This window comes from Falco peregrinus, chromosome 2 (assembly GCF_023634155.1).
Source record: "Falco peregrinus isolate bFalPer1 chromosome 2, bFalPer1.pri, whole genome shotgun sequence".
Lineage (NCBI taxonomy): Eukaryota > Metazoa > Chordata > Aves > Falconiformes > Falconidae > Falco > Falco peregrinus.
Window position 1 is genome coordinate 61,925,840 of NC_073722.1, and position 144,179 is coordinate 62,070,018.

Consider the following 144,179-nt stretch of genomic DNA (forward strand, 5'->3'; position numbering starts at 1 on the left):
AGACCCAGCGCAGACAGAAACAGACTCTGCAACTCGATGCTGCTCCAGATGAGGACAGGACCTGACCCTCGCCCACGCGCCGTGTTTTGAGGCGACGTTAGCAGGCTTCCAGTCAGGTGAAGCCATTTACAGAGCTCATCATCCTTCCCGCACCTTCGGTTAGCCGCAAACCGAGCTCGGCGCGGTGGGCAGGCGCGAATCCTGTCAGGGGGCGGGGCGGTGCCCGGCTGGAAAACTACCGGTCCCAGGAGGCGCTGCGCCCCGCCCGGGGCGGTGCGAACCGCCCCTCGCGCAGTGCACGCTGGGATTTGGAGTTCCTGCCGCCCCCGGCGGCACGCGGCCATCCTCCGCCGGCGGCGCCCGGAAGCGCGGGAAGTGCACCGCTGGGCGGGGTTACTAGGTAACGGTGTGTATCCGTCCGCTGGGGCCCGCCTCTCGCACCCTTGGCGAGTGGCGGCCAAGATGGCTGCGCTCGCTGTTGGGGCAGGGCTGTGAGTCCCTCCGCCAGCGCTGTGCCGCGGCGTTAAGCGAAGCGAGGCCGCTGTTCTCTGCTGCTGGAAGGCGAAACGCTCGGTTGGGTAGCGCGGCCCCGCCGGTAGTGAACGGCGGTGGAGGAGAAGCCGGGCCTTGGTGACCTCTCCGTCGCCGCGGGGTGAGCCGCTGCCTCCGCCCCCTGGCGCGGCGGGTCGCCCCCCGGCCCTCGCTGGCGCCGCGGGCCGCGGCCGGTGGGGCAGGGCTGGCGGGGTAGGCCTTTGCGCTCCTGCGGGCCCGCGTGGGTGGGCGCCTTGGCCGGGGAGGAGAGGGGGTTCGGCTCGCTGTCCGGCGCGGCGCGGAGGAGGGCTCCGGGGGAGCCGGCACCGGCAGGCCCAGGGGAGGCTCGCGGTGCCACGGGCTGGGTGGGTCGCTCCCCTCGGCCGCGGGAAGGGCGCGTTACTCGCTCTCCAAGGCGACGCCGGCCGGGCGGCGGCCGCGCTTCGCCCTGAGGCGCTTTGAGCAGAGCCCGCCTACGCGCCGCGCCCTGCGCCGCCCCGCGATTCGGCGCCGCGGAGCAGCGGGCCCCCCTGGTCTCGCCTGCCTCCGCCGGCACAGCGCCGGGGCGCCGCGCGGGCTGCCGGACCCGGCCGCGGCGGGACCCGCCGGGCCTGGGGGCTCGACGCCTTGCCGTGGAAGTGGACCAGACCGAGTCGGGACGGCAGCCTGCGGGGCGCCGGGAAGGGCCGAGGCGTGCGCCCGGCCCCGCTCCGCCAGCTGGTCGTGGGTTTGCAGTTCTCTTGGTGCGTCGCTCGTGTGAGGACTGTCCGGTGCAACAGGAGAGGGCTTGCTCTCTTGACTGCGCCTTTTTGATGATTCCCGTGTGGTTGGCGGTACTCCATAGGCGTTCAACGGGTTAATGCGAAAATAATGAGCAGTGGCGAGCAGATGTTTTAAAAAGCTAAACTTGTTTGATGCCGGTTTTAGTCTTTATGGCTCTACGATAGCTTTTTACAACTTCTTGTTTCCGGTTTAGTTTTTAATTTCCAATAGTTTCTATGTGTAGGATTAAGTGCTCTTCAGAGCTTTTGCAGTTCACGTGAATGCTATAGGAAGAAAAAAAAAAGTCAAAACCAACTCCACTGTAGAAAAAAAGGCCTTTTAAAATATGCATTTTTCTTCTGTCAGCATATTTTGTAGTAATATTTGTGAGCGATTTGCATATTGCTGTTACATGTACAAAATATGTTTTTACTACAATCTTTCCTGTTTTGGATATAATGTTACATGTTATCTTATTATTTCTGTAGAAAATACACTTGGAAGAGTTTGGGTTTGGGTTTTTTTTCCCCCCAAGTCCCTAGTAAATGTTGTAAGGCAGTATGCATATGCTTCAATAGAGCTTTTATACAGATTTTATAATGTGCAGGAAACTGATATTGGTAATGGATTGCTGGATTCAGAAATAGCATGATGGGAGGATACCAAAACTTCTGAGATGGTTTCTTCTAAAATAGCTGCCGAAATGTAAAGTAAGAAAAAAGAATTGGTGAGGTGTGTGGAGGAGAAAACCACAGCTTCATATGGGAGAGTTTCATTTCTAAGAAAAAAGCTGGCTGAACGTCTGTGTTTAACTGAGTTGAAGTGATACAATATCAGCATAGCTGATCTTAAACTCACTTGAATATAATTCATTTGGAAATATCAAAAACTGTAATATGAATATTTAGAAACTTGCTCTCTGGAATGTGCATGGTTCTGTTAGAACACTTTAAAATCCGCTTGCTGGAAGTAATCAGGATGTTGTTATTTTTGAGCTGTATTTATTAGGGTGCATTGGCTTATGGCCTTGTTTGAGAATATTATTCGGCATATTCTATGTGTGGCAGTGTATTTACTTCAGAAGTAATTGGAGGCTCTTAGAGCAGAGATACTTGAAGATAGCTGTTGTGAAAGCTTTAAATGAAATGTGAATAGTTGTTTGTATTGTCTAAAAATGAATATTGCCACTTCTTGTGGAAGGTAGGGAAAAAGTTCCTTTGCTACAGTTTAATAGAATTTATATAACATGACATGAGGAAACAGATTACTGAAATGGACTGTAAACCCAGGTGGCCCCTAATCTTGTCAAGATGAACGCATTATGCTTAGTAGCATAGGTCATGATAGAGTGCCAGTTGAAATGCTGGGTCTTGCACATCTACAAAACTGAGCAGTTTATCTGTAGGTGAAGAAAATTCTTACAAAACATAGCTGTTTTCTAAAATAAGCTAAACTAATAATTATGCATTTGTTTTGAATGCTTGTCAATTTTACCTTGAGTTGGCAGGAGAGCTTCCCTGTGAACTTTTCATAGGATGCTTGTGCTTCTACATGAAAACAAAATATGAAAGGGCATTTTGTTCTTATTTGCTAAATTTTTTCTAAATAAATCTTTTTTCTAAATTATTTTCTAAATAAATCTGACAGGGAAAGTTGCACAGAAGGTGTAGGTTTACAGCTGATCAGTCTGGGGTTTGCTTTTCCTGAGGGCATTGCTTTTATTTGCCTTCCTTGAGCCTACAGATAGTTCTTATATAGTAATAATGTTAGCCAGATCAGGGAGCTTATTCAGTTGAGAACTCATCTGCAGTTTGTTTTTTTTATTTTATTTTGGTTTTGTTTGTTGGCTAGCTGGTTTATAGATGGTACCCTCTGATTGCTTGGCCTCATGGACACTTCTCTTGGGATGAAGAAGGGAGTATGTATGACTGTGCAAGGACAGTAGGGCACAGATCTGCCAGTTCCCAAAGTAGAAAGCACTTAATTACATCTGTGTTATGATTCTGATTGCAAGATGTAGAAGCTGAATTACTCCTAAGTGTGTTAGCGTGGCTTAGGTTGGTTCACTGCTGAGTGGAGATATGGTTGTGGTATAATGAGCATACCTAGTAGATCCCATTTCCTTAATGCTATAGTAATAGGCTCTGTTTGCATAAAAATACTGCTTTGTGCAAGTGCATCTACTGAGAGGGCTGTGTTGTGTGATTTTGATTGAATACTGTGCCTTAGCGACATAGGTGTACTAGTACAGCTTTTAAACTTAGTTGAGGATTAATTTTTTTTTCTGGAACTGATGACGAAAACCCCAACTTCTTAGATACTTCTTAATCTTGAGTTTTAGGTGGTTTCATCTGCACTGTGTGAAATCTTGGTGTGAAAATTAATAGTAGATAGGTTGCAGTAAAATATTTAGAAATAAATGGACCGTTTTCATTTGTTTTTCAGTTAAAGTTAGGATCGTGTCCTAATGTAGCAGCTAAAACTAGCTGGAAGAAGTAGTTCTCTGCAAGACTCTTCTAGATCTGGAGCAAACTTCATAGCTGTTACAAAGAAAACATTTGTAGCTTTGTGCAGTACCAGCAGCACTTAGGCTGCACAGTTTTTGTTGTAGCCTTAGAGTACATACAGTTATGTATTCCTAACCTTTTAAAGGAGCCTAATCTACTTTTACTGTCATAAAGGAATACTTTATTTCTAATCTTTCAGCTTTAGCAACTTTTTTTATTACCAACGTCAAAACTAGAAGTGAAAATGAAAACTTGTAAACATATAGATTGCTTTATATTGACCAGAATGGCACTATCAGAGAGCAGCAAAGCTCTGGGAAACTCAGATTATTTTGTTTGGATTTGCTAGAAGCTATAATAGAAGTGGCACAGCATTTACTGCTTAAATAACTGTAGTAGAGAAAGTAAAAATCCTTTTATTGCTGTCTGTCTTGCGTGTATCAAGTATCCCCTTCAGTGTCTGTTGTCAACATCTTAGTAACAAAATAAATGTGAAAGATTGACGTACTAGGTCTCCAGAGTCACTTATTGTTCGAATAGACATCATCCTGCACCTGAAAGTGCAGGCTTTATCAATGAGAAAGCAGTTTTTCCAAGCAGTGTAGTGTGTTTTAAAGTGAGGAAGATTGAGAGCCTAAAAAGTGAAGAAAAATAATTATTTACTTTCTAAGAGCAGAGATGAGAAAAACCCAACCCAACCAAACCCCAAAAATACTACTTGTTTAATTTTTCATGCCAGTATCTGTGTTCTTCTCACTGTTAGATTTTTAGCAAGGTGGTTTAGTTTCCTAAAACCGCGGTGTGTTTAGATTTTATAATGATTATGTAGTTGGCATCTCAGATTATGAATCTTTAACGTTTTCTACATAAACTGATTTTAATACAGCATATTTCTTTCAACTATTTATTTCAGATTCGTTTTCTTGGTTGCTTGTCATGGCGACAGGAGGTGGTCCCTTTGAAGAAGGCATGAATGATCAGGACTTGCCTTGCTGGAGCAATGAAAGCCTTGATGACCGGCTAAACAACACGGTATAATTAATCTTATCTTCAGTTACCATTTTATGTTGTACGTTAAAATTACCAGGTACATCCTGTTAGAGGCTGGTAACAATGCAAAACCCTAAGCCTTGTCAGTACAGCTTTATAGGTAAATATCTGCAAAACCAGTAAAATAATTGAGGTAGATGTAAGCAAGCAACAAGTGTGATTTAGAGGTGGTAAAATATGTAGATGTATTTATGCAAAGTGTTTTGGGTAAATAAAGTAGCTAGACACGAAAGCGTTGTTGGTGTCATGAAAGTGAAAACTAATTTTAAAACTTCTAAACTGCTGAAGTGCCTTCAGCAAAGAAGAAAAATACCGTTTTAACTTCATTTGAAATTAATTTAATGCACTGTAGGATGAAATGGGTTTCTGATTTCCTGACACGCTATTTTTAATTTATGCAGTAGAGAAAATAATATTTTGTAACGTGACGTTTGCGCTAGGAAACTTAGTGCATGTTTGATACTGCTTTTTATTTTTACTTCTGAAACGGAAGTAGACTCACTGAATTATAACATTTACTTTTATATATGTGGATAAGAAATACAGCTATTTATTTCCTTACTGTTAAGGACTGGGGAAGTCAACAGAAGAAAGCAAACAGATCTTCAGAAAAAAACAAGAAAAAACTTGGTGGGGAAGCTGAAACGAGGCTTACGAATGATATATCTCCAGAATCCTCCTCACCTGGAATGGGACGACGGAAAACCAGAGCTCCTCATAGTTTTCCTCATGCTCGATACATGACTCAGATGTCTGTTCCAGAGCAGGCTGAGCTAGAAAGACTTAAACAGAGATTAAACTTCAGTGATCTGGATCAGGTTTGTGTGAATACTAGCTCCCACTATAAATGTGACTGCAAAATTTATTCACTGTCTTATAATGAATTGACAAATAAAGCAAGCTTTCACAAGCAATTACAAAAAAAACCCCAACCCTTATAGGTACCACGGGACCCAAATCAAAATTCAGGTTTTGAACTTGAGAAAATTATGGAAGGTTCAGGATCATGGCTTTCCTATACTTCAGAGTCTGCTAGCTGTCTTCCCTTTTTTTCGCAATCATTAACAAATTCCTGTGTCCTCAAATCAGTATTTCTTACTCATCATACTTCTCTGCCACTTGATGATATCTGTTACCTTATTTTGAAAGGCTGTTCTTGAAGTGTCAGTTTGTGATTCTGAACATTGTTATCCTTGTGGATTAAGCAGAAGAGTAACAATACAGACTGATCCTCAGTAGAGTGTAGAGAAATGTATGGCATCAATTTGCCATAACTGATTCTTTGGGAATATGGCATATTCATCCTTCCCTTGCCTAAAACAGTGAAAAGTATGAGGGATTAATTCTTTGGTAACAAGGCATAAATTTGTGCTAATGATCTCAGAATAGAAGCTTGTTAGTCTTTACCAAAGTTTGTTGTTAACTTGCTTGGGTTGTGAAGAGTCTTGCAAATGTGATTTCTTGCTTTGACTTAGATTATCAAGACTGGGCATAACTTCTTCCTGAAATGTATGTTATGGCAAAAAGTTGCTAGTCGGAAGGTTCTAAAGAAAAGCTGAAGTTATGAGGTATCATATTCTGCAAGTGAATATGTTGCTCTTTTACTATTGTTAGCCTCTCAAATGTACATGGAGAAGTAGGATGCCTTTCATTATAGTAAGGGTTGAGGCCACAGCAAGGATGAGTAACTAAGCTCTGAGGAAAAGTAGAACCCTTTTTCTTCTCAGCTGTTCTGGGAGTGTGGGCTTGCTTTCTGAAAACTATATGGCAAAAATCATCAGCACGGTCTTCAGCTAGCTTGTGGCTAGTCATTGACTAGTAAGCTAACTTTAAAAGCAGTCTAATAATACTGCAGAACTGGTAATCCAAACAGTGAAACTAATCAGTGTTGAGAATATATTGGAGGAAAAAAATAAAGCAATTGCTCTTTTTCTTGTTTGTTCACAGAGAAGCATTGGAAGTGATTCTCAAGGCAGGGCAACAGCTGCTAACAACAAACGTCAACTTAATGAAAACAAAAAACCATTCAACTCCCTGTCACTGCAGATAAACACTAACAAAAGCAAAGATCCTGCCTCAGGTTCCCCAAAAAAGGAAACAGGGATACCAGTGCAATGTAAAGAGTCGTTTGGAGGTGCTCTAAGCAAGGATTTCTTGCAAAATTGTCAAGCCTCTGTTCAAGAAGATGGAAGAGGACAGCCAGCTATGGATAGCAGCCAGGTATTTGCAGAGCTTGCGATGTCTACAGAATATTGACACTCAGGTTGTAACTACCTTGTTACTTTTCAGTGCATCTTTCTAAATTTCTGAAAAGTGTAACTGTTAAGTCTTTATTGGAATATCCCACTGTTCTAAAGGGCAACTTGAGGAAAATGTGAAACCAAACTTAATGATGTAGTTTTCTTCAGAAATTTGCTTATTGGTAACAGATGCAGTATTAATTTTCATCTTAGAGGTTGGTTCTTTTTTGTACAGTTCCAGAAAATAGTCTCAGAGTTTAGTATTTTCATATGTTAATGAGCTGAACTCTGTTTTAGCTTACGTCAACAAGAACCCCTGTGCTTCAGCCTTGCAACTTCATGCATGTATAAATCTATCCTTATAAAACCTGTTTACTTTTAACCACTTGCAGAAGTGTGCTTATAGGATTGAAAGTACTAGCATGTCACCTATTTAATTACTACTTTGCTGTTGCTGTCACCATGTCTTGTGCATTAAATACCTTAAAGCTGTAGTTGGATGCATTCAGTAACTTTAGTGTCTTTACAGATTGCGAGCAGACTAGTTCAAATTCGTGGCTATATTGCTAAGGCCAGCTCCATGCGGGATGATCTTGTAGAGAAAAATGAAAGATCGGCCAATGTTGAGCGTTTATCACACCTTATAGATCACCTTAAAGAGCAGGAGAAATCCTATCTGAAATTTTTGCAAAAGATGCTTGTAAGTTTGAGAACATAATATATTTTTCTGCACTCTAAGCTCTTTTTTAGGAGTTGACCATTGATGTTTTGATGGTGCTTCTGGGGGTGTTGGTTTTGATATGTAGTACCTTCCATAATTAATTTTTAATGCCCCCTTTGTATATAGCTTTTGATTTATGCCAATGAAATATTTCAGGCTAGAGAAAATGAGGAGGATGATGTTCGGACTATAGATTCAGCTGTGGGATCTGGTTCTGTAGGTGAGAGCACATCGCTAAACATTGATGTGCAGTCTGAGGCTTCAGATACCACGGTAAGCTGCCTTTTAGTAATTAAGGTGCTAGAAATGAAGACTTTGTTTTGTTGTTTTGTTTGTTATGATAGTGTCATAATTTGCAGTTCAATTTGAAAATAGTAAATCCCCAGACACTCTGTTCAGGAGGTGTTCATGCATGTGTGGATTTTTTTATTATTATTATTTTGGGGAAAAAAAAGAATGATTCTGTCAGAACAACAATGTATCTTGATTAGGTTTTTAAAAATCCTTCTTCAAAGTAGAATGAAGGGTTAAATGTTTACTTTGGAAGAGCATGCACAGGACTTACGTAGGAAGGTATAGGGTTTTTTATACAGTTTTTCATCTGTAAGTTCATTTCTGCTTGTGGGTAATACTTGCTGGTGTTTAGTGGGGAGAGGGTTAGAAATGAATTATTAGTGGGTCAGTGCCCAAGCACCTTTGTAGCGATATCACAGAAGTATTGACCTAACATAAAAGTTTCTCTCCTTTTTTTTTGGAGAGATGAATGTGCTCTGAGTTTAGTTCTGAGATACACAGACAGTCATCCTTTCTATTTATTAAAGCTTTTACGCTAACGTGGTAAGCAATTCTTGTAGTAGATGCAAAAGTGTTTTAGTAACAACTAAGATTTCCATCTTCCAATACTGCTGTACTGAGGAGGAGTACTAGAGAACTGGCACTTTTTTGGCATGTTAGTACACTGAATGTTCTACAGATTAGGAGAATTTACATGCTTGGAAGTAAAACTGCAGTTAAGACATTAAGACGTTTTTGTAATTATTTTTAGCTTTGTAAGAACTTACACTATCCCTATAAAGAAATAAAATCATAGATGTGGAAGATGTACTTTTAACTTTAAAAAAAGGGTATCGAAAAATGCAGAAAAACCAGTTTAGTTTTTAAGTATACATGTAAACTTGGATTTTTCTTCATCTTTGCAAAATGGATTTTAGTTTTGTTTGGCTTTTCATTTTGCATCTGATTTCTCTTTACCTGCAGCTTATATATGTTACATGTAGAATGAATACTTGTAGTCTTATACAGTTGATTGCTATACAGTGTTATTATGAAAATTCTAAGAGTGACTAAAGATGTCTTTGCTCTTTAGTAGATTTTATTTTCTATTAATCTTCATTATTTGACAAGATACGAGTGGGTAGGCTTGTAACTTGAAAGAGTGTGCTAAGTTGGAGCACATCTTGAAAATCTAATGTGCCTAATAAAGAAGGTATCTTCTAGTTTGAGTGTTTGTCCCCACACTGAGGACAGACTAGGGAATTCAGCTTCACAGGAACAGGTTACAGACATTGATGTTACAGCAAGTCCTAAAGGGAAAGGTGACAGAGCTGCTCTATATGACAGGAAAGACTGGTTTTGTAGGCTTAATACCCTACATGGTATTATGGATACGTGGATTGCCTTCAAAGGTACAGTTCAAAATTCCATTTTAGCCTCAAATAGGACTTGTACGTGCCAATCTTCATGCGTACACCCACCCCCACTCCCCCACCCCCTTTTTTAACTGCTTCAAATATATTTGTTACAGTGAATGTTCCCATTTGACTTGCTTGTCTGTATACAACTGTCTTTTCATAGAATGAATTGTCTGCCTGGAGGAGTTTGGGTTTTTTTAGAGATGTTTGACAACTTTCTCTTCTGAAGTGTCAACATTGACAGAGAAAGTAATTTGGTACAGCAGGTGTTCCGATTTCATATAGATGATCCTTCCAATTTTGCTGTTATCTCTGGGAAAACATTGTAAATGTGACTTCCAGATACTTGGCATGTTTATGCTAATAGTCTGCCAATGCAAATTTAAGCTAATACCATATAGAGAAAATAAATTAAAGAATAGTAGCCTTAACTTGTTCCACAAATATTTTATTTTATAGCTGTTTTATATAAATACGTGGTTGGAAGGAGGAAGACTAAAGGGCTTGGAGTCTAGAACTTTGGTATCTGTTACCAGCTTTTCTATGGCTTTGTCCCTTACTCTGATTTAGGGAGCAAAAAAAAAAGCCTGATCCCCATTTACACGACCTCCCTGCCAAAAAAAAACCCAAACACCAAACAAACCAAAACAAACCACAAAAGGCTTAAATGTTTCATCAGACTTACTAGTCTAAATGCAGAACTAGGCTTGAAAAATTTGCTATGTAATTATGTAATTTTAATGAACTCAAGCAAATCTCGTACTCTGTATAAAGCTTGGATTATTTAATAGGTGGGTAGAGTGAGACACATCTTCTTTTTCCCTTTCTTCCCCTCGTTCCTTCCTGTGTTGATTTTATAGTGTACTCTGTTTTGCCTCTACTCTGCTCTTTATATATAAAGACAAAAATGTAACAAGGATCATCAGTGCCAGCTGCAGTGCATGTTTTGGTGACACTTTGAAAGGTTTAGGTTTCTGGGTGGGTGCTCCTTTCTCTACTGGAAAGTTGAGCATTCCCTGGTACCCAAGAACTAGTTATATAAAGATGCCTACTTCTATTCTGACGTTTGGTGCAGTATTTTTGCACTGAGAGAATCTTATACTTCAGGATCTTAGCCCTATGTGGAGAAGATGATGCTTTTAAGTTAGTAATGTTCTTTTTAAGTACTTGTCAACTCCTAAGAAAAAGGAGGCAAAATTTTCCACAGTTTCATCTGCATAGTGCAATAATCCAAATTCAAACAGGATGCGGGTCTTAACTGTAGATGTCTTATTAAAATACTTAATTTGCAGACAACCCTTGAATAAAAGTTTTGAGGCAAGTCTCCAGCTTTTCATTAGGTTAGGATGAGGAAAATAACTTAGTTCTAACATATCTTAACTGCTCAACATGCTTTCATTCCCTCAGATCTATTTCTATGTGTTTGAAAATAACAGTATAGAGGAGATTCTGTGCATGTGTTTGTTTTGAAGTTGGTTTACCTAAATCTGGTGTATTCTAATATCTATGGCATAAAAGTAGCATACAAAATTAGAGGAGAGTAACTGCCCAAAACATTCTGCTGAAAATTTGGAGATTTTAGGCCAGTAAATCAGTCTGGATCTTTTATTATATGTAGCTCCGTGATACTATGCCTTATCTTGCTTACTTTGCCAGTCTTGCCCTCTTTTATGATTCAAAAGACAGGGATTCCTGGGTTGGTCTTTGGGATACATTAGGGCAGCCAACTGGATTTGTAAAGCAAACTTAACCCCCAGGAGTGGTAAGCATGCCTTGATGGTACAGTTTTCTCCCTGTTGGATGTTTTTTTCAGACTGAAGAGGACTACTGAAAATGTAAAGGAGTTACGTTTTCACCATTTTACACTAACCAGGCTGTTAGATTCTATTCAAGTCCTGCTTGTTTAGTCACTTCTGTTGCAAGTACTCAACAAATAAGTTGTCATGATTATGGTAAAGTTCTTCCGTATCTTGCAGGCCAGAGATCCTCAACAGGAAGCTGAAGAGGAGTTGGAGAATTTAAAGAAGCAGCATGATTTATTGAAAAGGATGCTACAACAGCAGGAGCAATTGAAAGCTCTTCAAGGAAGACAGGCAGCTCTTCTTGCTTTGCGGCATAAAGCAGAGCAAGCAATTGCTGTCATGGATGATTCTGGTATGTGGAGTGACAGTGTCTTTGATAGCATGTTAGCATGTTGATTGACTGATTAAAAGGGGAATTGTGGAGTACACATGAAAAAGTCTTTTTTTTTATAACACGCTCTTTAAAAATCTTACCGCAAGGCTTCCATTTCTGTAAAGCGTTGACAGTGTAACATTGTAAACTGATGTGTCAGTTAAAAATCACACAGCTGATTTCTGTGGTTTACTTGTAAAATCCTGAAAGTGTAGGGTTTTCTGCCAAGGATTGGTCTTCCACCTCAGATGAGGAGTTTGCCTGTCATCTCCATCGTTATACCAGGACTTTGAAGGAAAGAATCTGAGCAGGGGATACAGTGTGTTCTCTCCCTTATTGCATCCTTCTGGCTATAGGCAGTTGCTGGTTTGAGGCTTTTGTTTGCTTTTTCATTCGTTTTTGGTTTTTTTTTTGGTGGCTGGTTGCTTAGTAGCAACCATTGGTAGACTAATGGTTTATCTAACAAAAGAAAGGAGGAAGTTGCTAAAGCAGTTAAATACGTAAATATTGGAACTAGAATTCTGAAATTCTATGACATGTAAATTGGAGGCATGGGTCTGATAATAGAGCACCACCATTATGTTATAATCTTCAGTTTAAAAGCACACTTCTAATTTGTTTTCATATATTCCCAACTTTTCATAAATTATCTTTGTGTCAGAGGAGACTGATACCTGCTTAAATGTTGTCAGCAGAGTTGTTTTCTCAAGAATTCAGTCTTAAAAGGGAGAACAGTTGTCCTTGATTTGTGTACTGTTGACATGTGAATTATCTTTTGTTTGTTGGAAACTCTTCTTGCCCCCCACCCCTCCCTAAATCCTGCTCAGTTTTCTTTGGAAATTTGGTACAGTTATGTGTACAGTTGTAGGGAATGACATTTTTGCACTGATCAAGTTTGGGTTCAGACTGTGTTACTGTTCCATGACTCTTCCCCATAAAGAGTTGCCATTAGGCTTGATTAGAGGGTATATGGGATAGCAGTTCTTATTACAGTTATTGTATTTAAAATAGGTTAATTTTTAGTAAGTATAGGCTTCTACATTTTACAGAAAGTCTCTCCTTAAGGTTCCTTGCTCTCATGAGCCTCTCTTTCTGCTTTTTGTCCTGTCCTTGATTTGATAGACTATGGGAAAGAAGGTGGAACTAGTTAAGAAAACACTAGATTTTAGTGTAGGAAGAGAAGCAGAGAAGTTGGTAGGTGGTAGAGAGCTTTTAGAAAGCTACCACAGGAGCAAGAGAAGCAAGTGCCTTGGAAAGGTGGTTTGAAATGGTTTTCAGCAGTTGTTTTTCTCCTGTCTGCTCTGCAGCAGTCGACCTGTGATGGAATCTGCTTTCTCTCCTCAAATACACAGAACTCTTATCTTGATGAGGAATGGGTAGATGAAGTGGGTATAAAATAGGATTACTTATGATAAATTAGAACTTTCTTTGTTTTAATTCTTTGGTGGTGTTTTTATTTATTTCACATTTCCACTTATGTCACTCTTAATAACAGTTTCTTACTGCTGTATGTGTTGACTGACTTAAAAGATGTGGTATGTGCCAAAACTGTAGAGTTCATTCAAAACATGCAAATTCAACCTAAGGCAAGATAAATGTTTTAAAAATTGAAAACAGTAAAACTATTGTGCATGATCTATGGGGAAAATAAGGAATACTTACGCTTGACTTTTCTTATGAAGTTGCTGGTTCAGATTACTCAACTGCCAGTTCCCTATCTTAGTATTGTTTGAATCTGAGCTTTCAGGTAGGGGAGGAAAGCTTTCTTTCTAATGTGTTCCTCTCAAAGTTTTTTGAAGGACAAACCCTGAAGACTGCAGCTGTAAAGTTTATAACTTAGACTAAGATGAAAGCTTGGTGTCCTCTTAATTCATTATTTAAAAGAAGTAAAATTACATGCACTGTTCTTAGTTTGTCTTTTTAAGTAATAACCATTTTTTTTCCAACAAGCAAAATGTTTTCATCAACCCTGGACATCTTGTTGGTTTTCATTTTGCTCTGACTTTTTAGCAAAACACAGAACAGACTTATAAAGTCCTTTTGTATGGTCCTTCACAAAGGAGCTGCAAGTTGGTTTGTAAGTGTTTCTGTAATGGAAGGAATCTTTGAAGAGTAAAGTTAGTGGGAGGGACATAAAAATAACTGCTGTGTTTTAAGAGATGCAGTATATTGATGATCTTGTTAATCCAGACATTTTCATCAAATAGCCTTTATTTCATTGCTGTGGAAAACTACTTACGTTTTTTCTTCCTTCCACATGCCCAGTTGTAACAGAGACTACAGGTAGTGTTTCAGGAGTAAGCCTTACATCAGAACTGAATGAAGAGTTGAATGACTTAATTCAGCGCTTTCACAACCAGCTTCATGATTCTCAGGTCAGTCCTTGGATTCCACTGTATAAGTTTTGCCTATGTCCATTTTTCTTACTTTGAACAGTGCCGTTAAGTGTTTGTCTTGCTTATTTGTGTGCATTTGCTAGTGGAGTAATTGGGGTTGCCCCAAACTTGAAAGCTCAGTATCTTTGTGTTCTTAAGAGTTATTAGCAGATTGATCTGTGCTTTCTGTCTCAGTTTTCCATAAAATTCCAGAGTAGTTGTTTCTATATTGCGGTATAATTATATATTATGTCTTCGGTATCGCTTTCCCTTTATAATGTTCTTTGTTCTGGTGTTGAGCCTAGCAGGCCTATAAGAGGGCTTTTTGTTTTTACAGTTTGAGTTTTTTCATAGTACTCTGAATAAAATGAAGTTACTCTTTTTAGACACAATCTGTGCCAGACAACAGAAGGCAAGCAGAAAGTCTTTCACTTACCAGAGAGATTTCACAAAGTAGGAACTCTTCAATGCCTGAGCATCTATCAGATGAGAAGGCACAGCTTTTTAACACAATGCGAATGTTGCAAGGTAAAAAGCAAAAAATGGACAAACTGTTAGGAGAACTTCATACGCTTCGTGACCAACATCTAAATAACCACTCCTGTAAGTAAATATGGGCTGAATTGCATCTTTTCAAGAATACAACTTTTTTTAATGTGCATGTTTGTAATACGGTCCTTCAATTTGCAACTGGTTAATGAGATGCAGGTGTTAAAGCTGTGCTGGGGCAATATTCTGTAAATGTTCCTTAATGCTTTGTAAGTTTCTGGCTTAATGGATAGCTCTACAAGTAATGATGGTTTTGCTCATAGCACTTTAGTTTTTAAAGCATCATCAAAGTTGACTGTGAGAATGTGGTGACTGAGAATGTGAAGACTCTTCAAGTCTTGTCAGTGACACATCTGACCTGTAGAGTGTAGTATATGGACTTGAATTTTCTGATTTTTATCACAGTACGTCTGTATTTGTGTACTTGGCAATTCAGGTCTTAGTAGATCTATGGCATTACAGGGTTTCCTTCTCCACTGTCAAAAGTTTTTCTCATGCCCTTGTCACAGGGACTTTGATAATGGGCTATGCCAGAGGAATCTAACTGTCTGAATGGACTAGAGTTTTGGCCTGTGCCTTAGACTGCTTTTTCTTCTTCTTGAAGTCTTGATGTGGGCCTACTTGCTGCTTCACTTTTTTATTTTCTAGAAATACATTTGTACTGCTGCAGTTTATCCTATAGCTGGAAACGTCTGAGCGTGATCGTAGCATATTCTGGTTAACATTAAGAAATGAGGCAATTGAAGCGTCCTCCTGGAGAAGACCAGAGTGATTTGATAGTTACTATACCCCCATCTTTCTGCATGTACTCAGTGCATATAATATAAACATATTTGGATGTGACTTCACGTAGCTGGAAAAAGCAAACATTTATGCTCTACAGCATATAGACAAAAGAGCTTAGCACAGGAAAAGAGAGATAGGATTTTTCTTTTTAACATGTTGAATTCAGCCATTAATAAACCCTTAAAAGAACTCTTTGGGCACATTCACAGCATGAAAGCTTCCACTTTTGAAATTCGATAAAGTTAAAAGGAACTGACTGAAGTCTTGTTTACAAAAAGTACTTACTACTCTCTGCCTATTGGCGTTGCGTGCCATGAAACTTAAGACAAAAGCTTTTGGGCTTCTAAGAAAAGAAGTTATTAACTGTTGTTTTGTATGTTGGTAATACTTCTGTAATTACATTTTAATATAACTTGATTAAGCGGGTTCCTTTTTGCAAGTTTTTCTTATGAGTGGTGTTTCTTTTCTGTAGTTTTTTCTGCTTCAGGTTCTCCTCAAAGGAGTGTTGATCAAAGAAGTATAACTTCAGCTGCTTCTGGTCCTGTAGGCATAGTAACTGTTGTCAATGGTGAATCAAATAGCCTGGCATCTGCTCCTTATCCTCCTGATTCCCTGGTTTCTCAGAATGAGAGTGAAGAGGATGGCAATCTAAATCCAACAGAAAAGCTTCAGTAAAAGCTCTTTAATTTTTCATAATGTGCTTTAGTGATTTTTAGTGTTACTTTTTTAGTAACTTCTGTGTTAAGAAACCATTTCATATTTTAATCTACTTAATTTAGTATTATAGACCATGTAGTCAGTGGTCCAAGACAGTTAAGTGAGTGCAAAGCTTCAGCAGAATGTTCTTACAGCTAGGAAAATGGCAGGAAACTTTAAGAACTATAAATTATATGTGTACATATATGTATGTACTTTTCAACTATACATGATTTGATTAATATGACAAAACGCATAGCATTTTTATTTTTTTTTCCTCAGGAAGCTGAATGAAGTTCGTAAGAGGTTGAATGAGTTACGTGAATTAGTTCACTACTATGAACAAACATCTGATATGATGACAGACGCTGTGAATGAAAACACTAAAGAAGAGGAAGAAACAGAAGAATCAGAAAGTGATTCTGAACATGAGGATCCACAGCCTGTTACAAATATTAGGTTGCCATGTTTTTTGTCATCCTAAATCTCTTGTAGCTAAGTTGTTGCAGGTTTTCTGAAGCAATACGTTATTTCAGTCAACCAGAAGTAACTTAACTCTGTGATTGTATTAACTTTCTGAGATTTTAATATGAAGTAGCTTTCTTAAACTTATGATTAATAATAATCTTGTCCTTGGTAACTTACATATATAGCAAACACAGATTAGACTAGACAATTAGAGTCACTGTGAGAGACTTCTAAATCTATAATTCCTTTGGATTTAAGCACTGAATTATGTGTATGGGGTTCCGCTAGAAGGTTAACAGGCCTAGACTAGAGAATTGGAATAAACTCAAACTTCAGTTTAGACAGGTATTTAGACTTGGTGTAACAGGGCAACTGTATGCACCAAGGATCTTCATTGTGCAGAAATTAATACTAATTTAGCTATGAATCATATAAAGCTTCTATCATACAGACATGTATTTTGAAAGCCTCTTGTATTGTTGTAGATCTAGCAGGGGATAATTTATTGCTGCTTCTGACTGCTTTAAAAAAAAAAACGGAAAAAAATGGAGGGATGAATACTGAGGAATTCCAGATGTCTGGACTAATTTTTATATGGGGTTGATTTGGGTTTTTTGTTTGGTGTTTGTGTTTTCTTTTGGTGTTTTTTTTGTTTTTAAAGGGTCAGGACACATTCCTATAAAAGCCAGTTAATAAGATGTCTGAAGTAAAATTCCATCAATATTGGTTCTTAAAAAGTTAACATGAATAATGTATTTTACTCTAGAAACCCTCAAGGAATCAGTAGTTGGAGTGAAATAAATAGCAACTCAAATGTACAGTGTGGAACTAATAACAGAGATGAAAGACATCTTAATACAGACTGTGAAATAAATAACCGATCTGCTGCTAATATAAGGACTCTAAAAATGTCTTCTACTCTAGGTATGTTCTAAAATTTTCTAATAATTTTAACTCTTTAGTGCAAATAATTGATAGCTGCACAGAATTTAGGATAGCCTTGTTTGATGAGCAAAATGTTCAAGTTTAATCATTAAGCTCATATCTTTCTAGTGTCCGGTAATTACAGTGGACTTCAGAAGTTCAATAATGTGTCATTCGTACTGTTATGTTTTCTCCTCTCCCCACCTCCAGACTGTCATAATAGAGAGGACGACAAAGATGCTGGCCTACCCCAAGGTGAAGATGACGAAGTGGAAGAACATAGAATTAGTGAAGATTCCATGTCTAGTCACAGAAGCAGTCTGGGTGATGCTGCTGGAGATGCTGAGTTTGAGCAGAAGATCAATAGGCTTATAGCTGCAAAACAGAAACTTAGACAGTTACAAAACCTTGCTGCTATGGTGCAGGTATTTTATAAATCTGTGCACAAAAGTGTAGCATTCATTATTTCATGCCATGTATAACATAATAGGGAAGAACACTCTTCTTTGTGTAACATTTACAATGCTCATTTTTAGGCTGAGAAAAAGAGATGGTGTTTGTTTTTTCTGAGGTCAAGGTGATATTTTAAAGTTCAGATCTGGAATTTTCTTGGGGCATGCTAACCTAATAGAGGAATGGCCTTAATAGCACTGTATTACAAAATATGAACCAAGAGGTCTAATATTTTTTAAAATATTGATCTGCATTTTTATGCTTAAAATGAATATTAATCAGTTTCAGTTTTTTGAGTCCTGGGTTTTGCACATCATTCAGTTGGTAAGGAAAAATTGCTTTTGATTACGGGTGGGTTTGTTGGTGGTGTTTTTTGGTTTTTGGAATCTTGAGGGTCAGCTATGAATTGGAAGTGTTTTTAATTTAGAGTATCTCATGCTAATTTAGTGATTTTTATTAAAATTATTTTCAGGTATCTAATGTCCCTACAGAATACTTACATTTGAGCACCGTGTAATGTAGTGTCTACATACTGAATACTGAATGTAGGTGTGTCAGAAATGTAAAGGCTTTATGTGAGAACTCTTAAAGGATGCTTTACAATAGCAACAGCGTAAACACTGTGTTGTTACTTCAATATTATACTGCTATCAAAAATTTGTCAGCATCTGGATGGATCTTGTTTATCATCACTATAGAGATGTTAACTGTACAGTGGTATAAATCAGCATGAGAGGTGATACAGCAGCCTCAATAGATGGCGTGTCTTCAGTCTTTCCTTCATGTTTGCAAGTCTTGTATCTCTATGTAGTTAGTAGGTAGTGTAGGTCTGTGTAGCTGTGTTACAGTTGGTCACTGATGATCTTTTCTGTTCAGCTGGTTCTGTGTTAGGAATGATCATGTAGGAAAACAAAAGAAGCTGTGGCAACAGCTTTTATGTTTTCAGTTTAAGTTGAGAATTGAAAATACAAAAATTATTAAATAAAGAAGAGTGGAATAGAGAACCATGTAGAAGACTGTTTCTCAAATACTTGAACTTTCAAGAGTAGTTTTGTTTATATTGTAAGCTGTGAATAATAATATTTAATTTCAAGAGTACAGTAATTAAGCAGTCTTGTTCACCTCAGTCTCCTATTCCTCTTGTCACCTCCCACTTTGTTTCTTGACATGCCTGTGTGTTTTGTCCACTCAGTCATAAGCATAAAATACAATTCAAGTGGTTTATGGTTCCAGAATGAAACAAGTTATCGTCCATTTATAGTGGAAGTTTCAATAGTGTGAGCTTTGTAACTTTTAAGTTATTTTATTAACTTAATTTATCTTAAAGTTATGATGCCATGAAGATGATGACTTTTCAGTTTATGATCTGAACTAAAGATAAAGCTATTCAGACTGTTAAGTTTTGAAAAATTCGTTTGACACACTAAACTTGTTACATTTTATGTATCAATTTGAAAACAGTCTAACTGCCTTTCTGAAATCCTTTCAGGATGATGATCCAGAACCTCAAGCAACAATTGCAAATGCGTCTCTTATTGGTGACTTGTTCTTGGGTGAGATGGAAGAGACAAAGCAACAGCAACCAAACAATGTCCGAGCTAGTACTAACAAATTACAAAAAGATGTAGGACTAAATGAAAAAGCAAGGTATGCCTTTGTCAAAGGATAGTAGAATCATGTTTTAGTCAGCTTCTTGCCAAGTAATATGCGGATAACTTACCTACACAGAGAGAAGTTCTATGAAGCTAAACTGCAGCAGCAGCAAAGGGAGCTTAAGCAGTTACAAGAAGAAAGAAGAAAACTGATTGAAATTCAAGAAAAAATTCAAGTGTTACAGAAAGCTTGTCCTGACCTTCAAGTAGGTAGAATGTATTTCTTTGCTTTCTTAAGCTGTTGGGCAACAAGACATACCTTGCACACTGTTTTTTCACTATACAATTTGGAAAAAACTTGAAATTGGTAATACTTGTGTGCTGTAGGCAGCTGGACTAAGCCTAGAGAGGAGCTCTGGTTCTCATTACACTGTAGTTTTTTGCTCAGTGATTGCTGCATCAAGCTCTAATGTCACTGTACTTAGTCTTCATAAGCCTTGGTGTAAAGTCTTCAAAGATAACAAACCTTTTTTCTTATTTTCAGCCTGAGATTTGTCTGCCCATCCTGCTAGTCACTGCATCTTCGCTCCTTTTAGTAGTCATTTGCAGGGTCTGGTATTCTGAAACAATATTGTGTCTTGTAAGCATGGTCAACACTTTGTTGTATTCAAACAACTGCACACTGCTGTACTGTTTCTCATCTCTTCGAAGATGAACTTTTTTCTATGAAATGAGCATTAAATTATCAATACTGTGCATCTACAGCATTATATAATACAAAAATAAGTTTTGTTGATTCCTTACTAAGTTCTAAAATAAATATTTAGCCTTGATTTGAAAAGCCCTTTTCACTGAATACTGCTTTCCTATCTCATAAAGCCAGAACTGTGTTGGATTTTAACAGCAGGTGAGTCTCGGAAAGCTATTCTACTGTTTTGCCAGTTTGCTTTCTCTTTCAGTTGTCAGCTGGCCTGGGTAACTGCCCAGAAAACAGGCAGACTTCACCAGCAACCTCAACTCCAGCTATGAATGAGTGTAACACAGCTGGCAAGCCTTTACTTGAGTTTGATGAATCTGTACCAGTAGGCAATGAGGTAATTCATACTTGATATTGTGTGACTTAGAACCTTTTTCCTTTCAAAACCTTTTTTTAAGTAACTTGGACACATTTTTAAATATTTGGCCTGGGTAGCAAAGTAGTACCATTTTAATGAAGTGTGTATGACTTTTTTTATTTCTGGAAAAATGTAAATATTGACCTGAACTGGAGAGAGATCTTTCCCCAAATATAGCAGTTGTTGCCGAATATTAATGTGGAATTTGAATTAATTTTGAATTTATACTGTGAACACATGATAGTGTGTACTACAGGCAAGTCATCCATGAACAAAATGATGGCAATATCTGAAATGTAGTTTCTGCTGCACATCTTCCTTCCTCTTTTCCCAACAAATTCATGTCTTAAGTAATGATCTGGATATTACTTAGTCTTTCTGAAAATTATGCTAGCGTCTGTAGGGGTGCAGGGATAGGGGGTGAAAAGTGTTTCCCGGCTGGACTAGACATCAGAAACAAATGTCTGAAAAATACCTGTTTTAGCAGACTTTGACTTTCTCTGTGAATTGCATCAGCATTCCTGTAAATTTTCCTTTAAAGGTTTAGGTAAGGCTGATTGGGCAATGCCTGTACTGTTGTCATTAAAAGCCAAATTTTCCTTCTCCAAGAGGAGAATTTTGGAACTTTGGCATCTTCCAAACAAGCATTTTAGAACAACTTGTCTCTTCACTAAATAAAAGGTCTGAATTCTTACCACTAAAAACAAACTGTCTCTAAAATGAATTGGCTGATGCAATTGGTAACACTTTACAAACAAGTTGGGATATTAATTACCAAAAGACATGGATTTTTGTTGGAAAACATCTTGGCTCCAGCACTACCAGCTAGTTCAGGCTTGAGTACATTGTTTCTTGTCTGTCTTAAGCCTGTGTTTTGCAGTCTAGTTCATTTACACAATTATTTTTGTATGTTACGCTGTTTACATGTTTGTAAAATTATTGTCATTTATTCTTTCACTGTATCATTTTAGATAGGTAAAGGCCTCTTACTACCTGTACCTTTCCTTTTATGTGTTGCTCTTTATAAATCATGGCTTCCTTAAGTCTTGTTCAAACATACACTGCAACTTGAAGTTTCTGCAAGTTGCAGAAAATCTTTTTGTTGTGTCCACTGCTTTGCGATCAAAGAAATATTTGGCACAATTTTCAGTTTTCTCCAGGAGGCAGTATTCTGTCATGCTACTTAAAGAGCTAACCAGTAACGTGTAATTTATGTGATAAAAAGTGTTGAGTGAAGCATGCTATTTTTCTTTAAAACTTCTGTCTTATAATATTTAATTACCTCCTTAGACGTTGCAGTATTTCAGGTAAATAGTAAATATGGGATATGTTTTGCAGCTAGCTTTCTGTGGTGTGGCTTCATTTACAATATAATAGCAATGCCTGAACAAAAAGGTATCAGTGTAGCATCAAATACTGAAATTTTAACTTGGGACAGTTTAGATTGTATTTATTTTGTATATAGTCTGATGTCTTCCATTTTACTGTAAACAGTTATGGTCTGAGATGAGAAGACATGAAATTTTAAGAGAAGAATTGCGACAGAGAAGGAAGCAACTTGAAGCTTTAATGGCTGAACATGAGAGGAGGAGAGAGCTTGCAGAAACAATATCTGCTGTTGCTGCGTCTGTTAAAAGCGAAGGATCAGAAGTTCAGTGTACTCCACGGCACAGCAGGACTGAAAAGTAAGAACACAAGTCATACTATGTCAGTTGGTGGGTGCTTCTGTTATTTAGTGAGATGTCAGTCTTAGGGCAGTTCCCTGTTTTCATTGAGCACTGAATGTGATGATATAACAGAGCAGTAAATTAATTTCTTGACTTCTAAAGTGACTGTTAGTTGGCAACTTGCCAGTTTTATGTGTCTTCCCAGCATATTTAGTCTCCCCTTCACCATAAATGGTGAAAAATCACCTAAGGAGAGGAAAATGTGTGAGAAATGCCACATGCTCAGAGTAATTTTTCATCATCTCTATACCATTTATAACAATAGTAAAGTAATAATTTTCCATAACAATAAGTAATTTTATTTAACTGTCCCTGCATCAGAAGAATACTAGTTAAATTTTACATTGGTGAGATAATGTTTAAATTAATTTTGGTGCAGCTTGATTAATTGAAGACTTGTTTAAATAATTTATCGTAAACTTAAAGTACTCTTCCCTTAACAAACCTCTGCCCCCCACCTCTCCCTGTTCACTAGGACAATGGCTACCTGGGGAGGTTCTACCCAGTGTGCACTAGAAGAAGAGAATGGTGATGAAGATGGCTATCTCTCTGATGGAGCTGGTCAGGCAGAAGAGGAAGAAGATGCGACAAGTTTGAATGACAGTTTCTCTATTTATCCCAATAACAACATACCAGAAAATGCATATTATATTAAAGAAAGCAAGGATAGGTTAGTGGCATTACTTGTTCATCTGATGCTTGTCAGAGTGTATTTGGAAAGGGGTGAAAGAAGCTTTGTATTAACTACAAGGCATCCTACAGCAAAGTGAAATTTCTTTCGGCTTGCTAGGGAGCTGTGGGTAGTGGCAGTTCCTTGTCCGAGTCTCTGTAGCTGAAGTTTGTATAACTACTTCAATATTTTTTAAAAAAACCCACAGAATCATAAGGTGCTACTGCAACACAACTGGAGAGCTCAATGGCAGACCTTTAATATGACTGAAAACAGGAAAAAAACCAGCTTAAAAGATATAACCTATATGAAATTTCTACCATGATATTGATCAGTCTTTTCAAAAACAGTAGTTTAGAGAATTAAAATAACTCTGAAATTTTTGCTTTCAAATTGTTGGCTTTTGCAGCTTTGCAAACTATTTCTGGCTAGATTTTTTTTAATTAACATGAATATTTTTAACTCTTGCTTACCTGATTGATTTCCTTAATAATCTTTGTGTGACTAAATTAAAATAACCATGTTAAAAGTTATGTATATCTCTTCAACTGATTTCCTCTCTTTTTGATAACAAAATAATTTTAGCAGGTAGTGGCCTTCTAGTCAGGAGCTGGGCCTCTTAGTGTGTATTATGTTGGTGGCATCTATTTTTGTCTGAGTACATATTCTATATCAGTAATGGACAATACTAAAAACAAGATCCAGAAATGTCCTCAGCAGTTCTTTATTGACAGTGGTTGTCAGATGGATGGCTGTTATTTTCCATCTTAGGAAAATGTTGGATTGACAAAATTGCGTGGGTGGTAGCTGGCATGTTCAAATAGCCTGTGTCAAGTGAGTTGTTGATGTACAACTGGAACATAGTTTGAATGTTGGAAGTATCATTAAAAGTTTTTTGAAATATCAGCTTTTGTCCTCATTCTTCCTTTTTTCCCCACCCAGGTGGAAGAATTGCCGTCCTCTTTCAGCAGATGGGAATTATCGTCCACTGTCTAAGGCCAGGCAACAGCAAAATATAAGTATGCGACGTCAGGAAAACCTTCGGTGGTTGTCCGAACTTTCGTATGTGGAAGAAAAGGAACAATGGCAAGAGCAGATCAATCAGTTGAAGAAACAGCATGAATTTAGTGTCAGCATTTGTCAAACTTTGATGCAGGATCAGCAGGTAGATAGAATACTTTGTCTTTTTTTTTTCTAAAACTTTCCAGCAATAACTTCTGGTTTTGGTAATTTGGTTGCTTTCATGTATTTTCTTTCCACAGACCCTTTCTTGTCTTCTACAGACTTTGCTTACAGGCCCTTATGGTATGATGCCCAGTAATGTTGCATCTTCACAAGTACATCTTATTATGCACCAGTTAAACCAGTGTTACACTCAACTGACTTGGCAGCAGAATAACATCCAAAGGTTTGTTGACTATATTAGTGTTTTGACTGTGGAATTTGAAATGCTTCAGTAAACAGAGAACAGAACAAGGTTATGTTAGTAAAAGATTACAGATAATGGTTAAATACAAGACTATGAGACTACTGAATTTCTGAGTTGATTACAAGCTTTTGAAATTATATCAAGCATTTTTGGTTTTGGTTTTTTTTTGACCACTGCTTTAATGCCTTTGAGATAGTTTTTTGAGTAATCGTTAGTGAAGAGAACCAAAAGTTTACATCTCTTCAAAAAATTCCGTTGCGATAGCATTATTTTACTTTTTTGGTTTAGATTGCTGTCCTTGCTTATGCTTTTATGGCTGTAGTCTCTGCTAGACTACCTGGCAAGATTCTGGATTCTAATGGTTATGGAAAAATGGTGGGAGAGCTTTTTGTCCTTTCTTAGTGTTGTCAGTCAGAATTCATGCTTACTTAGGTTTCATTTGGGTGTACTACTTTTACCTTCTGAACAACGATCTTGTTTAAAAAAAAAAACGGTCATTTTAATTCATTTTGTGAAAGTTCAGGCTCTTCATCTGTTTTGTATTTGGTAAGGGGAATGTAGTTACTGGCCTCTTAAAATATTTTAAAGTAGCTTTTACATCACTTCAACAAATACTTTCTATCTTCTATTGTTTGTATTTAAGTTTCCTTTTCAGCCTCCTTATTTTTTTTAGTATCTACTCATTTTTTGTTGTTCTTGCAAGGATATTTAACTTTAGTAAACATGTCCACTAGTGCAGAGCAGTGGGTTTAAAAACTGTTCCTGTTGCTCAGGATTAAAGAAAGTTGTTTTTTCTTGAGGTTTTTTTAACTAGCTAAATGGAGCAGTTCTTTACATGCAATACATGGAGCAGGTGAAATAATATGAATATATATAAACTTAAAGCTTTGCCTTAGCAGTCTTTTTTTCCCCAAGTACTTATTTTTCCTTGCTTTCAAGGTTGAAACAAATGTTAAATGATCTTACGCGCCAACAAGAACAGCAACAGTGTCAAGAGAAGCCATCAAGAAAGGAGAGAGGTAGTAGCGCACCACCACCTCCATCTCCTGTTTTCTGTCCGTTCAGCTTTCCTCCACAACCTGTGAACCTGTTTAATGTACCAGGATTTACTAATTTTTCTTCCTTTGCTCCAGGTGAGTATTACTACAGGTGTGAAAAGAATTATGAATTCCAGAAATTTCCATTCTCTCATTTAATTGAAATCTTAATGTGAACTTGTTGAAATTCTGAAACTTATTGAAATGGTCTTAAACTACTTGCATGAGTCTGTGTTATCCTAGCAGAAGTTTGTTAACATTTGTTGCTGAACAATTGTACATTTTGACTTCAGTATGAAAAGCAAGACTTTCTCAGTAAGAAGTCTGTTATATTGGAAAATACCCACCCCATAAAGTTAACACTTTAAAATGTTCTTCTTCCAACATGTGAACAGCAATGATTGAACCTTTTGAATACCTTCAGCAATCATTTAATAGTGTTCAGAGTGAACGCTTTAATTTTAAGGTGGCACTTGGTAATTATGTCTCTTTTTCTTAGAACTTCCAACACGCATTTTTGTTTTAAATGCCTGTAAATGGAGCATGTTACTGATTTTTGTTCCCATCAGAGGTATAAAGTAACTGTTGACTTGGATACAGTGCTCCTAATCTCATTACCAATCCTACTTTTACTGTTCAATTTGAAATGGAAAAAAAGTAGGTATTTTACTGTATCATTAGAAATTGTTAAAGCTATCTTAATATATTTCAGCCTTTTCATAGGCATAGACCTAGATTGTAGCTTTCAGAGTCTAAAGTCTGTTTTCTGTTTAAGAATATATTTTAAATTATATAGAACCTGCACTGAAGAATAGTTGTGTTCGATTTTCCACTACTATAAAGATTCTGAAATAAAGTATTATGAGTTCATGGTTTTGGCCCTGTGAATACAGGTACCATTGGAATGTTCTTGTCAATTTGATGGTAGTTTGAAGTATTTATAAAGTTGTCATGATGCAGATAGAAGTGCTGTCCTTTTTTTTTTTTTTTTTTTTTTTTTTTTTTGGAAGTGCTGTCATTTTTACTTTCCCTTGTAGGAGCTTTTTACTGGGGTTTCTTGAAGCACCTTTCTCTCTCCACTGATGGGATTGTAGTGGCATGTGTAGTATCCAGTAATGTTTCAAATGAGCATTTAAGATAAATTCTGATTATTGCAGTGATTTCAGGATGAAAGTTTTTGCTTCCCCATTGTATTTTTCCTTCATGATTTTATGTTGCCACTCAATATGTTTCAAATCTGACTTCTATCACACAGATAAATGAAGTGTTACCTTCTGACTCTCTTGTTTACTTTGTAGGTATTAATTGTAATCCAGTGTTCCCTTCTAGCTTTGGAGATTTTGCACGTAATGCTTCCCCACACAGCAGTGAGCTGCAGCAGCAACAACATCCTCTAGATCATAATGCTTCTGGCAAAACTGAGAATATGGCATTCCCCAAACCTTTTGAAAGCAGTTCCACTAATGGAGTAGAAAAACAAAGGTATTTTATGTCACAGTGCAACACTCTTTTAATTGTTTTTCCTCCTCCTCTCCTCCTTCTTCTGGAAATTCATAATTCTTTTAGGGAATTTATTGTAATAGAATTACAAGATGAGCTTTACTTCCGCAGTTTCCTGTTGAATATTTTCACTTCTTTCAGTAAAGTGTTCTGCTTTTCTGCATATTAACTAATGTATCATTTCATGAATATTTTAAGATCAAGTACAGTGTTGAAATGATTTTGTGATACTTTTTGTAAGCAGAGGAAGATTTCATTTCCATGTTTCTTGCAACTGAGCTGTTTGAGTAACTAGAGGATGTAATTTCAGTGAATGCTTATTTTTTATGCTAGAGTAGATTGTAATGTTTAAGAAATGTTTTGCCCTGTAGTACTTTTAGAACACAGCAATAGCTGCGTAAGTACGTTCAGGTTGAAATCAGTGATAAATTTGAATTTCTTGAGATATCTTATGTTTCCCATTTCAAAGGGTTCTCACTAGACTTTTTTTTTTCCTTCAATGATCAGTTGATGAATAAGTAACTAGGGCAGGTAACTTGTGTTATGTATAAAGCTGTTTGCCTGGTAATGCATGCTGTTTTTAGCTGAGAGACTAGGTTATGATATGTTGTGGGTTTTGTTTCCTTCTTTCTGACAGGAGGAGTCATAAACAAGCTGAAGAGGAAATGGAAAAAAGATCAATTTGGCTAAATAATAGCCAGGAAGTGAAAAAAGACGATGAGTCTCATCTGAAAGCAGGTTTTGCAGTTTCAGTACAAAACATTGCTTCTGGTCATAAAAATCAGTCTGATATGAGCAGGAGAAGAGAGTTCGATGAAGAGTCTTTGGAGAGTTTTAGTAGCATGCCTGATCCAGTAGACCCAACTACTGTGACAAAGACATTTAAATCTAGAAAAGCATCAGCACAAGCAAGCTTGGCATCGAAAGATAAAACACCCAAATCAAAGAATAAGAGGAAGAGTTCTTCTCAACTAAAAGGCAGAGTTAAAAGTACTGGTAGGTTGTAAAGTAATCTTGGATAGCATGACAAACTCAACTTGGATTATAATCATTACATTCCAGAGAACTTACTCTCTGTAGATGGCGCCTATAATAATGAAAAGAATTCATTGAAATGTTAATTCGTTTTACATAATGTAATCACGTACAGCTTATTTCAGTAAATAAAAAGTGTAACTGATTAGGACACCATGGTTTGAATGGATAGTGGATGCACATCTACTAAGATTTGGAATAAGTCACCAGGAGAATCTTCCTCTTCATTATGTCTTCGTGTTCAAACCAGATGACTTGTGGAAAGATGTGCTTTGGTACAATACTGAACGAGAAGAGAGGGACAGTACTCGTGTGTATAGTACTGTTGCAGTCACTGAAGATTTAGGGCTACTGTATGGCATCAGTGTACGGGGGAAATTTTTGGCTAGGAAACATCATTGGTGTTTTACAGCTTTGAGATTGCCCTTGAACAAATTTCTAAAAGTAATAAAACATTTTGTAAGCTATTCTTCTATTTCTTCCTTTTCATTCCTTCCTGTTAGGTTATGAAAGTGCAAGTGCTTCTAGTGTGTGTGAACCCTGCAAGAGCAATAAAAGCAGACACTCTGAAGAGGTTGTTCATGGAAAGGTGTTCAGCAAAAGGAATCGTGAACAATTGGAAAACATAATTAAATACAGTAGATCTACAGAAATGTCTTCAGGTATTCTTTTCTGAATGTCAGTATTGTGAACCTCTTGAGTAAAGGACCTCCATGCGTAGTTGCTAGTGTATAATTTAAAAGAAATGTATTATGACAAGAAGGCAATACTGTGTATTTAGCATGCGGATTTTCGTTTTTAATTTCTAAGAATGCTGTAAACGTTAAGTGTAAAAAGTTGGGTATTGATTGTTTTGGGATATTTTCTGTAGATTAGGTACTTGATCAAAATAATTTAAAGCAAACCTGTTACTGTAAAACAAAAAAAACCACCTAGCCAACCAGAAATCTCACCCATTTGTTAGTGTTTTTATGAAAGGTAACTGCACAATGTGAAACTGTTTAGCATTTAAACTGCATCCTGTACTGTATACATGTTTTTTTTTCTATTCATGCTTAAAGGAGCTCTATCAAATATCATTCAAATTCAGTCTTATCACATAAACCATTTTTGCCATCTGCACTGCTTTTCTTGTGTCTAGATTGTAAAAATATTCTCCTCTGTGTCTTTTTAGGTTCTGCCAGTATCTTTGTTTTTGAAAAATGCAGAAATTTTTAGTCATTTTAGCATGATGTACAGCTTTGTCAGTGTAGCTGTGTCCACACTAAGAGCTGTTTATTGGTATACGTAATAAACTGTTACCAGTCAAGTTCTCACAATAAGCAGCTTTGATGTGGTTTGGATGACTAAGCAGTCTTTCCTCCTGCTGTTTTGTATAGACCCTGTCTTTATTTCTGGTGCGCATTTTTGTGTTTATCACTGTCTGTCCCCACTTTCCTACAGCGCATGCTAGGAGAATTCTGCAGCAGTCTAACAGAAATGCATGCATTGAAGTGCCAGGTAATGCATTCACTGCTTAGCTTCAACAATGTCCTATTACTTTTTTTTTTTTTTTCCCCTCTTAGCTTTGGTCCTATAACTCGCTGTTTAACAGATGTTCAAAGTTAGTACTATTGCAGCACCTTCTCTATAAACAAGGCAAGAGAAGTTACTTGGAATTGCCATGAAATGCAATGATACAAGTGACTTTGAATTATAATTGTGGAGAACATGTTTATCATGTTGTTGCTTAGTCACAATTACAAATAGAAAATACGCAGGTAGATACTACAACAAAAATATTTTTAGTAGGCATTTTTAGTATGTTTAAAAGCTGCTATTAAATTTTATTAATGGACGAGGGAAGCGATTTTGGTGGCTTATTAAAGGTTGAAAAGCTTGCCTTTGTGCTTAAAAATACTGATAAACTATTTGCAGATAATAAAATTGCACAGTAACATCTACTGTATTGCTAATAACTTCATTAACTTGAATACTAACAAATACACATCTGTTAAACTAAGCTAAGTTTTCCAAATTTAACTTTTTTTCCATGCAACACTTGCCAAAATATCTGTGCAAGAATTTAAGTGTTGTAATGCAAGGATAATACTTAATTCTCAAAGAAATGGGAGACTTATTAGGAAACACATTGTCTTCTAATACATATGTAATAGGGCTTAAGGGTAAGATGTTTGTGAGCCTCAGAAGTGATATTAGACATGTATGAGAACATAGAATTTATGCTTGTATGGGAGGTGCGGGAAGGAGTGGCTTTCTTGAATTCAGTCTAAGAGCTTTCTTGATGTTGTTGCTTGTTGCAGAAGCGTAGACTACTTGTATTATATAAACTTGAGACCTCTGGCTATCCTGTTTGAATTATCTTAATTCCATTTTCAGTGTTGAATACGTAATTTGAAAGCAACGTTGTGGTGTGTGCAGTATTCTCTTTAATAAAGAATACTTCTAAAGGTATTGTTCAGAATTGTAAAGCAGGTTATTCCTATGAATGCTTTATATTTTACTTTATATATAAAGGATTGCATAAAGTATTATTTCAGAGTGTTTAAATCTTTGCCCTTCAGGATATGAATAAGCTTTAAGAAAGCAGCTGTATAATGGAATCTACGATGACTGAGGTGTAATTTGTGTACCTGTAACTTCCATACCTAATAGGCAGTTGTCTTTCAACCAGATGCGTGTCTCAAAGCCTTAACGAATGCCTTTTTTCTACAGAAACTGGTAGTGATCTTTCTATGTTTGAAGCTTTGCGAGACACAATTTATTCTGAAGTGGCAACTCTTATTTCTCAAAATGAATCTCGTCCCCACTTTCTCATTGAACTTTTCCATGAACTTCAGCTGTTAAATACGGATTACCTGAGGCAAAGGGCTCTATATGCTTTACAGGTGCGCACAACAATTTTTATTTTATATATGAATCAAACTAATCTTAAGTACTTTTTTACAGTATAGATTTATTATCTTTGCCAGGATATAGTGACCAGGCATTTATCTGAGAACAACAAAAAAGAGAAGTGCACAAAATCGCTGAATTCTGCAACATGGATGGCATCAAATTCTGAACTCACTCCCAGTGAAAGCCTTGCCTCTACAGATGAGGTAAGGTTCAGAAGCTAGTTTACTGTCAACTTTTCATGTCTTTTTAATTCACATGCATGCTTGTGTACTGAAATATTCATACTAGTAATTTTTTCTAGAATTTATATTTTAAAAGAGCCAAAATCCTCTTATGAGTAAGGTTAGGGCCAGTACTGATCACAAGATTCACAAAATTTTTTTGCTTTTTTATATTTGAGGAATCACTGATGCTTCTGTACAGTTTCTAACCTGTTTTATAGTTGAAGTATTTGAAACAAGCATGGTAGAATCACCTGATGGATTTGTCTTTAGAGTTGTTCCCCAATCAGGCAGTCTGGTGACAAGCCTTGATACCACAGCATGTGGCTGAAAAAAGGCTTGTTAACACATTATGAGAGGATGGTACATTCCTGCTTTATATTCAGTTGTTTGGCATTTTTTAGGAAACTTTTGGCAAGAACTTTTCTAGAGAAGCATGTCAAGATTGTGAACAAAATGATGCGGACAATGGGAGTACTATGTCTACGTCTTCAAATTTTGAACCCTTTGCCACTGATGACCTTGGTAAGAATTACGTGGTTTTCAGTGTTGTATTATTCCCTCTCTCCTAAGATGTCTGCAGATGTCTACACTTAATAGGGTACCCTTCCTTCATCTCTAGTGTGTAATCACCTTTTGTAAAGCAGCGCTTGGAGAAATTAGCCAATTGTGAAACACTTTGAGTATAATTCAACTACAGTTATATGTGGATTTCAAAATGTATGGCTTTGAATTTATTTTTATCATCGTTTACTTGTCTATCGACTGAAAACTTTTTATTTAGATTAAAAGGTGTTTTTATTCTAAATATAGGCAACACAGTGATTCACTTAGATCAAGCTTTGGCTAGGATGAGGGAGTATGAGCGTATGAAAATTGAAGCTGAAAGTACCCTTGACTCTGAGGGCTGCTCTAGTAATTTTCAGGGTGCTTCTGCTGCTAAGTTGGAAGGTATGCACATATATACATATTCTGCTTAGTTTTAGAAAATAATTATTCTAATTATCAAGAATCATTTAATTGGCTGAATTGTTTTCCTCTTAATTTGTATTGAAAATTTAGCAAAGTTTCAAAGGATCTTTACATACTTAAGTAAATATGATTTATTTTTTTAAAAGAAAACATATGGGTTTAAAATTGGTATTTCTTTAATAGTGATGTGGAATTACTTAAAAAATGTGCTTTTTAAATTTTTTTTAATGAGGTCCAGGTACCAGTGAATGTGTTCCTGTGCCACAGTCAAGTGAAGTTTCTGCTGTTCCATGTCCTCATATAGATACTCAGCAGCTTGACCGGCAGATTAAAGCTATTATGAAAGAGGTCATTCCTTTTCTGAAAGTAAGAATTCTTTTCAATAAGACATGAATTAGAAGAATAGGAAAAGGACCTGTGTAATTGCAAAGAACAACATTATTTAAAGTTTATAACTTGCATCTTGGCAACGGCTACCAATAAATAGTGTTAAGTTGCAGACCTTGCTGAGGATCAAGTAAGAATTAAATACTCAAACAGAAAGATTCTGTGACATTTTTAATAGGAGAAAGAAATGGTAAGGTTTCTAGATTGGATAGAGCTGGAGGAACAGAGATTTCTTTCTTTTGAGCTGACCAAATCAAATAGAAATGTTTGAAAATGTGCTTCTGAAATATTTGCTGCCTTTCAGCAAAGAGGACTGACATAATTTTAATTAAAATTGGTACGCAAAATGTAACTTGAGATATTTTTGAAGAATAGCTCTGAGTTGTTGATTTTTAGCATTATTTGCTCCTGTTTAAAGTTGTTGACAGCTTTTAAACTTCTGTGAATACACAGAAATGTACTTCCTTAAAGAAGGCTAAATAGTCACAGTTCATTCTTTGCAAGGTTAAAAGAGCAGAGAAGATTGAGTGGTAAGATGCTTAAGTCATCTTCCTGTTCCCTTTTATAGTATGTGCAGTATATAAGCTTAGATGTATTAAATGAGCTACTTGGTTGGTATTAGGTTTAAAAACTCTGTTGTTGATATGCCACAGTCTCAGTGCCCGAAGACTCCTGTTTGGTTTGCAATTTTAAGGAAGCTTACAACAGCAGCTGTCTTAACATACACTTGAATACACTTGGGTACACAACCACAATATATGAATGTTCTTAGTTTGTCCAAACATTAAAAGATGGCATGTACTCATGTGTTGGAAAAGTGAGTTAAAGCTTTGTGCGTCACAACCTATCGGTCATTAATGAAGTATGGTATCTGCTATAACCATGTTGGAGTTGGTTTATTTTGTAAGTTCATGGAGTGTTGTTCCTTCAGTGGACAGGTATTTAGAAATTAATTTCAGTGTTTTGGTTGATGGCTGATTTTTTTTTTTTTTTAAAGTGGTAATTAAGCTCATTCTCTGATACTTGTTTAGGAACACATGGATGAAGTATGCTCTTCTCAATTACTGACATCAGTAAGACGTATGGTCTTGACTCTTACACAACAAAATGATGAAAGTAAAGAATTTGTGAAGTTCTTTCATAAGCAGCTTGGCAGCATACTTCAGGTTAGTAGTTTCTCAGTGTTGTTTTGCAACATTATTGCAACTTGGATAATGGGCAACAGACAAACCAGCTGTCCTGATGCAGTATTTTACGACTTCAGTAGTGTAGCTGCTCTTCTCCTTCAGTTTTGATACAGCAATGAGGTATTATCTTGTTTCCTAAAATCAAAGCTTTACCACACACCCCCCTGAGCACCGAAAGCCTGTTTCAAAAACTGAAGAATTATTTCTTTTCACAGGATTCACTGGCAAAATTTGCTGGTAGAAAATTAAAAGATTGTGGGGAGGATCTTCTTGTGGAGATCTCTGAAGTGTTATTTAATGAATTAGCCTTTTTTAAACTCATGCAAGACCTGGACAGCAACAGTATTTCTGTAAAGCAGAGATGTAAAAGAAAAACAGAAGCTACTGAAGTGATACAGTCTTATGCTGAAGAGGTTTGTTTTACTATATTTGAGTTTCCTAAATACCTGTATTTCTGAAAGTACTTTGATTACCTTAGTTTACACATTGTATATATTGGGTTTTTTACAAATTAGTGCTGTGTATTAGTCACAGTATTGCTTGTGTAGAAGCATGAACTAGTTTTCCTCCATAAGGGAATTGTCCTATATTGTAGATGAGTGTCTGTTACAGATACCTAATTGTGTAGACTTTGTTGAAGGGAATTCAGAGGAAGTGTGTTTTAATGGCTATATGTGCACATAGAAAGCAATAGTCAAGCGTTGAAATAGTATTAACATCTGGGGCTATTGGGTAGTAGTTGTAGTTTAACCTCAGTAGGCAGTTAAGCACCACACAGCCACTTGCTCACTTTCCCCCTGCTGGGGTGGAGGAGAGAATTGGAAGGGTAAAAGTGAGAAAACTCATGTGAGCAAAGCAAAACAAGGAATTTGTTCACTGCTTCCCATTGGCAGGGAAATGTTTAGCCATCTCTTGGAAAGCAGGGCTCCATCATGTGTAACGGTTACTTAGGAAAACAGGTGTCATAACTCCGAATATTCCCCCTTCCTTCTTCTTCCCTCAGACTTTGTTGCTGAGCATGATGTCATATGGTATGGAGTATCTATCCCTTTGACCAGTTGGGGTCAGCTGTTCCAGCTGTGTCCTCTCCCAAACCTTTTGTGCCCCCCCCCCCAACTTGCTCACTGCTGGAGTAGGGTGAGGGGCAAAAAAGGCCTTGGCTCTGTGTAAGCACTGCTCAGCAATGGCTAAAACATATCTGTGTTATCAGCACCGTTTTCATCACAAATCCAAAACATAGCCCCATACCAGATGCTATGAGGAAATTTAACTCTATCGCATTTAAATATCTTGACATATGGGGGTCTCAGTTCATTATATTTCCAGTTATGCCTACAGCTTCCCTTGCAGTAGCTTAGTTAGGCACCATCTTTACCTAACTTGAAAAGTCCTGTGAAGTCTTCAAATAGTTGGCTTGTTGGTATATGTAGAAAGTATCACTTTCTAGACTTGCAGTGTAAACTATATATATAAAGTTTTCGGAAATATTGGAGACTGTAGTACATATTTTGCTCTAGCAAAGCAAGTTTTGGTTGGTTTTCACACCATTAACATTATTACAAACATTGTATCACCATTTTTAAAGTTAATATTGCAGTTTCTAGGAACAGAGCTTTTTATAGTTAAATGAACTGTTCACAAAATGAAACACTTAAACAAAAAATGTTCATATACTTAAATAAGTCAGGTATCTACCTTAATATTACTTCTTGTATAGTATATTTATGACTTCAGTGTGCTTTCAGCTTTCTTTTAGAAATACAAATGCCAAAGCAAACCCTTTACTCATTCTTAGTTTAAAATGTTAGTAGAAGATATTTCAGGAATCTGTAAAGTCCTTTACGTAGTTTTAAGCATGTCATCAGCTGTATTTCAAGGTAGTTCAACTTAAATATACCGGTAACATGGCTGTGGAGTGTCTTGTGAAGAGGCCAGAGAAACACTCTGAATCCGGAAAGATTTGGACACAACTTCCTATTTTATCTGAAGATGCTTATTGGGCCTTTGCTACATAAAGGATTGGTTTATACACTGCTATGAGAATGTGTGGAGCCAACTTAGATCTGGCATTTCTTCTCTCCTGGAAGACAGAGAAGGTCGATGTTTGACTTGGTGCTGTGGCAGCAGTTCAGATTCGACAGAGCCAAAGATGGGCCAGAACCAGTAGGTGCTGTACAGACACAGACACACACAAATCTGCCTGTATGGTCTTCTCACTGCTTTCAGCTCTGGAACCCTGATGCAGACACATCTGATCTTGCTCAATTTTGTCGCTGTCTTGATTCCACAAAGCTAACTGGTTTCAGATTCCACACTGAAAAATAGAGTGCTCTGTCTTGACCAGAGCTGGTATACCTAATTCTATATGTTAAGTAAGATTCAACCACAGACCACAGAATTAGCCCATTTAAACATAGTTGTTTAAATAAAAAGGGTTAGCACAGTTTTTGTAATGTTCTATAACTCTAAAATTTTAAAAGCATCTGTGTAAACTCTTTTGTAGTATAGAATTCCCTGTGGCTTTCATGAAGCCCTAGTTTTGGTTTAGTTTTTCGAAGTTATTTCAGTTTAGAATTGAAGACAGTTTCTGTTTCTTCTAGGCAAAAAAAGGTCTCCAGGTGGATGTTTGTTCATCTGCTGAAGACGTCGATGAGGACAAAGTATGTTTATGCTTTTCAACTGTGTTTATTCCTCAGATGATTTCACAGATCCCTTAGTCTTACTGTTTTCTGTCATATAAATCCAGTATCAGTAAACAGCCCATTTCCTAGCGTTCGTAAGTTTATTAAATATTATGGGGTTTATCTCCTTTCTGTTATTTTCAGTGATTTAGTTTATCAAAGTAACAGAGTAAATTATAGTTTCCACTTTTTAGTTTGAGTTGATGATCTGGGAAACGACTACCAAAAAAATCTGCCTTCATCGATGTCTTTTTTTATTATATGCATTCAGTAAGCATGACTTGGGTATTAGTTCCTTGGTTGCTTTTGTATTTATTCCTGTTTCTACTGCAGAGCCATTAGCAGTGTAAAGACTATTTGATGCATTTCTTCTAAAACATCTTGTTACCTTTCAAGAAGTGCATTTAGATCAATAAGGACAGTATTAAAGATGCTTTCCTGTTTATTGTTGGTGACCTTTATGTAGAATGAGCTTTGCTTTAGTATTGACAATTTGAAAGTCTAAAAAGAGCAAAGTTTGTTAAATGCTACACAACTGCGATAGAAGAATTTGTGATATTCCCTGAGCAGCTTTAGGATAGGATCTTGTTTTTCTATGTAATATTCATTTTGTGTATCTTAAAGGAAAAAGACCTGTTCTGAAGGTGTTTATTGTGGAATTTGGTCTGGGGCAGTTGACTGTATTCTCAGCTCAGAGCATTGAGAACGTAGTCATTCATTGAGGAATTAAATAACAAGGATGGACAGCTTAACTGGTTAGCAATTAACACTTTCTTTTTTTAATCATATGGAGTAAGTTGCTTTACTTTTCACCTTAAGGAAAATGCAGATGTTCTGAGCTGGGACACTGGTCCTCGGAGTCAAAGTCTGTGTGTGCTCTGAGTATTAAACGTTAGTGTCCAAAAGTTCTCCTTTCTTTCTTGAAGTTTGTTTTGAAAACAACTAAAATTGTGTTTGGGGAGAGAGTTGTATATGAAGTTTTGTATTTCCTGCTGGAATGTTCAGCTTTTTCCAGCCAAAGAGAAAGATACAGGTAATGTACTAAGTAGAATGTCAAGTGCTTTCCTAAATGGGCATAGGCATATGTGTAAGCATGTATGGGCATAGAGTCAGTGCTTTCTTCTGGGGCTTAGAGCTTCTGTCACACTGCTTTGGAAGTAGAAGTGGAAAGCTGTGTGTTACTTGTTATGGTTGTTGTAGTGCAGGAGAGTCCTTTCAAGATTTGGAACTAAACTCAGGGCTTTACTTGGGGTTCATAAAGGCTGAGCAGAATTTTCACATTCAAGGTATTTAGCAAATCAGCAGAGTAACTGCTGAATAGCTATTGCTAGAGAAATGACAAGCTGCAGTTAGGAATATTGCTAATTTTCGCTAGAGATCATTTAGGAGAAGCAGGGAAGTCCCTAGACGGTAATAACGCAGGTGTGTTGATAATGACAAGTCTAATTTAAATATTTTTTTTTTAACTAGCATGCTGATCATTGTAAAGCGTTTCAGATAATGAAACACTATGTTACAATGTCCTTATAGCTATGTCTGAACAGTGTGTGATGTCTTATAGTAGGTTCTGATGCTGTTTCAGGAGTAGCTTTGCACTACTCATTTCAAGGCCTTAAGGACTACTTAAACATTAATTTTTAGTCTGAAGATTTTTTTCATTTTTGAGAAACAAAGGTCACTTCTTGATGTAGAAACCATAGCTTAATCTTTAGATAAACAAACATGAAATTGCACAGTATTCCTTGTTTTCCTAGGACAAGGGTGAGACTGAAACTGTTAAACAAGTACCAGACTCAGAAATGTATGATGGTAATGGAGTTCCTGAAAGTATTAGATCTGATGCATCTGATCAAGAGGAAGATGAGGAAAGTGAAAGCGGTCCAGTGGCAATAAGTAAGTGGGCTTTTTATGTACCACATTATTCAATGCTTTCACTGTAATTTTGACTAATTTTACAACAGGATTTGTATGAAGTACTGCTGTGTAACACCCTCTCTCGCAGATGTTTCTAGTCAGGTCTTTACCAGTGAAAGCTTTCCAGTACTGTTTCTACTAGTATTGTGTCAAGAGTTAAACATTGCAATTAGAGGAGCTTTTTCTCTTTATAATCAATAGGTTTGTAAAAACACGTTAGAATCAGATTAAGTTACACATCCCATCTCAGCTAAACTTAAAGTTTCTTAACCTTTAACCTGAACAATATGAAAGCTGCTGAAATTTTACAGTTTTTTATTTAAATGATGATTTTTAAAATATTTTCTGCTTAAGCTTGCATATTTTTTAATAATTTTTTTTGGCCTGTTTGTCATCTTACAGCAATTACTCATGGCTTGGGTTTCCGTTTATTTACATTATTTACCCCAGCTTGTTTAATAACTTGGGTATTTCACCCCAACACAGTGGTGTGTGTTTGTAATATAGCTTATGTGGACGATAGGGATCTTCAAAAGTTAAGTCATTACTGTATCTTAATTTCAAAGAATATTTTGAAGTAAGAGTTATAACTGATCATCGCAGTAAATTTGCAAAAGGGATTTGGATTTTGCAGCTTGACTTGAGCTTTGTCAGTCTCTGTCAGTATGTAAATCCAATATGAAAGTGGTTTTACGCTGATTTGCCTTCAGGTTTATCAAAAGCAGAAACCCAGGCTCTGACTAACTATGGCAGTGGAGAAGATGAGAATGAAGATGAAGAAATAGAATTTGATGAAGGACCTGTTGATGTGCAGACATCACTGCAAGCCAGCAGTGAAACAACAACTGAAAATGAACAGGTATCACCAAAGTTGTAAATGCCGAACGAACCTAAGCAAGTGCATAGCTTTTCAGTACATATTTGTATGTACCTCAGTTTTTCTTGTAGCACTGTTATTCATACTCATGAAAGTAGAAGAATGATACAAAAAATTACATGAAGGCAGTAGCTGGTACATACAAAAATGTAGCATTCCCCTCCTGAATTTATTATTGGTGTATTTGATGGAAAAATGGACAGATGGACACAGACAAAACTAATGTTTAAATCTGCTGTCAGAGGAAAAATGTTAAGTTGCAATAAAAAAGATGAACTTTCAAAGCAGCATCATGTTTTCAACCATTAACTGGTTCTTCCTCTGTTTGCTGACATCAGGTTCTAACCAGGCTTTTTGCAGAAGGCATTGACTTGTGTATTCCAGCATGTCTTTGATTTTTTTTCTCTTTATCCTATCAATTTTCTTCCTAGAACAATGATGAAGTGTTATTGTCTGCTATTGTCATCACTGTTAGTTTCCTTAAAAACATTTGGATGTGTGTGATCTGGTTCTGGAGACTTGTCAGTTCTTTACATCTTGGCAAATAAGATTAACTTCTGAAACTTTTGAAACTTGGCTTTACTCAACAGCTATTAACATTAGGCAAGGGTGTAACTGGAATGTTTTACTCTAAAGGCTAAAACAATAGATCTTTTCAGTGGAATCGAAGAGTTTACCTGGGAACAGCAATAATGAAATGTTCAGATCAAACATACCTATCAGTGTTAATAGTTTCTTAAAGTCTTGTTGACTAGCTGATGAATGGAGAGTAGAACTTGCTGTCTTTATGTCCAACTAGTGAAAAGACAAAAACATGGAGCAAGTATACTAGTTGGCAAGGAGGAATAAATTAGCCGATAAGATACGAAGCTGATTAGTGGAATTTGCACTAACTTGTTTTCACCTTCCCCAATAGACTTCAAACCAAGAATTAAGTAAGACAAAAAACACTGAGATTTTGACATCAGAACAAGAGTCTGTTAAAGGTGAGTGCCATATGCAGTAACTGCGAGATTAACACTTCTATGTAGATTTACTGTGAGAATTATCTTGGACAGTGCCTGTGGTACATGTAATTAAGAGGAAGATGGTCAAATTTGCAAGAGTTTAGTGGGCTGGTTTTTTCCATGGAATCACATCAGTTGACTAGATACATCTGTGTTGATATAGACATGGCAAACCATTTAAAGAGGAAACTTGGAGTAATCTTACTTAAGTAGATGTGGTTTTGATGTTTGACAACAGCATGAATTCCAGCCAATTGTTGCAACCTTTGGCACACAACTGTAGCAGAGCTAATTTGTCTGTTACAGTATTTTGATGTTTAGATTTGTCTAGTACTTGCTTTTTCTGTTACTACTACTTCCTAGCAATTCAAATCACTTTAAAATATAAAGATTTATTTTTGTGACTAATACTGTGTTGTAACTGATTAAGAACTGAGAAATCATTTTCTGTCAAAAGACAGAAACACTACTGGATGGTATGAATGTTACTTCTAACTGTTGTTACCACCACCTTTTTGTGTGTTTTTCTGTTGCTATTAGTTGTTTTGGTTTCTTCATAGACTAAAAGTATTTGACTAGATCCTGTGTTGCCACAAGAATATGGCAAAATGTTAAGGAATTTATTGTTCTGTATTTAAATCTCATCATACCTATAACGAATATTTTACAGTAGGTCATAGTTTTGGAAGTGGCTTTTGATTAAAAAAAAAAAAAGCAAAACTGTATCAAGTCAGAAATTTCTACGTCACATACTGTCTGGTGAAATAAATACTTAAGCATATGAGAGTACAAATAACATGTTTTATTTCAATCAGCTTGGTGTTGATCTGAGAGACTATAATTCACTTTCATTGCTCATATTTGTAGCTTTGGATCATAATTTGTAAAAAATGAATAATAATCTGGGATTTTTGTGTACTCAATCTTTTACTATCTCTGCCTAGTTAAAATGTAGTTTTGTAGTTTCAGGTGAACCAGATGTGGCTACAATTTTGCCTTATTACCTCAATGTCATGGAGAATACACCACCTTTAACAGTCAATGTGCCAGAATCCTTTATAACCGCCGGTATGAAGACGGAAGAATCAAGCTCATCTTTACCAGTAAATGAAACTCAAACACTAGATTCAACATGTGTGGGAAACAAATCTGCCGCAAGTTCTGAGAGCTCCATGGCTGGCAGCCCCGATACAGAGTCACCTGTGTTAATGAATGAATATGTGCGTATATTTCAGTTAAGATACACCCAAGACAAATAGAAGCTTTTTTCTATTTCAGGTTTTTTTTCTGGTTTCCAGTCTTGTTCAGTTTTCATCTGCAGTTTTGATATGGGCATTGGTTTTTGCTGTTCTTTATGATAATATAGTAAAAAATTGTTTTATTTTCACTCGAAAACTAAAGTAGCAGTGTTTCCTTAAATGTCACTGTTTGTATTAACAGGAAGCAGGTTCTGGAAATGTAAGTCAAAAATCTGATGAAGATGACTTTGTGAAGGTGGAATATTTGCCCCTTAAACTTGCAGTATATTCAGAGGTATTTTGCTATTGTTTGTGGGGTGGTTGTTTAGAAGTGCACACCCTAAATGTCTTAATTCTTATTGCTGTCTAGATGATTATTCAGAATTTTGAGTTTTGCTTTTTCTGTTACAAAGGCAGATTTAATGAAGAAAATGGCAACGGAGGCCCAAACCAATAGTTTGTCTGATGAATTACTAGATGGAGGTGGAGCTCAAGATCAAGAATTAGTAGGAGATGCCCAAACTTTGAAAGAACCTGGTAAAGATTGTTTTCTAAATCCTGTGCACCTATTGGGAAAACACTCTGGAATGGCCTAGAATTTAAATACCTTGTTATCGATTGAAGTGAACAGTTATGGTGCTGAAAGAATAGCCCTTTTTGTTGTTACGCATTTGGAAATATGTATTGACATGAAGGGGTTTTGCCTTCCATGTCCCTTCTATATACTTCTTTTAGATTTTGTGGCTGATAGTCATAAAAAGTTAACATATGTCAGAGGTATGTTAAACATAATGGTTTTGAAACTTATTAAAATGGAGTAGTTTTTTTTTGTTTCTTGTTACACAAGCTTAGGTTTGATAATGTAAATTCTAATTGCTATTCTCTGATTTAATAATGCCCAGTATAATTTGCTGACAGACTGCTCGGTGTTTCTGTAACAGAAAAGTTCAAGAAACTTTTCAGAGTAGTAAAATACCTCTTCAGGAAAAGAAAAATTTTTTACATATGAAGCATACTGTGAGGAAGAAAAAACTCTGTGTGTATGACAGCAATAACTATGCTAGCAGAAGTCTGTGGTGTCAGTTTGGTGAATACGGATGCACATGCCTGCTGTGGCAACAGTCTGGCTAAGAATGTAGCACCACATGAAACTGGTAGCTAGCAACTAAGCTATTCGTAATCTGGGGGGGGGGGGGGGGGGCGGGGCTGTAGGTGTTCAAGTAAGCCATGGCTCAGAATGCTGTGGAAAAAAGGTGGGGATGAAATATTTCATGAAGGTGCCTTAATGGATACTTACAGGGAGTTGAAATGTGGCCAAGAGCCGTGTTTGCCTTGTAGCTGTTAGACAGTAATGAGTATACTCTTACTTTACAGAAACTTTTGGAGCTCAAAGTGCATGAGAATAACCTGAAGATATCTACAGTTTCAAACTCCATGTATACAAACATTTATGGAAGATCAGCACTAATTTCCCAGAATTCTGGAAGTGTATAAAAATGTAAAATTTCTGACACGCTGCCTCTTAGGATAGGTATGCTAACTTCTGCCTGTGGCAGCCTGAACAGCTGGAACTGAGTCATCTTCTGTTCAGTTTTGCTGCACTGTTCTTTTTCTGTCTTAATCTTTTTTTATCTCTTATTGTGACTTGTTTAGTAATTTTAAAATTGTTCAGAATGGTAGCTTTAAATAAAGTTTGGACTTGTCTGTTAACTTGTTGAAAAATTTTAATCTGGCTTACAAAATGGTATGCTGGGTGTGTTGCTGGAAGTTAAGTTTTAAGTGTTGGCTTGCTTGTAGCAGTTGTACTGCTCTTCAGAGAAACACTGCCAGTTTTCCTGGGACAAGAAACTCTTGTCCCACTAAGTTTCTCCCTCTTCTACAAATATGAGGCATAGACACAGCACATATGTACGTGTTGCCTTTATAGCCCAGGCTATAGCTGGTCTGTATAAAAAAAAAATAATAAAAATCCTGTTAATGGCCTGTGGAATTAATTTTTGTCAGCACATTTATCAGAGGTGAAGTTAATACTCTGGGTTTGTAGTTAACTGCAGAAACCATCTGTATTTTTTCTGCATTTTGTTTTGTACTTTCAGTATGCGAAGGGATAAACCTCTCTGAAAATGTTAGTATTCTTTCATGGGTAACATTTTCAATTGCAGCAATTGAAAAAAGTTAAAGTTGGCACTTAATGAAGTCTCATGGCAAAGGCAGAATTAAGATTGTAGAAGAGTAGATTGAAGAACATTCTTGGGGTAGTTCAAGTTTTACAGATCAGAGTTGCTAATAATAACAGTAAGGCATAAGGCTGAGCTGGAAACTGCTTTTTCAGCCTAGCTGTATTGGAGATCCTGTTTACCTTAAACACACACAAGGTTTCTCTCAAAATAGTTAAACAATGGTTGTCTTTAACCTCAAAAGGAACATAAATCCTGAATTAGTATAATAATATGGCTATGTGCTGTGGGAGACAATCTAGTGACAGCAAAGCCTAAATACACCTGAAGTTTGAATAAAGAAAGAGCGTGGTTCGTTTGTGACTTTTTTTCTAGTTCATTTGTTCTGAATGTCTCCAGGTTTTATGAGTGAATTTTGAAGTGGCAAATTGTCTTCAGAGACAAAAAGCATGTGATTGCCAAAGTATATCAAAAGGTTTGAAGATAGTTTCATTACTGTGCAGGCTTTAAACTCACAGTGATACTGCCTGCAGAAAAAAACTTTACGATTTTGAGGGTAGAGGAGACACATTGTGACAAAGGCAAACCTGTGAAAGTGAAACAAAACTAAGGGTTTTAATCACTAACTGGGCACAAGAATCATTCAGTAGGCCTAAACGAGGAAATTTTCATGAAGTAGAACAAGATTTGTGCATATTTTGAGACAAATCTAGTTTATATGGTTAATCCTTAAACTCTAAGCTCGAGAAATAGCACAGGCACATGCCATTACTGAATTCTGGCCCTGGAATGGTGTACATTAACAATGTACTGAAATGGTGGTTCTTTGGTTGAACTTTTTCTATACCCTTTCATCATGGAATCTTAAAATGGTTGATGTTGGCAGGACCTCTGGAGGTCATCTTGCCGCCCCACCCCCTGGCTCAAGCAGAGTCACTCAGAGCTGGTTGCCCAGGGCTGTCTATGCCCAGGTGGCTTTTGAGTAGCTCCAGGGTGGGAGATTCTACAACCCAACTCTGCACAACCTGTGCCAGTGCTCATTCACCCTTACAGTAAAAAAGTGTTTCCTAACAGTCAGAGGGAACCTCCTGTGTTTCAGTTTGCACCCTTCTAGTCTGCTGTCATTATCCATTGCTCAAGTAGTAGAATTGCTGAAGAAGTTAAACTGGCTTCTGTTCTGATGTCAGTCCTTCTACTCATACGTAGTTCAGTTCAAGTAGAATGTGCTTTTCCAGTGGCAGTAGAGAAGATCGTGCTTAAAAAGATTATAGAGTGCACAAATGAGATATGACAAGCAGTCTTCTGCTTGATACATTGCTTCCTTACCAATCTGAACCAAAATGAATGTTATATTTTACTGTCCAGTGTTCATCACTTCAGAGACTGCTCTGCATGAGCCATGAGTTCAAAGAATTCAGATAACTATTTTAAAGATGAAAGTTAAGAGCCAGAGCTGGTTCTCTTCTATAGCTAACACCATTTAGTAACAGCTCTTCCCTTAGAGAAAGGTTGCTGTGTAACATCTGTTACTGTTGTATAGCAAATGACCCAACAAAACAATCAGAATGCTCTGGTACGGAGTGAAACCAAATTGTGTTGGGCTTTGACTCATTTTTCACTACCGGAAGTATCTGCTGCTTCTGGGAGGAAGGTATAATAATTGATTTCTTACACTAGATTGCAACATTGCTTTTGAAACTTTATTTTAATCAGATCCTGCTGTATCCTGAAATTATCCGTAGTCCAAAACAGATTACAGTATTCACAAAGTCTAAGCATTAAGACAAAAAACCCGTATTGTTTCCTACTACAGGATTACTATGTTGCTTAACAGCAAGGAGTTCAAACAGGAGTGGTAAACCTCGAAGAACATAAGTTAAACTATCAGGCTCTCTTATTTCAAAAGAAGCCTTCACTGACTCTATACAAGTCTGCGTATTCATATAGTAGTATTTATTCAAAGACAAATTGGAACATTTCTTGCCCTATTTTTATATAAGCTTCTCTCTCTTCTTTTGTCATGAGACACACAAGCTCTGGATTTTCACAAACTTCACCATAGGAATGAGGCTGACCAGCTACCATTAAAATAGGACTTTGTGTTTCCTGTTCCTCCTCTTGTTTAAAATTGCTGCCTGCTACTTCCATTCCTGCTCTTCTTGAGCGCTTGGTATCTTCTTCAGACTCACTAGTATCACTGCCCGATTCAGACACTTTGCTTTTGACAACAGGAGCCTGGTCTGTGCTAGATGATGACTTGGATTCATGGATCAGAAGAGTCTTGATGATTTCATTATCGCTGACAGTTTCTCTAACGCTTTCTCCAGTTTCTTCAGAAGCATTTACTCCTAATACACAATACTAAGTGTTAGAGGTAGCAATAGTTTACAGTTGCCACAGGCATCTTCTGTTTTTTCTACCCTGGATCATTTTTACCCCCACTTTAGAATTTTCTTGAAAGTGCAGACATTTCCAAGAGCCTTACACTTTTAAGGAGTACCATTAATGTTACTGCATAGTTAAGAGCTAGAAATTTCAGGACCTGGTACCTGAGCTCTGGCTTTACTACTACCACCACCTAAATCAGTCTAAAGGGTAGTTTTTAGAAACTGAGATCTGATATCCAGTAGTGCAGAACCGAAGCGTTATGCTAGATTCTAAACCAAACTCACTACATTTTCAATGGGAAAGCTTTATTTAAATGCAGCAAGGCTACTGAATTTTAAGTATTTGCTAATGCTTAAAACTTACCAACACTATTGTTGGTGGCTGTTATTGCTCCTTCCACGGTGCTCTGTGACATCCAGATAGGTTGCTCTTTAGTTGCTTTTTCTCTTGTTTTCTTCTTGGGCTCAGAGTTCTGCACATCAATAACTAAGTTTTGGGTGTACATATTGCCAAAAGAGGAACTTCTGTTGGCCCATTTTTCAGGTTGGTTGCAGGATTCCAGCACACTTGAACGCACCTTATCATCAAAACTGAATGAAGTGTCACCCATTTTGGGCAGGTTATATCCAGGCAAGAATCCCCCAGTTCCCATTTCAAAAAAAAAAAAAAAAAAAAAGAAAGAAAGAGAGAGAGAGACCAAAAAAGGCATGTTTTGTTAGCAGACCGGCTTTAAGTGTTCTATATTAAAACAATTCACATTTCCTGTTACCTCCTGTCAGAGGCAAGTGGTTCTGAACCATTTATTTTTGCATGGGTTCTTCAGTAGGGCATCTCTGGATGAAGCACACTAGTAGAGAAACTACTTTCTCACAGAACGGGCTATGAACATCAGATGAAGGGGAAGTCTGGAAAATTAACTATTTAAGATAAAAAAAGGTAGCAAAAGCAAAACTATAAAAACTAATTTAAAATGCCTTAGGTATTATGAACAAAGCAGAATGGACTTGAAAGTATGCTGCAAGTTCAGTATTTCAAAGATTTTACAGCTGGAAAGTTGTTAGGGGGTTTGTATTGAAATCAGAAATTCTAGGGGTATGTTTATACCTTTCTGATAATTCTGGTATTTCTGTTGGCTGAGGCTCCAGCAAGTCATATGGCAGAACAATATCTTCAGTCTCACGCAGTAGCACAAAGATAGGTTCAAGCTGCTCATTGAATTTTGCTAGCAAGGTTTGAGCCTCACGCTTAGGAAGTGCTGAGGCATCTTCCTCTACTTCAGTATTGCAGTAAGTGCAGCGGAAGGTCTCTGCAACATTATCCAAATTAGAAATTCTTATGTTCGTAGGACACAAAAGATTGTAGGACCTTGTTAAGAAATCCACAGTCTGGACAATTGCCAAAATATTCTGACTTTATCCATTCATTCACATTAACTAGGGGAACTCAAGAACTCAAGTTATAAAGGTAAGCCTTTTTTTTTTTTTTTTTTTTTCCATTCTTTTTTTTTTCTCCCTTCCCTCCCACCTTTTTTCTTTTTTATTTGACAAGGACTGATATTCACACACTTGTTATGCAAGAGAGAAATGGCAATAGTGAAGCATAAAGAGCATCTGGTTTTAGTCGTTCAAAGCGTATGCTAAAAACCTATGTTCATTTTTTAAGCAAAAGAAATCTATTTAAAGCATATGCTATTAAAATGTATCACCAGCCCCAATGGTTGCATTTCAGTAACTTGACAAAGTCCATCCCTTTGTTCTAAATGGAGGATTTTGCTAACTGACAGTATACTCATTTCACCTTTGACATTTCCAGTTAGTCATATGAAGTTCATTCTTCCCGGCTCTGGCATCTTTTGCCAATACCATGACCCAGGGGTTAACACAGTAGCGGCACTTGGAGTAATGTATTGCAGTAGGATGCCATTTGACCGCATTTTTGAAAGAGTACTCTCTAATTAGTCATTTTGATTTTAGAGAAGAGAAACCAGCAAGCTCTGATGCCACTTCTGCTGCAGATGTGTTGCGTTGCCCTGGGAGGAGCCTGAAGTTCCCCGTTTCCAGCACCGGAGCGATAGAACACCTCTCCCCTGCTGCAGAGCTGCAACATGCTTATTACAGTAGGTGGCCGCAAACAGTTTTATCCATCTTGTCCAATGCTTCCATCAGAAGAATTGAACAGACAAATGATTAACACATTCAAAATGGAGTAGAGCAAGTACTGTATTCTCATTTCCATCTGAGGACATGGGACTCACAAGATTTAGATGAGTAATCTCAAACCAGGCTAAGCATCTTGCTCGTGGCAAAGCTGAGGCCTGCAATCTGCCTCCCAGCTCCAGCTCGTATATTCAAAAGTATTCTTCCTCTTGCTTGGCCTGTTTTGCAGAGGTATTTTTCTCTTACCCTTACCTCCCAGTTTCTCCTGTCCCAGGCCCTTGTCCACCAGCAAACAAGTATATCCTAACAGCTTTTATTGCAAAGTTTGCACAGGAGCCAATTTTGTGCTACCAGAGTTATTAAGATAAGAGCAAATCAGCAATATAAGCAACATACCTGTAAATACATCAAAGAGCTGATTAACCTCAAGGTCTGTGTAAGTGCTGGAGCAAGATGGACATTTAAAAGAGGACCTGGTAGTCGAATCCCGCTCATCTGCTTCTATTTTCCGGCGTATGTGATCCAGTTTGTATTTTACAACATCCACCAGCACCTTGTAATTGATGTAATAGTAATTGTGCCTTGTGCTCTTCCCATTAGGCCCTGTTTCAACTCTCATACGCACCTTCACAAACTTTTCTGCCTTGAGCGTGTTCAGGATACTACGCAGTTGTTTATGTTCATACTTGAGCAACTGTAACAAGTCATCCTCTTTCACACAGGGGTAGCGGATCAGTACATCTAGGGCCAGGGAGTACTCCACACCGTAGAAACCACGCACTACATATTTGGCCAGGCGCTTTAGGGCTGCCGGGACCTCTGTGATGACGTTTTGCTCTTCCATCAGGAGCTGAAGCACCACCAGACGTGCTGTACAACAAACAGAAGGGAGGTGAGCTGCAGCAAACCTTTCTTAGTGCTCACAGGCAGGTACAAAGCAGGTCATTTGCTGTCCTGCAGTTCTGCAAGAGTCTTCACTGAACAGATGAATGTAAAATCCTTAACCTGCACCTGGGGATAGGGAAGGTATCAATAGATATCAAAGATTACCTAATCTTGAAGTACAATGATTACACCTGAAATATTCATGTCCTCTTGTGTAAAACCCCATAGAAGATATCTAGGAGAACGGGTTACAGAAAGTTCATAATAATCCTCTTTACAGAAGACAGCACAGTTAACTTGCATGTCTAGGTCTGCCTGAAGGACCCGTTTTCATTCACAGCCAGCCAGATAAGATCTGAACTGAACACTATATGCCTTTAAAAGTAAGGCTCACAACACAAGCTGGGCAAGAAATCTTCGGTTTAGTTCGTAACAATAGGCAAACTAGCCGAGACGGTAACTCCCTTTGTGGCAAAGCCACAGGAGGTGTTCGAGCACCTTTTAGCTTGCTCTTTGTGATTTTTCTGCTGGCTGCCATAGTCAAAACAAATGCCTAGCAAAGCTGGCGCGCAGGACGCTCCATCTTGCCTGGCACTGCCCTCACTCAGCACAGGCTGTTTGGGGCTGTGCCTGCTTGTCCCACCACACTAAATCACCAGGGAACATTTGTAGCAGATTTTCCTCTTTAGCCCTCTTCTCCTCTGCAGGGGCGTAGGGCTTCTGGCAATAACCCATTCCTAATCCCATTTAATAGAATGCAACTAATTCTAATCAGTTCAGCTGTCCCTGTTTCTTATTCATAAGGAGTGGAGGGAGAAGGAAAAATAAATTGAGGCGTGTTTCGATAAAGCCACATCTCAATTCCCTTCTTTGAGGCACGTTAAAGTCCTACAGAAACATTTGATACTGCAGCCTCTAGACAGATGGCTTTGCAGAGAACCATGCAACACGCAGCCAAACAACACCGGTGTAGCTACCGGGTCAGAAGGTGGGTGGGTAGAGGGATGGCATGTTATGCCATGGTACATCGCCAGCACTAGCACTGGCATCCACTGCTGAGGGGCATCTTGCTCAAGCCCAGGTAGTCGCATATTGCTACACAGAGCTTCCAGGTGACCTTCGTCAGAAATCCCAGTTAAACAAAACTTATTTGCAGGAGCCTAGTCGTTTAAATTTGCATCTCACAGGGGAAGCACTATGTTTTGGGTAACCTAAACCAAATGTAAAGCTGCTGGTCTGAAGGCAATAGTACCACACTGACCTAAATTTCCCACGAGGAAGTGGGGGGGAACACTGGAACGGGCTGCCCACGGAGGGGGTCAAGTCTCTGTACTGCAACTGGGCAAGAGCCCGAGCAGCCTGACCTTGCTTTGAGATTGGTTGTGCCACCAACAAGGCTTGGGCCAGACAGCCTCCAGAGGTCTCGTCTAACCTAAATTCTTCTGTTCTCTTCCAAGAGAGTTAAATTTAACCACAGCAAGGACAGAAGCTGTGGGAACGTCAGTCAGTTCCTTGATAGCACTCCTCAGACTGTAAGACCACCATTCCTATGCTTTTTCACAAAACCCTTCAGAAAGAAGCAATTTTAAAAAATTACTGTTGTAGTTTTACTCTTTCACTTCTTTGTCCTCATCCTCAAAAAAGGCTTAACTACAGCGCACCTGACTGTCCCATGTTAGTAGGGCAGCGTAGCTCATTGCATGACTAGAGAAAGAATATTCCCTTCCACAAGCAGGAAGCCACCCGACCTTGAGCTTGTGTTCAACCAAGTCTCCCAGAAACTAAATCCTGTTGTTGCTGCCAGCCAAGCCCTAGCAAGGGTATGACACAGTCTGTGTACGTGTGCATGGATGTGTCTGCAGTGGGACAGGGACATACTCGAGCCAGGAGTCAGGAACTCCACCTGCTGAAAAAAGAATAGAAGTTGAATAAAATCTTTTTGACTGCAATCACATCTCCGCCTCTTTCTTTGATGGATGAGCTACCTCAAGTTGCCAGTGCATTTTCTGCCAGATAAAACCGTATGCAGACCTATAGGATAACACATTTGTGAGCATCATGGCTGTCCTTGAGCCACTCAGCGATGTTCATGTCCCAGAGGCACTCAGTAGGCAATTTTCCTTTCCCCATCCACAGCAAGGGCTCTTTGCCTTTAGAGCTGAGTAGCTTTCCTTTGAAGTCAGGGTAAGGGTATGCGGAGGAGACTACTTGTATATTGAGAATCGCCAGGAAGCTTCAGACAGCAGAGAAGCTACTGCTGTGCAGGACAGCTTAGATTACTGCTCTTGACCCAGGGCTGGGTTCCAGTGTTCTAACCCCAGGGGCACTTGAGCATAAAACACAAGATGTCTGGAGCACTGACAGGTATCAGACTTGTTCCACAGAAAAATATGCTAACGTAAGCTGCAGACTTCTCTTTCGTCCTCCTTCTGGCCTCACAACTTTAGAAGTTGTGTCTGCGTGGTGGCTTATACTCAGCAGGAAGGAAGGATGGACAGTGCCCTCAGCCAGCCCCAGCAATCAGGGGAATGGCTTTGAGTCTTCTCAGGCTCTGGAGAGCACTGAGCCTTGTCCTTCTATACTGTGGGCATATAGCCCAGAGACAGAGGCACTGTAGCCTCTGGCACAGGCCCAACGGCAAGCAGCCATCATGTATTTGTGTGACCTGGTCCAGCCCCACTGAGGGGCGTCAAGTGCAGCCCCAGGATCTGTATCGGATATGGTACCGCTCACACGCATTAGCCCGGGCTAGCATCTCAGAAAGGGCCATGGTGCCCTCTGCTTTATATGAGGGCCAGTTGGATCGTGGCACTATTGAAAAAAGAACAAAACCACTTCTGTATCTAGCCCTTGGCTAATGGGGACGGAATTGTGACACTCAAAGGACTTGTATTAATTAGGAGCAGGTCTCACGACTGCTTTTTCTTACCCTAAGTCAAATACAGAATGAAATAATTTCAAAGGGACCATGATAAGTACCTAACAACATTAAGGAAGAAGTAGGACCTGAACTGTAAGCTTGAGGTTTGCTGATCTATCAGTTCTGTGGATGACTCCTTACCCCAACTTGCATCGCGTACTTGCGCCTTTAAAGCAAGCAGTACTCTGAAGTGCTAGCAAGTCTGGACTGCACTGAAGTGCTTCTGAGCACCTTGATGTTAAAAGCTCTTCAGGTCCAGAGTCTTACAACCATGCAAACTATTCAGGGAAAGAAAAAAAGCCACCACCCACACACAACAGAACTCCTCCGTACATAAACACACAGTGTAAAATATCATGAATATATCCTGGGAGACAACTGAAAAGCTTTTCCTCAAGAACAAATCCATAGAACCCGCTGTCTGCTGTCTCTTTGCAGTGGAAGTTTAGATGTGTAAGCCTTTGTTCAATGTAAAAGGAAATGGCTTTCTTTTTAAGAAATGGCTGAATTTGCCCTGAATGAAGAACATTCATGGAAAACACAAACCCCTTGAGAAGTGTTCCTTTAAGCTACAAAAGAAACAAACCTGTATGCATTTTACAGTAAAAACTACATAAAATCAAAGTGGGGGAAAGCTTTCTCCAAGTGCTTTGGTATATTTGAGGTTGTATTTCTCCAGTCCATCTAATGCTGGATCTGAAGTCTTGCAATTCAGGAAAACTGCTGATGTTTAAAAGTTGTGTAGTTTTCAGTTCGCAAGCAGCAGTTTTTTAAGAGCAGCTGGAGACCACCCTTAACAAGGAAAGGAGGAGGAAGAGGAGCAGCTCCTGCAGAGGGAGGATGGCTTTAAACAGGAATCTGCTTTTCAGCTGAGCTACAGCCTATATTAAGACAAGTATTTTGCTGTTCATGCAGATTTTTTTCTTTTTTTCCAGCCGACAGCATATACAGACAAGATACCTTACAAGTCACAGTCTAGCTTCTACCTTTAGCTTCTTTTAAAGTACTTACATTTAGAAGAGTAGGAGCTACCTTCTTATTATATTGATTATTTTTAAGATTATTCAGTAACTTCAATGCCAGAGAGGCCCTTCTGCTTATAGTTAATATGGAACAATTATAATCTTCATCAAGGAGAGACAAATGCAATGTGCTGCTTTCCCCAAAAGCAGGAATTACCTTTAAGATCCTTTTTGTGCTTTGGGAAACCTGTACAGTTGCTTGCTGTGCTAGCAGGCAACTATCAAAAGCAGCATTTCAAGTTAACAGGCATCACATAGAGCAAGTTCTGCAAGATTTCCCTGAAACCAATTGCTTAATTAACATTTCACTTGAGCTGCCTGAGAAAGCAAACTACCCACCTCACACTTTAAGAGGCACTAAACCAGAAAGATTTATTAAAGTAGTCTTTTGTCATTCTTCATATAACTTCACCATTTGAAGTAAGTTAAAAAAACCTGATCGTTACCTCTGTTGTATAGGCAGAAAACTTCAGGCTGGTACTGTAGAACTGCTCCTTTCTTAAGAGCTCAAAGTAACTGCAAAACAGGCTTAAGTATTTCCCAGCCTTTTCCTAGACCTATCTGTGATATGCCCTAATTATCAGCCAGCTGGAGCAAAAAAGTCCCCCCATCGCATTTCATTAGCAACTGAATGAATTCAGACTTGCATACATTGCATCACAATAAAGTTTTAAATCATATTGCTCAATGAAATCCACCTACGACAGGCAAGGACTGAAAATGTAAGTGACAGCGATCTGATTAGTGTTTTCATTAGCATGACTTTAGAAGACTGAAAGTAACATAATAATTTATTCCTCTTTAGTTGCTGCAACCCAAATATTTAGTATAGGTAATTTACGTTATTTATGTTTAGAAGCTTTCATAACCAAACAAATCTGGAAACTTTATATCAACCTTGCAAAGAAATATTCATCTTGCAAAGAAAGAAGCTGGAATTTATATGTTTACTAGTTTTTGCATTTTTGCTTACTAATCTTTTTAGGTAGTTTATGTCTTTGAAAGGAAAAAAAACCCCATTTTTCAGCTATTTCTCTAGAAGATAAAGTTATAGATACTATTTTTTCATTTTATGAATTAGATATCTGTGTTTAAAAACAATGTTGAAAGAAGGCTGCCAGACACTGTACATCCAGGATTAAAATGGTGAATTCTATTAGGATTGCAATCATCATATTCTATCTCAAATCTTCGTGTCTTTCAGATTATTTTTTAATATATGCACAGGGGAGGCTGGTGTTTTGTGGTGATGTGACTTAGGTCTTCTAGATACGTGTTGCAGCTTGTACTGTGCTTTTGTACTGCTGTTTGCTGCCGGAACTCTGGCTCTCCAGCTTACCTGGCACATGGGTCTATGGAAACCCCAAAAGTGTGGGTGTTTGTCTGCATAGGATGGGTTGTGGGACTGGCATCTGTAAACATCACTACAGAACACAGTGCCTCTGAGAAACAGTCAATACTAGAAAAGAAACCTCGTATTTTAGTAGCTGTAGGAAGAATTTAGATTTGAAAATACTTCGGAGGTTGGAAACTGCAGGTTAGAAACTGCAGGAACAGGTGACTATAAAAAAAATCCCCAAGTTTAGCTCTGCTCTTGCTTGTGATTTATAGTAGCAGGATCAGTCTCATGCTTTATGCTGGGGAAAAACCTTGCTACTACTCTTTTTTAATTTGTTCCATTAAATAAGAAACTATTAGGCAGATACCCACAGATGAAAAATCTAATCGGCATAAACCTTCAACCACAAATTTTAAATGTCCACACAGGTAAAATTAAGCAGATAGACCTCTTTCCATAAAGTTGTTCTTGAGTATGCTCCTTTGCTGTTGTGTTACACTAGAAATGCAAAGGAGCAAGACTACTTGCTGGTACTTGTTGTGTTTAGTCTGTGGGAAATGTTTACACTGAGTAATACCCAGCTCCTTGCCAGCTGTTTTGAACAGGGCAAGTGTCGTGTAACCTCAGTGCTGGTACTGATGTGACAGTCCTCAGCCTGCACACGCCGGCGTGGAACCAGACCACAAGAAAACACAAAACAACTTTCTGCATTAAGGAGAGTGATGGTCTGGCTGCTAACAGTGCTTTCAGAAATGGGTGACCTGTGCAAGCTGCACCTGCTTGTCACGGACACTTAGCCTCCACCTAGCAGGGGTAAAGCTCCACGCAGCAGAGGTGCTGCTCAGCCGGGGGGCTGCCTGTTGGGCGGCTGGGAGGGAATTTGGTACAGGCTCACGTTGTGCTGCCTTTGCTGTGCACGCTCAGCGCAGGAGTGAAAATCACAGGCCAAAAAATACAAAAAGAAAGCGTGGCTTGAGCAGGTATTTTCTGACTGCTGGGAGCCCTGGCACCGAGGGCCGTGGGAAGCAGGGTTTGTGCCGGTGTGTTGTTGCGATGTTGCGTAACAGAGACATCACTGACAACGGGAGCTCGAGGTGGGGATAGGCAAGGTTGCCTGGCTGCGTGTCAAACCCCCTTGGGTGGCGGGGATGTTTGTCTGGAATGGTGTGGGCATGCATGGCACTCGCAGGCTACTGGATGAAAAGGAGGCAGATAATCAGCTGAGAAGTCTCAGGTGGGAGAAGGGAGTACAGAGTCTGATCACAGGTTGAAGGAGAAAATGAGTGGGTTGCTGCTTTGGGGGATAAAGGTATAATCAAGGTTCTCACAGCAAATGCAGTACATTTTACCTGTTGGCAGAGCGGAGGTTGGTGTAGAAGGCCCGGTGGGAGGCTGTGACCTGCACCTGGAGTAAATGGGAGCTGTTCCAAGTTCCTTTATCATCCTCTCTGGGCTGAACAGCTGCTGTTCTGCCTTTCCTGGACACGCACATGGAAGCTACGTTCTGCAGTATCTTACATTCTCCACGTCAACCGATACCCAGACCCGAGTTTAAAAAATCAAATGCCTAGCTTGTGCATTCCAGCACTGCAAAATAAGAAAACACTAGGATTACAGGAAGTGCCTGTATGTCACCTGCTGCCCTGTACACACAGGGCTCTTAATCACAGTCACATCTCTCTTTTTTTTTTCCCCCACGCTGGCCCTTTCGCAGTGTCTCTGCCTCAGCCAGTGGGGGGGGGTTAACGCTCAGCTCCCACGTGTAGCCCTGAGCCCTGCTTATTTTGTGAACCATCCAAACCTTGCACTGAGACGATTCATTTTCTTATCGGTTTTCCTGTGGTGTTCTCCTTGTATTACTTAATTCCACGATCCTTGAAGGCATGCTGGTATCGGACTAAATTAACTTGGTCGGAGGGCTGTAGACCTCTTTTTGGATTAGTTTATGTTGTAATCTTCCTGGTATCTAGAAAGATAGAGGATATCGTGCTTGTGTTACATATGGAGCTCTGGGGTACAGAATTTGAAACCAAGATTGCTGGATAATTTCGAGTGCCTGAACTGAGATTAAAAAAATTAAGATACATTTTACAGTACTTTATATTCCTGCAGCATAGCTCCCTCTGTCTTGACTGCCATTGTGATCAGTACTTCCAAAATGCAACCAGTGGTATCCCAAACTGGGTACTGGCCAAACAACACAGCCTACTGGGTTGCCTGTGCAGCACCTGCCAGGAAAAGGGGTGAGAATTCAGTTGTCCCAGTGGGTGCCTAGATCTGCCTGGTCTGTAACAGCAACCATTCCCTTGCGAGGCGTTAGCTTATTTACCGTCTTGAGAGCTGGAACAGAGCAGCCGCCTTTCTCTTCTGTTATGCCGTCCCCATTCGTCACAAGAACGCAGCCTGTCGCTGTGCAGTGAGTGAAACAAGGGATCTCGATAAAAGGAATCTGGGGATCACACAAAGAGACCGTATCACATCCAAAAAGGAAGGGACGTGAATGGCTGCCATGCTTGTTTGCTTCCGGATGCTTCACAACCTTAGTATGCTTTTAATGTAACTTACCTTGCTTTGAAGAACGGTTGCTTGGGATAACATGTATTTTTAATGTCAATACTCTTTTCTTAGAGGATCAGTTTAGATTTAATGTCTCTCAGCGTAATTTGAAACAATGTGGTAACAGCAGTTACTAACCAGCAGGCTGCTGCAGCGGGGAGGCACGGTTTGGCTGGTTTCAGAGGACAGCAAAGGAACGCTCAACGCAGGGAGCAGGGAGGTCAGAGAGGAGCACGCTGCACTTGCTAGATCTTCACAGCCTGCCACTCTCGGCTGTCTTCCCATTCTGTTGTACTTCTCTTTCCTTTGACATATCCTGACACTCTGGCTCCTGCTCTTCCTTTTTTCTTTTTCCCCTCCTCCCTTTCCCATTTTCCTGTTCCTCCCCCTCCCCTGTTTTCCCCTCTCCATCCAGTCGCTTCTGCTTTTTCCCACCTGGGTCGTGCAGAAGGCCACCTTCTGCAGCTGGATATGGGTATCTTAAAAAGAACCGTTTCCAGCTCTCAGGGGATGGTGCATGTACACCTCTTGTAGGAATGCAGGTGTAGCATTTTGGGAACTAAGTTGATGCAAATTATATGTAACTACTCAAAGGTTTGAATACTGGTGTAATTCAGATGGTGGGTGTAGCCTGAGAAAAGGCCATGTCTAATCCAAATGCCTCCAGGTACCTGAATTAAAGTTCTGCTTTAAGAACAAGACAGCACTTCAGCACTTTGCTACAACTCAGTGCTTGTCACCTTTTTTCTTTTTTTACTACAGAGAAAATAAATTTTTTTGTGTTTCTCTTTCTTAATGAAACATTTTCATTGAAATATAAAGAGGGAAAAGTCTAAGGATGATTTTTTTCTCTACATTGGGTATCTGTCTAACAGAGAAAGCTTAGCAAGTCTAAAAGAAAGTCAAGACTAACCGCGGAAAACCTTAAGCAAGCCTTATGACTGGAGTTACCTTAAATACAGAATACTCAGCAGAGACAACCTCACTACTGGGGTTCTGCTATTGCTTATGCATAACCCTTGAGCTAGGAGAAAAAACTTTGCAAAACAAATTAGACTGAGATTGTCCCATATATAATTAATGTAATTCGGAGCTGATTCACTGTAGATCAGAAAATGTGCTGAGCACAGTGCTTCTGAGTATGTAAACAGACTAACTCCTTTATAATTATTGTCCTCTTTTCTAAGTAACAGAGTGTGGGAGCAGATTTAGCTACACAAGACCTTTAAAATCTTTGATACTGCAAGTTATCATGCTCTGAAAAACTGGGTGGCAGTCTTGGAAGAACTGCGTGGTCTGCCTGCTTCAAGTATTTGTCCAATTGGTATGCTGTGTTTCCAGACATTTTAACAAAGGCAGTTTCTTATAAAATGCATAAATATTTGGAGTTTTCTTCCCAAGGCAAATTGTGGTTTCTGCCACCGCTTTGATTGAGCATTACTCTTTCTGGCTCATCTTGTTCTTCTGGTGCAAAGGATGAGAGGTTTTGCTGCTTGGAGGGGTTGGGTGTGACTTTCTCACCAACACTTCTGGAACTCCAAGAGGAAAAGAAAGTCCATCTGACAATCTGTGACATATGCAAGTCATTTGCCTGCTCTTGCCACTACGGTGAAGTCCAAGCTTTTGAGCTTTCTGTTTGCATTTCTTTCTTTCTCCTTCCACCCGCAGCCCAAAGAGCTGGCCGTGTGACGGTGGGGACAGGTGTTTGTGCCGGGAGGGAGGCCTATTTTGCTGTTGGTTGTGGTGCCTGCCTAAAGCTCTCAGCTGCTGCCTGTCAGTCCACTCTCGGTCATGCCTGCTTGCTCCAGCTTCAGTCTTCTATTTACTCTTGCTGCTTTCCTGGCAGATATTTTACAGACCACCTGTGGGTGCTGGAGTTTTTGCTTCTAAGCGAGGCCTTCACTTGCGACTCTAATGCAAACTCACTTGCATGTGTGTCCCAGAACTACTGCTTGATTTTGACAGAATCAAATTCCTTTCCTGGATTGTCCTGTCCTCACTAGCTGCCAACATTTTGCTTTTTGACACAGGAGATGCCATTCTTTCTTCCTCTGAAGAGGAAGCTTCAGTCATGGCTTTCTTAAAGTGCAGAGGTGTAAAATTTTTTTGCAAACTGACTTCTTTTTGCCTTTAAATGCCAACACCCAAACAAATGCTTTGTCTTTCCTCTAACATCTTATTTGATCCCGTTCAGAATAAACTGGATTAACTCTTTGTATTTACATTAAAAGTAAAAATCTGCTGGAAGCTAAAATACAGAGGCTACTCTTCACAGAACTAGACTATGCAGTAATAATAGAAAACTATGTTTGTCTTGTTTCGTTTGTGGTTTTATTTTTGCAACCGTTTGATGATTTTTCACCCAGAACTAGGAAAGCTGTGTAACTCTCTTATTTAAACATAAAAAAAGAAAACACTTATGGTTTCTTACTTGATCTACGAAAAAAACAAATGTAAAAATAAAATAATCTGACGACCCTCTGTGTTTGTGAGGTACTTCAGCTATGTGTACAGCAAATGAAGAAACGCACCTATTTTTATTCTTTGCGTCTCTATAAAAACCAAGCAAACAAAAACCAAAGGAAAAAAGGCTAAATTAAATCCCAAAGTTGCAAGCAGTTGTATACATTTCTTCAGTGAAATGGTTTTAGCTTCCATTACAGTGCCCAGGACAGCAGAAGCCAGGAGGAAGTTTGATGTTAAAAACCAATGTCTCTCTCTGTACCATGAGCAAATTAAACATTTGGTCTGGCTTGAGAAAACCTTCAGAACAAGTGCTTTCAGAGTTGACAGATGTAGCTTAAATCAAGAAGCAATTAATCACATTCATCAGTTCTTCCATATTAAGGCAGACACAGTAAGACATAGCTGTTGAGGGTTTTGTTTTTAAACATCTTTGCTTATTTTAGTCAATAGCGGGCATATATGTTCAGGCTCTGGAGAGACATCCATTGGATTTAGCTGTGCTTTTGCAATTGTAAAGCAATTTCCAGTGTGGGAATGTGGATTGTCTTGCACAAGGGACATACCAAAAGCTCATTAGTTAATGACTGTAAATAGTCTACGCTGCTCCACATATGTTAAAGTGGGACAGGACTCATAAGTAAACTTATTTTTAAATGACAAAGTAATTTGATTATGGCTGTTATGCAACTAATTCCAAATAAATCTAAACAACCCGCTACCAGATTAAGGTGCAGACTCAGAAGTATATGATGTGCTTTTCATGGTACAGACTGTAACATCTGACTCAATTTAACCATTTTACATGAATCAAATGTCCCAGAAGCTGCATTTCACACACTACCTGCATTTTCCCCAAATCTAAATCATGCTGTTATGTTGATTTTAGTTTACGTAGCTTTGATATTTATGACTGAGACTTAAAATACACTCCGGTAGTACAATCATGTTAACATACTTCTGCTTGCGTACTTCAGTTAAAAAAAATTTAAGATGTGTAACTACGCTAGCCCTTTTTTGTAATGTCAGTTTAAGTAGTGGGATGCCGATTCCTGTGTGCTCTCACCCTGTCAGTGTTTTACACCCCTTTAAATTGTTTCTAGCTGTGCTACTACGGGCATTGCTCTAGGGCCTAGAACACCAGTGCTTCATTTTCTTCAACCAGAAGCCATGTCTCTTTATTAGCTGTTAAAGTTATTTGGCAAATAGCGTTCTTTTTGTCCCTGCTTCCCCCACTGCAATCCTCTAATAACAGTTTGCTGTAATCTGGTAACCTAGTTACTGAAACAAGGGATGATTAAAGGTTATCTTTTAATCACAGAATACCAGGTTAGAAGGGAACTCAAGGACCATCTGGTCCAACCTTTCTTTGCAAAAGCACAGTCTAGACAAGATGGCCCAGCACCTTGTCCAACCACATCTTAAGAAGTGTCCAATGTTGGGGAATCCACCACTTCCTAGGGAGATTATTCCAATGGCTTATTGTTCTCGTTGTGAAGAAATCTCCTTTTCTGTAACTTGTACCCATTATCCATCATCTTTTCCATGTGACTCCTTGTAAAAAGGAAGTCTCCAGCTTCTCTGTAGCCACCCTTTAAATACTGGAACGTGGTAGTAAGGTCTCCCCTTAAGCTTTCTTTTCTCAAGGCAGAGCAAACCCAGTTCTCTCAGCCTTTCCTCATCTGGCACGCTTTCCAGTCCTTTGACCATCTCTGTGGCCCTTCTCTGGACCCTCTCCAGTCTGTCCACATCTTTCTTGTATAGTGGGGACCAAAACTGAACACAGCATTCCAGGCGTGACCTGACCAGCACTGAGCAGAGTGGGGTAATGACTTCACCCCTGCTGGTGATGACTTTGTTGATACAACCCAGCATCCTGTTGGCTTTCTTTGCCGCAGCAGCGCACTGTTCACTCATGTTGAGCTTGTTGTCCACCAGGACCCCCCCAGATCCCTTTCCACAGAGCTCCCTGCCTATGCCACACTACTGGATTATGTTTTCCCAGGTGCAAGACCTTACAACTTGTCCTTGTTGAACTTCAAAAGGTTCCTGTTAGCTCACGCTTCCAGCCTATCCAGGTGTTCCTGCAGGGTGGCTCTCCCTTCTGAAGTGTCCACTGGTCCCCACTCAGCTCGGTATCAATGGCAAACTTCATCAGGGTACACTTGATCCCATCATCCAGATCACTGAGGAAAATATGAAAGTGTTGAGCCCATCATTGATCCCCGGGGGGACCCCACAGGTGACAGATTGCCAGTTTGAAAAGGAGCTATTTACCACACCTTCTGGGTGCAGCCTCTCAGTCAGTTCCCCACCAACCACACAGACCACCTGTCTAGACTGTAACACATCAGTTTCTCTACAAGGACGCTGTGAGAAACTATCGGAAGCCCTGGAGAAATTTTAGTGTTTCTTTTAGAAAAGGAAGCAATACTAAATAAAACTTAGTCGGTTACACCTGGATGAAAGTTGACTTTGCAAAAATGAGCAGTAACTTGTTTACTCTGCTGTAGACTTAAGTGTTAAATTTTCAATTATTAAAATAAATATCTTAAGTAGCCTTTACTGTTTCGCACAGAAAACTGCAGTATCCTCTGTTCTGAACTTCTGCACTACACTAGTACTGTTCTGTGTTCTGGCTATCAAGAATCCCATTGTGACTAGATGTCACAAACTTGCCAGTTTTACTTCGAATGCCTTAGGCAATACTGTCTCTGCAGACACCAAAGAGACGGCAACTACTTCCCTTATGCCAGTGGCAACTTTAAATTCACGGCTTAATTATAATTCTGGCCAACGGCACAGTCTGACTTGGCTGCCCTACCCTGCTTTCCAAAAAACAACCAACTGAACAAAATCTCCCCCAGACAACCCAACCACTATTAGTAGTTGGCTACTTCAGATTACGATAATCGCTTTCACTGTCAGTTTGAGAAAGAAATCAGTTCTTTGGACACTGTTAAAATCAGTCTATTTGGAAGTGAATGCCCTTTCCTCTATGTGATATGTAACGTGCATGAGGTATGAAATCAGTGCACGTGTACTGTGGTCAGAGAAAGTAGTTCTTAAAAATATTTATTGTATTAGTATTTATTTTTTTTGAGACAAAAGAAAAATTTAACAAAAAAAAATTGTTAACAGGCCAAGAAAGAGCTTGAGCAAAAGGTCTATAAATCAGTGAAAAGACATTTTTTGGCTCAAATCTTGTTTTAGGTATTTTCCCAAGACCTTGTTTCTATGACTAGATATGACACTTTGTAGTTTATTTTATAATAGGGAGTCTTAAACATATCCTCATATTGGACCAGAACATTAGCAATTCATCTTAAGTGCTTAGGAAAGAATAACAGAACTGTACCGTCCCAGATGGCCACCTTATACCCAATTCTTCTACAGGCTTGGTAGGTGCCATTTTAACTCCTGTGAACTTCAGAAGTATTTTGATCTAAAAAAACCCAACCAAACAACGAAAAATAACAAACCCACAAACCAAACCAAGAATACTGTCAAGACTGAAGAGATCTAGAACTAATTGCTGAACTCATTTGGCAGAAATGGCTGAAATCAAGACATTCATCAGTATACATTTCTCATCAGCAGAACTGCTGATCAGAAAGCAAGAAAGTCCACTGTGAGAGAGGGTCCTCCACTGTTAGAAGCTCACTGACATTTCTATATAGCCGTTAAGATTTCTGAAGAAAGGAGTTAAGACTGAGGAAATCTTTTTCCAGAAGTAGTTTTTTCTTGGAGGACCTCCAATTCAGACAAGCAGCTCCCAACACAGGAAAGGTACAGGACTACCAAGGACTACAGGGATCTGGGCATTCCCGCAGGTAAGTCTCTGTATGACCATGATACACCTCCATCAGCGTTGTGCACACAGTCAGCTAACAGCAGATGGGAGAAGATAAAAAAAGAAAAAAGAGAAAGCCTCATTACAGCAATTAGTGAAAAACTGTCTCTGATACTAGCTGAACAGTTCAACCGAAATGAGCATTTATTTAGTCAACAACATGCAAGTATGAATAGCTTGTGTCCTCAGCTAAGAATGCTGTTTCCACTTAATACGGTAACTAAACTTTGTAATTCAAAAACTCTTCTCATCCCTTTAGTCTTTTTTTTTTTTCCCTAAACACCAAAACCTGAAGTTCAGACTAAAGCATCTTCTGTTGCAAGAACATGCCTGCACTATGGCTAAACCATGAGGTATATTAGTTTGTTCCATGCTACTTACAAAGGCATGTATCACAGGTTAATTCAGGTTGGAAGGCTCCTTAAGATGTCTGTAGTGCAAATGCCGCCTCAAGCTGGAGCCAGCTATGAGGAAAGGGCTCAGGCTACTCAGAGTTTTAAAGCTGTAGGGCCTTTGGAAAACAGCTATTCCAGCAGTTACATTTGCTTTTACAAAGTAATGTGGAATCCTTTTTGTTCTTACATGCATGTTTTCACCTAACACCCCCTGTGACCTCTTCCTTAGAAGTACAGTAGTAAGTGGTCTGCCCCTCTCTCTAAACTTTCCACAAAAATAGAAGCATTACCTTATTGAGGACAGGTTTTGTGGAAAGAACATCATAAATTGTTGGTAGGGAGATGTTCTGAAAGAAAAAAATACATCGATGTTAAGGGACATTAACCCGTTAGTGTAAATGCTGAGAACTGTAACTTTTTTACTGCTCAATAGATAATAAGATAAAGCTTTAAGAATACATGATACCCGTACATCTTGAGATCAGAAGAACATGGGTTGCAAAGACTTGAGCAGACCAGATCTCAGTACAGCATGGGACTCTTGAGCAGCAGCATCTGCTGCCTGACAGTGTGTGTTTGAATTTCACTGGTGATAAAACAGCCCAGGAAACATTGAAAATCTCTCCCAAAGTATCTCCAGGTCTACCCCGCTGCGTATGCAGCCACAGAACATGCTTGCAGGAAACCCACCCTGATGAAGAGAAAGCCTAAAACTGAAAAACATCTGCGTAAAGAGCCAGCTGGTACTTTATTAACCAGAAGCACTGACAAATTGTCACAAACCAGCCACCTCTGTCACGACATCGGTGCCTGCAAATGCCCTGAATGCTCCTGCCTGTGACAGATCAGTATTGTAACTTGGGAGTTCCAGAACAGCAAGATGGGGTATTCAGAGGATGTTTACCTCTTGCATTGTCTGGTTCAGGCATTTCATTGCAGGAGCTCTACGATTATCCAAGATTAGCGGAGGCTTCCAGCGATCATAGTTTGTTTCTAACACGTACCATGTGCCTTTCTTGATATCAAGGCTGGAAAAGAGGTACACATTTGTGTTTTGCTTCTCTGCATATATAGTAAGTACATATATAGTATATACTATGTACAGCCAGATTTAGTTTTAGGTTTGCTGTGGTATTTTTCAATGATGCTGAAGAATTGCTTGCACAACATTCTAGAATTTAGAACAATTTTAAATTGTACTTGCACAACAAAAGTTACAAGAAACACAAGCCGTAAGTATTGATGGAACCTGTCTTCTTCTGGAAGGCTGAGTCAGGTGTCAGGTCAAGCATACTCACTCCCAGATATCCAGAGTAGCTGTCCTGGAACGAGTTATTACGCATCCTTCTCCAGAATTTTTTCCACCCAGTATAAAGTAAGCTGGAGCCAACAGCCTTGTTTTTGCCAGTTTGTCTTTTGCATCCTGGTAACTGCAGACAAGAAAGCAGTGTTGGACTATTAAACACTATAAATGGTTCCAGTACTGAAGAAAGAGTTTCACAAACCCAGGAGAAGTTTGGGTAGTTACACCTTTCTTCCCCTTTCATGCACGTATGAGGAGATTGTATCACAATGAGGGAACACATTTAAGCAAAGATCCTCCACTCACTTTGTACTTAAAATATAGTGTTGAGAGGTGGTCTTTGCACTTTATCTACATTTAAAATAGGAATAAAATGACATGCTCTGTCATGTTCCATCTAATTCATTTACTGCACTACAGCTTTGTTGCTGTTCACTTCCTGTAATACACTAATATCTGATGGATGTGTTTTGATGCCATTCTGCAATTAGTTCATTGCAGGGGGAAAATCCAAGAAAACAATCTGAGGAAATTTAAGGGATCATGTGTGATGCCTCCCCCCTGCCCCGAGTACCAGCAAATCCAGAACTATTTAATGTCAAGGCTTCGAGGAAGATATCTGTTTCATTACACACTAAGCGTACATCTACAGTATTCATGCCAGTTGAAAGCAAAGCAGATTAAAGCAGCAGACTATGTAGAGGAGGGGGGAATACCTTGTAGCATTCTCTAACACTGTTCTTGTAAGAAAGCCCATCCACATACCATCTCTTCTACCGAGAAACCATTCGAAGATTCCTGCAAAATGTCACTGGTTACAATAATGTGTTTACAAAAAGTTCACCCATGCTATTCTAACTTTCACAGCCTTTAAAATGAAGTGTGCTTTATCCTACTCATCTGGAATCCTTTCACCATTTGCGTGCCTGTTTATTAAGGTAACCGGTATGGTCAAGGTTTGGAAAACTTGTGCAGAAATAATGAAAGAAACGAGCATTACTCACCAACATAACCACCATCAAGACTGAAACGCTCATTCATTGTCAGAGTGAACAAGTCCTGAAAAGCATTAAACAAGTCAACCTTCATCCATCACCAGTCCATTAATACCAGTGATATACAAGAGGCCGCATTGCAATTTATGTGCCAACTGAATTTCTCGTTTGTCACTCTTCCTCTTTGAGTAATAGGCTGCAAGATCAAGCCCATGTGAAGAACATAATTTATCACTGCTTGAGTAAGTAGAAGTGATAATTCATCATTTTCTGACCTGGCACAACAATCCAGCAAACCATGCTTTTATGCTAAGCAAGCCAAGCCTGTCGCCATTTTTCGCTTGGTCCTCGTTTGCATCACTGAATTACCAGTTTTCCTTCCCCTGCTGTATGTAACGTTCTTCTCAGACCTCTGAATACTATTCCAGTTTGAAATAAGATACTGTAAGTCCAAGTGCTGAGTACACCCAGATAAGTGATTGCTGTTCATATGGGCATGCAGCTGTACACAATTCAATCCGTGCTACTTTAAACGCGCAATTCAAACTCAAATACCAGTCGTCTTCAACGAGTGTTTCTTTCAGAGGAAAGCAGAATTTAGCTACACTGGGTCATTTTCAAAATGGACTCTTTCCAATTTATTTGACCAGAAGACAACAATAAATGAATATACAGTGCAGGGATTTACACCAGAAATGCTCTACTATGAAAAGGTCCACCTATAATAGAGGGTAAAGGCAGAGCATGTAGAAAAGGAGTAGTTATGGTAAGCTGGAGACCCTGGTATAGTTCTGTACTGCTGGTTTTTAAGATGTAGATAAACCCCAGATTTCAGGTGCCTATTAAAAAAAAAAATAATCTTGCCATATAGGACTTGGAAATTTTCCAAGAAAGACTGGAGAAAGAATTAAAATAGCACAAGTATGCCGTTTTACCTCTGGGATCACAGCAGTATCTATTTGCTATCAATAAATTCCAACCACTTGAGCACTTTGTATTCACTCCTGTTCGTATTCAGAATTCAATATTGTTTTTAAGAATTTTCCAAACATAAATATCTCATTTATGCAATCTCCTTTCACAAGGAAGAGTGCAGCATTGTCTTATTTTACCTTTCTTCAAATAGCTATACTGTGTACCAGAATAATTATGAGGTAATTTATTAAAAAACATCCCAAGACATGATGAAAGCAGAAAAATTTACATCTTAAAGGCAAGTCTGAAGAATTATTAACAAATTGACAAGGCCCCCTCCCCATACTTACTGGTTTGACTCCAGACACCATGCCTATGTATCCTGCAAAATTTGTAGACTTGAATACAGTTTTGTTGTTTCTCTGGAAGTCCAAGTTTACCACTAGAGGCTTCAGTTCCCGAGTTAAAGTCCAGGAATTATTTTTGACATCCCACCTGCAGAAGACAGCACTGCATTTAAAACTTCCCTCTCTCAGTAGCTTTTAGAACTTCCCTTCACAGCACGCAGATTTTCCATATGTGATGCCTGTCCTCTGACCTTACTCACAACAGCCAACACCGCTGCTCAGTAGCTGCTACCTAAGCAGCAGCAGTAAGGGAGAACTAGGAAATCTAAACACACAGGCAGTCAGTGAAAAGAACCAAGTTTTGTTCACACAAAGCTCAGTATTAAACAGCAGCACCATTACAGCTGGTTTGTTTTGAGCACACGTAACTTTGTTCTGTTCCTCCCGATAAAGGGAGGCTGCTAAGGGTACTGCCTGTGACACCAAACCGACTGTATCCTCAAAGCATGTGTAGCTTGTTCTGCAGCAGAATGAGCTGGTTCCCTCAAATTCTTACTTTTCAAAGGGAGAAAACAAACCACAAACTACTGAATTTATTCTGCATAAAGGGAAGTCCCAGTTTGGGTTTGTAAAATAAGCCAGAACAGTTTGCAGGCAAGAGGGTGCTAAAGAACACTTAGCAGACCATTACATTCTCTGGAATCAATCCAGGTTCTGGGAACAGCTTTGAAAGTTGCCCTGATTTTCAGGAAGCACGTTCCCAGTATTTCTGAGAAGTGGGAAAAACTCATTACAAGCCAAAGCAAGGGACAGGTGGAGTCACAGTTGAAAACAACTGAATTTTTGATACGCAGGTAATAATTTTAATGAAGATGGATATTTAAATTCCATTTGGGCACTGAGAGTCATCTGGATGAGTGACATTACAAAATATACTGGGATAATAAAAGCAAACACTGAGCTACCTGATCATGAGGTATGAAATGAGAACCAAAAGAGAATCCAGTGCTGGGCAACAAACTACAGAGTTTGTATCCAAATGAGTGATAATGTTAAATCAGTGGAATACAAATCACTGGCCCCTGAGTAGAAATGACGAATGATGGGAAGTGTCAGCAAAGCACAGCACAGAAGCTAGGGGGATAATGTGGAAAAAACCCACAACCTCAAAACCAGGCTCCAATCCAATCCCATTCCACACACTAAAATTGATGCTTCTGTCCCATCACATAAAGAACAAAATATACTGCACCTCAGAGATAAGGTTACATGGAGGTTTTTTGGTTCGAGCTGAGAAAACACTAATTAACACTGAACACAATTGTTTTACAAAATCATTCCTGACACTCTCAGAGTAGCTTGACATAAAATCTGCAGAACAATCCTGTTGTTCGTTTTAGCCTTTTTTCACAACATACAATGCAGAATTACTTGTCACAGTCTTGACAACATCCAGTTCATCATTTGACTCAAAGGATGAGCATAGAAATTTCAAGTTCAGCTAGCTTTTCATTTGGTTTGTTTTTTTATTGTTTTTTTTCTTTTTTTTTTTAAAAAAAGGCACAAGTTTAGGTACTTACCCAAGAAAGAGTCCAAAATCCAAGTTTCTGGCATGGTACAGCTTCCCTACATAACAATAAATAAATATAATTTTTTAAATAAAGAGACATAAATTTCAGCTTAGAAAAGCAGGAAATGAGCAAACAGGAAAAGTAGCTGGGAAAGTAAGCTGGGAAAATACCATTGCCTAGTTGGCCTTTTCACAAGCACAGATATACGGTGGGGTTTTTTTGGATCAGAGAAGTGTTTTGCCATAATCAAAATCAAGTAATCTTGTCAACTGCTGTCCATCTCAGCCTCAGGTGCCTCAGTCTTAATGCAACGGTAATACCTTGAGCTTCCTCTTTGAGGTGTCTGTAAGCCTTCTGAGAATTCCTCAGAAACTTCCTAAGCTGGACAGGTGCAGACAAGGGCTGCAGAACTGAGCAAGAGAATGAAACAGTCTCTTTTCTTAAAACAGACTGTCCATTTTGTCCAGCACCATACATATGTGATAGGCAGAAACTAGGTGCAAAACAGATGCACTAGAATCCCTCATGGCACTGAGGAGGTATCAGGTGTCTGGTGTTTCTTTCCCCTAGAAAAACAATTGCCACCTATCAAAAAAACCCAAACAACATCAAAACACCCCCCCCCCCAAAAAAAAAACCCCAACAAAACCAAAAGCAAGCCATCTCTGAAAGTATTTTTCCCCTTTTTTAACTGAAGACACTCATGATCTCTTATTCCCTTCTCAAGAAATACCTTTTTATTATTTTTATTATCATTGTTTTTAGTCTTTTCTATTAGACCTTCTTGCCTGCAGTTGAGGACTCTGTTTGTGTAATTGAGGTGGACCCTCTCCAAAAAGAAAGTTGTTAATACTGTTCTGGGTTGCATTACCTGTTTTATCCTCCGCCACTATTGATGTACATACAGTAAAGATTTCATAAAAGATGTTAAAAATAACAATTTCCCCTAGAACAAAAAGAAACAAAGTTCAATAATTTCAAACTTTTTCTATGAACAGAAAAAAATAGTTAGAAAAAAGCATACTGCAAAGTTCAGCATTCTTTATTTCTCTTAAGAAATTTTGTTTTAATCTCATTTGATCTTTGAAATGACCAGTTCAGCAAAATCAAGAGCTTCCTGAAAGGCAAGTGGAAGGATCAGAATCCCTTGGCCGCCTTCTGCCTTTATTGCTTTATGCATGTAATTAATAATGTATTTGTTAAAGTCACAGATGACTACAACTATACTGCAGATTGTTACACGTGCTGATTTTGAACGAGTGTGGATTTCTACTTTTCCACTATGTTAATAAAGTGTTGGAAACTATTACCCAAAGGAATCCCAGATGAATTTGCAATCCCTTGGAGTTCTTCATTGAAAGGATAAGGAAGCGTGGCGGTCAGATGAGCCTGAAAGGAAAAGCTTTTTCTATGTTGTTCATGTAAATATATGTTATTTTGTTACTTAAAGCAAACTTCTCCCCAATAGGTACATCCTTCTCACAACTACTAAATTAAGTATTTAATTCCTGTCCAGTCTGTAGAACTTGAGGATATTTGTAGAGCACTTGGAAGACAAGTACATTCCTAGGGAAAGTAAAAACTATTACTTATCAAAATATGACATGTGAGCAATGGAGATTAGCACAGTATCCTAATTATTGTGAGCAGCAACAGCTGGAACAGAGTGAAGCAGGACTCCTATGTTAAGAGCTCAACTGGAACTGAGCTTGGCATCAGTGTTTAAGTGAATCCCTAAATTTCACACATTGCTATGACCACCTGTATGTGCTACCTTTATGTCAACCCCACTCAGGCACATCAGAATAAAAATGAAGAGTGGCCAGCATGACCTAAGGCTGCTGTAAATAAAGATGAGGGAAAGATCTGACCTTATGCAGTCTCTAGTGCTATACTGTTTTCCCTGTCCTGATTCTACACCAAAGAGTATTTTAAGCAGAATCAAACTATTTTTTTAAGATGACGCCTAGTCAAAGTTGCCCCTGTAATCAGACATTTATTACACTTTTCAAAACTTGATTTCCACCACCCCCCCGCCCTGCATAATTCAGACTAGGCAAGGAGGCAAAATTTCAGAGTAACTCTTGAAAACAGCATTTTTGTACTGGAAGAGGAAGAATTATCACTTGTAAAGTTCTTAATTGCCAAATTTAGTAGCATTCTAATTCTGGTAGTCTGAGCATACAGCAAGAAAATAATTAAGCTGAAAATACTTACTATTTTGTTATCCACTATGTCAACAACTTTGCCGCTGGGGAAGAAGGTATTTGCTATATCTTTAATATTCTGGACCACAGTCTTCAGCTAAAAAGAACAAGGGCTTTTGCTGAATAGAAGATCTTGATAATAATGATTACTAGAATAACAGAACTCCTTCACATACTTTTCAAAAACACATTTGTTGGAAAAATACATATTTAAAGAAAATGCTAAATGTGGTGTTCTTGGTAGAAAAACAACCCCAGCTCCCATTAAAGATCACTCTTCAAGCTTTATTCAAGTAACTTTCTAGATTAGCTCCAGTATATCCCTCTACCAGAGAAAACAAATTACAGGAAAAAGCCATCCTCATCTTCTGCTCCTTCGATCGCATTTTAATATTTTGCACTCTTTATCTTAAAAAATGTGAATTAAAAGCTCTTCACTTAAGCACTGATGTTCTTGAAGACTAATAAAAGTACATGCTTTACATGTGAATGGCCAAAAATAAAGTTCCACTCCATGTGATCTAACTCCAAAATACATGAGAGAGAAAACCCTTCAGAATTTAAGGTGCAACCTGAAGCTTCCAACACCCACTGGCTGAAATGAGACTTTTAAAATAAATACTATGCTGTAAGTAGAACTTGTCTGGCTTTCAGAGTTGACAGGTCAAAGTCAGCAGGGATACAGCAAAAATCCCTGGCCATTTTTGAGAAATTAAGCATTACTAAATTGAATTTTCAGAAACTGTCAGAAGAGCTGTTCTAAGTAGTTTCAAACATATTCATAGAATCATTAGATTGGAAAAGACCCCTAAGATCATTGAGTCCAACCATAAACCTAACGCTGCCAAGTCCATCGCTAAACCATGTCCCTAAGCGCCACATTTACACATCTTTTAAATACCACCAGGGATGGTGACTTAACCTTTCCAGTTTCCCTGGGCAGCCTGTTCCAATGCTTGATAACCTTTTTAGTGAAAAAAAATTGCCTAACATCCAATCTAAATCTTCCCTGTTGCAACTTGAGGCCATTTCTTCTTGTACTGTCGCTTGCTACTTGGCAGAAGAGACCAACACCCAACTTGCTACAACCCCCTTTTAGGTAGCTGTAGAGAGCGATAAGGTCTCCCAAGTCTCCTCCAGGCTAAACAACATTCTCCAGTTCCCTCAGCCATTCCTCATCAGACTTGTTCTCTAGACCCTTCACCAGCTTTGCTGCCCTCCTTTGGACGTGCTCCAGCACCTCAATGTCCTTGAAGTGAGGGGCCCCAAACCAAACACAGTATTCGAGGTGTGGACTCACCAGTGCTGAGTTCAGGGGGATGATCACACCCCTTGTCCTGCTGGCCACATCATTTCTGATGCAGGCCAGGATGCTGTTGGCCTTCTTGGCCACCTGGACACACTGCTGGCTCATTATTAGGCCAGCTGTCAGCCCACATCCCCAGTTCGTTTTCTGCAAGGTAGTTTTCCAGCTGCTCTATCCCAAACCTGTAGTGTTGCATGGGGTTATTGTGACCCAAGTGCAGGACCTGGCACTGATCCTTGTTGAACCTCATACAATTGGCCTTGGCCCATCGGTCCAGCCTGTCCAGATCCCTTGTAGAGCTTTCCTGCCCTCCAGCAGATCAAAACTCCCATCAACACTCACTTTCATAGGCTTGAGTATTTTTAAAATTATTTCTTCTGTGTAAACACCAGTGCTGCAGCCAGCATCCCTGAAAAGGGCAGGGAGTTCTTCGTTTTGCCCTTGCCATTTCATCATCTCATGCTGTGTTTGAGAGAAGCAGGGATGTGCAGAGGAGAAGGGATGCTGTCTGGGTTTCACTTCAGTTTACTGAGGCTGTCCCTTTGGTGTAGTCCTCCCCCTTTGCTCTGTATTGCTTCATGACTAAGGAACTCTGATAAACAAAAGCCTGCTTTATGCCACACTGCTTTTTATTCCTCTACATCCCAAACATCAGTGCCTCCATCTTTGATGCTGCTAGCTCAAGTGTCGAACAGAAGAAAGTTTTACTCAAGCAATTATCTTAGTCTAGTATCATAATAAAAAAAGTCAACCAGAAATATTACTCCTTTCAGAGAATTTTTAGCACAGGTATGAATTCCTTCCTAAACCTTTTTTCAAAATAAGAGGCCACATGCTAGTTCTATACCTGCTGAGCTTCAAAGCAAGCTCTGCACTTCATACCTCTGTCTTTTTGTCGTGCATCAAGTTATCCCATCTTTTGCTGGGAGGTAAATCAAGATTTATGACATATGTGGGTACATTCCCTTTGAACCTGAAAAATAAGTACCAGAGTTCAAATTTAAAGAAGGTTTTGAAAAAACATTTGACGAAATAGGTGCTCCCCACCTGAAATTAGTATTTTCTAGATCTGCAACAGGAATAAGTTACAATAAAAAGCTGTTCAGTCTTGCAAATCATTACCTTTCTGTAATTTGTTAGGCAAGTTGAATCAGATTACTTACGTTGGTCCTGAAGGAGGGTATGTTTTACTCCTGCACTCTTCTCCATACTGTAAAGACAGTGAAACATTACTATTTAGCTTTTGTTAAAACAATTTGTTATTCTAGCAGACTTAGGTTTGAATTAAACCTTTAGGACTAGTCAGTTAATTCAATTCATGATGATTTGATAATAAAGGAAGAGAAAGTCTTGAGACTTTGGAAAGGGTGCAGAGAAGAATACAAGAGGTAGGGGACAAACAGCAACTTCACCGTGCTGTCTGACAAGACCTTCAGACAACTTGCCTAATGTCATCCAAGGCAAGTACAAGTTTACAATAAATATACTGAGTAAAAATGGGTTTGTATGACTCAATGAAGAGCACTTCAAAAACGTATTCTTTAGTCAGAAACCTTTAATCTCAGTATGGGCCAGTTTGTACCATTCATTCAATTCATCACCTCATTTTATAGTGTCTTTCACAATCATGCTCAGTGTTAAGCTTCGCTGTGTAGCTGGGGCAGAGAAAGCACAATGAACTTTGGGCAAATTACTCAGCGGGAGGAATGAGCTATACAGCATGACTTTTTATTTAGTGTTGAAAAATGCTGCTGAACTGGTGCTAAATATTATGAGAGTCGCATTTCAGGAATATAACTAGTTACCCTCATTCCTGTAAGCATGGCTAGTTAGAAATGACAGTTTGAGAACTGTATCTAGGTGTACTCAGAGTGAATGCAAGTGTGTTTTCCCATCAATTACAGAAAGCATGCACATACGTACATAAACATACGCGTATACCTGCCACAATTATAATTGCATGTTTTACCCAATGAAACATAAGCAAATGCCTGCTAGCCACACGGGCTTCAAGCCAGCTGAGAGCAAACCAGATCTGGTCCCCAAGCTATATGAGCAGATTAGTAAGCTCATAAAAGCACAGCATGTCCCACTAGGAAAAAGGAAAGGCATACATACTCTTCCAGGAGTCCATACAAAGGCTCCCAAAGCACAAGTGTTTGGGAGACAGAACAGAAACAAAAGTATGTAGGGATCCTGCCACCACTTCCCCCCTCCCCACCCCTGCCCCCAGTTTCCAATATTTATTTGGCTATACTAATTAGATTACTAATGTGTCCTTATAATGCGTTCAGACTCCAGTAAAACCTGAGACAAGCTCTAGCAGCTATGTACCCGAGACAAACAAGCTAACTAATGTCCATGTTCTCTTTGGGCTAATCACATTATCTGTTTTTAACGCATTAATCTAGAAAACACAATGTCTTACACAATGCCATGGACTTCAAACACTGGCATAATTTCTTACAGCTGGAAACAGAAATTTTAAAGTGGGATTTGTTTTCTTTTTGTATTGTTTCCCATAGCTGGGAGAAGGCATGAGATGAATTTTGGTTTCCCTACACACAAGATGAAGGTATACAACCAGCAGCTATGTGTTTCATAGATTACACTGCAGTGCAGTTATAGCCTTTGCATAGCTGGAACAAAAGGTCAAACACAAGAGGCCATTTAATTTTCAAAATGAGGAAATTTCAAAACAAGGAGGGTACAGGAGGCTATCATATGACTAATTAGGCAACCAAAGTCAGAGGCTTTGTGCAAAGCCAAGCAAATACTGAACAATACCAATACCATTGTCTTGTATTCAATCCTGCAATACTAAAATAAATCAGAAGTGACATTGTATTTACACCCTACTGCAACGGATGCACAGATTTGGACCTTCCGGAAATACCTGCTGTTAAAATACGCTTCTTGATACACAAAAGCCTGTAACAAAAAATTATATGAAATGGATGAAAGTTCAGTTGATCTGTCAATATCAACTGCTATGTTGATAGTATCAACTATGTGTACACAGAGCAAACAGTGGCAACCATGCAAGCTGATTTCAGAGGATTTTAAGTGATGTTCCAGGTGCTAAATGTTGTGACACTCCTGATGCTCTCTCCTGAGATTTTAATCTTGTATTTGAAGCTATTTTTACCTTCCTAGCCCTTTGTAACCTAAGCTACAAATAAGCTGAGGAAAACAACAGTTAAAGGGAGAGTTAAGGGAGAGAGACAGAGAAAACGTTCCCTCCTTACACATCAGTAATTTTTGACTTCTCACCTGCCTATGTATAGCTAAAGAAACCAATAATTCCAAAACAGACTATATATCTTCTAAAACTGCTAGCATTGACTGAGGTATCTGAAGAAAGCCAAGACTTAACAGTGTCTTTAGGTAAACTATCATATGCTGGCACATAAGCAGTAATTTAAAAAGATGTCAAGACAACCAGAAAACTAGATGTGGGGGATTTTTAGTTTCTTTTTTTGTTGTTTGTTTATACAAAGTTCTAACGAGGAACAAAAAAATTGTAAACTTTTGCAATCAGCTAAAGACTAACTGCAAACTTTCTGACAAGGTTAAAAAAAAAAAAAAAAAAAAAAAGACACCTAAAGAATTTTCTTACAGCGACAGAAAAAACACCAGGCACTTCCCATCACTTGACTGAAATAAGCAGCTATGAAGTTACTGCTGTGGTCAGCAAGATCCTCCCCTCTGCAGAGGCTTGATAGTGGAAGAACAACAAATGCTGTCTGAGAGAAGCAGAAGCAGCCTTCCAGCATGAGAGGATGGCCCCGCGTTTCCAACGTGACAACCCAGAGCTGGTCTCCTAGCAAAAGCTAGCAGAAGCTAGCTGCCAACAGGGGGTCATCACTGTAAATTTGCTTTTCAACCATGCATTGAACCCCCTAAAAGGAATACGGGTATTCTTGACTAGTGATTAAATACTCTTTTCTTTTTTTAAATCACCTGTTACAGTAGGTTGCATATTTTGATTACCCGATGTACTGCTGACTTTCACATCTGCATGTAATGATACAAAAATGGGTGCATAGCAGCACAGGATCAAAATAGTAAAAGAAAGAGAACAGAGTGGAGGAGAAAGAGAGCACGGTATAGGGAAAAGACAGAAATCATAAGAAAAAATGGAAGAAGCACAGAAGATTTATGTTATGACCACCTGAATGAGGAAAAAAAAATTAGAGCAGAACACTAACAAAATAGCTAGTGAACTCTCAGGATTAATTGCTACCTGGAGAAAAAAATCAAGTAATAAAAGTTATTATTCACTGCAGTAAAGAAAATTAATGCATGGTTTAACAACTGCTGAGTAAATATTTTAAAACCTAGCCTGATTTCATTCACATGAAATAGGCTGAATGTAGCTTGTCCAGTCTAAAGAATGCCAGCACTTTCTTTATTACCCTCAAAAACAGCTTTGAGGTGGACGATCTCTAGCATCCTTCCTTGGTATTTGGTGTTTCTCAGCTTCATATTTAAAAAAAATATATAAAATGATATCTCTGAGCTATGAAATATGATTCCATAGTGTAAGGATCTAGCATTCAATCTCTTTCAGACACAGTGATCTGTTATACATAGCATCCTTTGGTCCATGAACTCTGTGGTCAAACATATTTTTCTCTCTGCTCTTCTCCCCTTATGGGATGATGCCAACGCAACACTCTGTCGTGCAGCAGCAGCCCCAGTGCCGTTCACCTTTCTGAACACCTCTTGTAGCACTGAAGAAATGGGAACAAAGCCAATTTAAACTGCAGTTTGGACAGAAAGTTCAGTGTGGTTGAGGGGGGCTAAACGAAGGCTAAAAGCACTGACAGTCTGCACCACTAAGACGTAATTCATGGCATTTAGCTTCTATGTACTTTGTTAACGAATAGAACCCAACCAGTTGTACATAGGAAGACAATAATCTTTGCTCATTCTTCAGCAAATGATGCATCATCCCGGCATCTCAAATGAAAGTAAAATATCCAAGCCCGATACCTGGCTACACGGCAGCACAGCCGGCAAGCTGGACACCCAGTGGATATTGTGCAAATGCAAAGATGTACCAAGTGCAATCAAATGCAAAATCAAGCTCTAATGACAGGCTCTGCTGATAGCTGGCACTTTCACCCCACTCCACACCCTGGGAAGCTTTTGTTAAAATTCTGACGGTGTTCTAAAGCTGGAGCTGGCTTATAATATTGGGAAGCTGTTCTTGGGAGGAAAAATGGGATTGGGAGCACAGAAGAGGGCTTAATTCTGTGTAGTCAGGATGCTAAGGGAACATGGATCACCCAGATGTCCACAGTCCTTTAAAGCCTTTCCTGCAGTCCTCCCCTCTCCCCAAACCTATACTATTTTTCCTGAAATCCATATAATTTGCTAGGAAAAGCTTTAGAGCAAACACCAAAAAAATACAAGAAGTAGTATGTTCTCCAAATATTTATAAACATTTTGCAAAAGACTATTTTGAAATACGGAGATGGTTAAAAACCTGTCCTCTTCACAGAGGATGAGGAGATGCAGGACCTGGAGAGCCAGAGGAGTGCCTCGGGCACAGCCAACACACGGGGAAGAAGGAGCAGCTGCTTACCAGCCCAGGAGACGGATGCCAGCCTGTTCCAAACACGCACCCCACACCCACCCACCTCACGATGCCACCAGAAGTTAAATACTTCACTTATCAGTTAAAAAATCCAAACCAAGAAAACCCGACAGCCCAGTCCCACCCGCACGGCCCACCCTGGGGGCAGCTCCAGCGCACACACCAACGGGACCCAAACGCGTGTGCGCTTCTGGCGAGCGCTTCCCGACCTCGGCTTCGACGGCCGCTGCGGGCGTGCAGCGTTAGGACAGTCACGTTACAGGTGTAAGCGGGACCGAACGCAGGAACGAACAGGGCCTTGTAGAACACACCCGATTAACACCAGGCTGGTAACCGGTGCCGTGGCCGCGCCGGCTGCCGGAGGAGCCATTTACAAGTGCCTGGGCCCGTGAGGGCTGGGGGACGCCACTTCAATGTCACAGACGTGACCTCCCGGCTCGCCCGGCCTCCTGCACGGGGCAGCGCGGAGCGCCCGGCTCCCCGCACAGCCCCGGCCCGCCGGCCCCTCTGGCAGGGCCGCCCGCACCACACCGCACCCCGCCACCTCCCCCGGAGCGGGCCGAGGCCGATCCGATCCGCGCTGCCCCCTTCCCTCACGCCGCCAGGCTCACCGGGTCCGGTGCCCAGACGAGCTGCGCCGCGACGAGCAGCGCGGCGGGCGGCAGCAGCACGCAGCCCCAGCTCGCCATCCTCCTTCCTGGCTCGGCTCGGCACGGCGCTCCCCGGGGCGGCGGCCCACATGACACCGCCCCGCCTGTCAGCGCAGGGAGCAGGGAGGCGGCGGCCAGCGGCAGGGCCCCGCACCGCCCCTCCGGGCCCCGCACCGCCCCCCCGGGCCCCGCACCGCCCTCCCGGCTCCGCACCGCCCCTCCCGGCTCCGCACCGCCCTCCCGGCTCCGCACCGCCCCCCCGGGCCCCGCACCGCCCTCCCGGGCCCCGCACCGCCCTCCCGGCTCCGCACCGCCCCCCCGGGCCCCGCACCGCCCCCCCGGACCCCGCACCGCCCTCCCGGCTCCGCACCGCCCCCCCGGGCCCCGCACCGCCCTCCCGGCTCCGCACCGCCCCTCCCGGCTCCGCACCGCCCCCCCGGGCCCCGCACCGCCCCCCCGGGCCCCGCACCGCCCTCCCGGCTCCGCACCGCCCCCCGGGCCCCGCACCGCCCTCCCGGCTCCGCACCGCCCCTCCCGGCTCCGCACCGCCCCCCCGGGCCCCGCACCGCCCTCCCGGCTCCGCACCGCCCTCCCGGCTCCGCACCGCCCCCCCGGGCCCCGCACCGCCCTCCCGGCTCCGCACCGCCCCCCCGGGCCCCGCACCGCCCCCCGGGCCCCGCACCGCCCTCCCGGCCCCGCTCCGCCCCCCGGGGCCCTGCACCGCCCCCCCCGGGCCGCCTTTTTATTTTTAATGAAGGAGAGGAACTGATTTTCCGTCATACTCCCAGAAGAGGGAAGTTCCGCACACGGAAATCTGAAGTATAATCGCCTCTCTTAGGCAACACTACGAGCAAACCCGTGGCGCCAGTTTTCGCTTCGTAACTATTGTGATTTTTAATTGCGCTGTGCCCTTGGGAGACTGCAGGCAGGCCTTGTGGCAGTGCCAGGTGCAAGGCCGCACCTTGTCTGGAAAGGCCTTTCTCCATCCTGCTGCGTAAGGGAGCAGGTGACTGGGGGCAGGCGGATGGGAAGCACAGGGTGGGCGACGACGCACCCATCTGAGCATGCTGCCTGTCACTTGCTATATACCTCAGTGGTGTATTTGTTGTAATAATAAAGTTGTAATAATAAAGTACAAGCTGGCAGCAGGATAAGGTGCGTACTCCAAATAGCTTACAACAAACCCATACAATTTTACTGGGAGCAAATGAACATATGATGAGTGTATTACGTTATCAACAGCCGTTGGAAGCAGCACAAATAAATACTAAAAACATAGGACGCCTGTATTTCAGCTCGTTTCTTTTAGCTTGTACCTTGTGCTTGATGCAGTGCCCAAGACAAGTCACGTTTTTTAGGCACACAGAAAAGAAGCAATAGTCTTTAATGTCTTTACTTCACTGGCTGTGCAATTAACTCTCTTATAAAAACCTGGGAGGGCAGGAAGGGACAGCCGTGGCAGACAGTTGATTGGAAAGCTGTATGGCATTGCAGAAATGGAGAAATAGGGAAGGGTAAACCCAATGCACTGAAGGCATGACAGCCTTGGGCAACGGGAGAGCGTGCGGCAGCGTGTAGGAAGGAATCACCTCAGAACTGAAGCTTGGAATTGCACAGAGCTGTAGAGACCAAGGCAGAAAAGCATTAAGCACTGCTGGAAGAAGATGCAGTACCTATCAAGGGATTGAGGAAATGGGGAAAATTACAGCATTAATGGGAGAACCCTCAAGATTTTCATGGCAGTGTCTTTCTCAAATAATAAATCAGACAGTTTCTACAGGGACCAGGTAAATTTTTTTTTTTAACTTTGTTTTGGTTGAAAACAAACACCTGTAAGACTGTAATTCTGTATTAGCTTGTGGGTATGTGAATATGCTGTTATGGTCTATGGTAAGAAATAGCTAGATTAAATCGGTCCTGTTATTTCCTAAATATCTGTAGCCCCTTTTGCTCAGCTTTTATTCCTGGACCTTTTAGATACTTTACTCTCTTTAGGACATTTTTAATGGTAAAAAAAAAAAAAAAAAGTCAGCTTTGGAAAATTAAAAACTTTTTGACTGCCCCAAAGACAAAACTATGCCATCATCATATTACACAATCACAACTTGAATTTTTGAAGACTCTTTGTCCTTCTGATTTAGCTCTTTCACCAGTAAAGACATTCTCAGTTTAAAGAATAGTTAACACCCTCCAGTACCAGTGATTCGCCAACTATGGATATTCTGCTGTGTTCCTGTCAGAATGCCTTGTCTCCAGGGTCCACACTAGTACTTTAGGTCCTCCATTTTGTTGCCTAGGTTTCCTCCGTCAGTTTTCAAAAACGTAAGTGAAGTCAGGAGAAGAAAACTTCTTGAGATGTGCAGTTTTTGAGATAAGCAGTTTACTCATTAACTACACCACCTGACAGCTGGTGTCACTGACACCTAATACCTCATACCACCCTTTTGCTTTCTCATACTCATCTATCCAGTATTGTACTACCACTCCCCAGATCTGTTCCCTCCTCCAGATGTAGAGGCTGCAGTTTTCCCCCCTTTCTCTCAGTTTCAGGTAAAGCTCTTTATGCCAATGCTACTGCCAGGACATAGTATCACCAAAATGACTTCACGAATACCTCAGTGGGAAAACACACCAATGGACTCCTTATAGCAATGGTTTTAATACACGTACTGATCTTCATTGTTTCGTCATACCTTTGCTTTCCTTTTCCTGGGACTAAAATTCCAGTGAATTCCCCAGACCTCTGCTTCTGCACTATCTCAGGACATGTTTTAGCAAGAATCTAGTATATCATTAGTCCCAACGCAGAGGGCAACCCCATTGCTACCACAATATCCTTATTCCCTGCAGGGCTAGCAGTCCCTTGCTAAATCCAGCAACTTCCTCTTCTACTTACGACAGTGTGATTTTGTTTGCTCTAATGTTACATTCTGCTTCACTTATTCCTAGCTCTGTAACAAACATGACTCAATTCCATTTTCCCTTTACTATAACTTACACCACCTACACCCTGCATTCTCCTATTTACAAATGTAAATATGAAATGGAAAATCCCTTTCCGTGGGTAATTCTCAGGCTTTTCTTCAGATTCCAAGTACTCCTTTCAGCACCTTCTCCACCAGCATTGCCGAGTTGTGCTTCCAGCTGCATCTGTGTTCTAGTAATCATTTTTGTGCGTTCTACCAGACAGGATCTTATTTAAACAATATATTCTTGAAAGGAAAAACAGATACTGTAGCATCAGCCTACTTCAACCATCACCACTCACTTCAGATGCTTGTGGATCAATGACACCTGCGATGAAGTGCCCAATAAATAATTCCTCTGGCCTGCAGCCTGCTCCTTGTGGTACTGCCTCTTTCCCAGTGTTTCTGGGTATAGTTTTGGCAGTAGGCCACTTCCAGGTCCATGATGTTGCACTGGTCATACATCAGGTTACTTAGAAATCTGAGGAGGGACATGCAGCATGGTACCGACAACCAGAACAACTTCATGAGCCTTAATCTCCAATTCTAGACCAAACTGAGGCACCCTGGGGAAAAATTAATTACATTCTTTTTCTGTGATGGTACAACCCACAGTTATGCTGTGCTTTCATCCAAGAATTCCTCAGTTTGGACAGGAACATTTGCCAACAATCATCTATTTATTTCTAGCTTTTGGCTTCCTCCCTGCAAATTCAGTGCTCACACTTCTGTCAGACCTCCCAAGCATGCACAATGCATCTTTTCCAATAATACAGAAACTCAAAATAATGACCTTTACTCACTGTGGAAAAGGCAGCACAGATCTCCTCTTTACCAAAATTGAGCCATGGAGCATATGTACACACATTGTGATTCAAAAGCTTCTGAACTACATAAAAAACCAGTTTCATCTGCTTAACCATTTCTGCCACTGGTAAAAAGCTAGCCACGCACTTGCCTACATGGCTTTTGTTTGCTTGATGGGGTGTCTAAAACGCCAATCTGTAACAACTTTAAAATGAAGCTATTGAACTGGCAAAAAGGTCAAGCATTTGATCAATTTACATGACCACCTGATACTATTACATTTTGGTTAACAGTATTTTTCCTGACATACAATAATCTGATAGATATAGTGGAAAAGACAATTCTCTAGAAGATCATTTAAGTTCAAAAAAACGCCACTCCAGCTACTGAGCGGTCTTCTGAACCTCTGAAAACTGAGGGGGAAAATTCTCATCTGATAATTTTACTTTTTTTTTTCCATTCAATATAGACCTTGCTTTTATTTAATTTCTCAGCATTTTGTTATAACTTCTGTCACCATTAAAATACAAAATCTTATGGAGCAGTTGGAATGATAGGAAGATCTCCAAGGATTTGTTCATATGAGAAAGTCAGAAGCACAATTGTCCCAATATAGTTGCACAAACCAGCTCCCCAGAGGCAGCATTTTGATTTCTCACTTAGTATCTCAACAGAACAAACTGAATTGGGAAGAAAAAGCACCAATTCCAAAATAGACATTCATACAAGGAACTAGTGAGTGTGCAACTGTGAGTATGTCTATTCTTCTATAATAGGTATAAAGTGAACAGTAAGTTTTGCAAGTATAAACCAAATAAATTATACCACCTTAGAGGCAAAAGCCCTGTGGCAGAAATTTCTGTACTCAGTAGGACAAAGCCAGGTATGGAAAGCTTAAAAATGCCGTCAGTGAAAGGTTTGGATTTTTGTTTGGTTTTCTAGAAACAAATGAGTTTTGAAAAATCCCTCTGTTACATCATGAATGTGCCCAGCCCATGGAGATTATCTTCTTTTGGTTCCATAAAATCTGTATGGGCTATATCCATATTTTTCTAAATTCTTTGAAAAATAAATGCTTTTATTGCTAACACCTTAGCTAGCCTTCCCTAACCAGCTATAATTTGTTTTCATGCTGAAAAGTCAATAGAAGTTTAAAACAGTTATGATGCACTTAAATTCTTTGTGCTTCTTCCTCAAGACCAACTGCCTATGAAATTAGGCCAATATAAATTACTGTTACCGACTAGACTTTATTGCTCTGTTCTTATGCTCTTTTTTAGATACATTATCTTGCATGAGGTTACAGTTTTGTACTATGTGTGCAGTTCAAACTGACAGCCAGGAGAAGCTTCATAGAGACAATTCAAATTATTACCATAAAAATCCTCAATTTTCTTACCAAGTAATCTTTATGATGCAGATTAAAGAAGCTGTGGAGAGAGTAAGCAATTATTCTGAGGTAGTTCCTATGGAGATGATGTTACTGAAAAGCTTCTTGGTAAACAGAGCAGACAGGAATAAACAAATTTTGTATGAGGTATTAGGAAATGTGTAGTATACTATGACCTTGAAAAATAGTCCCTGCTGTTTTCTTAAACAAATGAAAATCCATGCTGTAGAGAAACCAGCAAGTTTGCAAAGTCAATTTTTCCCTCTTGTAAAATCAGCAGCCTGTTAACACAAAGGAGCCATTTCTTATAGAGCACCTGCATTTTCATCTGTAATAGGGTTCTTGTGACTTGTCAACACTTTTTCCAGCATATGGATTATGCCGCTTACCAAGCTGAACAGTGAGTCAGTTTTGAACATTGCTTTACAAAGCCTGAATATTCTGGTCCACTCCTCACATGATGCAGTGTAGAGTGGCTCCACAGACATCCTACTCAGGATCTGGTAGGATGTGTTCCAAGACAAGCATTTTCAATTATTTCTTCTTGTTCAATACATTTACATATTTCTTAATGGTTTAATGTGTTACCCATATTTTACTTCTGAACTTCATCATCATTCTATTCTGCTCTTTCTCTCAGCTCAGGTTCTTTTCATCAGCCTTACAAGATTCAGTGGGTCAATTTTTTTTCCATTAAATAATTATCTCGCTATTTCAACAGCATATAGTTTTACAGTAAACTTAATAGTATTTATTACTGAAAGATGACATTAGTTTGATGCTTAATTATAGCTGTGGCGATCCTTTAAAAATAACATAATAAAAACATCAGCGAAACACATTCAATAAAAAATAATTACAAAACATTTTACTCCTTTTCAATTTGACCCTGTCATCACAGATGCAGAAGAAAATGGTCCAGCTGGCTGTCACTTGCAGTATCTATCTGCTTTCACTTTTGCCCTCCTGTATGGAAAAAGTAACGAAACAAGATGATCTCAAAGGTCTTTTCCAACCTAAATAATTCTGTGATTCCAAGATTTAGATTAAGACAAAAGCCAGGTGTAGTCATATTTGATCTGCTTCAAAGTGTTAAGGAAGCATTGAAAGCTATTTTTCTTAAACTTTACTTCAAAACACGTAAAAAAAAATCTAACAACATTTTGCATTTATTAACTTTGTTTTCTTAAGGAGCTAGGACTGCAATATCAAAAGTTAACCTTGTCTTTAGTTTCAAATCATCATGAATTGTTTTGCCCATTCTGAGGCACAGAATACAGATTCAGTGTTATTTGAAACTGACACCCACCTGTGATGGCCCAGAAGTGTTCTCACATCATTTGCAATTATGATAAATAGCCTTTGGCATTCCACCCCATGAGTTAATGTAAGTATTTACACTGTATGCCAATACAAAACATTTTGAAAATTCAAGACAGTTTCTACAGTCTCAGCTCCGAGTTGGGGCGGGGGGGGGGGGGGGGGGATCCCCCGTTACTCCCACTAGATAACATGAAGGCTGTTCTCCATAAATGCTCTTTCTCTTTAAAAAAAAAAAAAAAGCAAAAAACAGCTTTCCCCTCTTCAAAATATTCTTATGCCATAGGTATTTAAAAATACTAAAAATTAGCTTAATTTTTATGGTTAAAAAAGATTCACCTTCAACTCCTCTATACTAAACAAACTGAACAACATGTCCAGAATAATTAATTTCTGGGTCAATCCAAACCTGAAAATTTCAGCTAAAGAAGTGAAAATTCAGAACAAAAAAAATAAGCCAACCCCAGAACTTAGGCAGAACACCGCTCAGCACCCCATCCCCCTGAAATCTAGCGCTCTTTTGTACCCCAAGTTTACTCTAATTCCATCTCCCAGTACTTCTCCAATCAGCACATTATTTCTTGTACTTTGAAGTACCTGTCAAGCAGCATTTCGTGAAAAGTGCCTTCTTTCCTGGCTTTTCTAAGGAGTTTTGTATCTTCTTTGCTTATTTTAAGCTTTTTGTCTTGAAAGCTTTGGAATTTCTTTCTGTAAGGGCAGAAGGGGAAAATGTAAAAAAAAAAAGTGTAACTTCTTTGAAGTTCTGTGTTTCAGTAAAAGAACAGCTGTCATGTTATGCCAAAACCGAGTTCTTCATCCAGTGTCCAAGAGCTGATCCACACACCCGTCTAATCACACTTAGTTCTCATCGGTTTTTACAAGTCTCATCTCCATTTAAAGGTACGTGTTGTTTTTTTCCACCAGCATACTGTGTGGAGAGGGGTCTTTGTTGGTGGGGGGCTCTCTTTGCTCAAGGGTGGATCTTTCACTTTTCTAATTAGGATAGTTCACACACAGTGCCAGTAATTTTCTGTTTAGTCTCATTAACCATTTGGTTCTCTTTGAGATTATCATGTGCCCTAGCTTGCCATATTTATGGTATCTGTTCTTTCTCCCAGGGACGTGTTTTGTTAACAGTTTGTAAAGATTTAACTAACATCCTCTGTTTTCAAATTCTTTCTTGTTTTTCACTATACTTTTTTTTTCCTATCTCTTTGTTTTTTAAAGTAAATAATTCCTATATCAATAAGAATCTTAGCTTCTATTACAGAGCAGATGACTGGCCTAATAAAATCCAACAAACCACCCCAATACCAAATATTGCACTAAGACTTCTGTAGGTGAAAACCATTTAGGGTTTTTTTGGTAGTCCAAATGGGAATGAGCCCCTACATGATTAGCATGATGTGGTTACAAGTTCTAAAGAGCTGCTTCTTTAACTACTAGCATGACAAGTCAGGGAGTGAAAGTGTATTGGGTGTAGGTGGCAAGGTGCTGATGGTGGAGGACTTGCAGGGGTGGCCTCTGTGAGAAAAGGCCAGGGGCTGCCCTGTGCTGGACACAGCTGGCTCCACAGCAAAGTCCATCAGCAAAACATCACCTCTGTGAAAATGTATTTAAGAAAGGGGAAAAATGCCAAACAAACAGAGCAGAGAAGAAAAAAAAAATAGTGCAAAATGGCAGTGTGAACATCAGGGACAGAGGAGGTGCTTCAGCCACTGAAGCAGATATTCTCGTCCAGCTTGTGGAATGGACCATGCCAGAGCAGGGGAAAAGCGAGAGAGGAAAGAAGTGGCAGAGAGAAACCGCTATGTATTGACCCATACCCCCATCCTGCTTGGGGAAGCAGGCAGAGGAGTCGAGTGAAGCTAAGCTTGGGAGATGGGGGAGGGAAAGGTGGTGTTTTAAAATTTTTGTCTTAGTTTCTCACTACCAAATCTAAAGGGCAACAAATACAATTAATTTTCCACAAGCTGAATCTGTTTTTTCTGTGACAGTAAGTGGTATGCAATCTCCCTCTCTTTATTGCAACCCATGAGCTTTCCCATGCTCCTTTCTTCCCTCGTCCTGCTGAGAGGAAAGTGAGTGAAATACTGGGGTGGGAGTTTGGCCCTTCCACCAAAGGCAGCCCCAAAGAGAAGTGAAAAAAAATGGTACTTGAGCCTGTAAACAGCTCTAAAATACATACACATAATTGATTTCACACTGTTTAACATTTCCTTTGTCTTCTTGTGGAACATCATCTTTCTTCTTAGCTTCTCTTTCAGCACAAGTACGAATCTAGTCATTGAAAGAAAACCAAAACAAAACAGAAAACACCTTATTTTTTAAAACCAGAAGTTACAGGTTAAAGATAACAACATATCCTTCATAAAAAAATGAGTCGTGATGATTTACTAAGTACACAGCTTTCAAATTGGTTAATTCACAACTGGAGACAACTGCAAAAAAAGCAAGAGCTGCCTGAAGCATGGGAAATGCTAAGTATAACCCTTGATACTATTTGAAGACATAATCGCCTTCATCTCAGAGAAGCACCATTACAATTCTTAAGTTTTAGCAGAAGTAAAATGCTTTTTTCAGAGACTGACTAAAAGTATTATTGCTCTGTCTAGTAGACACTTGGAAGCACATGTGTATTTCCCACGTCCAGATAGAGTCAAGGTAAGTCTTCATACATTTTCTTACTTAACCGATCCCCTTCTGCATCATTCTAGTAAACCCTTCTCTGTCCCTGCTTCACTCATAATTTATCTCTTCCATACCAAGCTATTCAGAACTATAGGGAATATCACATAGACTGTCCTGCCCCACAACATCTTGATGTTCTGTGGTGGTAAAATATCTTCCTGTCTCCACTGGAGGTATCTCAGTTTATGCATCCCTGGAGTTCATTTACCTTTCTTGTAGCCAAATCACTTGACCGCTTACAGAAAGCTATTATAACTGTATTGACAGTCAGTTGTAGCACATAGACACCCGCTTGTTTGAATATTTCTGCCAATCCTGTATTAATTGTAAAAGTTATAGTTTACCTTTATCATTTCTTCTTCCCCTGCCGTTTTGCTTTTGGCTTCTATGTCTCCCTCTTCATTACATCTAATAAAACGGCTATTTGCTGCTAGTAATGCCATTTTCTTCTGCAGAAATAACATCATATATTATTAGTATAAAGAGTTTGTATATAATCCTCGATTCATACATTTACCCTATACGATACACCAAAACACTCTGTGCATGCATTTTTTATATACAGAGACTCAATAGCTAGCCAGCAGACTTGCTGGGTCCTTCATTCTTAAGATGCTTATCGCTGCCAAAATGCAGTAACTTGAAGTATTTAAGAACTTCCAATTATAGTAAATGCATTGCAGTTGGGAAAACTAAGGTTAAAAATTACAATATGGAAGAGACTGCAGAAGGCTGTTACTCCACAAAGAACACCAACATAGATTAACTCAAAATGCTGTCAAATGCTAGGAACATCAAATTAACTATTCCAAACAGCTTACATCTTGGAAGACAGGTTCCCATTGCTCTCTTGATCCTATCGCATCTGAACGTCCAACAACAAGTCCATCTGAATTTATACCAAGGTATTTGCCATAACCAGACTTCAGAGCAATCCTCAGAGAAGAAATGCAAGAACACAATAAAGAACGTTTTTAATTCAAGCAATTCACAATATCCATCAAACACATTATTAGTAGACAATGTATTTCAAGAGACTATTAAAACATTTATTTACACCAGAAACAAGGACAAAAAATATTGAATATTGTAATATTGTCACGGTAATTACCTTGTATCAGACAACTTCACTGCTGTAAACTGTTCAGGAGGACTAGGGCCCTCATCATCTATGAATCAATTTTCCATCAGTTAGGTACGAAGTATTAAACACACAACATTTTAGCCTGTTAATACTGCACTTCCAAAAAGAATTAAACAATAGCCATTGCTAAATATTATGGAAAGCTGCAATACTTTATTCCTTTAAAAATTCCTTTTTTTAATATCCGTTTTTGAAAACGGAATGCAGGTGCTCATTTATGTTCATATATTTAGTGTTTAAGGCAAGACTCCAAATAAAGAAAAAATCTTTTGTAAACAAATGTTACTAACCTCCCTATCCCTCAAAACCAAAAAGAGATAATACTGTCATCAATGCTGTGCTATCACCCTGGAGCTGAAACACACTGTCAGGGTTCTAGAACAGTCTTTGTCTGACTGATGGCTCTTGAATTCAAAGTAATGACAAGCTAATTATCCCACTACATTAGTAGCCCACTTGTGCAGCAACAAAACAAGTATATCAAGATAAGGATGCAGCAATAAGCCTTTAAACTCATCCGCCTCGAGTTTCACTCTTCAACTGACACCATAAAGATTTTATAGGATTTAATAAAAGTTATACTGCTTTTTATCCAGTAAGTGGTATGGCCATTAACAGGTGATCATCTCCAATGCAGTTCAATTTATTGTACACATAAAACAGCAAGAAACTAGATAAGTGAAACTAATTGGCAGTCATTAAGTTTAAGTCATCTGCAAGCTATGGCTAGGATTATTGCGTTATTTGTAATAAACTGCTTTTAGCTGTAAAACTGCTTGCCTTTAAGTGATGCTGCTTTTATGCCTTTCATTACTAGAACTGCTTATTTCTAAATTTCCTGAAACAAACCTTTATGTGGTGCTCCAAGAGTAAACAAGCCGTTGTCAAGGGCATGGATGTACGCTCCTTTATCCATTTCTATAGCGATTGTTCCTGTAATTTCACCGAAGTTACTGATAGCCCACCAATTTCCTAAAATACAAAACCACGACAGTTTAATCACAACTTCTGATTACTGTATTTCCACAGATGTTTTGCATCTTCTCTGAGATTTGAAATTCTAAAGATACAATTGCCATTGCTATCTCAACATCTTTGTGCATTTATTTTATAGTACAGAGCCACTTTAATGGTGCTGCTGCTGAATCAGAAAGTCCTGCTGCTCTGCCATCCCTAGTTACAGGCTTGGGTGCTTCATCCCTTCTTTGTGTTAGCAAGTTGATCCATTCAGCTGATGCTGCAAAGATACACCTTGCAAGGAACAGTTTTGGGTTTTTTTTCCCCCTCTGGACCAACCTCGTGCAGTTATGAGGCCACATCCAATTATTAGATTCTCCAACACAACAGAAACAGATTAACTATCTCATCTGCTGTTAAATTACTTCACCTGAGCTATAATCCTTCGACTTCAGTTTTCAAGCCAATCTGAGTTTGAATGTTTGAGCCCCACAGAATTCTACCAAAGTTAAAGGCAGCCCTACCCATCTGCATGAATTAAAATTATGACATTTATATTTTTTAAACAGCAAAATTCTCTCCTGTGTATTCTTTTACAAATACTTCCTACCCGATTAAGATAATAACTATTTATAATTCATTTGAATATGGCATCTTTTTTCCACATGGTAGATTTGGCAGGTCAATCTGCCTTGAACAGAAATTATCTTCCCCTATTTTATACAACATATGGAGCCAATTGTCTTGTCCTATACACTCAGGCTTGCAGATCAATGTATGTTTTTTCCAACTCTCTGCTACTTTTTTGACATCTGGCTAAACTATGAATGTAGAACATCTGTAACATTCTTCTAACATAAGACACAGAGCCTATTTTCTCATATATTATTAACATAGGGATGACTTCCCCTTGCACTACTTCAGCTTATGCCTATATACACATAACAAAAAATGACATTTTTCTCCACTGTGCACTGTGCTACAGCATGCATCTCTTATGACTCTGTGGTTCTTTTTTAGCTGTTTTTGTTTGTGAACTGTGATCAATCAAGGACAGGACAGTATTGAAGGGCAACAGTCTGTCAAGTTACAGCTCATGACCATAAATACTTTGATCCCTGTATTTTATGAAAAAGGAAAGTTATATTTTGTTATTAATTAATATTTGTGTCTTCAGCTTCAATTAACTGCAGCAAATTTATGATGTGAACCCCTCACAGCACTCAAACAAGTAATCAAATTAAAAACAAATAAACAAACTAACCAAGACTCCTTTTCTTTTGAAGGGATTGAAGTTTTGAGCAAACTGAAGAACGCAGTCAGAAAGTAACATGTGCCAGGGTATGAACAGAAAGCACTGGTGGTCCAACCCCTAATTGTCAAAGTAATAGTTACAGAAGGTGTGAGTTGTTTACACAGAAATGCACTCATTAAATAACAGCATTACAGTGCTAAAAAGCCTCCCCTCCTGAAGCAAATACCACAGTGGGAGGGGGGAAGAGATCCAAGCTGATAAACAGCTTGAGATTATATAAGAACATCCTTCAGCTACAAACATAAGTGGAAAATCCATCTCGCTGGTGTCAGAAGTTCCCTTTGGAGTCCAGGAAGATCCCAACACACAAACTATACCTCATGAGAAATAGTTACAAGTCCTACAGGGACCACGCTTGGTTTACCAAGTCCTATAATAACCTCTTCAGCTTCTGCCGTCCCCTACCGTTTCCTCATTGTCACACAATGCCTGGAAAGCAGCTCACCAACAATATCGAGTTGCTCTGCTGCATCCTCTTCCCTTTTCCTTTTCTTCTCCTTGTGCTTCTTCTTGCTGCAAAGGGAGGTACAAGGAAATAAGCATGTGCGTTCGCCCCGGCCCTGCCCCAGCGCGGCGTCCCTGCCGGAGCCCGAGCGCAGCGGGCCACTGCCACCGGCCGGGGGCACCGGGCTGACCGCCCCCATCCCCTGCCGGCCCGGCGGGCCCCGGCACACCCGCGGCGGCAGCTCCGGGACGGGGCGGCCCGGCCTCCGAGGCGACCCCAGCGCAGCGCGGGGAGCCCGGCCAGCGCTCCGGGAAGCACGGCGGCGGCCGCCGCGGGGACCCCGGGGCAGGGGCCGTGGACAGCCGCTCCTCACCTTTTCTCTTTCGCCCCTTTGAGGACGAGCTTGGTAGATTTCACGCAGGAATACTCCGCCATGTCGGGCTACGGCAAGCGCGGAAGGACACGGCCGGCTACGCCCCGCCGAGCAGACGGAAGCCCCGTAGCGCCAACCTTCCCTCCGGGCCAGCGGGCTGCGTGCGCCGCCTTCTGCAGGGTGTTGTGTCCCCGGCCGCAGAATTTGAGGGGAAAAGTAAAACAAGAAAAGTTTAAAATTACATTGAAGAGCGTGTGCCCTTGCACCTTCCCCATCGACGCCTGGCTTGGCTCTGCTGGTTGCTCTGGCACTTTGCAGAACTGCATACCCCTAGCACTAAGGAATGAAGAGCCTACAGCTTCTTTAGCATGTGGCTGCAACGAGCTTGTGCATGTGTGTAAAGACATACAAAACAGACACGAAGCAGAGCCCTGGGCCATGGGCAGCAGGCCTTGCCTGCGTGGCGGCGGGGATGGCGAGGGCAGCGTTCCCTGAGGGCTGGGCAACTGCCGGTGCCGGGCCGAAACAAGCCCGGGTAAGCCTGTGAAGACAAGTGGGGAAATGAGGCTCGTACGTCAACCCAAGTGCACCAAACTAGAGGCAAAATGAGGTTTATGACAACTTTTCCCATTCTGTTAGCCACTCGGTGTTACACAGAGTAAAATCTACCTCAGGTTTTCCTTTTTCTTACACAGTGATCTTACCACCTTCTCAGTGGGTATCACTACTCCTTCTTTGGGGAATGGCCTTAGTAGCTCAGGTGTATTTAGACTCCCAATTAGAGCAGTAACTTGTGTTCAGTCCTCCGGTCTGTTTGACTTCACACTAATGGAAGGGGTTTTGTGCCCAAAAAGTTATCTGCTGATTGTATTAATCGGTCAAATGAAGGATACCATCCCTATCAAATCTAGTCTGGCATGTACACTTAGAGACATAGTTGTACTGGATTGCTTGCTTTTGGTTTCTGATTTCACTACCTATGCTTGCAAGTACCGAGCATCTCAAAGGTATCGTATACAAAAAAGAAATGAAAGTCTTATGGTTATGTCAAGGCCTTGAAATTCACTGAAATCTTGGCCAGGTGATAAAACTCTGCATGTATAATGTCCCAGTGAACAACCCTGGAGTTTGTGGATGACTGCAGGTGTCTTCCACAGGCACTTTGATTGGGTCCAGAACCCTGCCACTTCTCCCCAACTTTCAATCTATACACCTAACATGACTAACCCAATATTTTTATCTGTGAAGCTGGAGTGGTTCCACCTGCCATGTAAATTGAAAGCAGCCATAATGGACTTTGAGAGTTTTTGGCAAGTCCCCCATTTTGGAGCTTTGGGGAGAAGGCGGCTGGGAGGAGGCATGGGCTTGTCAGCAAAAGCAATGCTTGAATCAAGCTGCTGGTGCATGTAAATCCAGAATACTTTTTTTTTTTTTTTTTTTTTTTTGGTGCCTCTGGTATACTGTCCTACTAGTGTCTTAATCTGTTGCAGTTTGTCAGTGAAAGACAGTCATCTCCTTGATCAGCGTTTGGGAAGTGGATAACTGGAAGCAGTGTGTTGCTGTAGTAAACAGTATATGACTTTATTGATTTACTGACTTACCAGTCCCAGAAACTTTCATCTTGCAATGAGTTCTTCAGTAAACGCTGAAAAAATAGGCAGTTCAGAAAGTTGCAGGTGATGATGGACAGCTTGCTGACCACTTCTGATCTCTGCATGGAGCTGCGATCAGGGAAGTACTGCATTAGCAGTCTTGTTTCCAGTCAGGTTGTGAAGGTCCCGCATACTTACTGTACATGAAGGACCAAAGAAGATCCAGATTTCCAAATACAAGATGGAGATACCTAGCGAGACCACTAGCAATCCATCCACTGACTTCAGTATCACCCTCAAGCACATTCTGTTTTCTGTTCTCACATTTCTAGATATTATTGCATGACTTCTTCTAGAAACCTTTTGATACTGTCTTACAGTTTTACAACCAATAATAGAATGGTTCTTCCTTAGTTTGCTTGCTTGTTTTTGGTGGTAGATACAATGCCTTGTTCACTGTTAAAACATTTTAATCAATATATTCATGTTTCGTTCTACGTTCTCATGTCTCCAGCCCCTTGGAAATTAATTCAAGCTAACCTCAGCATTGAGCAATTCTAGCAAATATTTGACTCTCGTTTTATCATTAAATACTTTTTGCTGGTTCTAGACAGATATGCCTATAAGGCAGAAATTTTAGTAAAGGGAATATGAAAAATAAGAGCAATTATGTAGGAATTAGAAGAAAACACAGAGGAAATGAGTGAAGCAAAAAGAATGTCTGTCGGCATGCTGATCACTCAGCCACCCTTGCATGCTAACTTGCCCTTCAGTATTTTGGTTATTTTGGGGGGTTTATATTGAGGTTTTTTTAGGCTTTGATTCTGTGGAGAGCAAATCTGCAGGGGCTCTTTATTGTTTTTTTAACTTTAACTTTACAACTTTATTTCTGATAGATCTTATTTTTTGACTGCTGCAACTGTAGCATTTGTGAGGTATTTGTATGCTCTTGTCAAAGTGTGTCAGTGTATGTTAGTATACCATGAGGTGCACTTCAAAGTATGCAAGCACTTGCCTGAGAGGTAAGATGGGAGAGAAAAAGGTAGTATTTTAGTATGTTATGAAACAAAGATACCTTGACCACTTTTCATTAAGAATATAAACCATATTATAATAGGTGTAATAACTTTGTTATTAAGAATTATCTAAGTTAAATTATTGTTTTTTCTTGCTAACTTTTAAAAACCAAAAGAAAGTAAAAAGTTTGTATTTTAACATACATTTATAGCATATGATGATACAACATTTATATATGATACAACATTTATAGCATATGATAGAAGTGCATGGGCTTAATATTTTGTTAGTTGTCCACCAGATGTTGCTATAGCCACAAAAATAAATGCAGATTAAGTCATGTGAAAAAAATGAGTAGTTTTATTTTCATTACAGATCACCCTTACTATCCTGATCCTGGAAAGAATTACACACATGCTTACATTTTTGCATTGGGAATATTCCCGGTGAGTTCAATTAAGCAACTCATTCTGTGTAAAATTAAGTATGTTTATAAGCTTTTTAGGATGGGGCTATATCAATTATGTTTGCTGTTTTCTCTGTTTGCTCTTCTGTTTCCTCCATGTGAAGAGAAAGAGCGAAAGACAGAAGGATAGAGATCATAAATGTCTAATTTTAAAAGAAATGTACATTTTTTTTCCCCAGGTCCCCATAATGTAAAATATATCTTCTTGCTAATTAGTATAATTTTATTTAAAATTCACATTGTTTAGGTTTCCTCTTTAATTTAGTGACTCCAGCCACAAATAGGCATCACTACAGTATATACAGAAGATGGTAAAACCTTTTCCCACAGGGTAAAGTCATACCATCAATCAGAAAACTGTATCTAAAATGGTACCACTTTAGAAAACCCATTTAAACTCTAATTTGCTAGTTAGTATTTTTGACATTAAAACATTTCCAAAATGTGCTGGCTATGATTGTTTGGAAAAATATAACAGTTCATTTTCTTTACGGCAATGGAAATCAATGGAGCCTTTGTGTTTGCAAATGTAGAAAACAAATCACTTTTTTAATGACTGGATTTTCCTGCCAGCTTGGAATTTGCCGCATGTGCATTTTATTTTGAATGCCTAAAAAGTGAAATCATTTGCTGTCTCTCATGCAGATGGGGCAGATTGGCTGAGGTGTCATTTGCAAAATGTGTACTTTCATCATTCAAGTTTGAAGGGTTTCATTACAAACAATGATTCCTATAGACACTCAGCATTAATGAAAGTGGAGGGCTGAGAATGAGCGTCCGTGGGTATAGCCTAGTGTTGTAAGAGCCTGGATCAAAACCTGGGTGCTTTGGAGTTTTCTTCTGTCTTGTTTATTTATGTTAGGAAATATAAAAATGCCTCCCCAAACCAGAGAAACTTGAATTGGTTCTCCTCATAGCAGAGTTGACAGATCGTTTATATGCTTTTTTTTTTTTCTTTGCTTTCATTTATATGTATGGGACCCTTGTGAAATATCTAAGCTGCTGACTGATATAACAGCCAAGATTGATATAGTTTTGTTTACTCATTTACAGAAGAAGTGAAATCTGATATGAGTTAGAACCAGAGCAACTATATTTTAATTTTCCCCAGTGGGACAAAGTACATACACTGGAATGTTCCAATGGTTTCTTGTAATGTTCAGCAGCAGTTGTGTGAGAGTTGAAGCATCCCCAGGACATGATGGTGCCTACCACAGAAACATGACAGATGTAAATAAAAAGCTAATTTGTTTCTTGGCATTTTTAATACTGCATGCTGAAAATGCTTTTATTATAACTCCAAAATTTTAAATGTGCCCTGAAATGTTAGTGTTAGTTTTTTAGCACAGATAAGTAAATATTCTCAAAATGGCAGTTCTACTACTGAGTTTATGGTATAGTAATTAGAGTAGTTGGAAAATAGGAAAGGTTTCTCAGCCTGCCAGGGGCAAGGATGGAGCCCTAGCTCAGATCCCCCAGTCCTTAGCATCCCTGGTACAGGGACCCTGTGTGGTTGCGGCTTCTCAGCTTCTTCTGCCTCATTTGATCACTCCCTCACTTCCATCTGCTGTTGCTCTGCAAAGTTTTGTGGCTGAGTTTTTGTAGCTAGCCAGGTCTTCTCAATATCTGCTTCTCCAGACATTGAGACCCTGCTCTACAGTTTGGCAACGGGTGATAGAGCACTTGCCAAAATCCCTTTCTCCTGGACACTGAGGGAATGCAAAAGAGAAATGAGAAGGCAACTGTGAATGTACAGTGGTCTCATGCAGATGCCAACTCTTTATGGTGTTTACTTGGGCTCAGGCCTTCTGGTTTCTGCTTGTCATCCCAAATGCCTTAGCATGTGTACTTCTTCACATTCTATTATTCTTTTCCACTAATTGTTCTGATTTTTATCCTGATGTACTAAGGAAACTTTTTGTATGTGTATGAACGCGTTTGTCTCTTTGCCTATTAGTCTGTGTTTCTTTATCAGTACTTTTTTAACTGGCCGGTTTTGTTCCAGTTTAACAGGCAGGTGGAAGTCACAACAATAATTGAACTCTAGTGAGTTCTGAAACTGTTATTAGTTAAGCAGGAAAAAGACCTGTAACTTTGCCGACAGAGGGAAGGGTTGGAATATGAAGTCCCATCGTACTAGAGGTGGGAGAGAACTCTCATGCAGAAAGGGGTCTGTAAGGAAAAACTCCTAGTAAATCATAGTACACTAATGAGTGAAAAATGAAACTGTATTACTTCCAGTGCTTACAAAGCAACCTATTGCTATATACTGTAATTTCAGTTTTTATGGGATGGAAATTTGATACTATAAGTTGAGTGCATTTGATATTTTTTGACATTTCCTGACAAATAGCTAGCGTGGCTGATGCAAATGTAGTTGAAAACTCCTTCCCTTATTCGCCGGTACTCTATGGCAAATGTGGACTCAACTATAAATTAAACACGACAGGATTTTTGTGGCAAGTTACCTGCTTTGTTCTATGTGTTCATATGCAGACTTTTCCTTCTCTGGGACACACTTTTTTCCTTCTCTCCAGTGAGCCTAATTTCCCTTGTTTTATGTGGTTGAGTTTGTTCATCTCACTAGGAAAGCCATGGGATCCATGGGGAAAGTTTTGCCATTTCATGTATATGTAGTACTGTTGTGGTTGTTCTTTGTTATCCTATAATCAAGTTTAATTTGGATGCAGTTTCTAACTAGTACTTTTTTTTTTTAATTGAGTGTTTCAAAAAAATGTTTCTTACTTTTTGTATTTCTTCTGTGACTTGGTAAGAAATAAACAGGTGGTTTTTCATGGTCTAGGAAGGGTGTACTCAGGTTCACAGCATTCCTTCTGAGAAGGAGCTTACTGAGGGTAAGCCCTGCACCCCCCCACAAGAGTATGTGAATTCCCTTTGGCCTATGTATTTTTCTTACTCCATGTCCTCTGAGACTACATGAGTGTCCTTTATAATTTCAATGGGGATATGAATTGGCAGGACTTAAAAGGAGAATGAATCAATGGTGGGGTGTTCATTTTCAGTGCTGCTGTCCTTCTGGCCATAATGCTACACTTTTTCTTTGCAAATTGTGGTTCCTTTTCGCCAGTATTGCCATATAACTTCTTTCTCTATTTTTTTTTCTGGCAGGACTGGAGCATTTACCCGGTATGATTGTTTTCATTGCCCATTTGAATTTGAAGAGCTGTTCTAAGTGATTTTCCTCTCTTACCCTCCATAGCTCCTGATTCTGTGTAATTTGTTCTGAATACAAATGCTTTTCCACAAAAAGGCAATTTTTACTAATGCAGTGGCAGTGAATGCTTTTGTATGGACTTAGCAATTGTAGAGCTGGAAGGGAGACCTGTAGACTATTGCTTATAGAATAGGTATAGTCTAGGCAAAGATAGAAAAAGCTTTTTGCTGTGGAGGAAATTCTGAGCTGTTCGTTATCCCTGTCCATTCACTTCCTTGTAAATGTGTAAGTTGTAAGTGATGGTAGTTCCACTTGTGGTTTGTTTTTTTTTCCCATTCTTGGGCCAAATACAAAAGACAAATAAATGCACTTAACTCCAGCTCATTTATGAGGGCTTGATTCAGACTGTCTCCTTGTTTTCTCATCCAGACAGCCTCCAAACGATGACAATATTTATTAGATTTTGAGGCAGTTAGAGAAGAAAGGCAAATGTAGAACTTCCTGATCTTCACCTTAACCAGGACTCTCATCATTATCTCACTGTACTTTTGTTTTTACATTTGCCTATCGGATATCTAGTAAGTCTGGTTTGCCCAGCTTTTTGTGATATACTTTCTAAAAGCACCACAAGCAGAACAAAGCAGGTTCTGGGTTTACAATCATCCCCTCTTTCTTGACATTAACAAAATTTCTAACCTATAGCACAGTATTTGGAAACTGTTTTGAAATGTGGCAGCCAGAGATGGCAGCATTCACCATCCTAATGCGGCTTGACTTTGGTTTTAAAGCTTCAGTAATTTGAATGAATGAATGATGTTGAATTTTTAGCTTCCACTGAAAAAATACAATGCAATCCGGAATTCCTGTCCCTTGTTATGAAGAAGAGACATAACACCTTATTGTAAGGTTTTAAAAATTTGAAAGGCAGAACAAAAAAAGACCACATCTACTGTTTTTTTTAAAAAATACTGCTTTTAAAGCCATTATTGTGAGTATTTTAGCCTTACTAATGACTGTTGAGTGCTTTGAGTTGGTAACATCTGTTGGCTTGTGTCCTGTCACAGCAGGTAAGTGAGTGAGAGTTGAAACCACTGATCTTTCCATATTCTGATCCTGTGAGAAAAGGAGAGGAAGCATTTCAGTATGCATCATCTGCTTTCAGGCTGTTTTCCCTTCAACAAACCCTTAGTGTATATCAGTGCTTTTCTTACAGTCTAGGTGCAGCAAGAAGTATTTTTTCTCAATTAAGCTTTATTTTGCTGAAGGGTCTCTCCTGCTCCTCAAAATCCCAAATCTAATTTGCCAAAGATAAAAATAGTCCTTTTACTGTCACAGCTTCATGAAACTGTATTGTGACAAGGCATGACCCGGTTTAGATCTTAAAAGGTGAAGTCTGTGAGACTGGCTAAGGTGCTTCAGTCCTGTCTGGCTGGAGCGGTGTCCTAGGGAATAATCCAGGCAGTTTCTGACATGTGCAATACATGGGGTGTAATTTATACAATTAACTTATTAATGGATCACTGAGCTGTATCCATACTTTTCCTTGGCCTGTTTGAAGAGTGGAGTCCCTAGGTGTGTGTGTGAGGATCTGCTGTAACTGGTCCAGAGCACTAGACCTGAAATTCTCCCAGACCTGCTTCAGGTGTTTAGCCCTGTGGTGGGTAGGAATCAGTCTCAGATCTGGTTATGTTGGGTTCTGAGGGAATAGTTCAGCATTGGTACGGTCTGTTGTTGCTGTTTGTTGCAGGTGACCAAGGTCTAGCTCAGGTTTCATTACTGCCTGAAGTATCCAGAACTGCCACATCCAGGAGGTACAAAATGTCTGCCAGATCTGTGAATGGGACATGTATTTTTCTCCAGTATCCACTGGAAAGCCACAAATAGTCTAGTTAAATACCATGCTGCCCAGGGCCCCAGCAGTATCAATGGGCAATCTGTGGATCTATGGTCAGATATGTAGGCTATACACACCGTAGCCATGGACCTCATTTTCCCTGGAGACAGGGAGATTCCCTCTGTTTTGAGCAAGACAAACAGTCTGTCCCAGGGAGTGCAGAGGGCCCCTCATGCAGGGACAGGATGCGAGACGATGGCGGTTGCAGCTCGCTGAGGTTAGAGTGAAAACAGATAAGAACAGTGGTTCATCCCCACCCTTCACCAATGGCATGAAATTCAGGGAACACGGTCATGTTGTTTAAGTAGAACAGGTTTTTTTAGTGTAAAAACAATGTTTGTAGGCTTGTGGTGTGAGGCAAGAAGTGAGCCCTGCAAGTCAGGCCACTCTTAACGGTCCTTCAGCACTTCTCTGCAGAGCTGGGACATTAAAAAGAAGAGAGGATGTTTATGCATGGGTGAGGCTTCTTCTCAGGGGCTGATGGAGTGTGTAAAGGACTGCCCTTCTTGGTAGCAGTGTATAATAGTCAAGGTCACAACCATACAGTATTTTCAAATATTGTTTGAAACACTTTTCATGGTAGTTTACCGTAGCAGTCTGGAAAGCTTCAGCATCAGTTCAGACTTACTGTACTCCTGTCATGCTTGGGTTATGGCCTGAGACAGATTACTTACAGGAAGACCACGAACATAAACACGGACCACTTTGTGACCTGATGTGCTAAAGGCAATGAGAAACAAAAATGCCCTGTGGAATCAACATGAAGCCAAGGCAATACAGTTAGTAAAAAGCAAGGGTTTGTAGCAGTGTAAGACCCTGCTTACCCATACCCACGCCTGCAAATAGAACAGTCACCAAATGACAGTGATTGCTCATTGATACTGCTGGGGCCCTGGGCAGCATGGTATTTAACTAGTCTATTTGTGGCTTTCCAGTGGATACTGGAGAAAAATACATGTCCCATTCATAGATCTGGCAGACATTTTGTACCTCCTGTCATTATACCAAATGACAGTGACAATTCTAAGAAGGGAAAAATGGAAAGAGGCTCCTGGATGCTGTGTGAAGCCCCCTTCCTTGCTTTACCTAGCAACTTTCCCACCTCTCTGACCTGAAGGTGCCAGGTCTTTCCTCCCTCTGCTTCTCAGGGTGTGGGTACTGGTAAGAGATGCTAAGAATATTTGCAGATGCCACCTCTTGTTTCCTCTCCTGCATGTTGAGGTGTGTGACAGGACTCCCCAGACTTGGTGCCAGTGATGCATCTTCTTGAAAGAATATCTAAAAAAGTTATGGCTTTCAGATGATGCTAGATTGAGAAGCAGTCATCCATTTGATCAGTTCTGCTCTCTCCAGCAGGTAGATACATATTAAGACTGGATATAAAATTTACATCATCTGTGTTGATCCTGGGTTTGTTTGTATCAGAGTTACTGCCGTGACTACAGCTTCTAACAGGTTGACTGTCTGAGTGTTTACCTGCTTTTGCACCTTACTCTGCTCTTCTCTGAAGTTGGTGAGCTTGAGAGTAAATTATGTTTAAGCCTTGGTACCAGTGATACCTTCACAGAGGGGCATGTCAGTCTAGGAGTGTGATCCAGATGAAACTCATCTAGAGGTGGCGTGGTTTCCTGAAGGTAACCTGTGAGTCCCTTGCTAGCGGAAAGAGGGAGAGCGGCTGAAGAGAGCTGTTTTTTCGAACGCCTCCTTTGAGGTTAGTGACAGAGCACTTGTGTTATGTGGATGCATAGTACTGTTTTATGCTTCCACAAGGTGCGTTCCTGCAGAGAGGCTAGGGAATAATCCTGGCTGGATTGGTGACATGGTTTTAGCTACTGCTGAGGTTGTGGTCTGCTCTTGCATGAGAAAGGCAACGTAGCCATCCTCTTAGGTGATGTCTGAAGGGTCAGATCTTTGGTCTCCTGTTCTTCCTCCTGAAGTGTAGTAAGATTTTCTACACAGGCTGCATGCTGTATGGTGCCTTCCTTCATTCCTGAAACATAGTCAACCCACAGAAGTTTTGCCTTTTATATCTTCCCATCTCCCATAAAGAGCTATAGACATCTCTCTTTTTTATTTTTTTTTTTAATGTTAATTTGGCATGGCTTTTAAGTCTTACAAACCTAAGAACTGAATCAGGCAGTTTCCTCAACTGTGTGCCAGTTTTTGGAGACTATGATGTGTCCATATGGCTCAGAGACAGATCCCTAGTGCGGGGATCACACAGTGCCTCAGGCTATTGTCTCATAACTATTAAATGGTATTGTGAGGTTTTTTTTGAGAGGTTGTGTACCTTGCGTGTTCCAGTACCATAGGATGTGATAGACAGGTGGGGTTGGAAACAGATTGTCAAATGAATCCACACCCAGCTCCATCTTGTGGCGAAGATATTGGCAGACTTTGAATGCTGAAGTTAGTGAGCAGGTGGAGAACAGAGTAATGAGAATAATAATGAAGGTACGTTTGTGGGACTGTTTAGGATCCAGTGAAATACCAGTAATTTAACTAGAACATTACGTGGAGAGGATTCAGCCTTTTAGACATACCAGTAAAAAAGACCTGGATCTTGAGACAAAACCTTTCAACCTAAAATAGAAACAAGGACAGTATGTGATTGGGTTAGTATTGCTTGTATTCATGAGTTTCAGCTAGCAGCAGAGAAGGCCTCACGTAGGTTCGTATTTTTTCTTAAAGAGAAGTTGTAAAGGCAAAGAAGTGTTTCCTGACATGTTTTGAAAGTTCATGCAGAAGACTCATTCACTAACTGTGTAGCTAACTTTCTAGCTATATAATTTTCTGTATCACATCATGATTATACAGGATAATGCAGACCTATAGATCAGCTCTATTTGTCTTTTCCTTTATTTCACTGAATGTGCAGGGGGGTACATACTCTGGAAAGTTCAGATCGAAAACCTATTCTGTAGCCTAGTTGGAACCCAGCCCTCTGGTAAGCACTCAGTAATTTGCCACAGGTGATGCATGCAGCTGATAGTAGGCTGATTGGTTTGTAGTTCCTAGCATCTTCCATTGCCTCCCTTAGAAGACCAATAAGGGCATTATCCTGTTTTTCCAGTGCTGTGCAAAGCAAGACAATGAATGTTGAATCAATAAAATAATCCACAGTTTAACCGCTCTAAGGCAAAAAATCGAAAAAAAAAAAAGGCAATTTAAAACTATAAATGATTTATTTTTCCTAAAGCATTTTAGTGGCATCATCTGCTTGTGTTTTACTTGAAATATCATTTGGATCCCCTTTATGTGAAATGCTTTATTTGAAGCTTTTTTCAGACTTTTAAATTAATAGATTAGTTTTAGTAGAGAGCCAGTTGGAGTTAATCAATTGAGAACAACTGTACAGAGGTTCTCTAAGCTAGGCTGGATTTGAAGGGTTTAATTTTAATCATAGTCTGAAAGCTACAGCTGCTTCATGTTTGTTTAGTAATAGAGTTGATGAGCAGCTAATTTGAAAGGAAAGCTCAGGCACAGGTGTGAAATTCCTCAAGAGTATAAGAGAACTGGCCCCAAATATAGGAAGTTAGTGCTGAACATATTGCTCTACAGTAAGTCAAAGAGTTTGTGATGTTTGTGGGTTTTTGTTTGGTTTTTTTTTAGTATTATTTTTTCTGAACTAGCACACGTGACATAAATCCCTTGACCCAAACATCCTTCACCTTTTTATCATGTCACTTAAGTTATCATTCATTATGTCAGAGACCAGGGTTTGATACCCTGCTCTGTCTGGTTTTGAATCTGTACCTCCTGGTTTCAGGATCTGAGGCCTAGTGACAATAGTGCTCTGAGTGGGGCTTTTATTTTCTCCATATGATGCTATTAGTTTGCCTAGAAAAACTAGTATCAATTTGATTTGAGCAGCACCAGTTACTACTGTCTATCCTGTGTGCATATAGAAGATGCAGAGGTGTGAATCCTCACCCAGGACTAGTTGCCTCCATCGACCTTGCAGGAAGGAGGATGTAAACTTGTGAAGAAAGGCAGAATTGAAAACACCTCTGGCATTTCCTACTCAGCAGGTTATGAGCTCTGTGGACGGTGTGTTTAGTCCTAGTAAATACTGCTTTTATGTTAGTAAAGCTTCTGATTTGTGATCTCTGTCATGCTTGCTGTGATTACTCTGATGCTCTTCTAGCAGTTACTGCGAGTCATAGCTCACAGATGAGAATATTGTCTTTTAATAACCACCTTCTTAACATCATGTGAGCAAACAGGCTGCTGGCTTGTGGAAGCTGGGGAGGTAACACATGATTTACTCTGTTCCCTATACTGTGATATTGGTAAGCTCTGGTGAAGGTGCCTGTGGCAGGTGAAGGGGCTGTTGCTTGCAGATATTGCTGTTGGTGTTGACGACTTCTGCAGTCAGGCCTTGGGTGATTTCCAGGGGGCAGGATGACCTAGGAAGGCAGGATGTGTGAGACAGTTGTGATGCAGTTGCTGTTGCAATGTGTGAGTTCTTTTGAACAGCCAGCGCCAAAGCTCCAATTTACAGCAGGCTAATATGGAGGAAAGAGCTAGATGAGATTCAAGAAAATGTCAGGTTTAAAATAGTCCTAGCAGATTTTGACCAGAGTATATGTATAAAAAACCAGAGCTGGTTCTCTAGTTCTGAAACCTAGGGACAAACTCATACAGGTAAAATATTCTCCAAATTCACACAGAAAGCAGGAAAATACCTTAAAACTTCAGTTATTTTAATGTCATCTGCATTTTCTTGATAAGATCATAAGCGGAAATACTGTGCATTAGTATTCTATTAAGAATTTCCATGTGCTCCAAAAAGATGGGCCCAGTCTTAAAGGTTCAAACCAATCAGCAGACTGTGGGGATAATAAATCAATTCTCTGGCTTCTTTGAATTAATTAAAAAATGAAGTTCTTAAACTAGTTTATTATTAGTGAGGAAAGTTACCAGCATTTCTGTTAGGTAATTAGATGTTAGTATCCATCTTATTTCAGTGGTATGCAAGATGAAGGCATACAGAGATAATACAGATATTTTGAGACTCTGCAAGTTAGTGACAAGGTGAGGAAGTGATGCAAAAAATCTTGATTTTAGTCTTCTGTACAAATAATCAGATTTACTGTATTTCCCAGTGCAAAGTCATGCAAATCCTTTTGGAGTTCACTGGACATTAATATTAACTGCATTGGAGATGAAGATGAATGAGAGAGACATACTTTTTCAATTATAGGAGCCTGAGTTGCTGCTGCTGCTAATTGATTCAGTTAAAAAATACTACTCTGCTCTGTAAGAGCAGATTCTGTGATTTGAAACATGTTTACATACTTTTCTAGCTGTGGGATAACAAGGTGAATCATCATTTCCACAGTGCCTTCATATTGTCCAACACTGGTAGAAGAGGGGAAAAAATTGGTTTTTTGGAGCTCTTCCTGATATATCCAGTTGTCATGGTTATTGTGCTGGCACAGAATTGATTTCATTTCACAGAATTTTCTTCATTTTACAAAAATGGAGAAACTGGTTTTGCTGACATTTTAGTTTCACAATGCCTGCCTTTCTTAGAGAAAACCACTGTGTTGTGAAAGGCATTGGATGCAGTAGTAAGTGTAACATCCTGTGCCTGGAAGGCGTTGTGAGCCACCGGAATCAATCCAAGAACCTTATCAAGTACAAGTAAACAATAAAATGAAACCCATTTATTTGAACGGCAGTACAAAGTATGATGTGAGGAGTACTTGCTTAACCCCGTAAAAGCCAGCACATCAGGAGAAGGTTTGAGGTTTCTTCACTCCCACTTTCTCTATATTCTGTATGATGCTAGGCTGGCAGGGAGGAAAGGAGTGTGTACATCTATCTCCATGCACAGACACACATACAGGTGAATGTACAAACCATCTTCTGTTTCAAAAAGAAAAATCAGAATATTTATTTCATTAAGATTTAGAGAACTAATGCACTAACATGAAAAAAGGTGGTTTTTCACATGGTTTCTTAGCACCAGTATAAAAATAAAACCTCAGTCTTTTATGCTGTCTTAAATAACTTGTCTGTATGACTTGCTTTACAATAAGAAAGACTAAATGGAGCCTGTGTATCTTTGGAGTATCTAAATAGCAGTTATGATTGTCAAATGTGATGCTAGATTGAGAAGCAGTCATCCATCTGATCGGTTCTGCTCTCTCCAGCAGGTAGATACCTGTTAAGACTGGATATAAAATTTACATCGTCTGTGTTGATCCTGGGTTTGTCTGTATCAGAGTTACTGCCATGACTACAGCTTCTAACAGGTTGACTGAGTGTTTACCTGTCTTTGCAACCTTACTCTGCTCTCCTCTGTTGCTAAACCTGAGAGTAAATTCAGTTTCAGTTAGCTTGGATATGGCTTGCAGTGACTGTGCTTTTACAAAGCCCCCAACATATGGATAGGTTTTTAGATGCAGCACAAATGCTTTTCACTGTGCTGTTAGTAGACTGTTTGGCTACAGACTCCAGGGTCTCGAAATTTTTTTAGCTATGACAAATGCTAGTAAACAACATTAATAAAAGTGAGTTTTATAGCATCTTTTATTAGTACTTGCATTCCAGGGTGTTTTTGCTGCCTGATGGCACTGAAACAATAAGACATTGTATATTTTAACTTATTTTCATTGAATAAGAGGGCATTGTGGTCCTGGGCAACCTGTTGTAACTGGGCCTGCTTGAGCGTGGAGGTTGGACTCATGGGGCTGGATCTCAGGAGATCCCTTCTGACCTAAATGATTCTGTGACTATGAAACAGGAAGTCAGAGAAAGTAACTGCAGATTAAGTGATCATTAGTAAATTTATTTTAAGTTCAATGGAAGAATAATAGTGGGTTTTTCAATTCAACCAGAAAATACATAGTACATCCAGGTATAGAATCATAAAATCATTTAGGTTGGAAAAGACCCTTAAGATCATTAATTGCAACCATTAACCTAACACTGCCAAGTCCATCACTAGACCATGTCCCTAAGCACCACATCTACACATCTTTTAAATACCTCCAGGGATGGTGACTCAACCAGTTCTCTGGGCAGCCTGTTCCAGTGCTTGATAACCCTTTTGGTGAAGAAATTTTTCCTAATATCCAATCTAAACCTCCCCTGGCACAATTTGAGGCCATTTTTCCTATCACTTGTTACTTGGGAAAAGAGACTGACACCCACCTTGCTACAACCTCCTTTCAGGTAGTGGTAGAGAGTGATAAGGTCTCCTGTCAGCCTTCTTTTCTCCAGACTAAACAACCCAGAGCTCAGGAACTTGAATATGGAGAATACTTATAAATTGCTAAATGTATTGGAAAATTTATCCCAACTAAGATTTAAGACATTTAGATGGATGAATATGCACCTTGGAGAGAATTCAGAAATTAAATAAAGGTGAAGGCTTAGATGAAGATAAAGGATACTGTAGGTCTGGCACCCCAGAACTAACTGCAGGCTTTCTCAATAAAAATGGTGACATTGAGGTGAGAGGGATAACGGAAGGCAAGCATCTAAATTGCAATGCCTGTAAACAGGCTATAAATTCAGGTTGTTATTACACTCAAGTGGAGTTGATGAGATAATTTCCATCTCAGAATTCTCAAAACTCTTGCAGCTCCAGTAGCAAATATTTTAAATAGAGCAAAGAGGTGTTCCAGAGGCCAACAGAGTTAAAAATGAGGAAGTATTTGAGAAGCAGGCAAAAGTCCTCATGGAAACTGTAGGTCAACAAAGCCATCCACAATTGCTTTCAAGCCTACAGAAAGAAATGCAATTTAAAGATGCGGATTAAAATAGGGTTAAATGCTAAGTGGTTTTTGTAAAGGTAGGTTGCACAAAAGTAATGTTACTGCTTTCTTTGATTTGGTGCAAGATTTTCTAAATGAAGGGGATATACTGGATCTCATCTATTTGGATTTCATTAAGGATTTTGATATTGTAACACCTAATAAATGATGGCTTAAATTAGAGAAGGAAGTGGTTAACTTGATAAATGTTGCTAATGTTAAAAAAAAGAAAGAAAAAAAGATAAATTCCCAGTCTATCAACAAAATATATCCAGCAAAGATAGGGCAGGATTGATATCACTGTGGGGTTCCTGAAGAGGTCTTACCTGAAACTGTGTGCAGTTCTGGTCATTAGTATTCAATAAAGAGAAAATGAAAATTGAGCAAAGTGCAAAGAATTGCTATTAGAATGATGAGGAAAATGGAGGACACATAAGAAGAATATGAAAGGGCCTGACTTGTTTAGCTTAGCAAAATGAAGGCTGAAAGAGGTTTTCTTTTAGTTTTCTATAAATATATCAGGTGGTAAGCAGAAAAGAAAAATTATATAAGGTAAAGTTATGATGAGAATAGGTGATGATAAGGTAGACAGTAATAAATGTAAGTGGAAATTGGAAGAACAACTAGATGCGTTTAGAATGGAGTTTGGCAAGTTTTGAAAAGGCATTCCTGGGTGGCGACACCCATGATATCAAGGAAATAGTGACCCTGGGTGTTTGTGTTCACATATATGATTCTGATGAGAATTTTGACAGAGGAATATCCCATTTTGTTTTCTGAATCAGTACCAAAAGACAGGTAGGCTGTTGGGCATTTCAGGTTTGTTCTATTGTTTAGCAATATCCTTTTATCTAGTAACATCTACATGTATGATTTTGAATATGCTATAACATTTTACTTCTTCAAAAAGCAAAATAGGTATAGCAGAAATTTAATTGTCCCACTTGTATTGGTTATTAGTTAAAGTTACATATCTTACCATGTTATAAAATTTCAGTAGACAGTGAGAAGATGAGAACAGATTTTCTGGTTTTGGTTATTTGGTTATAACCACGTAATAAACACTTGGAATGGGGATTTCATACAAATAAAACACCTTCTAAAATTTTGATACAGGTGAGAAAAATAGTATATATCCATAGAGCATCTGTAAGCCTTACTTAAAGGTGTGGATGACATTTCAGCTGCTTACTACTTTGTCCCCTCAAAGCAAGCAGTAAATATAACAAACATGTTTGATGCTGATGCAGCCACGTGTAGCATGTGTATGAATATAGGTAAAAGTACATGGGGAAAAAATGTTTGTCAAATGATGTAACTCAAGGGAAATGCTGAATATGTTCCAAAGAGAAATATCTAATGAATGGAAGAATATGGTGTGTCTAAGGAATATGTAGGAAGTGCTATTTTGGGGGTTAATCTACAGCTAATAGGAAAAGAAGGATCCATGATGGTGAAGTGTCCTAAGAAACCTAGTCTGTAAAAGTACTTAAGGTCCTGTGGCAGGTTCACCTTGGGTGACTGCCAGATGCCCACCCAGCTGCTCTTTCACTCCATCTTCTCAACAGGAGTAGAAATTGAGATGGAAAGCTTGTGGGTTGAGATAAAGACAGAGAGGTCACTTACCCATTACTATCACAGGCAAAACAGACTTGGAGAAAGTTAATTTAATTTATTGCCAATTACAAATAGAGTGGGATGGTGAGAAACAAAATAAAAACTAAAACCACCTTCCTTCCACCCCTCTCTCCTTGCCAGGCTCAACTTCAGTCCTTCATTCTCCTTCTACCTCCTCCCTACCCCAGGTGATACAGAGGGGTGGAGATCTGGGGGGTTGTGGTCAGGCAACACAGTTTCTCTCTGCCACTCCTTCCTCCTCACACTTTTCCCTTCCATGGGCTACAGTCCTTCAGAAAGAGATCCCTTCAGCCTGGGTCCCTCATGGGCCACAGTTCCTGCCAGGAGCCTGCTTCAGCATGAGTTTGCTGGGGGTTGCAGCTTTGTTCAGGGCACACCCACCTGCTGCATGTGGCATCCTCCATGGGCTGCAGTTTGGCCCTTCATGGGCTGCAGGGGCTACCTGCTTCACTGTGGTGCTCATGGGCTGCATGGATTTTCTGCTTCACTGTGGTCTTCTGTACAGGTTGCTGGGGCATCTCTGCTCTGGCACTGGAACAGTTTCTCTCCATCCTTCTCCACATACCTTGGTGCTTACATGATTTTTTCTCACTCCTCTGTCTCACAACTACCATGCAATGTTTTTAATAATTTCTTAAATATGTTATCACATAGGTGCCCTCAGCTTGGCTGATGTCTTCAGCTGCGTACTGTAGTGGGTCTGGTTTGGAACTGGCTCAGTCTACAACAGGGGCAGCCACTGGTTTCTCCTCACAGAGGCCACCTGTTGCCATGTTAAACCAATAGAACACCTCCTCAGCCCTCTGACACCTGAAATAAAACCAAAGCAACTTGGAATAATAGCCTGAAAACCAAACCAACCAACCAAAAAAAAGACAACTGAAGTATTCTATATGTAAGCACCCTCTGTAGGGCTCCTGGAGATTTGTTGATGCCACCAGCGTGAAATCCAAGAATTAAAATAATGAAGCTGCGAATAATACAGGTCTGTCTTAAACTTTGCCACCCATTCCTAGTTTCTATAGTGGGAATGAAGCCACGATACCTGCACTTGGGAATGTTATGGTAGAAAAGAATCTGGCAGAAATTGAAGTAGTCCCATTAACATTAAAGAAAACATGCCACTTTAGAGTAGCTCTAGAAAAGGGTGTTAAAAGGTATTATGCTGGATTACTGAACTTTATTAGAAAAGTAAAGTAATTAAATACTTTCCCTGGTCCTTATTTCTTTTTTGGCATTAATCAATCTCCATTCTTATCTTTCCTGGCAAGAATTATATGTGATTTTTGTTTGTTTGTACACAGGAGTAGTTGTGATGAGCTATTTTATGTTACACTCAGAAATTGCTTCACAATTTGTAGTCTATTCAAGTCTAGGGTCTTCTTTCTCTGTGGTGCTATTAGAGTGTGTGACACTTAAACATATAGCAATAGTAATAAGATGAAGGAGTTGAGCTCTCTTCATTTGAAAGCTATTACTTTGCAAATGAAGTTCCATTCCTGTTCTGGTAACTAGTTTTGCAGATGGGGAACAGCTGAGACCACTACAAGTATGCACACAAACACAGTATGTAATATGTATTTTCCTGAACATATTGCATATTGAAAAAAAATGTGTCTTCATCCTTTCGGTAATTTGTGTTTTGAAGACAGTTGGTATTAGAAGGCACTTACAACTAATACAGCCAAACAGTGAGGATTTCACACTGTCATTTGGATAAATCAGTTTACTGTTTGGTAAATCAGTTATACTTCTGAGTCCTAACTATTTGAAACACATGGCTTTGGTTTCTTATCTGTGTTAAGTAAACTCTAGTTTAAAAATTGCTTTGCATGCAGCAGTACTAAGTATACAAATTCTGAGTTAAAGGGAATAGTTGGTATTATCAGGAGGATTACCCCCAAAAGCTCTTCAAGCTCTCTGCTATCTCATGACACATCTGTTTTTTCAGTCATGGGAATAAAATGAAATGTTTAGGCAACAGTTTATTTTTCAGAATGATTTGTGAACCTGAACTACAGAGTTCAAGTATCATTTTTATCTTTCAGGCTTTTCTTGTGCTTAGGTACCAAACCAACAAAAATCACTGGTTATTTCTCTCTCTGACCTTCAGGTGAAATAACTGAAGACATACATAGATACATTAAGAGGCTTTTAGCAGATGTTTTAAAGCATTATTTTGAAGATTTTTTTCCCCCTAACAAGTCAGATTTTCCCAAATCGAATGGTTGAGACAGAGGTATTTCCTTTGCTCTTTTATCAAGGTAGGTGGAAGTGATTAGAGCAAATTCTGTCATCAATTCCTAGTATTATACTTTTATCTTCGGTCCTTAATAGGTTGGTGGTGTCAGCACACACTCCAGGTCAGCCCTTGATCTCTTTAGGCAGTTGTAGGCCACCCATGTGCCCAGAGGGATAAAGTGAAGTAGAAAGGGGTTTTGAGACTGACACAGCATGACTAACTCTTACCATGCCTGGTATTTTTCCTAAATTTTCAGCTTTACGAGTCATTACAATCTGAGCTTTAATTTTAAGTGAAATTTCTAGTCTCAAGAAGGAAAATAAGTATTAGCTTTTTTCTTTTTTTTCTTTTTTTTTTTTTTTAATTGTGTTTTCTGGAATGTGATCTCAAGTTAATTCTGAGTGATGACAATGCTGCTGACTGTATCAGTGGACCACAGTCCTCTCTGACAGCTGGGTCACACCTTTTCAAAGGTAGAGACTTTGCCATGTCTTTTATCTAAAACTGTAGCTCTCTAGAGGAGAAAGTGTTTCTGTAGCACTCCAGAGGATACCTGGAAAGGGAAAAAAGATATTTTTAAAAAATTTACAAATTATATATATATATATACACTTTCTTTTCTTGGAATTTCTTCATTAGCTTGAGATAATTTGCCAGGCTGCTCATTTGAGATCGTATGCTGAGACATCTGACATTCTTTTTGTGTTGTATAGGCAATCTAGCAAACAACTAATGAATACATTTGTTTATGTAACTCCCAGTTAAATCAAAGGAGGATAGGCACTCCCTTGGTTCAGAGGTGGTTTTTTGGGGATACAGTGCCAAACACTGCTGCACTGAAGTTTCTTTGTGATACCACTTTGTGATACCCAGTTTAATAGTGGCTTTATCATTAGTTTGTCATCAGCTCCACACATTATTGCTATATTTTTGTGTTGCAAATGAAGTTGCTGATTTTGAGGCTACCCTGAGGCACAGCTTAGACATTTACTGAAAATGAAGATTTTGTTAAGGGGAAACTTTTTTGGATGGAATTAAAAAATCCAGGTGAAACAACTGTAAAATAGCATGAGAGAGCAGTGCATTTTAACACAGTGACAAAAATTAGAAAGTGTTTTCAACAGGTGATTATAAAAGGTGTGTTAAGTACTACTTACCGCATATAGTTGTTTCACAGTACTTTAAACATGATCCAAAAATGAATTCATGAAGAATGATTTCAATGATAGAAGTATCTGAAAACTACTAATTTTAGAACTCTGATTTCAGTATGGAAAACAGACTATCTGTGGGCAGATTAGGCATTGACTTACATTGATGATTGTAGAATGCGCATCACTTGCAGCTAAAATGTGCAAGAAGTGGAGCTCGTATCACTATTTGTGTTAGCAAAGGCATGGATCTTTGTGAATAATGAGTTACTAGGGAACCTGATATTTATTTGCACCTTTTTGGTGCAAAGTTTTTAGGTTTTCCTAAACATTGTGTAAATACTTGTTGTGAGATATGTCATAGAAATAATTTAAAATCTGGTAAGATTAGCAAGAAAGTTTCACAGTTTGGAATAGTATCATTTTAGATCTGAGTTATACATAGGCATGTGTGCACACACACGCATGCACAAATATCTACCATACCAGGAAAATGAAAATGATACTGACAGTGCTAATGCCATCAGACATTATAGGTGCCCTCAGACAGGGTAACTTCTGACATACGTGTGTGTTCCTTTTTGGCAAATGTTTCTGCAGTTGTCATTACCAGGCTGATGCACCTGACGATGATTAGAAAAAGAGGTGAAATAGTTTACCTTAATCTGTATGTATTTATAACTTGTTCCATGTTATTTTACCTTCTGCTTTGTGATCTCCAAATGTAGATGGGATTGTATTTGTGAAGATAAATGCATGTGAATTTCCTCATTATTTAATAAGCTGACTTTGGACATAGGTCTGATGTCTGCACTGGAGATTCAGCGTGAACAAACGTTATAGCTTTTTGGAGCATGTGCTTCTAGGAGTAAGCCAGAATTAAAATGATTATGCAGGAAGGGCAGAAATAGTAATAAGGCTAAGAGAAAGGAATCATAATTTGTTTAATTGCTTTGGAAGTTCAGCGTGTGTACTATAAAAAGAGTATTTGTGAGTTCTTGGGCAATTCTCAACTGGTCTATACGGTTTTACAGTTGACTTGCCAGCAGGGTTATGTTGCCGCTACTTAGCAGTATACTAACAGGTCTTTTCACTGCAAGGAAAGGGCTCAGCACTGTGCTCTCTCATCTGTAGAAGAGAAAAGGAGCTTGGGTAGAAACTGTCTTGGGTCTTCAAATTTAGAATTTGAATAATTTTAAAAAGTCAAACTTTTTAAAGTGGTTTTAATCAAAGCACTGTATTTCATTTAGCCTGAAACAATTATCTTTCAGGTTTTCCATTTAATACATTTTTTCATTTTTAAAAAATTCCATTCATATTCAGGAGCGATGATAAATCTGACATCCTCGAAACCTTGAGAGAATGGGAAAACCATTTCACACTGTGTCTCTAGTAACTGAATAGTTGTTTTCACTTTTAAGAAGAGAAAATACAGTTCTGCTTTGCCATAACACTAGGCTTCAAGCTCATGGGAAAGTTGTCTCCTATTGTGTTAGAAGGCACCTTGTGGAACGTAACAGAAAAGTGATGGGCGTTTGGCTCCAGATTACAGTGGGAGGTGGGAAGGCTTGAACAAAGTGTGTAATTTCAGAACAGAAGTTCCTTTGGTTTTGGAGGCAAGAAGATAAATTAATGAGAGTTTGGATATAATAACTGAAAGTAGCTCCTGACAAATAGGATGCTATATATCCTATAGAGAGAAACATGCAGACACAAGAATGATTAAAGATAGGGATTACTGTTACGAATAGATTGACCAGGACATTAAAGTTGGAAAGAAATAACTAGAAATGATGGAATTTGGAAAACGAAGCTACTGCAGCTGAGAAATACAAAAACAGGGTATGATTTGTGAAGATCTGGTGCTTTGGTTCCATGCAAGATAAGCTAGAAATACAGATGTGCCTTACAGCTGTACATACTGTCACATCATGATTCCTGAGCAGGAGTCCTGGACTTGACAAGGTGCGCTATTTCCATATATTGCAAATTTTTTCTTCAACGGGCACTAAATCTTGAACATAAATTGAGAAAGATTTATTATGTTGGAATATTGCTGAAAGCAAATCAGGACAAGAAAATGTTAGAAAAGAATGGAAAGGGAGCTTGTGCAAAGAAGACTTGTCTTTGAAATTGCACTTACAGTAAAAATCTTGCAGCTCAGTATTCTGCAGCTGACTATTCCAACTTTGCTTTTCTATTAACCTATGAGTAACTTCTGTCAGGAAATTAAATGGGGAAGAATGAGTGTTTAGAAATAAAACAATTTTAAAGATTGAATGTTTGTATTCATCAGAAGTTAAGTAAATAGACCATCTATTTCCAAGTCAGTCTTTTTGGGGACTTGCATTTAGGGAAACATTAGTTGCAGGTTATTCTTATTAATAGTTGAAAGCCAACACTGCACAAAGTGCTTTAGCAACAAGGACAAAATTTTTTTTGGAAATGCTTACTGTGTAGTTAGGCAGTATAGAGTGAGAGGATGGATGAGTTACACTGAGAGGCATTGTAAATGAAATTGAGCAGATATTGCTTTAGAATTTTATGATTTACTTTAGATTTTTATATCTTTTTTAGTGTTGGTGGCTTTCATTTGTCTACTGGTTCAATCTTCTAGAGCGTTATAAGGTGCAGAAGAGAGGGCAGGTGTTTATATGAGCTTGTGAAAGATAAATATAAAGGAAGAGGTTTTATTTCTTGGGGTTTTTGTTCATAACTTTCATCTAGTTGCAGCCCACTTTGTCAAATATACATAAATTGGCTACACTTCAGCATTCCTGGACCAATTTCAGCAAATCTGTTATAGGAGGTGATTTAAACAAATGGAGACTAGCAAGCCACAATAAACATGATATAGATTCAGCTTCTCTTCTGAGTTCCTTCCTGATTTAGAGCCAGTACCAGCAGATACTTAGGTGATAAAGTGAGGGAAGTTCATATAAAAGATGATAAAAGAGGGAAGTCTTTAATAAAAGTGATCCAGGACTCTGGATGGAAGGAGATTTCCTTTAATGGCTAAATATTTTGGTTCAGAGCTAATTCTTGCAACCAATCTGAAAAAATGTTTCTTGTTGATTTCTATTTGGTAAGGACTTCTTTTTTGGCATTGAATCATCCTCAGAACAGCCTTCTTCTAGTGTAGCTATCCTTTGGAGTACGGTTAGAGCTTCTAAAATAAACAAATGTGGAATTTCCAAATCTTTGGTTACTTAAACACTGGCACTTTATTTTCTGCTGGGGATTTGGACAGTCCCATAGCATATGTAACTGAGCATCCCTGTCAGAGCTAAACATTGCCAACATTTGCGTATGCTGGCAATCCCAGCTGTGTGCTTTCAAATTGGAGCACACTAAGGGCCAAATCCTGCTTGCTTTGTTTGATGATCAGCTCTGGGGCAGCAGACAGGAATTGATAAAATGCTTTTCAGAGTTATATGCATGAACTGCTGCATCTTGGTCACCAAGCTACAATTCTGCTACTGGGGCTGGTATCGAATCATCTTTGGATGTGACTAGTGTGAAGCAGGCACAAAAGGGCCTGGAAAATGCACTCTCACCACTCATTCAGTAACAAGTATTCTAAACTGAGTAATACAAACAGGATTTTGTCCACTGTTTACTTTTGTAGAACAATTTGAGTTAATTGTTGTTAAAATCTCCCAAGGGTACATAATTAAGCCATTTGAGGAAGCTGCATAGGGGATGCACAGGAGGACTGTGGACTCTCTGCTTCCACAGCTGTCTCTGAAAAAAAACAAAAAAAGGGGCAATATTTTTTTTTAAGTGTCAGCACACAGACAAGTTGTTAAGATTGTACCTTGAGGCTTGTGTAAGGCAACTTTATTTTGTTACTAGCAGACCAGTTGTATAGCATAGTATGTAAGGAACAGATACTGTGTAGTTGCTGTCACCTGCTTTAAGTTTGCACAGCAATTTATCCTGTAGTAATTAGAGAATGAACATTACCTATATGGTAATGGTATGGATCACAGCCTGATAACAGCTAGTTCTGTGAAGGCCTTCTCCCCTTTATCCCAAGTGCTCCACACCCCCTTTTGGTACATCGAAGAATTTCTGCTACTTAAGTTTTGTGCCAAGTACACTGAGCTTCATCCTCTGTGAATCAGAGGAAGACTATTAAGGTGATCCAAGTATTTCAAAGATCACTTTAAAAAGCAGCATTTGAGAAGCTGAGCTAAAGCAGTGATTGCTTCCGGTTTAGTCATTTTCACGGCAGCCTACTGCTATGCCCTGTTATTTTTTTCCTAGGCATAATTTGCTACTTGACTCAGGAAACAAACAAAAGACAAGTTCTCTCATTTAGCTTGAGGCACTGCTGTTGGATGTATAGTACAGCAATGTGCATGGGCCTCTAAGTGCATGCATGTATCCATAATCTGTATGTATATACAGAGGATAGTTTAATACAAATTCTTCACCAGTTTAAGACTACACATGAGAAACACGGAGGGGGAGACAGTTTTATTTATTTATTTGGGTTTTTGTTTATTTTTATATTTAAGTGGAGCAAAAGGGCTCTTTTCTTTACCTAGAGTAACTCCTTTCCAAACTATGCTTGACTTAGGGAAGAAAAAGGTGCAGAGGGGGAAGCTGAAAAGGAGAAAAAGCTAGATGAGATCTGCTTCTTGAAATATGAATATAATAGAATAGTTCAGTTGGAAGGGACTTGCAGTGATTGTCTAGTCCAACTGCCTTACCAGTTCAGGACTGTCCAGAAATTAAAGCATATTATTGAGGGCATTGGCCAAATATGTCTTAAACATCGACAGGCTTGAGGCATCAACCAACTCTCTAGGGAGCCTATTCCAGTATCTGACTATCCTTCATAAAGAAATGTTTCATAATATACAAAGATGTGTTTCTTACATGAAGATACAGGGAGATAATGACTGGATGCACAGTGCTTCCATTGGGTGTTTTTATAGCAGTAGAAGTTGTGAGGGAAGCTGAAATTGTGACTGCTGCTTCCAAGTGGAGCCCTTAGAGAGCTTAGTATTCTGTGAACGTATGAACAATAGGTATAGTTTAAATGAGCATAAGCTAGTGTGTGAAGAGGAGGTGAAGCAATCAATACAGTGGTGTTTATCACACTGAAAACATGTCCAAGTACTTTTGCAAGAAATAAGAAATATTAAAAACACTCTGCACCACCAAAATCCTGCATTTGTGTTCACCTGAACGACTTTGATTTCATTTTTTTTTCCTGTAAAAATTTGGTTCAAACAAATTCTTAGTTTAGAAAAAGATTGTAATGGAGGTCTGTTCATCCAATCCCCAGGTATTGTTGCTGGAATGCTTCTGGGAGGAAAGTGTGTTGTGGTTAGTTCTGAAGTACTAAGGGATAGATAGCTCTAATCTCCAATTTTGAAAAAACAAGATGGAGAAAGTTATGAGTAATTGTATGTGAGTGTTACACATGCTATATATGTACATACAATTACACTTAATAATTACAGAAATATATTCTATTAAAACACTTGTTAAAAAATTACATTGCTATAGGAATATTTGTCCTTGCAGCATAGCACGTGTCAGGATTCACATGCATAGAAACTAGTTGTATATATATATATATGACTCTGTTGAGAAGTTTTATATAATTGTGAGGTGCTATTGCATTTCCAAGTATGACTACCCTCTTAGAGGGATAAAAGCTTTCTCATCCATGTATGTTCTATTTTATCAGGGTGATGTTATGTGTGAAATCAGCCATGCCATGGCAATGAAGCTTGTTTCCCTAATTTGTACATGTCCTTAAGAGTTCAGCCCTGCTTGTGCTGGCTGTATTACATTCTTTTACATTTCCCCTGGATTAGGAGTGCTTTGAAAGTTAATGAATTCTTGCAGATTTTAGGAATGTAATATACAAAATCCTCAAAACATTTTATTCTTGATGGGTTCATATATCCTTTTTTCATATTTATGAATTTAGACTTTTTTGGTTTTGATGTCAAAGCCAACATAACCATTGATACTAGGTTTTCTGAATCTGCATCAATACCTGATGCTTGAAAACTGTAAGCACCAGGAATGAAGATTGCCTATATATGTAAGATCCAGTGTGAGGTAAAGCTGCTTAAATTTCATAATGGCTTTGTAACCTTGACTGTAAATTAAAGCTTCATCCTTTTTAATATTGAGAAAGCTGTTCAGTTCCAAAGGGGACTTTTACTTAGCTGTGCTGTAGGGAAACTGACTTATGTTATTTTTTTTGGTAAAGTGATGATAGCTAATGAAATCTGTTTTAGTTTGCTCTATTGATGGCACATATCAGAAGGACAATGGGAATCTGCTCGATGAGCAATGTATGTTATGAGAAAGCTGATGGTAAAAGCGCAGTGATATAGTAGATAAAAATTTAACACAGAACTGCTTTCAGCAGAGGGTAATGGGATATTGCAGAAGAAAAAAATTGAAGAAGAACTTCTATTTCCCTGTAGTATGCCTAGTTTTCAAAGCAATTTTTACCCTTGGTTTCTTAGCTGCTCCCTGACTGACTTGTATTGTGTCCCATGTCTTGTTACTCTTCTCACCTGTTTCCCACTACTTTATGGCTACATAAGGATTGACAACATGACGGGATGAGAAACAGAGGACCAATGCAACAGCAGCATGTAGGAAAAAAAAAATCAGATATGAATCATAAGAAAGCTCAGCTTTTTATTATTCACTTCTCTCTTCTGAGCCTTCAGTGCATCTAAACAGGTACAGAGGCAGTATTCCTATTACAATTCAGTGTTCATCTTTATTTTTGCTTTATAGTCAGTTTTCATATGTGGTGAATATGCCAACAATCACACAGCTTCACAAGTCCCTCTGATCTTTAAAAGTGGCAGGGTAAAAGCCACTAGGAATCAAAGCAATCTGTCTTTAAACTGCAGAGTTTAGTTTTATATGTCAGGGACACTTAAACACTTCTCTTTACTGCTTTTTCTTCCTCAGAACAATGCAAACATCTAGATTTCTCATCTATGGTACTTTAAACAAGCCCAAAGCTGTTATCTGACAAGCCTTGTTGACAAGACCAATTGTTCCCACAGTTATAATCTCTCCTTGCTTTCCTTTGGCAAAAGATAATTTCGAAGGGGAAAGGCTTTTATTTACTTTTTCTCCTTTCTTCTCTCTCATCTCTCCTCTCTCCTTTCCTGCCTCTTTCCCTTTTGCAGCACTTTTCCTTACCACCTGCTTTTTGCTTCTGTATGTCTCTAACCTCAGGTAGATCTGGGAGTAGAAGTAGAATGGAATGTTTTAATCTCTGTTGAAGATTAAGGCTTGGGTTTGGATGGGAGCTGATAGAAATGGGCTCAGTGCAATTTTTGGTAACAAGTTCAGTAGCTGATGTGCAGAGATTATCCTACACCCTGTGCCTGGACAGATGGGCTATAGCTTTCTCTACTACAATGCTAATTTGTTGGGTATTGGGGGAAGATTTATTTATGAAATAATCTGTGTGGGTAAAATGCAAATTCCAAATTAGCTTCTAAGACTGACATAAAGATAGTGAAGAAAGTTTCAGATTTAGGTTAATCTTTCATTCTGTGTATCGATGTGCACGCTTATATGCACAGGGTTCTTGTCGTTGTGCTATTGATAACTGCGGTTAATCTTATTTCCTCAGCAAGTATTTTAAGGTAGTTTCCAGCAGCTATGAATGCCTGCTTGCTCTCTTCCCTGACAAGTATCAGAGCAACATAAACCAGAAAGCAGTAGCTGCTTTTGGCGTTAGATCTGTATTGTAGGCAGCTCATCCACTAATGCCAGGAAATGATTGAAGAAGGAGCTCAGTATGTAATTTTACTCTGAGTGCTCCCATATCAACACTATACCAGTGTAGATCCATAAGCAGGGGCAGAGATGACAAACAGATGTTTGGTGAAGAAAATAATAGCTCAACCAGATGAAATAAAACCACAAGAGCATAAGTAGCATAGTGTCACTGTGAAGCTACTGCACCGTCTTTTCACCTTTGCACTGGATCAGTCTGAGTTTGGTTCCAGCTAGCACGTTGCTCAGCGTGGTTGTGTGTTTTGGCTCAGTGCTAGATGGCAAGGCTGTCAGAGGTCTGACTGTTTACTTCCCCTGAGCCAGTAGCATTCTTTTATAGTTTGCCCAGCATCTGTTGTCTGCACTATACCTGATTGCAGGTGCTCCTGCTTCTTCTTCCTCCTTCTCCCATGAGTAAATATTGATGTCTGGTGTTATAATGGGCTCTGGGAGACAGAAAAAAGCTTTTCTCATACAGGAGTAAGTTGGCTCCCCTAGCATTTCTTCACTATCTTACAGTCTAGTTGCGGTTGCAGTAAGAGGTTATGTGCCATCTTGGGGCTCAATCTCTAAACCCCTTGTGATCATTTTTTTTTGTATTTTGTTTTTTGTAAAAAAAATAAATTTGTTTTAAGCAGTGTTTAAAGGACAGCAATTTGAAATGAGAGAATACATGTCTGCCTTCTCAGTTGTGATGAAAATAACTTTACAATATTAATTGAACTGGCAAATATTTACATACAGGATGCAGAAGATACACGCAGAAAGTTGCAGGGAAGATGTTAGTTTCTCTGGATTGTTATGTTGGCCTCACTCTAAACTGAACTCTGAGATGGGTTTTGAAATGCTTTGTTTTTTTCTTTGAGGTAGGTGATAGTATTCATTTCCATGGGAGAGATGACTTCATTGTGCTTCTTTTTTCTGTTCTTCTGTGGTGATGGACACACACAACTCTGTCCTTTGGGCCTTTCGGCCTTCTGGCCTCTACTTAATGAAAGATAGATTAAATATATCTAGAACATAATATAACAAGTTATAGATTTGTTAGGTAGCTTTCTACAACAAGGTCTTTTAAATTGCCAAACAAAGGAAATGGTAGAATGATGTAGAAATGCTTGGTTCCCTTCACCTACAACAACCTTTGTCCTCCACAGGAGCTTTGAAGTCCTGGAAAAGATTATCATGCCAACAGCAGAAAAAGTGTGGGATTAACCTCCTGCAGAGATGTAATTCTTTAGGTACTAACGAACTGCTTTTGTATTATAATGCAAGTAACATGCAGAAGGTCTGTCATTTTGTGAGAGCTATTTTAAGGTTTTCAACCATTTCAACCAGTCAGATAAGACCTATTATAAAAAATCTTACGTATGTATTGAAAAATAAGCCTTTCTTTTACAGAAACTACTTGTTAATAAACACATGCTATGTAGTCCTCTTTCCTGTATTTTGTGAAATTTTGAAACACTAGAGGCTGATGGAGTAGAGTGAAGGGTCTAGTGCCCATAGTGGAAAAAGATTAAAGAACTTGCTTTTTGAGCAAGAGGCAATTGGAGATTCCATGTACATTCATTTTGGACTTGGCCTGACAAGCCATACTGTAACTGTGGAGTGATGTCTTACTGAAAGACTACTTGCTAATTCAGTGACCCATATCCTGTACATGATACTTAAATGATTGTCTAGATGAGGATTGTTAATGTGCTCCTGTGAGCTTGGCATTATTAACAAAAGAAGAGTAAGTACTGTTGATTGTTGACAAAGCTGTAGTTCTAATATCTAATTAATATTTTAAAAATGCTATGGTCTTGGATTTACCTCATGCCAAAGAGCAGTTACCCATGGCAAGCACTGTTTTGTCTGATACCAAGCACAAAAAAAGCAGAAAGGCCAGACTGATGTCTGATGTCTGAATCTTCCAGTAGGTTATATGCAATTAAATAGTTGTAAGGTTTCTTCTGTAAACAAAAATGCTAAGATAAGTAAAAGACACTAACATTGAAATAGAGCAAGAGCTAAAAATGTGTGAAAATGTGTATCAAAAGGCTGTTAATATACATAATACTCTTCAGCAAAATCCACATGGGGAGTTACTGATACAAGGACAAGGACATGATTCAAGGGTCTCAGTACAAGCTCAGGACAAAGGATGTTCTGCACATTAATGCGTATTCTGAAGCGGAGCCCCTTTGTGTCCTGGGGAAAAAGCAGTGATTTTTCTATCACAAAACTCTCCAAAATACAGACCTTACTGAACAGTTGGATGGAAGTGGATTCAGTACTTTATACAATGTCTTGAAAAGAATTTTTTAATGAGTATCATAAGAATGGATACTTCAACGGTCTTTCAGCCCCTTCTGCCTTTGTCCCCCCCTTTTTTTTCCTTTGCCCCACTGTATGGGTATCCCAATACATTTTTTTTCTTCATTCCTTCTTTGCAATTCCACCGTCTTTCACCTCAGTTGCCATTTTCTAGGGGAGGATCTACTTCTATCTATTCCTTTGCCTTTTACCTTTCTTGAAAATAATAGAGAAGGTTTTTTCAGATATAAGTTGGAACTGGCAGTTTATAAGGTGGTAAGCTCACACCTTGCTCCCTTTACTGTCTTAGGTAGATTGTGCTGTATGTACAGTATCTCCGTAATATGTCTGGAGAGAATACAATGGCAGATGACAGGGATGTATTCTTAACTACTCCTCAGTCTTTTACTCTGTATGTGTTCACAAATTTTGGGTAGTTGAAACTGTGAGAGAAATCTTTACTCCCTTCAATAGTGAGAGACAATGGCTAGCATAAAATTAATTAAACCTGGCTGAGGCTGCATTAATTACCACTGGCTGTTCTTAAAAGATTAACTAAAATCTTCATGTTCACATTGCTAGGAATTGGACTTTGTTCCATACTTATCAGTAGCAGTATTATTATGGTTTGTTGTGTTGCTGTGAGTGTTATAACACCACCAAGGATGTCGTAAGTAAAGAAATAAACTAATTTAGGAAATATGAATTTGGATGCTTTAAGAGAGTTGCTATACGCTCCATAAAGCCTGTAGTAATGCAGCATATTTCTACACAATTTTGGGGTGCATAAGATCTGACAGATCTTTTCCTGCTTTTAAGGAACATGTTCAGATACCACAGAAGTGATGTACATTAGTATATAATGTAGACAAAAAAGGTCTTTAGTTAAATTTTGAAAGGTGTACTTTTAAAGACAACAAAGATCTGTTGCACACACTTACTAGAAATGAATGATCTCATCGCTGATACTGTAAGAATGAAGTGTTTGTGGTGATTGTTTCTCTTTCCTCTGTGGTGGTTTGCAGTGGGTCTGTGAAAGTGGTTCTCTCTCCGAAAAGAGTCATTAAGGTTGTAAACTAACCTGTGAGAGAAGCTGAAAAACATATTTTTTCCGTGATTTCCATGTTGTGAATGCTTCTAACCTCAACTTTCATGGACACTTCTCAGTTTACATCTGGACATGCACAGCTGTATAAATTACTCTAAGCTGATTTAATTGAGCTATGTATGCTGATAGGGCTTTCCACCAGCATCATATATGCCTTCTGTACATTATGCTGTTGTCACAGGTGTGCTAAAAATGACGGGAGCCTGATGGAGTTGCATCAATCAAATTTGACACAAATATTCTCTATTTTTAGAAGTACATAAGCTGGTGATTTTGCAGACTAGCATGTTCATTCCTTTGTTAACCTAACCAGTACTGCCATAGGAATACTGTCATGATTTAATGCCAGTATATGTGACCCTATGCTAAGCCAGAGGGACGTGCATACACCCGACGTCCACTGGTAGTTGCTGTGCTCTGTAATTCAACTCTGTAATTCAGTAACGTTTGAAAAACAACTAAATAGTTACCACATGGTGGAAAATTAGCAATAGGGGACTCAAATTTTTGTGTGGTATTACATCTGCACATGGAAAAAGTAAATATCATCCTCAATGCTATCCATGTGTTTAGTCACATTGAATGGAATGCTTATAAAGCATGACATTATTTAATTTTTATAAGGTTTCCCACTTCCAGTAAAATTTATTGCAGTTGAAAAGCTTTGTGCAGGTGCCTTTTGAGCTGAGCTCACTCGTTAGAACATCACACACACTGTGTGCAGTTAGTCATTGGATACATAGTATGGTATTTAAGTAATCCCATAGTAAATTGATTTTTAGTAATCCAATAGTTTGGTGGGATTGTGTGTATGTAATTCACATGAAGAAATATTGAAATATAATCTTCAAAAAAGTGTGACATGAGAATTTGCTATGGTGAAGAGTCTTTTGACATTGTGCAAGGGGGTCTGTGGTTCTCTGTAAGAGTGGTCCCATTTCCTTATTTCTTTTGTCATCTCATAGCCCAGGGAAATAACTTCAGGGGTACCAACATCTGCACAGGAAGGGTACCAGACTTTTGCTGATCTGGGTTCAGTGCGATGTGATAAGTGCTGATACTGATACCTCAGGGGATATTCAGACTGGGAATGAAGAGGGAATCATTTGTTGATTTTGAGAACGTAGTTGAACTTTTTTATTTGGTAAATTGAAGTAGTGTATTAATCTGCTGAGTAGCCAGGGCTGGGATGGCACATTAATCTGAATTTTGTAATCTGTTTATGATTCCTTGTATGTGATTTACATGAATTCCTTGAGTTAGAATTAAAGTAAAATTCCAGATTTTTCCTGTTGATGTGATTCATCACCACATAAAATACAACTGTCTCTCACATGGGTATTCCTGGTACATTTTTGTGATATTTGGGAACTTCTTCCTGATTTTCAGGGATTGAGAGTGGGATTTATGCCTACATGAGGTTGTAGTTTAAGTTACTTTGTTCACAAGCAATCTGTACCCAAACATTACATGAGGGGTACTTCTCAGCCTCAAACTCTGTTCCACTGCGATTCATACCTGTTACACTCTTTATAGCCCTCTGAACAAAAATAACTAATGGCACCTGTGAAAGGAAATTCTGGAGATTATTTGCCCCTCTACAACTGAATCCTTGGCAGAACATCATGCAAAACTGTCCATAAGGAGGAAAGTGAGGTTCTTCTCCAGCCCCTGGCTGACCAAACTTCCCTGCCTGCTGACTAGTGCATGCTCAATATTCCAAGATAGATTTCTGGTAAGGAAGAGGGGGAAAGGCACTTTCAGATGTCAGTGTAAAAGCAAGTGAGAGTCAGAACTTGTAAAACATGTAAAAAATGTAAAAAAAAAATCTTATGCTACTCTCAGTCAACGTATTTTGCCTCTAAGCCTGTAATGATAGTTATTGTGTGAATGTCTAGCCTGGTTAAGTTGTAAGTCCCATGGCAGCTTTCGACATTTTGTTAGGATTATCTGCTTTACTTGTGATAATAAGGACAAATGATATGCTGGAAAGGAAGGGTGTAGGTATTTAAATAGGTTAATATATGATAGGCTAGGTGTGAATTTGCAACATATCTTTTGTATCATGGCAAGTGCCTAGACACTTTTCTTAGTTACTTGAAGTCAATGTAAGTAAATTGCTCACCTCTGGAGCACAGGCAAGTTATTTTACATTTGCTGTAGGAAGTAGATACTTTCCATTAGGGCAATTACTGCAGAATAGCTGATGAGGTCCCAATTCATGTACTCTCTAACTGACTTTTCAGCAATTTATTTCTCTGTCTATCCACTGTCTATCCCAACCCATCCCCTAGTCCCATCTTTGCCCACAGAAATTGAAGCTTGGTCAATCTCTCCGTTGACACCAGCATGCTTTGGATCAGGATTTTACCCTTCTATCTGTGTTACTTTGAGACCTTGTTGCTCTGAAAATTAAGTCTGATAATAACTTCCCATCAAATTTTAGTAGCTCTGTATCTTTGTATATACTCAGCTGCTTGTAGTAACTGGTTTAATTTTTTTCTAATGCTTTCTCTAGTAATTACTTGTAATTCTTTTTCTTTTACTGCACATCCATATCTTTGAAATCCTAGTAAAAAAAAATAATCTAAGCTGGCTAAAAGTCATTAAAAAGTAATGAGGACAGATTTGTATGGTTGACTGTGTATTGAGTAAGAAAATCTGAAGTCTCACGAGGCACAGTTCAATGTACTGCATTATGATCAATCCCCCTTGCTAGTCTTGTAGTGATAATATCTTCTTCCCAGGAACTGCTTTTGGCTGGGAGTGTTTAACCATATATCACCTTCAGGCAGGTGACAGGTGATCAAAGCCTTGAAAAGCTGCTAAATGTAACTACCTAAGTGTCAGTGGTTTGGATTTTTTTTCCCCAACCACAGCACTTTTTTTATTCTGAATTTCTTCAATGTAAAAATAGAGCCAGAACAGGAATTGTTAGAAAGCTGCACAGTGCAGTGACTGCACTTTTGAAGCTGGTTCTAAGATTTTTGTAACACTTCTTGAAAGTCAAGCAATCAGAGATGACTTCACAAGCTAGGCTACGACAACTGTTCTTCACAAGTAGTGTTTCTGCAGCGTACTGACCTTTTCACTCGTTGTGGGCACACATAAATGAGGAGGTTATTTGCAGGGGAGTCTAAAAAGACAATTGGAGATTTAGTGACAATATTTTTAGACACTAGAGCACTTTTTCAGTACTCATTTTTTGCGTATTGTGAAAGACTTCCCAGCCTAGAATTTCCAGTCTGAAAAAAAATAAATATGGTTAGACATAAAAATTCTATAAAAAAGAACACAGTAGGATATGCAAACTGTCTTGCCTGCCCACAGCCCTTTAGTGAAAATAATAGAAAAAGCAGACTGGTTTTTTTGGTGGTTTTTTGTTTGTTTGTTTTTTAAATCAAGAGGTCCTTCATGCCCTGGCAGAATAGTAAATGGTGAGGTTAGGAAATTGATATACAGAATGCAGGTAGAGAAAGGGCTGACAGTTCTATCTACAGTTCCTTGTTGTTACAGCAGGAAGTTTACTTGTACTGTGCACCCTCATTACAAAAGTAATTGAATTCAAATAACTTTTAATGTCCATCTCAGGGACCAAAACATTAAAGAATTTAAAGACCTATAAAGTACACAGTATTTGTTTTACAATTTCAAGACAAAGGCTTTTTTAAAGAGTAAGGACTAGCAAAAATGGTAGCATTTGTATTCCCCTAAAAAGCTTGTGAAGGAAACACAGAGGCAGAGATAATCCAATTTCTGGGCAAGTATTGTGTTGGACTGGTTACCACCATACTCACATTATTTTCAATAACTGCTACAGTTTGGTTTTAAGCCCTGAAGCATATGAATTCTTTTGAAGAGACGGCCTTGTCATACTGGATTTTTTGTTCGGAGTTCCACTAATGCAGCCTTTGATTGAAACAAATGGAAATGAAAACATTTGTATGACAGACTGAACACTTTCATGCCTGTCCAGGACTTTGTGCTAGGAAGTTTCCTGTGCGAGTGCCGGGACCAGCATTGTTTTCAGCCAAACACTCCTTTCACACTGGAGTAGTGGCTTAGAATAATTCTCCCACTCCTAGCAAATGGTAGAAGAGGAGTGCCTGTGGTCCACAGAGAGAGCGTTGACTGCTGAGGAGGAGGCAGGAACAGGTCTTTGATCTTTTCCACACTGCTGCACTTATTAATGTCTCTAAATTGCATATGCTGTGGAAGTTCACTGAATATCTATTCCTTTCTTCCTTTGCCCTCACACCCCTGTGGGTACTTGACTGAACAATGATTATGGTCTTGATGCAAGAATTTGGCTGAAAAGTTCCATGGCAAGTGTTATGGAAGAAGCTGGATAGGCTGGAGCTTTATAAACTCCATGTAAAACTTTGTCTTCGCTGGGCAAAATGATCATGTAGTGGGATTAGAATTTCAGCTCATGCATCTCGGATCTTTGGATTTTGATTTCCATTCTCTTATATGTGGAAAAATATGTTCTGTGAACCAGAAGACAGATCTTCCTTTGTGGTTGAGCACATAAGTAAAGCCTGACCCTCCCACCCCCAGAATTAAAGTTTTAAATTGAGGTAAAAAGAACTCAGAGATATTTCAAGCGTTTTGTGATCATAACTCCCTGTTCCTTGAAGTCATATTTGCTAGAGGGTTATGTTTGGTAAGCGTGACTCTTCACACCCAGATAAACAGATACGGGAAGAGTCAATCCTAAAAGATTTTCTTTTTTCAGAGAGTTGACAGTAACACTGAAAAAGCAACACAAACTATGCCAAAACTATACTGCCTAATGCAATTGTTCTAAAGTGAACTAGTTGTCTTGTCTCTATAGTTCATCTTCTTTCAGCACCTGTAGGAATATTTTACAGAGAGACACCTGTTCTGTGTAAAAGTAATGCAAAATTGATAACGTTTCATTGCACTTGTGCCCACTGAAATCTCCACTGAGGTCCAGAGGGATTGCAGTCCTTTTAATGGCTGCTTGGAGCTATAAAGCCGTGTGCCTTTAGTACTGCATGACTGACTTCTTTGAAGAGAATCTGGTACTATAAAAAATTAAACTGATCATTTAGACAAGACATAATTAAGTGAACAGAACTAATGAAACACTGCAGGAGTATCATCAAATATGAAATTCCAAATGCACCCCAATGGGCACTTGTTTGATGAATGACTACCCAAAAGCACTGGCCCCATCTTTTAAGAACATGTATTTATTTATTTTATACTTCTTTGGATAACAGGGCATCCATAATACCTTTACATATTTCATTAGCATGTCTTCAAGCTCAGGGTTGTTGGTAAGGAATCAAAAGTGAAGTTGTTTTAGTAGAGACATGTTTTGTTCGGTAACTGGAAATCAGCTCTACTATTACAGGCTATTGTAAAAGCTTTATTTCTTTTTTCATGTCATTCTATGGGACAAAATTATTGCATTGCACTGTTAGTAGCTGACTAATCCTCATCTTCAGGAAAAGGATCACTTGAAAGTACTCACGTCACTCATGCTTCTTGTGGAAATTGGTCTTTACTGGTGCACTGTGGCTCTATATCTGAGGAGACCTGGGAACAAGTAAAGTTTAGGTGATTCTGGGCTTTACTTACATAAACTGAACCATGTTAAATTACAGTAGAATAACTATGGCCCAGCATTGGTGTGAAGCTGGGGAATACATTTTTCAGTATCATTGTGATTAAGTTTTCTAGGGAGTTTTGCTTGGAGTTTTTATTCTAATTTACACGCAAAACTAACAAAACCCAACCCTGTAAAAGGGAGCAAATGCAAACCTAAGCAAGTTTCAGCTCATATGAACTCCTTGATAGCAATGCAATTATAGAACTGATCCATTCATCTTTGGTAAAGCTGCTGCCATTCCTATACTTCTTTCATTCTACTAGTATCATTTCTAACAGGCAAAGACTTGTTTTAAAAACAAAACAAAAAAAACCCTCCCAAAATTCTGGGAGCCATTTTGATTGCATGCTCTGCCTATCAATAGGCATGTTCAAAAGCATGGCAAAGAGTAGGACCAGCTGCAAATGTGAACTGACACCTGGTATTTTTGCTCATGAAGGGAAATGCAAGGAATGAAAGATGAAGATGACCCAATTCATGCCACTCACCCATATCTATGAATAAAACCATTCCAAGAGAGGGCAATAGAATACCTAATGGCTGAGACCTCCTAAGACCTTTTGTTTCCTGAGTGATAGATCACAAGAGAAAGTAAAGGTTGTAACAGAAGCTAGTTGTCAACTATTCCATGTATAAGCCTGCTGTATATTTTAAAATACCCATCTTATAGATACCGCTGGGGTCTGTATGAGGATATAATGTTAAACAGGACAACAGGAGTTGCATAAATTTTTCAGCATAGAAACAAAGCCACCTTTCAGTGGTTTGTAGTATAGTGGTGTCAGAAGTGGGGAAATAAAGTATGTTTTAGCAAATGAAGAATATTCTGTGGAGATGACTGTAGATTTAAGGTGCACCTCTTGAGTGCTTATTCATGGTCATTTTTACTCTTTCTCAGTGCAGTTGGAACTACCCTGCATTCCTTATTCAAGCAGAACTGATGTTGTTCTGACATAGGATTTTATTAACCAGAGGGCATAAAATTCAGAAACGAAGCTGATCAGTATAATACAACTGAGTATCAGAAGCTGTATAAAACAAAAAAACTTGCTTTTTGTTTTCAAATACGGTCTCCCTCTCAGAGAAATATGTGTATTAGGGAGAAATTTGTGTGCTTGGTGTCAGTTGCAAAAACACAGCTAGAAACTGACATTTTTTGCTTACATGCAAACGTAGACATATACATGATGACTATATATAAAGTTTTCAGAAGTAACTGCTAATAGAGGTGCCTCAGTGTTGCATCCTCATGGGTTTTTTTAGAAGTGATTTTAAAGAGTGTTGTAGGCAGTCTGCTTTTTCTAGGAGATTTCAGGTTGGTTTTCAAAGCCCCATGTTTTGTGGGTGATACTTAGCACCAATTAATAACATCATGCAAGTACAGCAACCTCCAGTATTAAGTCCTTCTGAAACATCCTTCCAGACAGCAGGACTTTTTCTCCTAAATAAAGTTGTGCGTAAGTTTTAATTGTTTTTCCACCAGCCCAAGTTTGCCCTTGAAAGTAGAGGGCTTAAGTGCAATCAGCAGTATTTTAGTTTTCTGAAAGACTGAGTCCTCTTCAACACCACTTTGACGTAAGTAAATTGTTAGCAGCACAGTTGACTCAGGGTTCTTATTTATTAGCACATTGAATGCAGTGATCAATCTGCATGTCTCATCTCACATCAAGTGTCCATTTTCCAATTCTCCTTCATATGCTTATACAAATGTAATTTCATTGTATATCTCATGGAGAACCCCATAGTATTTCTGTGAGTATAGAACTATGCAAAACTGTGAAGAAGTGGTGAGATTTTGTACAGAACCTGTTACAAAGGTTCTGTAGGTCCCTTGGTAAAAAGAACCTAGGGTTCTTTAGAAAAATGTTGCATTTTTTTCAAGCAGATAATCTTGTTCTTATTTTGCTGAGCTTAACCTTTCTGTTATATATGATGTAATCTGAATATATGTAAATTTGACACATCAAGGACAGTTTCCTTTTTGAATGCTTTTTTTTTTAGGAAAAAAGGATAAGCACAGATATGCCAAAGACCATTAGATCGCTTTTGCCTTCCTTCTTGCTGGTGTTTTAGTAGTCAGATCCATAGCTAAAAACTATGTATGAAATTAGTTTTGCAGATACCAATGGGAATTTGTATGCCATATATCTAAAAAAATAAATGTATTAATGTGAATAGAACCTCCTGTGTGTTTTGGAAATCTCACCGTAGCCTTTTGAGGATGCTAGATATTTCTGTCTGTCTGTGTTTACATTGGACTTTTTTTGCTTTATTGCACACAGATACACACATATTTCAGTGGATTTTCTTTTTACTGGGTTTCTAGGCATGTAATCTGTGTAACTGAGAACAGCTCTGTCCCCGGCAAAGCAGGAAGCCAATGTGCAGTGTAACAAACGCTATTAATAGTGCATCTTCAGGCTAGTCAGGTGTCAAGAAATAGATAGTTTTACTTTTATTCTGAATGAAATGTAATGGAAGGGCTAGGTGGTGGCATTGTATATGAAGAGTGATATGATGTCTCTAAAATCATGCAGGATATTGATTTTAAAGTCAGGAAATACAGTTAGTAGGGAAGATGCTGGATTTTGCTTGTGCTAAACGAATATGGCTTTTTTCCTGCTGAACCTCCTGGTCCCTTCATAGAAATAAAAGTAACGTAGTGAGAAAGTTAATTGATTGCTCGTTTTCTAGTTCATTATTACTGAACATCAGTTGGCATTGAGAAATCCTTTAGGAAACTTGGAGAAAGATCTCTCTTCCAGTGAATCTTAGAGACCAAATTAGATAAGATGTGAAGTTGACTAAGATAACACTAATAATGGTTTTCCTTTTATTTAAGACTGGGTATGCCTGAATACCTAAATTTAATGTAGACAATAAGACAAAGATGGACCTTAAGATATGAATGTGTTGGGAGTATTGTGTATTTTAACACATATCCAGACATGCAGGAAACTGAGAGCATATAAGAGTAAAAACAGAGCCTCAATCTTTTAGCACTGGTTTAGCTGAGTAGGAGAGAAATTTTTCTTACCATGTTTTCTTCTGAGTCGCAGCAGGAAGCACTACTGTTCTTTGGGGAAAAGGCAGATGGGTTTTGCAAGAGATTAGTCTAGAATAGTGCTTTCCAGAAATGTCACAGCAGCAGAAGGGAGCAGCAAAAGGGGATTTGACACCAGCAAAAGAACAGGCATTTCTGTCTTAGGATAGTGGGGTGTTGCAGAATGTCCTGTGCAATATCAAACTGTTAGGCTGAATTATTGGAATAGCAAGATCAATTAAAATGTGAACAAGTTAGATGGCTTCCTTCCCAGTCTTTGCTCTTGGGTCTGAATCCTTTCCTAGATTATATGTGCTGTATCCCCTGCTTTATTTTAGAATATAGGTTTGTATTTTCAAGAGACTCAAAGTATGTAAGTAAAAGGTAACAAAACCAGTAAGTTACTCTGTTTCCTGTCCTTTAGAATCTCACATGTGTAGATATACACCAATTGAATGCTTCCCAGTATGGTGACTTGGAAAATTCTGCTGAAAACATTTTTTTGACAAAAAGAGATTAGTTTTGCCCTTCTCCAAATGCAAATCAAACTGTCAAAAATCTGTCTCTCCCAATGTGCGTCTGTATCAGGCTCATTTGTCAGACAGGATCTAGTTGGACTTAGAGATTTCTGCAAGTTAAATGAAGAAACTGGAATGTGGATAGTGTGAGATTTTAGAGATAGCTCTGGGAATTGCTGTGTATGAACAGAATAGTTTGTCTTGCTAGTGGAGCTGTAAGGAAAGGTTGCAGAAAGAATCAGATGGTTAGAATGACCATTTGATCAAAGAAATACAATGGCTCTGAGAAGACAGTTCTTGGAAGGGATGACTGATTATTTCAAAGCAGTGGGCAATCAGTCACATTTGAGCCAAGAACTATGCTTTAACCAACAGAAAAGAGTGCAGTAAGGCATATCTGGTAAGTAAAGGAAGGAGTTCCCACTGACATTTAGCTTAGTTGGAAAAAGCAGCAGTGAAAATGAAGAGCTGTGAGGTGTTAAGAGAGTTTTGTTAATGTCAAAGTATGGAAAATTTTCTTTTTTGTTCTCTCTAAAAGCTGAACTGAAGAAAAGAGAAGTGTGAAAAAGAAGGGAAGTACAGGAGAGGGGCCTAGGAATGTCAGCACATTAGAGGAGGCGGTAATGTCTTCAATGTGTTTTCCCACCTTAAAAATGAGGTGTCTACAAGTGTCAAGCTTAACCTTTTGCATTAAAGAACTGTGACTTATAAAAATGGTAAAGAATATGTGTTACAATGATGATTCCACAGTGGTTCATGATATTAACAAAGAGTGCTGTAGAAATGAAAAGGTATAGATATTAGCTGTTTGTGTGACAAACTCAGTGTTACTGACTTTAAATTTTCTTCATAAGGCAAAATATTTATCTCTCTTTCTTTTCAAGGGGCATGACCAATAGTGCAATGATTGTACTTGAAAAGCTCACCAACAATGTCATTGCTACCACAGCAGGGAAAATTCTTCCTTCATCACGTTAAAGACACTGTATTTCTAGACATGAGATCCAAACCCAAAAGTTACATACCCTCCAGTTGAATAATGTAAAGTTTGTTGACACTAAAGGGTAATTTATGCTTGCAAAAGACCTGTGCATACATTTGTTTCTGTTGCTTTTGTGGTTTCAGTTGTAAATATTGTCATCAGAGTAAGACTAAGTTGCCAGAACTGAGATACCAGCAGAGGAGGTGACGAGCAAACAAAGGGAAAACAACTGCTTGTCCTCAAGATTTAGGATCAACTAAAGAATTTAGACCTTGAACACCGTCTTGTCAAGTCTGCTAATAAATGTATTTGAAGATAGATCAGGTATCTCTACATATCATTGTGTAGACATGGCCCTAGAAATAGGGAAGTCTTAAAATTGTAAAGCTCTGAGCTTGTGACATGTTTATGTCTATGTCAACAAGGAGTTATGGGTCGTCATGAAAGTATGTCTGCCTGCTTCTGAAAACAATTCCTATTCCTCATTAAATGTGCTAGTATCAGTCATTTAGTGAACCACTAATGTCAATAATCTTTATAGAGTTATTAAAGGTAGATTAATGGCTTTGAATTCTGCATCAGACAGAGTAATAGGATAGCCACATGCGCTGCTGCTATTGCGATGTTAAGAACATGACAGTCTGTCATGATTTTTTTATATGATGCTCATCAAAATAGTAATTGAATATTTCACAGTTTTGAACTGATACATAGCGTTGTTTTAGTCTCTTTTCCTGTATTACTTGTTGAAAAAACCCACCAGCCTTAAACTTTTCTTTGCATGTCAGGGATTTTCCTTCTTAGGGAGTTTCCCCTTGTGCTCCCTTAGTTTGTTTTATGATTGGGATTCCTTCTACTCCTATCTTGGTGCCAAATTGCCTGATTAGTATAGCTCCAAGTGCCGGGAAGAAAAGCTTTCTGGGGTCTCATGTGGTTGAACAGGATCTCAAAAGTTGTGTGTCAGTGTGGCTCCTACAGTGACCCTTTGGATTCGGTAAAGATGAGGACATTATAGCAAGGCACTGCCCGAGTGCACTGGCCAATACAGACTCCCACATTCTGGCAGTTGTCCTGCAGCCCTGTGAATTGGAATTATAGTTTGGGGATTGGTCTGAATGAAAAATCTGTTCCCAGGGAACATTTGCCTTATCATCCATATGCCAAACCTCAAGTTTGTGAAGAAAAGGATTTGCCTGTTAGTGTCCTACTTAGACTTGTAAGTAAACAAAATACTGTCTCAAAAGAAGGTTTTTCAAAGCCTGAATTTTGATAGTAAAGAAATAGTTTGTGGTTGATGCAGAATCTCTTTACCAGTTCTCCCTGACCCATTCCTCCTAATTTTGTAAAAATTTCTAAGAAAAGTAAGACTTCTGAAAACATATTTAGCAATATTTATATGACTTTCATTACCTTGAGCCAAAATGAATAACTCTGTAGGCATGTGGCTAAAGGGATTAAAAGTGAATGATTTTTGGTTTGGTGTTTGGTATGAACTTGGCTTTGTTTCTTCTTAAACCAAGACTAATTGTGTGAAACAATACTTATGATAAATTACACGGTATTTGTTAAAAAGGGAGTATAACCTTTCAAATCTCAAGGATCTCATAGCTTTCATTATAAAGCCTTTCAACACATGAGGTCTAGCACTATTGTACAATCAAAATATACTAAAGTCTTCATAATTTTGTGTACAACATGTTTACATTACAGTAACAATAGTAACATTGCAGAAGCATCAAGTCAATATGGTGATTAGTGATCTGTTGCAATACTCTGTGCCAAAGATGTTATCATCTTGATCTCCACACGTTTAAATTATAGAATATAGTGTTCCTTCCTGAGCATGTAGATTCTTAGCTAGAATAAATTACAGCCAAATGCAAAATCACTCTCGGTCTGAGTACTAAATTAATCACTGGAAAGAAAAAAACCATGAATAACAAATAAACTTCAAAGACATGGCAACTGTGGAATCTGGTGAAATTAGGAAACTGGGGCAGCTTGATAGAAACAAAAGAGATAAAAGTTGCTTTGATGCATTTCAGGTCAGCTCTTGGAAAACTTTGGGAAGAAATCACTCTCTGTTCTAGCCTAATCAGATCTAACAAGGTCCTATTTGTGTCTGTTTGTCTGGCACATTTTGAAAACTAAGTTAAAACAACAAAAGAGAAATGCTGTGACTATAAGATATGTATGAACACATGTGGTAATATCCATAGTGAATATGTTCTTTTCTGTAAGTAGTTGTATGATAAGCTAGCAAACATAATAAGGCACTATTATTTTTTTCAACTGATTCAGCCTCATCTGCTAATTTTCTTCCTCAGTCATTATATTTGCTGTACCAAAGTGATGAACATGTGTGAAGAACAAGTATAAAACAATATCTCATTTGAGGAGTCTGACTGCATGCAATTATTTGCATAACTTGTCTTTGATGGAAATGCAAAAGCAATTATATTTTAATCCATTTTAGTCAGTCAGAGGGTCATAGGGCTTGGTTCAATAAGGAACCAAAGCATGTGCTTAATTTTAAGCATGTGATTAATCCTGCTTATATGCTTAGAGTTAAAGGCTTTGCAGGTTAGAGTCTAAAGTAACTAGGCTGCATAGACAGAAATACTGGAAAACACAAACAAAGCAATGAAGGGACTGCTGCTTGCTTGTTTATGAAATACCTTTGCTTTCTCTAAATCCCCCCTTTCTATGACCTCTTAACCCTTTCCTCCTCCAAATAGCGACAGAAAAAAGCCTAGCTTTCATAAGAATCAAAAACCCAAGATCATCCGTAACTGAAGTCAAATCCTTGCCACACTTGTAGCCTTGCTACTTATGAGCAAACATACAACTGTTCAGAGTTTATGCCAAGAATGCATTTATATTTATGATTATTAGAAGAGCATGTTATGTATTTCCATATTATTTATATATTAGAAAACAATGTAATAATATATGATATCTTACATGTTCATTTCATACCTCATGCTCAAAAAATTCAAGGGAGCAAGGCCATTTTATATATATACTGGCCGAACTTATATACATATATATATATATATATACACACTGGCCAAATCCTCCCCCAGATGACTGAATTCAGAAATAGCAGGCTCAGACTCTACATGCTGAGAATAATCAAGGCGACATTTTTCAAAGGACTAGTGAAAAGGGTGATGACAAAGGGACAGGGAAGAAGAAAGAAGGTGGAAATGTTAGAAGAGAGATTTAGATGAAGTGAGGTGGAAATAAAAGTAAATCATAAAAGAAACTAAAGCTCTGAGCCCAAAATACTACCAAAAAGCCTGAAAAATTTGTGGGGTGAATAAAGGAAAGATGAACAGAAAAGATGGGACATGTTGCTTAAAATATGAAACTTGGCACCAGAATATTGTGATGACCTTTGGAGTGTGAATTAGATCTCAGAAGGTATGGCTATGTTAGTAGAGGCTGGATGTTTAATTGTGCTTGTCTTGAATTGAATGGATGAGTCTCACAGGATTTCGCTCTAGCTATTTTATATAAGATGGAGACAAAATCTTTATGCACAAGACATAGTTTGCTGTTACATTTTCATATGGCTAATGTTGGCATTTTAATATCAAATTATGAAATGCCACAGAGAAGTAAAAGTTCTAATGATTTGCAAGAAAATTAATAAGAATAATCCTGGCATTTAAAATATTATAAATCTTAGAATACCTATTTTTTTATGAAATTGTGTGAATTGATGGTTAAGAAATTAGTTCAAACTCAAGAGTAGTTTACCATCTACATCAGCCTACTCGATCAGAGAATAAGCAAGCTATACTTTGAGAAATATGAGATGACCAACATTTGGAAAAAGTTATTACTATAAATTAGCACCTAAACCAAAGGAATAGAGGGACTTAGGCTGTGAAAAAAATAGTATAGGGAAGTTTTTGTTTTGAAAAGGATATTATTCTACATGCTTAAAATTAATCTGAAATGCAAACTTTGCAAGAGGTGAAAAATGATACATTTACTAAAAGCTTGATTCCAGCTTTCTATCCTTTACAAACGCTTCTAAATTATGGAACAGCTGTTTGATATGAATGCTAGCAAGTTTCTGATATTCTGAAAAAGCTTAGGAACTTGTTTCACTGGATCTCTCAATTACTTGCAACTGTGACAGCTTTGTATAGTGTATTTCCTAATGGAGCCATCAAAAAGCTTTTTGATTTTCATACACCCATAGATTCACACTCCTTTATCAGCCTAAATCAAACAGCTTCTTCTAGGCAAGATACACAGATTAAACAAAATATTTCAGCATGGTTCTAAGGAGCTGCTGCATTGAAGAGTATGGTGTTTAACAATCCCAAAATTAATACAGCCTGAAGAGGGCAGTAAATATAAAGCTTTATTTTTCTTACCTTTTCACTATTATTGTGACAGTGTCTGACTAGGCATTGTAATCTGAAAATGCATTACTGGATAGCACAGATTTACAGACTTACAGATTTCTGGAGCTATGCTGCATAAAATATACTGTCAGCTCAATTAAATCCTTTGTTGGGATTTATCTGAGGATCTAACTCCTTTACATGACAGTGCAGAACTGGAAGACGTGTCCATCACTTATGAAAATGGCTTGCAGACAACGAGTTGTATAAGCCAGCCTTGCTTCATCTGGGACATTCCCTTAGAACAAAACACTGAGTTCTGCAAGTGGGTTAAAAGAATAAATTTGCAGATTGCCAAAAAATGAGATGTTGTTTTTATATTTTGTCTTAACCATTTTGGAGAGGCCAAGTTCCCTTCAGGAATGGAGTGGTGGGATTTTATAAGAGGAAAAGAGTTTTATACTTTTTCCGTTCATCTGTCTTGGGAGCTTCCTGACAGCCAGGGTTAAATTGAACTTAACTAATTTTCCTTGTGTTAAGGGGCAGTGAATTTTATATGGTAAAAAATTATGCATGTGTTGGGAGGAAACTGCAATTGCAGAACAGATACCTGAATTGTTCTGAATATCCAGTATGTTCATTTCTGACTGGGCATTGTTATCTTCAGAAGCCTGCTATTTGCTTTAACCTCAGGAAATAACTTATCTTTTTAAAGCTGAAAGGAATATATGCATTTGCATATTTTGTTGGTATGCATACATACATACATACCATTATGAACTTATTTTTAAAGATATTTTTCACATACAGATGTAGTGGGCTTGTTTGTGTATATGTATATATCCATATGAGTAGAGTATACTAGTCATGCCCATTAGGAAATGTCTTTGAGAAATTTAGGCAAAGCTAGGAAAAGAGCTTCATTTTTTCCTTTGAAGATGACAACTGGCAAAAGATACTGATTTAGTCAATAACTTTTAATCAAGAAAGTGGTGCTGAAATGGATGATGTTCCAGTAGTAAAGCAATGTGAAGCCAATATTAGGGAAGAGTGTGTAGGGTTCTTAAAGGTTGCTGACAGTATCCCAAACAAGTCTTGCAACTCCTCCCCCAAAAAACATCTCAGATTTTCCTCAGAACCCTTCTCTAGATAGCAGTACAAGGACTGCCAGGTACTCTGCCCATTACTGCATAGAGCTGTGTCAGGGGTGCAGGGGTTCTTTAGAGTCATGGTAGAGAAATAAGGAAAATACATGGTGAGGGGACAGTACTGAGAACTGAGAAAGAAATAGTTTTCCCTGTGGCAGAGAATTCTGATTTTTCCTTTCAAAAATAACAAACTTAAAATTTAACATGGAAATCCTTTAGGTTGTGAGAAATGAAACATTTTCTGTTCATATCAATCTCTTAAAACTTGTAAATAACTGAATTAGTTTCAGTTAAAAAATTCCAACATTATTTGCTGAAATTAAAGAAAACAAAAAAAACCCTATTTTGAGGAGAGACATTATTTTCACTAATGTGCTCTTTTGATCAAAACTCCCTATCCTGTGGGACATTTTCCTATGAAATGTAGCTCAGTTGTGTTCAAAGACCTCAACAGACTATTTTTTTTCCCTAGACTTTATTAAGTAAGAATCTTCCCAATCAGATATGGAGGCATGTACTGAGCTGGTGCAAACTGGAGTGGGTCCATTGAAATACAAGCATCAGCTGGCTGAGGAAAGAAACCAGTACAGTTAAGCACATTTAGTTGTTTGGAATGGCTTCATTGTGCTTGAGATTTAGCATTGGAAAAATCATAAGGCAGAAGCTGAAAATAGTCCTTTCTCAGCCAGTTCTGTGAAACATTTAACCACATGCTTCTGTTCATCCGTATTTAATAATATACTTAAATAATATATTTAACTTTAAAATACGTTTAACTTTAGTCACATGCTGAAGTCCATTGCTTTCCAGGACTTTTAAACAGAGCTTTCACTTTTACCCATATTAAAAAGACAGTTGTCCACTTGCCAATAGGTAACTAAATGATATTTCTATTTTTAAAATGAAGTACAAAGACATAGGAACCATACAGTCTCTTCTGTGGAAGCATAAAATAACACTGGAGTCATTTCTTGACAACCCAAATTTTCCATTTACTGTATTTATTGGCTGTATAATTCAGGTGCCAATAAATAGAAGCAAGTACAGATGTGCTTGTAGTATTTGTAACGTAAATGTGCATGCTGGTAACAATCACAGAACCGTAAAACAGTTTGGGTTGGAAGGGACCTTAAAGATCATCCAGCTCCAACCCCCCTGCCATGGGCAGGGGCACCTTCCACTAGACCAGGTTGCTCAAAGCCCCATCCAGCCTGGCCTGGAACACTGCCAGGGATGGGGCATCCACAGCTTCTCTGGATAGCCTGTTCCTGTGTCTCGCCACACTCATAATGAAATACCAAATGGCATTTTTTCTAATGATAGAGATGTCTTTTTTGCGAAAAGTCAAGAAAGAGAGCACGTTATCCACTGGAAATGGACTGGTACCTGTGGATAAGTTGACTGGCCTATTTTTTCTGAGTAGTTTAACCTGTATGTTGCAATTGGCCTTCTTAGGATTCTGTCCTCTTTTCCAAAATCACAGATAGCACTTTGTGATGAAGAAGTACTCAGTAACAGTGATGATGGCAGCACAACTCATATGTAACTGAGTGTATTAACCCTAGGCACACTGCCAAATTAACCAAGATCCAATTAATCAAGGTAACAGCTTTTTGTCCTGTGTGATATGAGCGTGTTGACAATTTCTGTCTTTCAGTTATGCTGTGCATAGCTTGTATCCTTCTGGAAGGCATCTGCTAGAACCTGGATTATTGCCAGACTGAAAATAAAAGTGGTTACTTTTTAGCTGAAGTAATCTGCTGTTGATTATACTTGACCCCAGCAAACTTTCGTTGTAGCACTTTTATGTTTACTGTATATCTGGTCACAAAACACGTCCCAGTTCTGTCATTTAGACAGAAAATGCACACAACTGAAGCACAGAAAAAAAGCATACGGCCAGTCAGTGATGTACTAGATATTTTTACAGTTTGCTCTATGTTGCCGTGCTTTTCATCATTTTGATTTGAATTAATATCTGTTCATCATTTCTACAGAAAAATATTTTGAAATGTTAAATTTATTTATGCAGTTTTCATCTAGATTCTAGACTTTTATACACATTTTGTTAGAGTCATACTAACAATAGTAAATACTGATATTTTATTAGAGACTTTTCTACATCTATATAAGAAGTTTGTTTACAGAAGTTAAGGCAAAGACATTGTAAAAAAAATAGAGAGAGTATCTGTTCTTCGTCATCTCTCATGAGAAGAGAGCAAAAGCTCCTCTCATCTTTCCAGAATTTAGTAACGATACTTTTTTGGTTCTTATAAGTATAGCCTATGCTGCTATAAACCAAACTGGTCCCTGATGTAGTCTTCTGTCCCTTTCTGCAGGGTTTCTTGGAAGACTGGGCTTAGGTAGGGTTCAGCTGCTAATCGAATACTGTGTTAGAAAGTGTAGACTTTAGCACCCCACTAAGATGTTTTAAAATAGGACAGTAGACGTTCCTGCAATATGGCAAAGCCCTACCAGACTTCAGAGAAGCTTTTCTTAACATTAAGAAATTATGATTTTTTTTAAGCTCTCCTGTTAGGAGTGTGATATGTATTTATGGTACCCTCAGGTTCTGGACAATAAAAATGGTTAAACCTTTAGTCCTTTTAGTAGTTCACAGTTTTATTACAGAAGTTATTTTGTAGATTTTATGCTTAGAGCAAGGTCAGTGTATTGCACTGTATAAATTATTCTAAGTAATTGCTCAGTTATTTTATAGCTTAGTCACAGGATTTTTTTATTATTAAACATAGTCTTTTCTTTAAGGCTGGAAGAGAAGGTCACTATAAATCACATGGCAGCTTGCCATTTGGGGTTTCAGCTTTACCTGTGATAAGGATTTAATAACAATCTGGCCCAGACACCAGTTCCCTCTCAATTACCTTTCCACATGGGCATTAGTTCACACTGTTTATTAAAAACTCCCCTTGTAGTTGTTTTAATGGAGTGTTTCAGATTAATGGCCCCTGTGGAGTTTAACTTCATTGCACTTCATTAAAGCTAGATTGTACAAAAGGTTACTTCAATTAAATCCAGAACTTGACCTTAAATCTGTATGGATTTTTTAGAAAATGTGGTAAAATTGCTGTGCCAATCCTTTGAGATTAACAGGGTAACAACCTTCTTGGTGACTGAAGTTCAAAATATGTTACATCTATTCCAAATTTACTTGCAGATAAATATTCGGATTTCAGGAGATTAGAAGATGAAAGCATGTGTGTATGATCTATAAATGAATTGGCTAAGCAGTTTTGTTAGAAATAGGACAGCCTAGGGAAACTCAAGTGTTTTTTCTTGCCTGTAAAAGCATTGCTGGATGTTTCTCAAAACTTCTTTGAGGAAACAACTGTTTACCCGCACTGCAGGAAACAGTGTTTCTATAAACAAAACCCTCATATTTTCTAAACATAGGCCACACAAATGACTGCCTGATACACTACCTTTTTTGCATGGGTAAGCCTTTTGGTGCAAAAATCTTTTCTCATTTGCCCATTTCTTTGTCAAATGTCTTTGGAACAGCAGGTGTTGGAAGATGTGTTCTGTAGAGAGGTGGAAAGAGAGGCTGATGCAGAACTTTCCTGGGAGCAGGTTCAGTTGGTTTAGGAAGAAGCAACAGTGAGAGAAGCAACAGTGGAGTGATGCTTCATCAGGTTTTCCTAATCAAGCAGATAAGCTCACTAGTCTTTCTGAAAAAGGCAATGGTTTTGATGTCCTAGGAAGCAGGGTAGAGATTTTGTAGGGTGGAGAACTAGAATAACCTAGGTTAGGATATTTTAAGAAATATTGTAATAGCTAGTTTTATTTTGCCCACAGTCTAGGAAAGATTTTAAAATAGGCTCTATGTGCAGCAAAGAACAAAAATATGTGTGTTTGTGTTCATATAGTTTATGAATTTACCATTTATAATATTGTTACTATGACAGACTCCAATTGATTGTCAAAATCTGGCTTCTGTTTTGTTAAGGATTATGCAAACTATGAAATGATGTGGGATTGTCTTTACGTAGAGTAGCTGAAGACAGTATACAACACATGTAAGTAGCAGGGAAGTTGTGTATGCATATTTCTAGTTAGTACTATTGGGAACAAGCGGCCTAGCTCTTGTAAAGTTGTTTATGTTGGGCAATGAGTATGGCCTCCTAGTAAATTGAGATAGACTTGATCCCAAGCTCTACTGAGAGGTAAATTAATCTATAAACTTTAAGGTAATCTCTTGGTTAAAGATGCCTGTTAAAGGTTTCAAAAAATTTTCTTGGCTTTTCCAGCTAGCTAGAAAAATTTCTGTCCTCTAATTAAATAACTCTGGAAATCTAGTCTGTAATATTCCTATGTATAAAATGAGATTTATTCTACATCATTAATTTTTTAATATATCCATGATCGGTGTGGGTTTTCATGAGGATTAGCAGGATTTGGTGTTGCTTATTATTAGCAGTTTTCACTCTGAAATAGTTAAGTTCTTGTCTGTAAGT

The 144,179-nt window shown here is 38.9% G+C and overlaps 4 protein-coding genes across 25 annotated transcripts; 1 reads left to right on the forward strand and 3 right to left on the reverse strand.

Annotated features, from left to right (window-relative positions):
- Nucleotides 1-452: 452 nt before the first annotated feature.
- PCM1 (pericentriolar material 1) lies at nt 453-43,955 on the forward strand. 22 transcript variants are annotated; one of them, XM_055794262.1, is made up of 41 exons: nt 454-652; nt 4,714-4,832; nt 5,420-5,668; nt 6,798-7,070; nt 7,620-7,790; nt 7,968-8,084; nt 9,353-9,496; nt 11,479-11,656; nt 13,943-14,052; nt 14,439-14,655; nt 15,860-16,058; nt 16,366-16,542; nt 17,318-17,475; nt 17,686-17,900; nt 19,418-19,575; nt 19,657-19,786; nt 20,480-20,614; nt 22,130-22,320; nt 22,838-23,032; nt 23,975-24,185; nt 24,292-24,440; nt 25,401-25,594; nt 26,797-26,980; nt 27,636-27,994; nt 28,537-28,695; nt 29,477-29,533; nt 30,749-30,921; nt 31,006-31,134; nt 31,557-31,677; nt 31,966-32,103; nt 32,357-32,490; nt 33,543-33,677; nt 33,914-34,111; nt 36,299-36,358; nt 38,134-38,272; nt 39,004-39,152; nt 40,087-40,156; nt 41,141-41,397; nt 41,618-41,710; nt 41,829-41,952; nt 42,790-43,955. In XM_055794262.1, the coding sequence occupies exons 2-41, from the start codon at nt 4,737-4,739 to the stop codon at nt 42,813-42,815; spliced, it is 6,372 nt and encodes a 2,123-aa protein (XP_055650237.1). In that variant the 5' UTR covers nt 454-652; nt 4,714-4,736; the 3' UTR covers nt 42,816-43,955. The 22 variants fall into 22 exon arrangements, 21 of the variants coding, with proteins under 21 accessions (XP_055650237.1, XP_055650241.1, XP_055650249.1 ...); XM_055794259.1 differs by having other exon boundaries at nt 455-652; nt 23,975-24,197; nt 24,295-24,440; XM_055794261.1 differs by having other exon boundaries at nt 455-652; nt 23,975-24,197; nt 24,295-24,440; nt 32,363-32,490.
- A 1,323-nt stretch (nt 43,956-45,278) lies between these two features.
- On the reverse strand, nt 45,279-62,242 carry LOC101915584 (general transcription factor IIE subunit 1-like). The gene is made up of 5 exons (XM_027789996.2): nt 55,652-62,242; nt 48,533-50,927; nt 47,085-47,286; nt 46,344-46,570; nt 45,279-45,940 (listed from the first exon to the last, which is right to left on the reverse strand). The coding sequence occupies exons 2-5, from the start codon at nt 48,978-48,980 to the stop codon at nt 45,546-45,548; spliced, it is 1,272 nt and encodes a 423-aa protein (XP_027645797.1). The 5' UTR covers nt 48,981-50,927; nt 55,652-62,242; the 3' UTR covers nt 45,279-45,545.
- Nucleotides 62,243-62,395: 153 nt separating this feature from the next.
- Nucleotides 62,396-78,587, reverse strand: ASAH1 (N-acylsphingosine amidohydrolase 1). The gene is made up of 14 exons (XM_055794285.1): nt 78,430-78,587; nt 73,377-73,423; nt 73,096-73,186; nt 70,918-71,004; nt 70,011-70,089; nt 69,572-69,646; nt 68,710-68,755; nt 67,133-67,277; nt 65,877-65,931; nt 65,589-65,670; nt 64,868-64,999; nt 64,474-64,597; nt 63,860-63,916; nt 62,396-63,208 (listed from the first exon to the last, which is right to left on the reverse strand). The coding sequence occupies exons 1-14, from the start codon at nt 78,505-78,507 to the stop codon at nt 63,119-63,121; spliced, it is 1,188 nt and encodes a 395-aa protein (XP_055650260.1). The 5' UTR covers nt 78,508-78,587; the 3' UTR covers nt 62,396-63,118.
- Nucleotides 78,588-83,471: 4,884 nt separating this feature from the next.
- Nucleotides 83,472-92,026, reverse strand: FRG1 (FSHD region gene 1). Its single transcript, XM_005239760.4, has 9 exons — nt 91,877-92,026; nt 91,504-91,571; nt 89,636-89,758; nt 88,754-88,811; nt 88,464-88,578; nt 87,987-88,091; nt 87,140-87,231; nt 85,549-85,659; nt 83,472-84,597 (listed from the first exon to the last, which is right to left on the reverse strand). Exons 1-9 carry the CDS (start codon nt 91,936-91,938, stop codon nt 84,561-84,563), a joined length of 771 nt encoding a protein of 256 aa, XP_005239817.1. The 5' UTR covers nt 91,939-92,026; the 3' UTR covers nt 83,472-84,560.
- Between the last annotated feature and the right edge of the window lie 52,153 nt (nt 92,027-144,179).

Excerpts from the sequence above, each read along its gene's own strand:
- PCM1 (XM_055794259.1), top strand. The coding sequence starts at position 4,737 with ATGGCGACAGGAGGTGGTCCCTTTGAAGAAGGCATGAATGATCAGGAC. Across the intron at positions 16,059-16,365 it reads AATCCAACAGAAAAGCTTCA|GAAGCTGAATGAAGTTCGTA; the intron begins GTAAAAGCTCTT and ends TTTTTTCCTCAG. Across the intron at positions 17,476-17,685 it reads AAAAATGTCTTCTACTCTAG|ACTGTCATAATAGAGAGGAC; the intron begins GTATGTTCTAAA and ends CCCCACCTCCAG.
- LOC101915584 (XM_027789996.2), bottom strand. The coding sequence starts at position 48,980 with ATGGAAGAGCAAAACGTCATCACAGAGGTCCCGGCAGCCCTAAAGCGC. Across the intron at positions 46,571-47,084 it reads ATACCAGAATTATCAGAAAG|TTTTGATGATAAGGTGCGTT; the intron begins GTATAAACATAC and ends CACTTCATTCAG. Across the intron at positions 45,941-46,343 it reads AGCCACCAACAATAGTGTTG|GAGTAAATGCTTCTGAAGAA; the intron begins GTAAGTTTTAAG and ends ATTGTGTATTAG.
- ASAH1 (XM_055794285.1), bottom strand. The coding sequence starts at position 78,507 with ATGGCGAGCTGGGGCTGCGTGCTGCTGCCGCCCGCCGCGCTGCTCGTC. Across the intron at positions 65,671-65,876 it reads TCTTGATGGTGGTTATGTTG|GAATCTTCGAATGGTTTCTC; the intron begins GTGAGTAATGCT and ends GACATTTTGCAG. Across the intron at positions 63,917-64,473 it reads TGAACCAGACAATGCAAGAG|AACATCTCCCTACCAACAAT; the intron begins GTAAACATCCTC and ends TTTTTCTTTCAG.
- FRG1 (XM_005239760.4), bottom strand. The coding sequence starts at position 91,938 with ATGGCGGAGTATTCCTGCGTGAAATCTACCAAGCTCGTCCTCAAAGGG. Across the intron at positions 88,812-89,635 it reads TCTTGGAGCACCACATAAAG|ATGATGAGGGCCCTAGTCCT; the intron begins GTTTGTTTCAGG and ends ATTGATTCATAG. Across the intron at positions 85,660-87,139 it reads CAGTGTGAAATCAATTATGT|AAAGAAATTCCAAAGCTTTC; the intron begins GTATGTATTTTA and ends CTGCCCTTACAG.